This window comes from Aegilops tauschii, chromosome 2, assembly GCF_002575655.3.
Source record: "Aegilops tauschii subsp. strangulata cultivar AL8/78 chromosome 2, Aet v6.0, whole genome shotgun sequence".
Taxonomy (NCBI): Eukaryota; Viridiplantae; Streptophyta; class Magnoliopsida; order Poales; family Poaceae; genus Aegilops; species Aegilops tauschii.
Genome location: NC_053036.3, coordinates 556,559,997 through 556,704,175, shown reverse-complemented (window position 1 = coordinate 556,704,175; position 144,179 = coordinate 556,559,997). Strand labels below are relative to the sequence as shown.

The window sequence follows — 144,179 nt, the reverse complement described above, 5'->3', positions numbered from 1 at the left end:
GAAGATGAGTATTGGTTGCCTCGAACTTGAATGTAAATTTCTCACACTGAATTAAATGCCGCGCTAATCTTATTCTGTGATATATTGCTTATTTCTTAGATGTTAGCGCTGGAGGCAATTTATGGGGACAAGATACGCATCTTTGGTGAAAAGGCTATACCGCGGTCTTTCCAGGTAAAACTTTTTTTAATTGGTCCCAGACTTCCAGGAATCAGTAACTATCATCGACACACAAAAATAATGATACTTCTCTTTTTCCGTTTTCAATACTTTGCAGATCCTGGTGTACTGTGAAATTCCAGATGGTATCAGTGTATATGTAGAGCCATTCCAGGGTGATGATGATGATGACACAAAGAGCCAGTTCCCGGAAAACTTTAGTATCGAGCACTTGGCTCCACTATCACTGACATGCCTCATGCCTCCATCGTACCCAAGCCATCATCCTCCATACTTTACTCTTGGTGTACAATGGTTGGATAATGTGAAGGTTTCCTCCCTTTGTCACATGCTCGACTTGATCTGGGCGCAACAACCTGAACAGGAAGTTGTTTATGAGTGGGTGCATTGGCTGCAGAGCTCTGTGCTTTCTCATCTTGGTTTTGACAATGGAATAGTCATACGACAGCCTCATAGTGCGGTCAGTCAAGTGGATTTTCGGGTTGTGGGAGAGATTTTGTCTGCAGAGTCTGTCGTTCAACAGTTGATCAGCTACAATGAGGATCAATGCCATGAATCCTTTCTCCACGGGCTTCATACCTGCAGGATTTGCTTCAGTGAGTACACAGGTAACTTGAATCTCTAGTTGATGTTCGGCTACTCTTCCTGGGGCTCATTTCTTGCACTGTGCTCTGCATTATATTATCTCTACTTTTTTCGTCTGAATATGCTGTGTTCTGCACATAGTAAATTTTTCAGGACTTACCATTCATCATTTGAAAATATATACATTGGATGCCAAATTGGGGCTCCATGATTTAACGAGCACGAATTCAAGCCGATATTGGCCGCAATTTGGAAAAAGTATCACATAACTAGAATCTAAATATTTGCTCAAAATTCGTTTCAACTATTTAATACTCGTCAAGGCACAACATTTTAAACCTGACAAAAATATCGTTTTTCGCATATTCGTCAAGGCACAATTGAGCCTCTGCTAATTATGTACAGCATACAATTATGCACACAATTGTGTGCGTTTCACTAATTATGCACACAATTGTGTGCCTTTCACTAATTATGCACACAATTGAGCCTCTGCTAATTGAACGAAGGAACCATTCAAAAGCCTAAACTTGCCATAGTTAATCCCTTCTGCGAAATAATCAATTAATCGTGGGCAATCTAAGTTCCATCATGTCAGGAGACTGGATCTTGTAAGAACTAAATCTGTGTCTTTTGATTACCCTCAGGCGTTGATTTTGTAAAGCTTCCATGCCAGCATTACTTTTGCCAGAGGTGCATGGAGACTTACTCAAGGATTCATCTCAAGGAAGGAACAGTACTAAAATTGGTGTGCCCTGATGACAAGTGCGGAGGCATTATTCCTCCTAATCTATTGAAGAGGTTGTTAGGAGATGCAGATTTTGAATGGTGGGAAAGGTTGGTACTTCAGAAGGCTCTAGATTCAATGGCTGATGTAGCTTACTGTCCAAGATGTGGAATAGCTTGCCTGGGTGACGAGGACAATGCCCTGTGCTCCAATTGCCTCCTCAACTTCTGCACCCGCTGCAGAAATCTTTCTCACACAGGGAGGAGCTGCATTGTTCTTACTCCAGAAGAAAAACTTCTTACCTTACAGGTAGCAAATGGATCTACCATGACATGCTCTATTTGAAATGCAGCTAAACAATAAAGATTCTGATTTGCCATAAATTTTAGCTGTGAAGGTTCAAGTCCAACTTAGGACATATAGAACACAGGGACTTAGGGATGTATGAAAAATATAAAACCGTAAGTATTGAGAATTGAACCATGTGCCCTGCTGAAGTGCTGGACGATCAAATTTGGGATGAGTGTAGTATGTAGATGGCTGGACATGTCCTCCTCTCGAATTTATCATCGTAAAACGTTTTTCTTTTGGTCTAGATAGAGGCATACAAGTATTTTGGACACAATAACTTTGCACATACTAATTTTTGATTTGAGGGTAACACATCTTGTACTTAAGGCTATTATAAAATATGGTGCGTTCCCAGTAATATATGTTCGGTTGATCAACACAATGAGATTTCTATTGAGATCACAATTATCAATGTGTTTATTTTTACGCAGGAACGTGCAAAGGTCCGCCGCTTGAGCAAAGGCGAAGTTGGCATGATAATTAGCATGGCGAATGAAATATTTAGCATCAAGGAAGTGCTCCGCTCTTCCATTCCGTGTCCGCATTGTGGTATCGCCATTACACGCGTGTCCGGCTGCAACCACATGCTTTGCAGGAAATGTGGTAAACAGTTTGACTATGACCTTGCTGGAAGACATAATGTCAGGGCTGTTGATTTCATCAAAGATGTCGAGGTTCAGAAAGAAGCAAGAGCGAGACTGTCCGCCAGCTTCAAACAACATCCGTGCCCGAAATGCCACCAGCCACATCACAAGGTAAAGTTGTTCTGGCTTTTCAGATATCAGCCTTTTTCATCATTTTTTCACCTGGCGTTGGGAAATGACTTCACTGACTCGCTTGTTTTGTGTGAAATAAACACTGACTCTGGTATGGGCAGATGGGGAACAACAACCACATCCTGTGCTTGGCATGCCAAGTTCATTACTGTGCTCCGTGTCGGAAGGTGGTGCGGAAGAGCTCAGAGCACTATGGCCCCAGAGGGTGCAAACATCACACTGTCGACCCCGTGATCGCTCAGACTAGAACAAAGAACAATGATGACTCTGGATCAGAACTTGTGTGAAACGATACAAAGGGAGAGCATTGGTTTGGGCTACATTACTCTGTTCTTACATGTTTACTTTCGTGATGTTACATGCATATACCGAAAAAGGGTTGCCCCCCCCCCCCCCCCCCCCCCCCCCCCCCGCTTTATATTATAAAGCAAACATCACCACATACATCTGAGCGAACCGATACAAACACACCCACCACGACACACCGCACACACCCAAGGCAAGATACAAAGGTGCTGGGCACCGACACATCACTCGGACGACAACCAAGCAAACTAGAGATGAACCAAGAAGAAATACTAGGAGCCACCGAGGAGGGGTGAGACGGACAATGACGAAGCAAGGACTCCAGGACGGTGCCTCCCAGAAGGGTACGACCACGGATAGCCGCCACCGTCCGGTTCGAAGATCAAGTTTTCACCCGGAGCCACACGGAGGAGTGGGAGCACCCTCGACGGTGCCTTCAAGAAGGATACGACGTCCGTGGACGCCGCCGCCGGCCAGTACGAGGACTGGGCAAGTGATGGACCCCGGCGATCACACCCCTCCGACACCCCCGCTCCACCCACCACCCGCAGCCAAGCCCCCCACGAAGCCATGGCTACCGGCCCGCACCTGAGACGCAGGTTCCGCCCTCGAACTCCACGCCTCCCTCCACTAGGGCTGCCTCCCAACATCCAGGCACCCCCAAGACCATCCAAAGAGGCCAGCTTTGTACCAGAGGGACACCTCCCGCGGCAGACGGTCCGCCTTGAGCATCGCCGGAGTTGCGACAACCTGCACATGGCTGGGGAAAGGGGGAGGTGGGGGAGCGGACGCATCCGGACCGGCACACCCCTGTGCCAGTGACGGGTGACCCGAGCACGTCGGCGCTGCCCATCCCTCCAGCCAACCTCCCCACCGGACACACCCCTGTGCTGCCCCATCACAGCAGCCGTCACAGAACAGCGCAAAGCCACCGTCGCAGACCCGACCACCGGCGAGGAGGATCCCCAAGGACCGCCACTGACCACCAAGAAAACTCACCGGGGAGCCCATCTGCGCTGCCGCCGCCGTCCAGCCGGCGGGACGCCTGGATCCCGACCAGCACGCCCACCAGCCACCGCTGCTGCGCCTCCACCACCACCACCCGCGACCACGGTAGGAGCGGACGCCGCAGCCTGCGCCGCCCTCGGCCCGCGCCGCCTTGGCCCAGATCTGGCCGTCCGTCGCCGCCGGAGCCCACCGCGCACCACCGCTGCTGCAGCCCCTTCACGCCGCCGCCCATAGCCCGCGTCTTCGCCGCCGTCTGCTGCCGCCGCGCCGCCACGCCCCGAGCCAACGTCGCGCCGCCGCCCGACCCTGAGGCCCGCGCCTGCCGGGCCGAGCAGGGGAAGGAAAGTGCCCCGCCGCCGCCAGCACTGGCCGGGCTTTGCCCGCCAGTACGTCGAGGCGGCGGCGAGGGGAGGGAGGTAGGAGGAGGGGGAGCTGGAGGCGGCGCTAGGGTTTCCCCCCCGGTGCTCACGGGAGCGTCGCGGGAGGGAGGGGACCTACATGCATATATACAGTCTGGAATAGCAATAGTTACACCTAGAACGTATTTTTATGGAACATGTTACTGAAGATCAGCGAACCTCTGAATTCACGACATTGGTGCTTGTAGGTTGGGGAGCATCAGTTGTATTGTTGCAAAGCTTGCTAGATTCAGTACAGCATAATGTTTGGGAGCATCAGTTGTATTGTTGCAAAGCCTGCTAGATTCAGTTGAGCATAATGTTTAGCACTTGCGGTTGGAAACGTTGGACTGTTGATACGGTATCATCACTTTGTTGGATGGTCAGTGATACGTATCCCCGACCACCTGGCTAGGGATAGCCATATTTTTTATTTGGTTGTGTGAGATGTCAAGTGGTTTGAGGGGTGAGTTGTGGATAAGAATGTGGTGACCCTTTTTAGGGCCAGTTCTTTTGGCGGCTTTAAAAATAAGCCGCCTCTTTCCCAGCTTTTCCCATAAGCCGTCTCCCTCATTTATTTGTGCTTCTGAACTACTTATGGTATAATTAATTTAGAAGTCTCAATAAATTTAGGGAGCGGCTTATTTTTTAAGCTGGGAAGAGACAACTTATTTTTTAAGCCGCCCAAAAGAACTAACCCTTAATATGGTGGCCTGATTACCCAAAATTGTATTTTTCTACAACATATAAAAATCAAATATGATATGTTTACAATGATAACCTTCTAATACAGTGTTTACAATGAAAAATAATCGAGAAGAAAAGTCTGGCCACATATATACAAGATTCAAATTGGCTAAGCTACCGTTGGTTAATAAAGAAGGCATGTTTAGCCAAAAAAAACAATGCCATAACTTTTAGACCCTGACAAATCCCGTTTGGATTTTAAGCATGTAATCCCGAATATTTTTTCATGGCAACTTTAGTTGGCATGAGGTAGCAAGTTCAGTGGTTAAAACATGACAATTTTGTCTCAGTTTGTTTTTTGTAAAAAAATTGCCATGTTTGCCAATCCTCGCTTCAACTAAAGTTGCCATAAAAAACGTCCGGGTTGCCATGCTTAAAATCCGAACGTTTAGGATTTATCATTTCCGTAATTTTTTCCCGTTATAAAAACAAATAGGGATGTCCGCCATATCCAGATTGCAAGTCGGCTCTGAGTCAAGTTTTCTTTCTTTTTTACAGACTTCACTCTGCCGAAAAAAGACCCTCTCGGATTTGTAAGCCGGCCCACCACACACATGGAATCCATCTCCGACTCGGTGCCGCATATACTGCGCCTACAACTACCCAATCGATCCCCTCTAATTTGTACCCGGTGGAGTACTAGCACAGCTTCCCTTGGTTATCCATCTATTTCATCGGCTGATCGGTGGGAGCTCCCGCCGGAAACCGGAACAGATGGGTGGTGTCGAGGAGGAGGAGATGTACAGAGACAGAGGCAAGTCCCACGCCGACGACGTCGAAGCTGCAGATCCCACCCCCACCACCGTCGCCAAAAGTGACGACCGCGATATCAAGCCGTTACTTGAAGCTGCAGCTCCCGTTCCCATCAACAACACAGGCTATGGTAATGCCGACGAGATGGACGGAGGCAAACCAGCCGACCAATTAGCCATGGAGGCCGACGAGGAGAAGCAGCACATGATCGAGCGCACGATATCCGACGACGAAAGTGACTTCGGTTACGACGTAGATGTTGATGAGTGGCGTGCAACCACGTTTGATTCAGCCAAGCTGTTACTTTTAGCTGCAGATCCCGTTCTCGACAGCATAGGTTATGGTAATGTCGATGAGATGGACAGAGGCAAATCGGCCGAGCAAGTGGCCATGGAGGCCGAGGAGATGGCCCACGAGGAGAGTGATTTCGCCTTGTACGCTAAAACCCGGGGCAGGAGATGGGCTCACGATGGTCACTTCGGAGACATGAGTGAGTTACTAAATATCCTGCATCCTTTTCTCGCTCCTTTTTGTTTCACTTGGATTGTCTTGTTTCTGTAAACAAGGAGGCTAGGGATTTAATAGCTACAGTATATATGTAAAGAAATACTATATGACCACTTCAGTGATCTACAAGGTCTTATATTTCTTTACAGAGAGAGTACTTGACTTTTTTTAGACGAACAGAGTACTTGACTTTTTATTCATGTTATTAGAAAGATCCCCAACACAACTTAATTTCCCTTGGATGCAATGCAGCGACACTGAGCTCCACGCAGTTCACACACATGCTACCTGGTACCAATTCATATGGTACTGGATTCCCGCCCACCCTGCAGATCCTCTCCATCAAACTCGCGGAAATAAAAGGTGGATTGGAATGGCCCTTGCCTGTGTAAGGCGTGGTTGCTGCCCGAGACACCGTGGATCACAACCGTAACCTTCTGTTTGCTCGTGATCGGAGCGAGTGCCAGAGAGTCGAGAAAGACGTACGTGCACTACCATCTTAATTTGCTCTTCATTTACTTTCGGGTATATATATGCATTGCCTTTGGCCCTCTCACGTTGATTAGTTAGTGGCTAATGTGTGCTTGCAGCATCCTTATTTGCGCTTGACTGGCCCCTCTCGTGCAATTGTGTTTCAAGGTGGTGTTATCTTTGAAATCCAACTGAAACTAAGAGGCAGCATGGCGTCTCAAGATAGAGCATTGATCACTCGAATGCAACGTTACCATGGAAGAAAGGGTACCATTAGCTTTGAGAACTGCCTTTGTACAGCAGAGTTGAGTTTGGAGGTGATTGGGCAAACGGTCCAGGCCACTTTCTTGGGTATCCGTGTCAAAGGGGGGTCATGGCCTTCCAAATATGGAGGCAGAGTTGTTTGCTTCGCACCATCAGTGTCAGTCGAGATCATTGATGGTCAAGTCACTTGCAGTCCTGATGACCAACCTGGAGAAGTGGTGCTGGTTGATTCTCGCCGTAGAGCAATGCCTATGGCTTCGGCTGGTTACCTTCTCATCTCAAGGCAGGTTGTTTCTGTGGAAAGTCAAGGCAGCCTCAAAGTTGTCTTGCAGACTTACTCTGCATCTGGTGACATCGATTCAGAAACTCAGGTGTGCTTCGCGCCCGAATATTTCAACGCTCGTGTGACGACATGTAAGCTTAGCGGCGTCGAGGTGGAGATGACTGTTGCTTGGTCCCGTATGGTCACTGAAAAGGATCATATCACCTCACGGGGCTGGGTGCTCGTCGACGGAGACATCAAGTGACATTATGACTAAGAGGTAGTATATATGAAGCGAGAGTACAACAGCAACCAAAACTTTGCTCTCTCCATTTGGTTTGGTGAATTGTCCTTCGTATTTCTGTATTAGTTAGCCATGTAAGTTGTATATGGACAACAAGTTGATGTAATCCAACTATTTTGTATCGACAATAACTTATGCTATCATCCAACCATTTGTGTATCCACGGTAACTCTTAGGTTACTTCTTCTTGAAGTACTTATATTTCTACTTAGGATTAGTCAGCGGTGTTGTCTGATTTCTGTGCGCGCGCGTGTGTATAGTTAAGTTCCTGTTGCTGTTTATACTTGGACTTGTATTCTGGTATAGTACCATAGTAGTTGAATTCCTTAACACTCCGTCATTCATCCAGCAATTTTTCATATGTAAAACCATGGGCACGGCCGCTGTGAAGGTGAGATGTACATGTTGCCTGCTTTTTGCCTAATATCTGTCCTACAATTCAAACTATTATGATTATTTTCCTGATGATCAAGACAGATTTTCTTAGATATATATCAAAAAAGTAAAGTATATTCATGCATGAGGACTGCAAAAGGTAACAAATGTCTTGTATTTTCTTTCTTTTCTACAAATCTCCGAGTGGGCATGCACTTTTTTTTCCAGTAAGACTTTTAAGAGGTTCTGGAAATTTGCAATATAAGGACAAGTGATCGGAGATTCATATAAGAAGAGGCTTGTTAGGCCAAGTTTTAGGAGTAAATTTATGTAAGAATCAGCTTTGTAAGCCATCCAGCTATAGAGGTGGAATAATCAGGTCAGGCAGAGCCGCGAGGGGTCAGCCCCCCCTCCCTCCCCCCGGGCGCGCCCTGTTGCCTTGCCGTCTCCTCGTTTGCCTTCTGGTCTCCTCCTGAAGCTTATACGTACGGTCTCTCTTGTCCAGAAAAAAAATCATCAAAACATTTCGTAGCGTTTGGACTCTGTTTGGTACTAATTTCCTGAAAAACCAAAAACAGGCAAAAAACAACAACTGATAGTAGGCACTGGGTTAATAGGTTAGTCCCAGAAAATAATATAAAATAGCATATAAAACATCCAAGATTGATACTATAATAGTATGGAACAATAAAAAATTATAGATACGTTGGAGACGTATCAGACGCCCTCGGTCAGGTCGCTGCGTCGTCCGCCCGAACCAGTAGCCACCGGGGGCGCGACCTTGGCCAGGGGGCTCAGCACCCACACTGGCTTGGCACTAGGGAGCGGCGGCTGCTGCAGATGCCGGTGGAGCCCATGGGAATGCCAGTGGACACCGTGGTGGCGCAAGATGGAAGCGGGAACCACACGACGGTTCATGTGGCCCTGGACGCGGCGCCGTCGAAGCGTTGCGACGCCCGGTACATGATCTACGTGAAGAGAAGCATGCACAGAGAGACGGTGGAGGTGAAGAAGAAGTCACGCATGATGATGGTTGTGGTTATTCGACTGAGCCAAAAGTGAAAATCAGTCAATGCAAAGAGACAGGCACACAACACCATACATGATGTAATTGCTATGTACTTCAAAGATAAATTGAATGAAATAAGGTTGCAGTCAGTCGACTGACCGAAAAAATATCCATCGAAGCCCACCAAATTCTCTCAACTTCACATTGTTTCCAAGGTTGGGGGCAATACCCCCCCCCCTCCCCCCCTGGCCGCCTTACTTATGGTCGTACTATGAGATGACACCAGCTCCGTGCTCGGCTCGCTCGTGTCCAGGGGCCTCCAATCTGTTACGTCCCTACTGGCAGACGCCCTCGGTCAAGTCACGCATCGTCCGCCCGAACCAGTAGCTACCGGGGGCGTGGCCTTGCCCAGGGGCGCGGCCTCGTCGAGGGGGCTTGGCATCCGCACTGGTTTGGTAGTTGGGAGCGGCAGCTGCTGCAGATGCCGATGTGGCCCGGGGGAATGCCGGTGGACGTTGTGGTGGTGCAGGACGGAAGTGGGAACCACACGATGATTCAGGTGGCCCTAGACACGGCACCGTCGGAGCTTTGGGATGCCCTGTACGTGATCTAGGTGAAGAGAGACATGTACAGGGGTGATGTCTACTACGGAACCTTCTTTTTGTAGACGTTGTTGGGCCTCCAAGTGCAGAGATTTGTAGGACAGTAGCAATTTTTCCTCAAGTGGATGACCTAAGATTTATCAATCCGTGGGAGGCGTAGGATGAAGATGGTCTCTCTCAAACAACCCTGCGACCAAATAACAAAGAGTCTCTTGTGTCACCAACACACCCAATACAATGGTAAATTGTATAGGTGCACTAGTTCGGCGAAGAGATGGTGATAAAAGTGCAATATGGATGGTAGATATATGTTTTTGTAATCTGAAAATATAAAAACAGCAAGGTAACTAGTAACAAAAGTGAGCGAAAATGGTATCGCAATGCTTGGAAACATGGCCTAGGGTTCATACTTTCACTAGTGCAAGTTCTCTCAACAATGATAACATAATTAGATCATATAACAATCCTTCAATGTGCAACAAAGAGTCACTCTAAAGTCACTAATAGCGGAGAACAAACAAAGAGATTATTGTCGGGTACGAAACCACCTCAAAGTTATTCTTTCTGATCGATCTATTGGGCTATTCCTATAAGTGTCACAAACAGCCCTAGAGTTCGTACTAAAATAACACCTTAAGATACACATCACCCAAAACCCTAATGTCACCTAGATACTCCAATGTCACCACAAGTATCCATGGGTTTGATTATACGATATGCATCACACAATCTCAGATTCATCTATTCAAACCAACACAAAGAATTTCAAAGAGTACCCCAAAGTTTCTACCGGAGAGTCAAGACGAAAACGTGTGCCAACCCCTATGCATAAGTTCACAAGGTCACAGAACCCGCAAGTTGATCACCAAAACATACGTCAAGTGGATCACGTGAATATCCCATTATCACCACAGATAAGCACATGCACGACATACATCAAGTGTTCTCAAATCCTTAAAGACTAAATCCGATAAGATAACTTCAAAGGGAAAACTCAATCCATTACAAGAAGGTAGAGGGGGAGAAACATCATAAGATCCAACTAGAATAGCAAAGCTCGCGGTACATCAAGATTGTGCCAAATCAAGAACACGAGAGAGAGAGATCAAACACATAGCTACTGGTACATACCCTCAGCCCCGAGGGTGAACTACTCCATCCTCGTCATGGAGAGCGTCGGGATGATGAAGATGGCCACCGATGATGATTTCCCCCTCCGGCAGGGTGCCGGAACAGGGCCCCGATTGGTTTTTGGTGGCTATAGAGGCTTGCGGCGGTGGAACTCCCGATCTAGGTTCTGTTCTGAAAGTTTGGGGATATATAAGAGGTGTTAGCGTCGAGAACAAGTCAGGGGGACCGACCTTGTGGTGGCCACGGGACTCCTCTGGTGTATCTCCGGCACTCCGTAGGCTTCTTTTGGTCCAAAAATAATCATCGGAAAGTTTCAGATCAATTGGACTCCGTTTGATATTCTTTTTCTGTAAAACTCTAAAACAAGGAAAAACAGAAATTGGCACTAGGCTCTAGGTTAATAGGTTAGTCCCAAAAATCATATAAAATAGCGTATAAATGCATATAAGACATCCAAGATAGATAATATAATAGCATGGAACAATAAAAAAATATAGATACGTTGGAGACGTATCAAGGGGGGCGGTGGAGGTGAAGAAGGAGAAGTGACACGTGATGATGGTCGGCGATGGCATGAGCACGACACTCATCTCTGGCAGCCTTAACTACATGGACGGGTACGAGACCTTCCACAGCGCCACCGTCGGTGAGTGTTACAATGTAGTCAAATTCCACGTTATCATGCAACATGCACTCGATGCATGACATATCACTTCTGAACTGAATTTGTTATAATTCGGATGTGACGCACTAGTTAGCTAGCACAAACCTGAGATCTTAACTCTCATGACCACCTCGACAAGATGCATACACGTGTTTATGTAGCATGGTCAATGAGTCATCATTCATACCATCCATGCGGCCTGCGGCATACGATTCTGATATGGTGCATATCGATAGAACCGGTGTATACCATTTTGGGGCCCGGGGCGATGTAAAATAATTATTTTTCGTACTGAACTTTTATACTTATTTTAAACTAAGTGCACCGTATTATAATTTTAATTAATATAATTTTCTATTACTCAATTACATAAGAATATTTTTAAATAATATATTTATTATTACACAATTGTAATGTATATCAATAAATTTTTTGGTTCTACAAAATTTAAAATGTATTTTTTTGTTAAAAAACATTCATATTAATTTTCTAATACTGCATAAACTATATAGTGTATACACATATATTTGCATATCTATGTATTTGTTCATATATCTTTAATATTATTGAATAACATGGTAGATATTTATAAATCATACATACGAACAAATATTTTTATAGTGGTTTCTAGTATACATCAGACAACCATATTCATAAAACCTTTTAGGATATAACAAATGTGACTTACAAGTTGGGTTCAGTAATAGAATCATCGAAAACCAAAATGTTGATTGCACTTTTGCGCAAGATTTGGTTATGTGACATGCTCATCTAGATTCACTTGGCTTGATTTGGTGCAAATAAGATTTCCAACCAGTTTCTCAAATGAAAAATTGTGCATTGGTTTAAAAATTCAAAGCATGTTATCATAAATTTCATTATGATACTAAGACATTCATCATAAAGGGAGACTAACATATTTAAACTCAACTTCACTAGTCAGATTGGTTTGCCTCCGAATTGTATGAACTATTAATACGTGTTGTGTATTTGTGCTCCTTCAAATTAAGGCTCTATTTTATGTATTTAATAATCTTTCAGATGTATTGTATAATTCTATAGTGTTTACTAGTTTAATTTGTGTTGGGCCCTTCCCTCTTGGGGCCTGGCGACCTTTTGCTCGGCCTATGGGACATGTCGGCATGTCAACCGACGTAGTAGCACAACTTTGTGTTGCTCTGTGTGTGTGTGTTGTTGTAGCGTAGTTCACCTTGTGAGATGTTCCAGAAATTCCTTGTTGCAGTGATCGCGCCCGGTGGCAACTCTTTTTTTGTGAACCATGCAGGAGGACTGCATGTATTATATTAAAGAGAGAAGAAGAAATACACGACCAACGTCCATCAGAGTTACAAGAAGGACAACCTAAACTTCAGCAAAACAAAAAGACCCAAAGCCCTGACCACCATAACTGTCTACAAAAACAGCAAACAAAACAAAACTAATGTAATACAAAACGACCTAGACTTGCTTCTGCCCAATGCATTGAAGGAAATATGCCCTAGAGGCAATAATAAAGTTATTATTTATTTCCTTATATCATGATAAATGTTTATTATTCATGCTAGAATTGTATTAACCGGAAACATAATACTTGTGTGAATACATAGACAAACAAAGTGTCACTAGTATGCCTCTACTTGACTAGCTCGTTGATCGAAGATGGTTATGTTTCCCAACCATGGACAAAGAGTTGTTATTTGATTAACGGGATCTGACTTGACCCATTCCGTTAGCTTAGCACTCGATCGTTTAGTATGTTGCCACTGCTTTCTTCATGACTTATACATGTTCCTATGACTATGAGATTATGCAACTCCCGTTTACCGGAGGAACACTTTGTGTGCTACCAAACGTCACAACGTAATTGGGTGATTATAAAGGTGCTCTACAGGTGTCTCTGAAGGTACTTGTTGGGTTGGCGTATTTCGAGATTAGGATTTGTCACTCCGATTGTCGGAGAGGTATCTCTAGGCCCACTCAGTAATGCACATCACTATAAGCCTTGCAAGCATTGCAACTAATGAGTTAGTTGCGGGATGATGTATTACGGAACGAGTAAAGAGACTTGCCGGTAACGAGATTGAACTAGGTATTGAGATACCGACGATCGAATCTCGGGCAAGTAACATACCGATGACAAAGGGAACAACGTATGTTGTTATGCGGTCTGACCGATAAAGATCTTCGTAGAATATGTGGGAGTCAATATGAGCATCCAGGTTCCGCTATTGGTTATTGACCGGAGACGTGTCTCGGTCATGTCTACATAGTTCTTGAACCCGTAGGGTCCGCACGCTTAAAGTTTCGATGATGGTTATATTATGAGTTTATATGTTTTGATGTACCGAAGGTTGTTCGGAGTCTCGGATGTGATCACAGACATGACGAGGAGTCTCGAAATGGCCGAGACATGAAGATTGATATATTGGAAGCCTATATTTGGATATCGGAAGTGTTCCGGGTGAAATCGGGATTTTACCGGAGTACCGGGGGTTACCGGAACCCTCCCGGGGGTTTAATGGGCCATAGTGGGCCTTAGTGGAGAAGAGGAGAGGCGGCTAGGGAAGGGCCGTGCGCCCCTCCCCCTCTAGTCCGAATAGGACAAGGAGATGGGGGCGGCGCCCCCCCTGTCCTTCCTCTCTCCCTCCTCTCTCCCCCCTTCTCCTAATCCAACAAGGAAGGGAGGGAGTCCTACTCCCACCGGGAGTAGGACTCCTCCTGGCCGGCCGCACCTCCCCCCTTGCTCCTTTATATACGGGGGCAGGGGCACCCCAAAGACACAACAATTGATTTGATCTTTTAGCCGTGTGCGGTGCCCCCTCCACCATAGTCCACCTCGATAATACTGTAACGGTGCTTAGGCGAAGCCCTGCGTCGGTAGAACATCATCATCGTCACCACGCCGTCGTGCTAACAAAACTCTCCCTCAACACTCGGCTGGATCGGAGTTCGAGGGACGTCATCGGGCTGAACGTGTGCTGAACTCGGAGGTGCCGTGCGTTTGGTACTTGATCGGTCGGATCGTGAAGACGTACGACTACATCAACCGCGTTGTGCTAACGCTTCCGCTTTCGGTCTATGAGGGTAGGTGGACAACACTCTCCCCTCTCGTTGCTATGCATCACCATGATCTTGCGTGTGCGTAGGAATTTTTTTGAAATTACTACGTTCCCCAACAGTGGCATCCGAGCCAGGTTTTATGCGTAGATGTCATATGCACGAGTAGACCACAAGTGAGTTGTGGGTGATATAAGTCATACTGCTTACCAGCATGTCATACTTTGGTTCGGCGGTGTCGTGGAATTGTCACGGCAGATGTCCTTAGTGTCAGGACTTAGTCGCGAGGCCAGCGCATCTATGTGGTAGCTTGAGAGGGGTTGGGCGAAATCGAGAGACGCAACGCAAGACAAGGATTTAGACAGCTTCGGGCCCCGAGAAACATCATCTGGTAATAGCCCTACATGCTGTTTGTGGCTAGGTCTCATTATGCTCATGAAAGAGTCGGCGCATAAGCCGGCTCCCCCTTTGTGTCTAGCCCTAGAGATTGTTTATTGTTGCTTGTCCCTCTTGGGGAGCCCTGCCCCTCCTTATATAAGGTAGAGGGGCGGGTTACATGTGGAGTCCTAATAGGACTAGGACTAGTCTATCTTTTCTTACAAGTTGAATACAAGTCCGGGTCTTGCTTCCTCGTAAAGGAAATATTCGTCATCCCTTTCTCCTTGAGCCGGCCCACCAGAGTATAAGCCAGCCTGCTGGGCCTTGGGCCTTGTCGTCCGTCTGATCCGCCCGCCGGGTCTCCAGTGAGTCACAATGTCCAGGCGGGTTACCTGTGAATCGCCATGTTCGGGCGGATCACCAGTGAGTCGCCAAGCTCTAGCCAGGCTCATGAGTCGCCAATCCTCCGTCGGGTTACGGTGAAGCGTCAAGTCCGGCCGGGTCATACTCCCGGCCGGGTCATACTCCCGGCCGGGTCATACCGCGGGGTATATCCCCGACATTAGCCCCCAGTTTAATTTGGATTTATCCATGTTAAACTGATCCTATAAAATAAACACAAGAACAAACTTGATAAGTTGTGCTCCGGGTTAAATATTTTCCTGAACCGGCACCTGATCATCTTTAAGTCCTTGTCATTTCCTCCTGGATGCATACTCAAGATCTTATAGCAAATCTCTTTTAACAGATATGTCCAAACCTTGCCAATGCAAACAATCCAGGCACTTCTTCTAAAAAAAATCCGGGTCAATAGGCCAGCTTCGTAACCAATTTGCTGACATTGGCTCTTGTAGAGAAATATTATAAGAAATAATCCATTTGAGTCGGTTTCCAAAACTCCGGCTTAATAAACATCTTAGACTCAAGATTCATCTGGTGATGCGCCAGTTTAAAGATGTAGAGGCTGGCTAGTTATAATTGCTAAAATTACCGGCTTGTAAATATTGATAACACCGGGTCATAACTATTGCCGACGCCGGGTTATTATTATTGGTGACACCGGGTCATGATTGTTGCAAACACCGGGTCAATCTGGTCTGCTCCAAACTGAGAATTTGAAGATTTTTTCTCCCTTATATGCATATCACCTGTAGCCCCCAAGTCTTAAGAGGAGAACCTAGCGATAACTTAAGACTTGCTTCAATATAAGTGTTGCAACCTTGAAGAAAACCGGGTTATTCATCTCAATCATTAGTCATAAACTGAATATTCCACATATGTAGCCCCCAAGTGCCGGGTTGTCATGCTTGCAGCAACCTGGGACTTGTAATTGCCTTATGCTCATAAAAACTTCAACCAGTGTAGCCCCCAAGGGCCGGGTAATTATGCAATAATGAGCAGGGACTTTGTAAATATAATCATGTAAACTGGACCAACAATGTGTAGCCCCCAAGGGCCGGGTCATTTAGAATGTGATGAGTCGGGTCTTCAATAAGTTGAGCAAACAATGACTTTGCATTAGCCCCCAAGTGCCATGGTACATGCTGGCAGTAACATGGGACTTGCACATTCGATGTAATATCAATTTGAATAATGTAGCCCCCAAGTGCCGGGTCGTAAGCCTGCAGCAACTCGGGACTATTCCTTCCATTGTAGAATAAATCATATCCATTGATAAAATAATAGCCATTGTGCCAAAGCGACTTTGAATACCTCATCTGTTGATAAGTAAACCCGGAGTTTAAATACCCGGCGGCTCTTGGCCGATAGCAATTTAATATGCCTCCATTGTAAGCCGGAATTTTTATAACCCGGCGGCTTATAGCCTTTGAGAAAATCAAGAATTGATAACCCTTTTGAGACACCAATTTCCATCTATGATGACGGGCTTGAATTTAATCATTTATGTAAGTCATAGCTCTGTAAATCCTGCACAGAGTTTAAACAACATATGCCCTGGCGACTTAACGTCAAAAGCCAGGGCGGGTAACCACCCAAATGTAGTCTTATCCTGCACACAAGTAGATCACAAGATCCCTTGGCGGTTTACCGCAGGGCGGGTCACAATATCTCACATATAACCACTGTGATATTGAATTTGTACCGCCGGTTTACATGACCTGTGCAGTAAGGGTGATAACTCAATCTTTAGAAGCCAACGCTTCCAAATAGATGATGATTGTCATAAGCTGGCGATTTATCATTGAAAATCAAAAGAACTTCAAATAAAATCCAAAAAATTGTTTGCAAAAAGAGACTTCAAAATTTTTGAGGCTTCTGATTCGAATACGATCAGAAAACCGTCCCAAAGGGGTTAATCTAAGATTCGAATACGATCATATAGCCCCCAGTGGCTTTGGCGTTGCCGATCAAGAGGGTACCGACAGCTATGTTCTCTTTGGTTTGCATACGACCTATGTTTGAACAGGAAGCCCCCAAATGACCTTGAGAGTTGTTTAACGACGCTGATTCGAATACGATCCACGTCGATTCCCAAAAGGGGTTGAGCTATGATTCGAATACGATCAAGAAGCCCCCTAGTGAGCTCGGCAGTGTGCCGATCAAGAGGGTACCGACAGCTATGTTCTCTTTGGTTTGAATACGACCTATGTTTGAACAGGAAGCCCCCAAGTGACCATAATAAGATAAGCCGTAAAGCGGGATACCCATGTTTGAACCGTGCATCATGGCAGCAAGCCCTTTTTGGCACCCTTTAATCTTTCTGAGAACTCGAACTTGCGAGAGATTAATTCTTTTTAAACCGGAACCTTAAACCGGATTTGAAAGTTTAAAACTTTGTGAGAGGTAAATTTACCTTGAGCCGGATTTTGAACCGGATTTGAGAGCTTCAAAGCTTTGTGGTAAATAAATTTTCCTTGAACCGGATTTTAAACCGGATATTAAGAGCTTCAGTGCTTTGTGGGAGAGAGATTGTCCTAGAACTGGATTTTGAACCAGAATCCTTATTTTGAGCCGGAAATCTTCTGACGGCCCTTAAATTTTCATCGATCAAGCAGTAATCCCCGGGGTCGGGTTATTTTTCCCTTCAATGACCCGGACTTCTTGAATTCATTGAAACCGGCTAACTTTGCCGAGTCATACCATTGTAGCCCCCGAGTCTCGGGACGACTCGAGGAGTTGGCTCGAGATTCTCCATATTTGACCATAGCAGAAGGTGTATAACATTGGCGTTGATAGCGCGATGTGAATCCACAGAAGGTTGAGGTGACCATTGAGCCATCCAGTGCAGACGGCGGCTGATAAGACATGATAACTTGACTCCAATTTGTTGAAAGAAAACCGGGCTACCCAAGCTGTGACTTGCTCATACTCAATAAACAGCTCATGCAGACAGGTGCGGCCCGGAATGTTGATGTAGATCAGGCCACGAGAGACGGATGGTAAAAATAATCGTAGCATCAGAGGTGGTACAGACAGATGAGTTGGTCATGACGTTGTAAACCGGTGTGATCGGGCGAGTTAATCGCCGACGCGGTAAGCCGCGCGGATGGGCGAATCAACCACGTCGTGTTGATGTAGTGAACAATTGTCCTACATCAAAAACATCACAAGCCAGAGTAATTGCTCTTTTTTAAATAAAACAATATATAATATATCAAAATTTACTGGATTGATTTCACCTGATATGTCAGGCCAGAAATTATCCACCGCGGAGTTGATGATCATCACGGTAAAGCTGAAACCAATTACGGCCGAGTCGGCCACGGGAGCAGACAGATGAGCCGGCCACGGCGTTGTAAGCCGGTGCGGACGAGCAAACTGTTCTCCGCGTTGTAAACCGGCGTGGACGCGTGAACCGTCCGCGAGGGCGGACGGGCGATTCGTCCGTGGTGTTTGTAAGGCGGTGTGGACGGGCGAGTCGGCCGGCGCGTTGATGTAAACCGGACCGCGATTCGCGTGTCCGTGAAGCTGCGCGGCACATCCAAACGTGCCTCAGCGGTATAATACCACCCCTTTTTCTTTTTATAGCTGTCCTGCATAAAAATATTACAGGCCAGAGTAATTGTTCTCAAACAATTTAATATGTACTGAAAATAAATAGGGCGAATAGCACCTGAAACTTTTGTCGGATGAACACAGACGCTGGTTGCAATGTATGCATGTACATGCTCTCTGGTGATGGACGCAACGTCTGCTAGATCGCGGCCATGGATTTGACTGGCCGTCACACTACTTGTTGCAGACGATTGTCTCTTCTTTGGACTTCAGTTGGCCTTGTGTGATAGTACATGGTCTTCCACATAATTAGGCTTGTTCTTCCAAAGTAATTTTCACCGGCCTAGTGGCCGCCCGTGGCACATGCACCCATGATGCTTTGGCCAGATACACCATCGTGGCACACTTTATTTTTGTTTTAATCCAGTCGATGGAACTGCAACGGGAGGTCTCCTCTTTTCCTTTAATTTACTCAGGGCTTGAGTAGACAGAATGTATCTCTTCCACGTAGAGCGTAGCAATTGTCCAGACGTGTGCTGCTGCAATTTTTCTCAGGAGTAGTAGCGGCCACGAATATGTAGAAAACAACAGCAACAACTTGCGGCTAGTAGATCGATGTATATGGCTTAGTTGGAAATCTTCTCTGAACTCTTTAAACACTGGGCACACCAGGTACGGCATTTGAAAACTGAAAACTGACGTGAGAAACCACTTGGGCTACAACAAGGCGTCAAACTCTTTCAAAAATCTGACCTCATCAATATTGTGAACTCCCTGGACAAATTCCAACTTGCCTTGCTGGGTAACGCCGTCGTGTTGACCGGAGCATAGACTGTTATGCGTGGATCTTTGAGAGAGCTTGATTCATAGCAGAGGGGCGCTAAGTTTTCATGGGCACAACAGAGGCGAATCCTTCTTTGGACGGGGGGCGGCTCTGTAATGGTGCAAGACGGCTGGCTCGGCAACTGACGGCCACTTTATCGGGTGAGGGCCGGCTCGGGACCTGACCATGGCAGATGCGTGAGGCTGGTCGGCGACTCGAAGCCGCGGGAACAGCTTGCAGGCGCCGCTGTGTTGAAGCGGCCAAAGCGACAGAGATAGCCGGCGCTCGAAACAAGCTGAGACAGCCGGCGGCTTAGAGACGGACTCCGGCGGGAGCGATGACCCGAGGCGAGGCGGCGCTGCAGCCAGGGACAAGCACAGGGCGGCGCCGGCGACTCACGGCGACGGGGCGACTCATACAGGGCGGCCTCACGGCATGAGCAAGGTGCTCAGGCGGCGTCGTGACGCGGGAGCAACAAGGCGGAGGCGGGCTGGCGGATGAAGCGGAGGCGCACCGGCGGCTCGCGGCAGAGTCAAGGCCATGGGAACGGTGGCTCAGAGGCGAGGCCGGCTCTAACACAGCCGGCAGCGGCAACTTGGGAGCAGGCCAAGGTGGAGGCTCAACGGCAGCTGCGGGCGGCTCATTACGAGGCGCGACGACGGAGGCTCGAGGCGGGGCGGACGGGGCGTCATCCAAAAACGGCCAAGCCGGCCCGATGCAGCGGCGGGTCGACGTACAGCCGGCTTGGAACGAAGCCACGACCGCGGAGTCTGAATCCAATCCCGTCCACGTCCTCGTCCGGGTCGCTCTTGGTTTGACTTTTTCTCTCGTGCTGATGGATCATTGGATGGATCACTTTTTGCCTTCACATCTGAAATCGGTAGTATTAGTCGGCCGGTGGCTTTCTCGCGAAGGAATTAATACCAAACATGAGTCGACGCCGTCTGGACTCAAGACAACGTAATAGTGCATGAGCAGCAAAACTTTGATTGTCTCGGCGACTTGTGATTCTTATTGATCTCGGCGACTCGCGACAGCAGCAGTAGAAATCGATCTCCTATCCGATTCGACAGCTCGTGTGGCATCGGCGGCACACAAAGTACCAAACCCTAAATTATTCCTCGACTTTAATCTTAAGAATCATTATCTGAAAAAATTGCAAACTCCTCGATCCCTGGGTAGATCCCTCCAAGAACTCATCACCACCGTGCGCAGCCCCACGGTGGGCGCCAACTGTCGTGGAATTGTCACGGCAGATGTCCTTAGTGTCAAGACTTAGTCGCGAGGCCATCGCATCTATGTGGTAGCTTGAGAGGGGTTGGGCGGAATCGAGAGACGCAACGCAAGACAAGGATTTAGGCAGCTTCGGGCCCCGGGAAACATCATCCGGTAATAGCCTTACATGTTGTTTGTGGCTAGGTCTCATTATGCTCATGAGAGAGTCGGCGCATAAGCCGGCTCCCCCTTTGTGTCTAGCCCTAGAGATTGTTTATTGTTGCTTGTCCCTCTTGGGGAGCCCTGCCCCTCCTTATATAAGTTAGAGGGGCGGGTTACATGTGGAGTCCTAATAGGACTAGGACTAGTCTATCTTTTCTTACAAGTTGAATACAAGTCCGGGTCTTGCTTCCTCGTAAAGGAAATATTCGTCATCCCTTTCTCCTTAAGCCGGCCCACCAGAGTATAAGCCAGCCTGCTGAGCCTTGGGCCTTGTCGTCCGTCTGATCCGCCCGCCGGGTCTCCAGTGAGTCACAATGTCCAGGCGGGTTACCTGTGAATCGCCATGTTCGGGCGGATCACCAGTGAGTCGCCAAGCTCTAGCCAGGCTCATGAGTCGCCAATCCTCCGTCGGGTTACGGTGAAGCGTCAAGTCCGGCCGGGTCATACTCCCGGCCGGGTCATACTCCCGGCCGGGTCATATCGCGGGGTATATCCCCGACAGGCGGTATTGTTGGATGAAGCGGCCCGGACCGACATTACGCGTACGCTTACGCGAGACTGGTTCTACCGACGTGCTTTGCACACAGGTGGCTGGCGGGTGTCAGTTTCTCCAACTTTAGTTGAACCGAGTGTGGCTACGCCCGGTCCTTGCGAAGGTTAAAACAACACCAACTTGACAAACTATCGTTGTGGTTTTGATGCGTAGGTAAGAACGGTTCTTGCTCAGCCCATAGCAGCCACGTAAAACTTGCAACAACAAAGTAGAGGACGTCTAACTTGTTTTTGCAGGGCATGTTGTGATGTGATATAGTCAAAGCATGATGCTAAATTTTGTTGTATGAGATGATCATGTTTTGTAACCGAGTTATCGGCAACTGGCAGGAGCCATATGGTTGTCGCTTTATTGTATGCAATGCAATCGCCCTGTAATGCTTTACTTTATCACTAAGCGGTAGCGATAGTCGTAGAAGCATAAGATTGGCGAGACGACAACGATGCTACGATGGAGATCAAGGTGTCGCGCCGGCGACGATGGTGATCATGATGGTGCTTCGGAGATAGAGATCACAAGCACATGATGATGGCCATATCACAAGCACAATATTGATTGCATGTGATGTTTATCTTTTATGCATCTTATCTTGCTTTGATTGACGGTAGCATTATAAGATGATCTCTCACTAAATTTCAAGATAAAAGTGTTCTCCCTGAGTATGCACCGTTGCCAAAGTTCGTCGTGCCCAGACACCACGTGATGATCGGGTGTGATAAGCTCTACGTCCATCTACAACGGGTGCAAGCCAGTTTTTCACACGCAGAATACTCAGGTTAAACTTGACGAGCCTAGCATATGCAGATATGGCCTCAGAACACTGAGACCGAAAGGTCGAGCGTGAATCATATAGTAGATATGAGCAACATAGTGATGTTCACCATTGAAAGCTACTCCATTTCACGTGATGATCGGTTATGGTTTAGTTGATATGGATCACGTGATCACTTAGAGGATTAGAGGGATGTCTATCTAACTGGGAGTTCTTAAGTAATATGATTAATTGAACTTAAATTTATCATGAACTTAGTACCTGATAGTATCTTGCTTGTCTATGTTGATTGTAGATAGATGGCCCGTGCTGTTGTTCCGTTGAATTTTAATGCGTTCCTTGAGAAAGCAAAGTTGAAAGATGATTGTAGCGATTACACGGACTGGGTCCGTAACTTGAGGATTATCCTCATTGCTGCACAGAAGAATTACGTCCTGGAAGCACCGCTAGGTGCCAAACCTGCTGCAGGAGCAACACCAGATGTTATGAACGTCTGGCAGAGCAAAGCTGATGACTACTCGATAGTTCAGTGTGCCATGCTTTACGGCTTGGAACCGGGACTTCAACGAAGTTTTGAACGTCATGGAGCATATGAGATGTTCCAGGAGTTGAAGTTCATATTTCAAGCAAATGCCCGGATTGAGAGATATGAAGTCTCCAATAAGTTCTATAGCTGCAAGATGGAGGAGAATAGTTATGTCAGTGAGCATATACTCAGAATGTCTGGGTATAACAATCACTTGATTCAACTGGGAGTTAATCTTCCGGATGATAGCGTCATTGACAGAATTCTTCAATCACTGCCACCAAGCTACAAGAGCTTCGTGATGAACTATAACATGCAAGGGATGGATAAGACGATTCCCAAGCTCTTCGCAATGCTAAAAGCTGCGGAGGTAGAAATCAAGAAGGAGCATCAAGTGTTGATGGTTAATAAGACCACCAGTTTCAAGAAAAAGGGCAAAGGGAAGAAGAAGGGGAACTTCAAGAAGAACAACAAGCAAGTTGCTGCTCAAGAGAAGAAACCCAAGTCTGGACCTAAGCCTGAGACTGAGTGCTTCTACTGCAAGCAGACTGGTCACTAGAAGCGGAACTGCCCCAAGTATTTGGCGGATAAGAAGGATGGCAAGGTGAACAAAGGTATATGTGATATACATGTTATTGATGTGTACCTTACCAGAGCTCGCAGTAACACCTGGGTATTTGATACTGGTTCTGTTGCTAATATTTGCAACTCAAAACAGGGACTACGGATTAAGCGAACACTGGCCAAGGACGAGGTGACGATGCGCGTGGGAAACGGTTCCAAAGTCGATGTGATCGCCGTCGGCACGCTACCTCTACATCTACCTTCGGGATTAGTATTAGACCTAAATAATTGTTATTTGGTGCCAGCGTTAAGCATGAACATTATATCTGGATCTTGTTTGATGCGAGGCGGTTATTCATTTAAATCAGAGAATAATGGTTGTTCTACTTATATGAGTAATATCTTTTATGGTCATGCACCCTTAAAGAATGGTCTATTTTTTATGAATCTCGATAGTAATGATACACATATTCATAATGTTGAAGCCAAAAGATGCAGAGTTGATAATGATAGTGCAACTTATTTGTGGCACTGCCGTTTAGGTCATATCGGTGTAAAGCGCATGAAGAAACTCCATACTGATGGACTTTTCGAACCACTTGATTATGAATCACTTGGTACTTGCGAACCGTGCCTCATGGGCAAGATGACTAAAATGCCGTTCTCCGGAACTATGGAGCGAGCAACAGATTTGTTGGAAATCATACATACAGATGTATGTGGTCCAATGAATGTTGAGGCTCGCGGCGGGTATCGTTATTTTCTCACCTTCATAGATGATTTAAGCATATATGGGTATATCTACTTAATGAAACATAAGTCTAAAACATTTGAAAAGTTCAAAGAATTTCAGAGTGAAGTTGAAAATCATCGTAACAAGAAAATAAAGTTTCTACGATCTGATCGTGGAGGAGAATATTTGAGTTACGAGTTTGGTCTACATTTGAAACAATGCGGAATAGTTTCGCAACTCACGCCACCCGGAACACCACAGCGTAATGGTGTGTCCGAACGTCGTAATCGTACTTTACTAGATATGGTGCGATCTATGATGTCTCTTACTAATTTACCGCTATCATTTTGGGGTTATGCTTTAGAGACGGCTGCATTCACGTTAAATAGGGCACCATCGAAATCCGTTGAGACGACGCCTTATGAACTGTGGTTTGGCAAGAAACCAAAGTTGTCGTTTCTTAAAGTTTGGGGCTGCGATGCTTATGTGAAAAAGCTTCAACCTGATAAGCTCGAACCCAAATCGGAGAAATGTGTCTTCATAGGATACCCAAAGGAGACTGTTGGGTACACCTTGTATCACAGATCCGAAGGCAAGACATTCGTTGCTAAGAATGGATCCTTTCTAGAGAAGGAGTTTCTCTCGAAAGAAGTGAGTGGGAGGAAAGTAGAACTTGATGAGGTAACCATACCTGCTCCCTTATTGGAAAGTAGTTCATCACAAAAACCGGTTCTTGTGACGTCTATACCAATTAGTGAGGAAGTTAATGATCATGATCATGGAACTTCTGATCAAGTTATTACTGAACCTTGTAGGTCAACCAGAGTAAGATCCGCACTAGAGTGGTACGGTAATCCTGTTCTGGAGGTTATGTTACTAGACCATAACGAACCTACGAACTATGAAGAAGCGATGGTGAGCCCAGATTCCGCAAAATGGCTTGAGGCCATGAAATCTGAGATGGGATCCATGTATGAGAATAAAGTGTGGACTTTGGTTGACTTGCCCGATGATCGGCAAGCCATTGAGAATAAATGGATCTTCAAGAAGAAGACTGACGCTGGCGGTAATGTTACTGCCTATAAAGCTCGACTTGTTGCGAAAGGTTTTCGACAAGTTCAAGGGATTGACTACGATGAGACTGTTGGAAATATGCCCTAGAGGCAATAATAAAATGGTTATTATTATATTTCCTTGTTCATGATAATTGTCTATTGTTCATGCTACAATTGTGTTATCCGGAAATCGTAATACATGTGTGAATACATAGACCACAACATGTCCCTAGTGAGCCTCTAGTTGACTAGCTCGTTGATCAACAGATAGTCATGGTTTCCTGACTATGGACATTGGATGTCATTGATAACGGGATCACATCATTAGGAGAATGATGTGATGGACAAGACCCAATCCTAAGCATAGCACAAAGATCGTGTAGTTCGTTTGCTAGAGCTTTTCCAATGTCAAGTATCATTTCTTAGACCATGAGATCGTGTAACTCCCGAATGCCGTAGGAGTGCTTTGGGTGTACCAAACGTCACAACGTAACTGGGTGACTATAAAGGTACACTACAGGTATCTCTGAAAGTGTCTGTTGGGTTGACACGGATCGAGACTGGGATTTGTCACTCCGTATGACGGAGAGGTTTCTCTGGGCCCACTCGGTAATGCATCATCATAATGAGCTCAAAGTGACCAAGTGGTTGGTCACGGGATCATGCATTACGGTACGAGTAAAGTGACTTGCCGGTAACGAGATTGAACGAGGTATTGGGATACCGACGATCGAATCTCGGGCAAGTAACGTACCGATTGACAAAGGGAATTGTATATGGGATTGATTGAATCCTCGACATCGTGGTTCATCCGATGAGATCATCGTGGAACATGTGGGAGCCAACATGGGTATCCAGATCCCGCTGTTGGTTATTGACCGGAGAGTCGTCTCGGTCATGTCTGCATGTCTCCCGAACCCGTAGGGTCTACACACTTAAGGTTCGGTGACGCTAGGGTTGTAGAGATATTAGTATGCGGTAACCCGAAAGTTGTTCGGAGTCCCGGATGAGATCCCGGACGTCACGAGGAGTTCCGGAATGGTCCGGAGGTGAAGAATTATATATAGGAAGTCCAGTTTCGGCCACCGGGAAAGTTTCGGGGGTCACCGGTATTGTACCGGGACCACCGGAAGGGTCCCGGGGGTCCACCGGGTGGGCCCACCTATCCCGGAGGGCCCCATGGGCTGAAGTGGGAGGGGAACCAGCCCCTGGTGGGCTGGTGTGCCCCCCTTTGGGCCTCCCCTGCGCCTAGGGTTGGAAACCCTAGGGGTGGGGGCGCCCCCCACTTGGCTTGGGGGGGAAGCCACCCCTTGGCCGCCGCCCCCTTGGAGATTGGATCTCCCAGGGGCCGGTGCCCCCCCAGGGCCCCTATATATAGTGGGGGGGAGGGAGGGCAGCCGCACCACAGCCCCTGGCGCCTCCCTCTCCCTCCCGTGACACCTCTCCCTCTCGCTGTGCTTGGCGAAGCCCTGCCGAGATCCCCGCTACTTCCACCACCACGCCGTCGTGCTGCTGGATCTCCATCAACCTCTCCTTCCCCCTTGCTGGATCAAGAAGGAGGAGACGTCGCTGCTCTGTACGTGTGTTGAACGCGGAGGTGCCGTCCGTTCGGCGCTAGGATCATCGGTGATTTGGATCACGACGAGTACGACTCCATCAACCCCGTTCACTTGAACGCTTCCGCTCGCGATCTACAAGGGTATGTATGAAAGGATCTAGATGACGACTAGAGGGGGGTGAATAGGCGTTTTAAAACTGTTACGGATTTGGATTTATCCTAATGCGGAATTAAACTAAACGGATACCTTTCAAGCACAAATCCTAAATATGCTAGGCTCAACTAAGTGCACCAACAACCTATACTAAACAAGATAGGCACTTAAGGAAACTAGCAAGCACAAACTATATCACAAGATATGGAAATGTAGGAACAACTAAGCAATTCAACTAGCACAAGATATATCAATATGAGCAAGTATGAATTGCGGTAAGTAAAGGGTATGGGTAAGAGATAACCACAAGTGAGTTGGAGACGCGGATTTATCCCGAAGTTCACACTCGTGAGAGTGCTAATCTCCGTTAGAGCGGTGCTGAAGCCGAAGCTCCGGGGCGTCACCAAGTGACTCACCGTATTCTCCTTTTCGAGTCACCCCCAACGGATGAGCCTCGATTCACTCGGGGTTGGTCTTGAAGGCGACCACCACACCTTTACAAACTTCTCCTGAGCACACCACAAACAAGGAAGCTTCCGGAGGAACTTGACCACCTAGGCCACTTCAACACCCTTCCCCGGAGCACACCACAAGAGGAAGCTTCCGGGGGAACCTTGGCCACATAGGCCTCTTTCACAATCTTCTCAATGTATCACCAAACCATCTAGGAGGCGGAGGCCTCGAAGAGTAATAAACTCACGGGCTCACACTCGAACAAATCGATGCAGGGAGCTCAAACCAATGCAACAAATGCAATGCAAGGTCAAGCAACAAATGCTCAACTCACTCTCTCAATCTCATAAGATGCACTCTTGAAAGTAGGAGATTGAAGAGAGGGGATGCTTTGGATATGATCAACAAATGGCTCACTAATCCATCCACAAATCCCCCTTCACATATAGGGGAGATAGGGGTTTGGGAGAGGTGGAGAGAGGCTCAAAATGGTGTTTAGAATGTGTGTGAACCAACCCCCAACCGGTGGGAGGAAAGGGCCCTTAAATAGCCAAACTCCGAAACTAGCCGTTGGGGCTCCAACGGGCATTTCCTGGGCACCCCGTGCGCACGGGGGTTGAGACCCCGTGTGCACGGGGTCCCGTGTGCACGGTACGAGCCCGTGTGCACGGAGTACCCAGAATTCTGGACACCCTGTGTGCACGGGGGTCAAAGACCCCGTGCACACGGGGTCCCCAGGACAGCCAGCAGCAGCCCACTAAAACATCGATAACTTGGGCATACGGACTCCGAATTCGATGATCTTGGGCTCGTTTTGAAGCTATGGAAAAGCCCAAGGTCCTCACATAGAGAACCACACAAGATCAACAAGAAAGAATGATGCAAGTAATGCAAAGGTTTGAGCTCTCTACATGCGACGTGATCAAGCTACTTGCCCGAGAGTCCCTCTTGATAGTACGGCTATCAAACCTATAATCCGGTCTCCCACCAAGCACTATGAGACCGGCAAAACTAGGAAAACCTAGCTAAGGTATAACTTTGCCTTGCACATTCAACTTGAGCTTGATGATGACTTTAATGCTTGCCTCAAGTTGGAATCCCTTTCTTGTCCACGACCACTTGGTGAATATACTCGAATTGCTTCCTCATGATGCAATGAGGGAAGCCTTATCTCAAGCCCATCTTCACATGCACATTATCATGATGTGGACCGCAAGCTTCAAAGCATATAACCTCCGGCTTCTCATCTTGCACCTGGACTCCTCGAACTCGATGACCATCACCACTTGATGTCATCTCATCTTGCACTTGGACTACTCGAATCCGATGACCATCACCACTTGATGTCATCCACACATAGGCTACACGAGATCTTTCCTTTTGATGCAAGCCTATGAGAAACACCTAACCCACATAGACATAACAAATATATAGCATGGGTTAGGTAACAAAGCACAATTCACAATTACTTACCATACCACTAGATCACTTGATCTCACGTGGTACATTGTTTGTGCTTTGTGAGTTGACCACTTAGATATACTCTTCGAGCTTCATCTTGGTCAACCAAAATCTTTACTTCAAGCTCCATCTTGGTTTCTTGAAATCCACAATGAACTCTTCATTTCACTTCATTGCTTCAAGACAATATCACCAAAGACTCTTTCATGACCATATCAAGTTCCACTATGAATATCATCTTGGTCACCACTTGCCCTTCTAAAAACTCCATCCCAAACTCTTGAGAGGCATAATGAATTCGTCACTCTAGTTGCTTGCTTCAAGACTTGATCAACATGATCTTGTCTTGAGAGGCATAATGAATTCTTCACTCTAGTTGCTTGCTTCAAGGCTTGATCAACCGAAACCCAACACATGAGCTCACCATGATCTTGTCTTGAAACCATAACTCGAATTCTTCTCTTTGATTATTCTCTCAAGCCTTGATCCTCAGAAGACCAACTTGAAACCTCGCTGGATATGGAATCTCGAGAGCCAACACCTAGGCCCCGTGAGCACGGGGTATCCAGAGAGTTGACACTCGACCCCGTGCGCACGGTATAAGCCCGTGTGCATGGGGTATCCAGAGAGGGATACCATGAGGACTTCTTCGGATGCTTTGATGGCAATCTTCACATAACAACCCAAAGAACTTCAAGCATCACTATGGAACATATCTTCATATAAGATCCAATGCACTTGATTCTCCATAGGAATTGCCATTTAATACCAAAGCTTAGAGCAAATATAACTTCATCTATATGGACTTCATCCTTGATTCCATCCAATATCCTTGAGGCATTATCTTCATATATATGGACTTCATCCTTGATTCCATCCAATATCCTTGAGGCACCATCTATGGACAAAACCTTCAAATATATCTCACTGAAAACATTAGTCCATAGAGATTGTCATTCAATTACCAAAACCACACTTAGGGGCTACATGCCCTTTCAGTCTCCCCCATTTTGGTAATTGATGACAATCTCAACAAGAGGGTTTATATAATGAATTTAAAGCAAGTATGCAATCTATCCGAGAATAAATTGAATACTTGAGGTGGTTTTGATAGCCTCAAATATCACAAAGATAGTTGATGTTATCAAAACCGGTTGTACTAGCATCGAAATAATACACAAGAATTTGATGCTAGTAGAACCACACTATATAGAGCAAACTCCCCCACAATATATGCATGGAAGAACTTGGTGGAGTTTCCTCTATATACACATCCATGCAACAACCACAACAAATGTAGATATGCATGAACCAACCTACTTCACCTAAACCCTCTAAACTTCTCCCCCATTGGCAACAAGTGCCAAAATGGAGAAAAAATCTAGAAGACCAATATAGTATGAGTTCCTCCTTAATTTGTGCATTTCTCATATTGTGAGTGGAATCAAATGCACATATCCAGTTACGAACAAATGAAGAAATTCACACTATATTGAGGATCCATAAAATGCACCAAAAAGATATTATGATATGAGCATAGGAGTGTTCTAAAGAACATAGAGAAGCTCCCCATGATTTGTGCATTATTTAGTTTTGTACTTGGATACAACGTGCACAAAATAGGATCACCACTTGACTAAGCAAGGGTCCAAAATATATCCAACAACTCATGAGTGCAATGATATATGCAATACATACAAGCACTCACTACTCAACCTCTTACCGGATCCACCAAAGAATAAAAAGAGACAATTCCAAGGACCGGCAAGGAAACGAAAGGATATCAAAGAGGGATATGCACTTTCTCATGTGTATAAGTTTCTTACGTGGCCAATAATCATCAAGATGAGCATCCACAAAGAAACTTGCACACACAAAAAGATACAAAAGATAAGAACATGATATCCAAGAATGAATCCATTATTTATACAAACTTGATCTTAGCGTAGGGCTTTGTCACATGGCACATGGCACAAGGCACATGGTGCAAACTGATCTCATTTGCATAAAAATGAATTACTAAGCATGAGAGCAAATACCACAACCAAAAAGATTGTTTCTTGCAATTTTATCAATATTGCACATAAGAGCACTTTGAGGAATTGGTATGCAATAAATTGCTTAATTGGCATATTTGGGATAAGTGAACCATGAGCATGGTTTTATAGATCCCCATGATATGCTTCTTCTCAAAAGTCTCATAGATGCAATAAGGAGGTTTAAGCTGTTGCAAGAAACACAAACGCAACAAGTACTAAACATGCCATGATGCAACATACACAATGTTGACTCTAATTTAAACAAACGCATGAAGTAAGTACTTGTTACCGAGAGAGCATTGGTTCAAGGGGCCCTTGATCTAGCCCATGAACATGAGGGACTTGATCTTGTTCTTGGATAGGTAAATGATCTCCCATAGCATCTTGCTCTTGTGTTGGGGGTGATGACTTCCCTTGTGGTGGATCCACAAGAGGGGCTCTTACTCCTTCTTCTTCTCCATGGACAAGGGGTGTTTCTTGTGGAAGAATATGACCAATCCCCATTGTACTTGTAGCTTGGGAAGGAGCCTCATCACCTACAACACTTGAAACAAATTGCTCCGCATGGAAGCTGTTATTCTCATCACACTCCACATTCACCATTTCCTCAATACATCCCGTGGATTTATTGAGAATACAGTAAGTGTGGGAGTTTGATGCATATCCAACAAAAAGACCCAAATTATGTTAACCGGGTTGAATTGATGAGAATGAAACACTTACAACCGAATCGGGTTTTCATTTATCTTCTCCCTCAAATCAAAGAATCAACCAAGCTTGGCTCTAATAATTTTCCATGGTGTCTCCACCTTCCTTGTGAATAAGCCAAGCATCCAATGCTTCTCCACAGTACCTAAAACACATTAAGGTACAATTTGGTCCCCAAACATATTGGGTCCGAAGTAGTTAGGACAACCACAATATATAGGGCAAACTCCACATTAAATATGTGCAAAAGGATATGAACTTGAAGTTCATGCACACTTTCAACCATTAATGATTTTATGGAGTTTACCCTACATAGAGGATCAAGTAGCAAGCAAGGCATGAAGAAGAATATAAATACATATGCATGCTCATGCCTACCAAGATCCAGAGAGATACAATTTGGACAAAAGAACACTTAACCGAAGAATACTCCGATAATATCAAAAAGTATTCAAGTTGTCCAAATTATATCAAAGTGACGAATCCACACAGGACCGCACACAAAGTACAACATATGAACTAAGCAAAAACCAAAGAGCATATAGGATATACAATACACACATGCTCAAAGGCTTATCTTACTCAAGTAGATAATAGATAGCACAAGTAGTGAAATAAGGCAAGTTGAAGCACAAGCCGAGAAGAAGATGATCATAAGGTTCTACCACATGAGGAAATACCAATTGTAAGAGAATACAAATGGTATTTGGAATTAACACTCGGGGGTAGATTACGAAGATGCACAGGATCATCAACAACTCCAAAGCAAAGAAAGATAAATAAAGCGTACTTGGCCGGGTGGACATTTCTGCCCATAGGACCCCGTGCGCACGGGCTAGATCAGCCCCGTGCGCACGGTGTGTCCAGAGAAAAAACACCACCCCGTGCGCACGGGGGTCTAGGACCCCGTGTGCACGGGGTGTCCAGTGATTTTCACCCACCCCGTGCGCACGGGGGTCCAGGACCCCGTGCGCACGGGGTGTCCAGTAAGTTTCGTGGTACCCCGTGCACACGGGGGTCAGAGACCCCGTGCACACGGGGTGTCCAGAAACTTACTGAAGAACCTCACAGGACACCGCGACGAAGCACGCAACAAAGGTAAATAACAACCAACAAGAGATAATTAGTGGATACTCTGAGAATTTGAATTTTAAATGAGCTTGACATACCACATAGTGACTAGATAAGATTGAATATCAATACTATGTGGCATTTCTCATATTCACATTTTGGGTTTGTGATGTGCACAGAACAAAACACTCCCCCATAATGTGATGATCCACTAATATCTTGCAAGAGCCAATCATGATACAATACAGGCTCAAAACAGCAAACACCACTATATAATGTGCAATGCAACCTACACATGCTAGATAACACAAATCAAGCATACTAAGAAACACAACATATAGATGCACATGCTAGATACAAAACCTAAGCATGCAAGGGGCGAGCAACTTTCAATGTAAGTAATATAAATACAAGTTACCGCAAAGAGGAACATTGGATAGATAATATGAAGATAATCCACATGACTTGGCTCGAACAAATAAATGGTGGATATCCTTTTCTTTATGAACTAGCCAAATCTCCAATGTCCTCCACACACCTATTGATCAAGTTTGAGCTTGATGGTACCCAACCAAGTTGGGTCCTAAGAAGTTAGTCACAATAGGCTTGGCAACCCAAATGGCCTTTTCCATTTCCAAGCCACTTTGGGCGCCAACAAACTTGGCAAACAAATTGCCAACAACATCCTTCCTAAGCGAATAATGATCATTGACTAGAGGAGGCTTAGGGATGTTACCGTTGGGACAAGATGAGGATATGTGTCCCTTCTCACGACAATTATAGCAACATGTGCTCCCCCTTCTCTTCTTCTTTATTTTCTCAACTTGGGGAGCATTATCTTGGTTCATCATTGGTAGTGGCCTTTCTTCAAGTTGAGGTTGACCTTGAGATTGAACTTGAGGCCGCTTCCCTTGTTGCTTCACATTTGAAGCCTTCTTCTTCAATGGACAATATCTCACATGGTGTCCAACATTCTTGCACTTGAAGCATGTAATGTTGGCATCATTCTTGACTTGGTCTTGTCCCTTCTTCTTTTTCTTGGACTTCTTGTTGTTGGAGATGAAACCAAGTCCACCCTTGTCATGAGGGGATTTTTGAACACTCAAGATAGTGTTGAGAGTGGAATTTCCTTCATGACACATTTCCAAGTCTTTCTTCAAATTAGTGACTTGGGCCTTGAGCTCTTTGTTTTCCTCTACAAGGTTAGTATCAACAAAGGTACTGGAGGAAGTAGGTTAGTATCAACAAAGGTACTGGAGGTTAGTAACTTCATTGTTAGAGCAACAAGGCAAGGAGAGCAATTCATCACAAGAATTGGGAATAATATGTCTAGATGAATCACTAGGACTAGCACATGTCAATAAAGCATTTTGAGTAGAAATAGTGCTAATGTCCACATGAGGCTCACAAGATGTTACCTTAGTCACAATAGCCTCATGAGCTAACTTTAGCCTTTCATGGGAGATTAGAAGGTCATCATGAGAGCCCGAGAGATTTTCATGACTTTCTTCTAATTTCTCATAATTGCTAGTTAGCAAAACTAGTTGAGCCCGTAGCTCAACATTCTCCTTCAAGATAGATGCTTCACAAGAAGTAGAGTTAGTAGCACAAGCATCATTGACAATATGAGAGGAGCTAGAAGAAACTAGAGACTTCACATGAGTAGCTTGAAGTTCCTCATAAGACTTAGAGAGTTTGGCGAGCTCTCCTTTGACATTCTTGTAGCCAAGGTCAAGGTGCTCAAAATCCTCTTTAAGTTTATCATGAGCAACTTCAATCTCTTCTTTGGAAGATTCTAAGTCTCTAAGAGTTTCTAGAGCATCAAGAAGGTTACAATCAAGTTTATCATTTTGTTCTTGCTCTTCGTGAATTAAATCATTACATTTTCCAAAATGAGTAATAAGATCTTTAAATATCTCATAAGTGTTCTTATTTACTCCACGAAGAGAATTACCAATTTCATATATTTCTTGACTCATATCCCTATCACATTCATCATCACTCTCATCATTATCATTACTAAGAGTAGATGATACCTCGGTAGTACCTCTTGCCATGAGGCACATGTGAACATCGGAGGTTGATGATGATTCTTTTGGAGAGGGAGATTCTTCATCATCAAGAGTAGGATATCCATGTCCATCCTCTTGACACTCATAGCATTTCCTCTCCAACATAGTGATTTCCTTCTTTGCTCTTCTAGCAAATTCTCCATTAGTGATGTGTGCACCATTTTCTCTTATTTCCTCTACATGGTTAGTCAAACAACAACTAGAGGAAATAGAAGCATAGATATCATGGCAACAAGGAGAATCAAGCATATCATCACAACAAGTATTCAAGGAATCTCTATATGATATGTAAGGACTATCAACACAAGAATGTATGTCATTTTTGCTAGATGTGTTCAAGTCCAAAGAAGCTACAAAATTAGCATTTATGCATGAAAGATCATCAATGTTGAGCACAACATCATCATCACAAATTATATTTCCACTCACCACGTCATTACCTTGGGACATGTCATATGATGGTGAGGTGGAAGAAGTTGAAATGTCCAAGCACACGGAGGAAGAAGCAATATGGAGTTCTTCATGATATGAAGATGTGGAGAACTCCTCAAGAGACACCTCCGAAATATGATTGACCTCATCAAGATTGGACCCACCATATATTTCTTCAAGTTTTGTCCATATCTCATGAGCCGACGCACACGTCATAATTGACTCAAACACCTCGAGGGATATAGACCGGATTAAGGCATTCTTTGCACCATACCCACAAAGCATATCATCATTTTCCTTAATAGATGGAAAAAGTTCATCCTTCCATGGAGAAGCCCCTACAAGAACAATTCACACAAAATTTGGACCCATGGCCCAGAAATGACAAAGCATGCGAATTTTCCACAAGTGATAGTTTGTGCCACTAAAACAGAAAGTGTCATCGTGCACTATACCACTAGTCGACATCTTTACTCTCTAGGCGGTGAAGCCTAGCAAGGAGAGACCAAAGCTCTGATACCAATTGAAAGGATCTAGATGACGACTAGAGGTGGGGTGAATAGGCGTTTTAAAACTGTTACGGATTTGGATTTATCCTAATGCGGAATTAAACTAAACGGATACCTTTCAAGCACAAATCCTAAATATGCTAGGCTCAACTAAGTGCACCAACAACCTATACTAAACAAGATAGGCACTTAAGGAAACTAGCAAGCACAAACTATATCACAAGATATGGAAATGTAGGAACAACTAAGCAATTCAACTAGCACAAGATATATCAATATGAGCAAGTATGAATTGCGGTAAGTAAAGGGTGTGGGTAAGAGATAACCACAAGTGAGTTGGAGACGCGGATTTATCCCGAAGTTCACACTCGTGAGAGTGCTAATCTCCGTTAGAGCGGTGCTGAAGCCGAAGCTCCGGGGCGTCACCAAGTGACTCACCGTATTCTCCTTTTTGAGTCACCCCCAACGGATGAGCCTCGATTCACTCGGGGTTGGTCTTGAAGGCGACCACCAAACCTTTACAAACTTCTCCTGAGCACACCACAAACAAGGAAGCTTCCGGAGGAACTTGACCACCTAGGCCACTTCAACACCCTTCCCCGGAGCACACCACAAGAGGAAGCTTCCGGGGGAACCTTGGCCACATAGGCCTCTTTCACAATCTTCTCAATGTATCACCAAACCGTCTAGGAGGCGGAGGCCTCCAAGAGTAATAAACTCACGGGCTCACACTCGAACAAATCGATGCAGGGAGCTCAAACCAATGCAACAAATGCAATGCAAGGTCAAGCAACAAATGCTCAACTCACTCTCTCAATCTCATAAGATGCACTCTTGAAAGTAGGAGATTGAAGAGAGGGGATGCTTTGGATATGATCAACAAATGGCTCACAAATCCATCCACAAATCCCCCTTCACATAGAGGGGAGATAGGGGTTTGGGAGAGGTGGAGAGAGGCTCAAAATGGTGTTTAGAATGTGTGTGAACCAACCCCCAACCGGTGGGAAGAAAGGGCCCTTAAATAGCCAAACTCCGAAACTAGCCGTTGGGGCTCCAACGGGCATTTCCTGGGCACCCCGTGCGCACGGGGGTTGAGACCCCGTGTGCACGGGGTCCCGTGTGCACGGTACGAGCCCGTGTGCATGGAGTACCCAGAATTCTGGACACCCCGTGCGCACAGGGGTCAAAGACCCCGTGCACACGGGGTCCCCAGGACAGCCAGCAGCAGCCCACTAAAACATCGATAACTTGGGCATACGGACTCCGAATTCGATGATCTTGGGCTCGTTTTGAAGCTATGGAAAAGCCAAAGGTCCTCACATAGAGAACCACCCAAGATCAACAAGAAAGAATGATGCAAGTAATGCAAAGGTTTGAGCTCTCTACATGCGACGTGATCAAGCTACTTGCCCGAGAGTCCCTCTTGATAGTACGGCTATCAAACCTATAATCCGGTCTCCCACCAAGCACTATGAGACCGGCAAAACTAGGAAAACCTAGCTAAGGTATACCTTTGCCTTGCACATTCAACTTGAGCTTGATGATGACTTTAATGCTTGCCTCAAGTTGGAATCCCTTTCTTGTCCACGACCACTTGGTGAATATACTTGAATTGCTTCCTCATGATGCAATGAGGGAAGCCTTATCTCAAGCCCATCTTCACATGCACATTATCATGATGTGGACCGCAAGCTTCAAAGCATATAACCTCTGGCTTCTCATCTTGCACCTGGACTCCTCGAACTCGATGACCATCACCACTTGATGTCATCTCATCTTGCACTTGGACTCCTCGAATCCGATGACCATCACCACTTGATGTCATCCACACATAGGCTACACGAGATCTTTCCTTTTGATGCAAGCCTATGAGAAACACCTAACCCACATAGACATAACAAACATATAGCATGGGTTAGGTAACAAAGCACAATTCACAATTACTTACCATACCACTAGATCACTTGATCTCACGTGGTACATTGTTTGTGCTTTGTGAGTTGACCACTTAGATATACTCTTCGAGCTTCATCTTGGTCAACCAAAATCTTTACTTCAAGCTCCATCTTGGTTTCTTGAAAGCCACAATGAACTCTTCATTTCACTTCATTGCTTCAAGACAATATCACCAAAGACTCTTTCATGACCATATCAAGTTCCACTATGAATATCATCTTGGTCACCACTTGCCCTTCTAAAAACTCCATCCCAAACTCTTGAGAGGCATAATGAATTCGTCACTCTAGTTGCTTGCTTCAAGACTTGATCAACATGATCTTGTCTTGAGAGGCATAATGAATTCTTCACTCTAGTTGCTTGCTTCAAGGCTTGATCAACCGAAACCCAACACATGAGCTCACCATGATCTTGTCTTGAAACCATAACTCGAATTCTTCTCTTTGATTATTCTCTCAAGCCTTGATCCTCAGAAGACCAACTTGAAACCTCGCTGGATATGGAATCTCGAGAGCCAACACCTAGGCCCCGTGAGCACGGGGTATCCAGAGAGTTGACACTCGACCCCGTGCGCACGGTATAAGCCCGTGTGCATGGGGTATCCAGAGAGGGATACCATGAGGACTTCTTCGGATGCTTTGATGGCAATCTTCACATAACAACCCAAAGAACTTCAAGCATCACTATGGAACATATCTTCATATAAGATCCAATGCACTTGATGCTCCATAGGAATTGCCATTTAATACCAAAGCTTAGAGCAAATATAACTTCATCTATATGGACTTCATCCTTGATTCCATCCAATATCCTTGAGGCATTATCTTCATATATATGGACTTCATCCTTGATTCCATCCAATATCCTTGAGGCACCATCTATGGACAAAACCTTCAAATATATCTCACTGAAAACATTAGTCCATAGAGATTGTCATTCAATTACCAAAACCACACTTAGGGGCTACATGCCCTTTCAATGTAGATGCACTCCTTCCCTCTTGTTGCTAGTAAACTCCATAGATGGATCTTGGTGATGCGTAGAAAATTTTAAATTTCTGCAACGATCCCCAATAGTGGCATCATGAGCCAGGCCTATGCGTAGTTTCTATGCACGAGTAGAACACAAACTTGTTGTGGGCGTAGATGTTGTCAATTTTCTTGCCACTACTAGTCTTATCTTGTTTCGGCGGCATTGTGGGATGAAGCGGCCCGGACCGACCTTACACGTACGCTTACGTGAGACATGTTCCACCGACTGACATGCACTAGTTGCATAAGGTGGCTAGCGGGTGTCTGTCTCTCCCACTTTAGTCGGAACGGATTCGATGAAAAGGGTCCTTATGAAGGGTAAATAGAAATTGGCATATCACGTTGTGGTTTTACGTAGGTAAGAACGTTCTTGCTAGAAACCTATAGAAGCCACGTAAAAACTTGCAGCAACAATTAGAGGACGTCTAACTTGTTTTTGCAGCATATGCCTTGTGATGTGATATGGCCAAAAGGATGTGATGAATGAGATATATGTGATGTATGAGATTGATCATGTTCTTGTAATAGGAATCACGACTTGCATGTCGATGAGTATGACAACCGGCAGGAGCCATAGGAGTTGTCTTTATTTTTTGTATGACCTGCGTGTCATTGAATAACGCCATGTAAATTACTTTACTTTATTGCTAAACACGTTAGCCATAGAAGTAGAAGTAATCGTTGGCGTGACAATTTCATGAATTCACGATGATGGAGATCAAAGGAGCAAAATGATATTGGCCATATCATGTCACTATTTGATTGCATGTGATGTTTATCATGTTTTACATCTTATTTGCTTAGAACGACGGTAGCTTAAATAAGATGATCCCTCGCAATAATTTCAAGAAAGTGTTCCCCCTAACTGTGCACCGTTGCGAAGGTTCGTTGTTTCGAAGCACCACGTGATGATCGGGTGTGATAGATTCTAACGTTCGAATACAACGGGTGTAAGCCAGATTTACACACGCAATACACTTAGTTTGACTTGATGAGCCTAGCATGTACAGACATGGCCTCGGAACACGGAAGACCGAAAGGTCGAGCATGAGTCGTATAGAAGATACGATCAACATGAAGATGTTCACCGATGTTAACTAGTCCGTCTCACGTGATGATCGGACACGGCCTAGTTGACTCGGATCATGTTTCACTTAGATGACTAGAGGGATGTCTATCTGAGTGGGAGTTCATTGAATAATTTGATTAGATGAACTTAATTATCATGAACTTAGTCTAAAATCTTTACAATATGTCTTGTAGATCAAATGGCCCATGTTGCCCTCAACTTCAACGCGTTCCTAGAGAAAACCAAGCTGAAAGATGATGGCAGCAACTATACGGATTGGGTCCGGAACCTGAGGATCATCCTCATAGCTGCCAAGAAAGATTATGTCCTAGAAGCACCGCTAGGTGAAGCACCCATCCCAGAGAACCAAGACGTTATGAACGCTTGGCAGTCACGTACTGATGATTACTCCCTCGTTCAGTGCGGCATGCTTTACAGCTTAGAACCGGGGCTCCAAAAGCGTTTTGAGCAACACGGAGCATATGAGATGTTCGAAGAGCTGAAAATGGTTTTCCAAGCTCATGCCCGGGTCGAGAGATATGAAGTCTCCGACAAGTTCTTCAGTTGTAAGATGGAGGAAAACAGTTCGGTCAGTGAGCACATACTCAAAATGTCTGGGTTGCACAACCGCTTGACTCAGCTGGGAGTTAATCTCCCGGATGACGCGGTCATTGACAGAATCCTTCAGTCGCTTCCACCGAGCTACAAGAGATTTGTGATGAACTTCAATATGCAGGGGATGGAAAAGACCATTCCTGAGGTATATTCAATGCTGAAATCAGCGGAGGTGGAGATCAAAAAGGAACATCAAGTGTTGATGGTGAATAAAACCACTAAGTTCAAGAAGGGCAAGGGTAAGAAGAACTTCAAGAAGGACGGCAAGGGAGTTGCCGCCCCCGGTAAGCCAGTTGCTGGGAAGAAGCCAAAGAATGGACCCAAGCCTGAGACTGAGTGCTTTTATTGCAAGGGAAGTGGTCACTGGAAGCGGAACTGCCCCAAATACTGAGCGGACAAGAAGGCCGGCAACACCAAAGGTATATGTGATATACATGTAATTGATGTGTACCTTACCAGTACTCGTAGTAGCTCCTGGGTATTTGATACCAGTGCGGTTGCTCATATTTGTAACTCAAAACAGGAGCTGCGGAATAAGCGAAGACTGGCGAAGGACGAGGTGACGATGCGCGTCGGGAATGGTTCCAAGGTCGATGTGATTGCCGTCGGCACGCTACCTCTACATTTACCTACGGGATTAGTTTTAAACCTCAATAATTGTTATTTAGTGCCATCTTTGAGCATGAACATTGTATCAGGATCTCGTTTAATTCGAGATGGCTACTCATTTAAATCCAAGAATAATGGTTGTTCTATTTATATGAGAGATATGTTTTATGGTCATGCCCCGCTGGTCAATGGTTTATTCTTAATGAATCTCGAACGTGATGTTACACATATTCATAGTGTGAATACCAAAAGATGTAAAGTTGATAACGATAGTCCCACATACTTGTGGCACTGCCGCCTTGGTCACATTGGAGTCAAACGCATGAAGAAGCTCCATGCAGATGGACTTTTGGAGTCTCTTGATTACGAATCATTTGACACGTGCGAACCATGCCTCATGGGTAAGATGACCAAGACTCCGTTCTCTGGAACAATGGAGTGAGCAACCAACTTATTAGAAATCATACATACTGATGTGTGCGGTCCAATGAGTGTTGAGGCTCGCGGTGGCTATCGTTATGTTCTCACTCTCACTGATGACTTGAGTAGATATGGGTATGTCTACCTAATGAAACACAAGTCTGAGACCTTTGAAAAGTTCAAGGAATTTCAGAGTGAGGTTGAGAATCAACGTGACAGAAAAATAAAATTCTTACGATCAGATCGTGGAGGGGAATATTTGAGTCACGAATTTGGCACACACTTAAGGAAATGTGGAATCGTTTCACAACTCACGCCGCCTGGAACACCTCAGCGAAATGGTGTGTCCGAACGTCGTAATCGCACTCTATTGGATATGGTGCGATCTATGATGTCTCTTACCGATCTACCGCTCTCATTTTGGGGCTATGCTTTAGATACTGCCGCATTCACTTTAAATAGGGCTCCGTCGAAATCCGTTGAGACGACACCGTATGAATTATGGTTTGGGAAGAAACCTAAGCTGTCGTTTCTAAAAGTTTGGGGATGCGATGCTTATGTCAAGAAACTTCAACCTGAAAAGCTCGAACCCAAGTCGGAAAAATGCGTCTTCATAGGATACCCTAAGGAAACCATTGGGTATACCTTCTACCTCAGATCCGAAGGCAAAATCTTTGTTGCCAAGAACGGGTCCTTTCTGGAGAAAGAGTTTCTCTCGAAAGAAGTGAGTGGGAGGAAAGTGGAACTTGATGAGGTGATAGTCACCCCTTCCAAACCGGAAAGTAGCGCAGCGCGGGAAGATGTTCCTGTGGTGCCTGCACCAACTGGGGAGGAAGTTAATGCTGATGATCATGAAGCTTCAGATCAAGTTACTGCTGAACTTCGTAGGTCCACAAGGACACGTTCCGCACCAGAGTGGTACGGCAACCCTGTCATGGAAATCATGTTGTTAGACAACGGTGAACCTTCGAACTATGAAGAAGCGATGGCGGGCCCGGATTCCAACAAATGGCTTGAAGCCATGCAATCCGAGATATGATCCATGTATGAAAACGAAGTATGGACTTTGACTGACTTGCCCGATGATCGGCGAGCGATAGAAAACAAATGGATCTTTAAGAAGAAGACAGACGCGGATGGTAATGTGATCATCTATAAGGCTCGACTTGTCGCTAAGGGTTATCGACAAGTTCAAGGGGTTGACTACGATGAGACTTTCTCACCCATAGCGAAGCTGAAGTCCGTCCGAATCATGTTAGCAATTGCCGCATTCTATGATTTTGAGATATGGCGAATGGACGTCAAAACGGCATTCCTTAACGGCTTTCTTAAGGAAGAATTGTATATGATGCAGCCGGAAGGTTTTGTCGATCCTAAGAATGCTAACAAGGTATGCAAGCTCCAGCGCTCCATCTATGGGCTGGTGCAAGCATCTCGGAGTTGGAACATTCGATTTGATGAGATGATCAAAGCGTTTGGGTTTACACAGACTTATGGAGAAGCCTGTGTTTACAAGAAAGTGAGTGGGAGCTCTGCAGCATTTCTCTTATTATATGTGGATGACATACTATTGATGGGAAATGATATAGAATTCTTGGAAAGTATAAAGGCCTATTTGAATAAGTGTTTTTCAATGAAGGACCTTGGAGAAGCTGCTTATATATTAGGCATCAAGATCTATAGAGATAGATCAAGACGCCTCATTGGTCTTTCACAGAGTACGTACCTTGACAAGATATTGAAGAAGTTCAATATGGATCAGTCCAAGAAGGGGTTCTTGCCTGTATTGCAAGGTGTGCAATTGAGCACGGCTCAATGCCCGACCACGGCAGAAGATAGAGAAAAGATGAGTGTCATCCCCTATGCCTCGGCCATAGGGTCTATTATGTATGCCATGTTGTGTACCAGACCTGATGTAAACCTTGTCGTAAGTTTGGTAGGAAGGTACCAAAGTAATCCCGGCATGGAACACTGGACAGCGGTCAAGAATATCCTGAAGTACCTGAAGAGGACTAAGGATATGTTTCTTGTTTATGGAGGTGACGAAGAGGTCGTTGTAAAGGGTTACGTCGATGCTAGCTTCGACACAGATCTGGATGACTCTAAGTCACAAACCGGATACGTGTATATTTTGAATGGAGGGGCAGTAAGCTGGTGCAGTTGCAAGCAAAGCGTCGTGATGGGATCTACATGTGAAGCGGAATACATGGCGGCCTCAGAGGCAGCACAAGAAGCAATCTGGATAAAGGAGTTCATTACTGACCTAGGGGTGATTCCCAATGCGTCGGGCCCGATGACTCTCTTCTGTGACAACACTGGAGCTATTGCCCTTGCCAAGGAGCCCAGGTTTCACAGGAAGACCAGGCATATCAAGCGTCGCTTCAACTCCATTCGTGAAAGTGTTCAAAATGGAGACATAGATATTTGTAAAGTACATACTCACCTGAATGTAGCAGATCCGTTGACTAAACCTCTCCCTAGAGCAAAACATGATCAACACCAGAACTCTATGGGTGTTCGATTCATCACAATGTAACTAGATTACTGACTCTAGTGCAAGTGGGAGACTGTTGGAAATATGCCCTAGAGGCAATAATAAAATGGTTATTATTATATTTCCTTGTTCATGATAATTGTCTATTGTTCATGCTATAATTGTGTTATCCAGAAATCGTAATACATGTGTGAATACATAGACCACAACATGTCCCTAGTGAGCCTCTAGTTGACTAGCTCGTTGATCAACAGATAGTCATGGTTTCCTAACTATGGACATTGGATGTCATTGATAACGGGATCACATCATTAGGAGAATGATGTGATGGACAAGACCCAATCCTAAGCATAGCACAAAGATCGTGTAGTTCGTTTGCTAGAGCTTTTCCAATGTCAAGTATCATTTCCTTAGACGATCGTGTAACTCCCGGATGCCGTAGGAGTGCTTTGGGTGTACCAAACGTCACAACGTAACTGGGTGACTATAAAGGTACACTACAGGTATCTCTGAAAGTGTCTGTTGGGTTGACACGGACCGAGACTGGGATTTGTCACTCCGTATGACGGAGAGGTATCTCTGGGCCCACTCGGTAATGCATCATCATAATGAGCTCAAAGTGACCAAGTGGTTGGTCACGGGATCATGCATTACGGTACGAGTAAAGTGACTTGCCGGTAACGAGATTGAACGAGGTATTGGGATACCGACGATCGAATCTCGGGCAAGTAACGTACCGATTGACAAAGGGAATTGTATACGGGATTGATTGAATCCTCGACATCGTGGTTCATCCGATGAGATCATCGTGGAACATGTGGGAGCCAACATGGGTATCCAGATCCCGCTGTTGGTTATTGACCGGAGAGTCGTCTCGGTCATGTCTGCATGTCTCCCGAACCCGTAGGGTCTACACACTTAAGGTTCGGTGACGCTAGGGTTGTAGAGATATTAGTATGCGGTAACCCGAAAGTTGTTCGGAGTCCCGGATGAGATCCCGGACGTCACGAGGAGTTCCGGAATGGTCCGGAGGTGAAGAATTATATATAGGAAGTCCAGTTTCGGCCACCGGGAAAGTTTCGGGGGTCACCGGTATTGTACCGGGACCACCGGAAGGGTCCCGGGGGTCCACCGGGTGGGCCCACCTATCCCGGAGGGCCCCATGGGCTGAAGTGGGAGGGGAACCAGCCCACCAGTGCCCCCCTTTGGGCCTCCCCTGCGCCTAGGGTTGGAAACCCTAGGGGTGGGGGCGCCCCCCACTTGGCTTGGGGGGGAAGCCACCCCTTGGCCGCCGCCCCCTTGGAGATTGGATCTCCCAGGGGCCGGTGCCCCCCCAGGGCCCCTATATATAGTGGGGGGGAGGGAGGGCAGCCGCACCACAGCCCCTGGCGCCTCCCTCTCCCTCCCGTGACACCTCTCCCTCTCGCTGTGCTTGGCGAAGCCCTGCCGAGATCCCCGCTACTTCCACCACCACGCCGTCGTGCTGCTGGATCTCCATCAACCTCTCCTTCCCCCTTGCTGGATCAAGAAGGAGGAGACGTCGCTGCTCCGTACGTGTGTTGAACGCGGAGGTGCCGTCCGTTCGGCGCTAGGATCATCGGTGATTTGGATCACGACGAGTACGACTCCATCAACCCCGTTCACTTGAACGCTTCCGCTCGCGATCTACAAGGGTATGTAGATGCACTCCTTCCCTCTTGTTGCTAGTAAACTCCATAGATGGATCTTGGTGATGCGTAGAAAATTTTAAATTTCTGCAACGATCCCCAACAGAGACCTTCTCACTCGTAGCGATGCTTAAGTCTGTCCGAATCATGTTAGCAATTGCCGCATTTTATGATTATGAAATTTGGCAAATGGATGTAAAAACTGCATTCCTGAATGGATTTCTGGAAGAAGAGTTGTATATGATGCAACCGGAAGGTTTTGTCGATCCAAAGGGAGCTAACAAAGTGTGCAAGCTCCAGCGATCCATTTATGGACTGGTGCAAGCCTCTTGGAGTTGGAATAAACGCTTTGATAGTGTGATCAAAGCATTTGGTTTTGTACAGACTTTTGGGAAGCCTGTATTTACAAGAAAGTGAGTGGGAGCTCTGTAGCATTTCTGATATTATATGTGGATGACATATTGTTGATTGGAAATGATATAGAATTTCTGGATAGCATAAAGGGATACTTGAATAAAAGTTTTTTAATGAAAGACATCGGTGAAGCTGCTTATATATTGGGCATCAAGATCTATAGAGATAGATCAAGACGCTTAATTGGACTTTCACAAAGCACATACCTTGACAAAGTTTTGAAGAAGTTCATAATGGATCAAGCAAAGAAAGGGTTCTTGCTTGTGTTACAAGGTGTGAAGTTGAGTAAGACTCAATGCCCGACCACTGCAGAAGATAGAGAGAAGATGAAAGATGTTCCCTATGCTTCAGCCATAGGCTCTATCATGTATGCAATGCTGTGTACCAGACCTAATGTGTGCCTTGCTATTAGTTTAGCAGGGAGGTACCAAAGTAATCCAGGAGTGGATCACTGGACAGCGGTCAAAACATCCTGAAATACCTGAAAATGACTAAGGATATGTTTCTCGTTTATGGAGGTGACAAAGAGCTAGTCGTAAATGGTTACGTCGATGCAAGCTTTGACACTGATCTGGACGATTCTAAATCGCAAACCGGATACGTGTTTACATTGAACGGCGGAGCTGTCAGTTGGTGCAGTTCTAAACAAAGCGTCGTGGCGGGATCTACATGTGAAGCGGAGTACATAGCTGCTTCGGAAGCAGCAAATGAAGGAGTTCATATCCGATCTAGGTGTCATACCTAGTGCATCGGGTCCAATGAAAATCTTTTGTGACAATACTGGTGCAATTGCCTTGGCGAAGGAATCCAGATTTCACAAGAGAACCAAGCACATCAAGAGACGCTTCAATTCCATCCGGAATTTAGTCCAGGTGGGAGACATAGAAATTTGCAAGATACATACGGATCTGAATGTTACAGACCCGTTGACTAAGCCTCTTCCACGAGCAAAACATGATCAGCACCAAGGCTCCATGGGTGTTAGAATCATTACTGTGTAATCTAGATTATTGACTCTAGTGCAAGTGGGAGACTGAAGGAAATATGCCCTAGAGGCAATAATAAAGTTATTATTTATTTCCTTATATCATGATAAATGTTTATTATTCATGCTAGAATTGTATTAACCGGAAACATAATACTTGTGTGAATACATAGACAAATAAAGTGTCACTAGTATGCCTCTACTTGACTAGCTCGTTGATCGAAGATGGTTATGTTTCCTAACCATGGACAAAGAGTTGTTATTTGATTAACGGGATCACATCATTAGGAGAATGATGTGATTGACTTGACCCATTCCGTTAGCTTAGCACTCGATCGTTTAGTATGTTGCTACTGCTTTCTTCATGACGTATACATGTTCCTATGACTATGAGATTATGCAACTCCCGTTTACCGGAGGAACACTTTGTGTGCTACCAAACGTCACAACGTAACTGGGTGATTATAAAGGTGCTCTACAGGTGTCTCCGAAGGTACTTGTTGGTTGGCGTATTTCAAGATTAGGATTTGTCACTCCGATTGTCGGAGAGGTATCTCTGGGCCCACTCAGTAATGCACATCAATATAAGCCTTGCAAGCATTGCAACTAATGAGTTAGTTGCGGGATGATGTATTACGGAACGATTAAAGAGACTTTCCGGTAACGAGATTGAACTAGGTATTAAGATACCGACGATCAAATCTCGGGCAAGTAACATACCGATGACAAAGGGAACAACGTATGTTGTTATGCGGTCTGACCGATAAAGATCTTCGTAGAATATGTGGGAGCCAATATGAGCATCCAGGTTACGCTATTGGTTATTGACCAGAGACGTGTCTCGGTCATGTCTACATAGTTCTCGAACCCATAGGGTCCGCATGCTTAAAGTTTCGATGACGGTTATATTATGAGTTTATATGTTTTGATGTACCGAAGGTTGTTCGGAGTCCCGGATGTGATCACGGACATGACGAGGAGTCTCGAAATGGTCGAGACATGAAGATTGATATATTGGAAGCCTATATTTGGATACCGGAAGTGTTCCGGGTGAAATCAGGATTTTACCGGAGTACCGGGGGTTACCGGAACCCTCCCGGGGGTTTAATGGGCCATAGTGGGCCTTAGTGGAGAAGAGGAGAGGCGGCTATGGCAGGGCCGTGCGCCCCTCCCCCTCTAGTCCGAATAGGACAAGGAGAGGGGGGCAGCGCCCCCCCTTTCCTTCCTCCCCCCCCCCTCCTCTTTCCCCCCTTCTCCTAATCCAACAAGGAAGGGAGGGAGTCGTACTCCCGGTGGGAGTAGGACTCCTCCTGGCGCGCCTCCTCCTGGCCGGCCGCACCTCCCCCCTTGCTCCTTTATATACGGGGGCAGGGGGGCACCCCAAAGACACAACAATTGATTTGATCTTTTAGCCGTGTGCGGTGCCCCCCTCCACCATAGTCCACCTCTATAATACTATAGCGGTGCTTAGGCGAAGCCCTGCGTCGGTAGAACATCATCATCGTCACCACGCCGTCGTGCTGACGAAACTCTCCCTCAACACTCGGCTGGATCGGAGTTCGAGGGACGTCATCGGGATGAACGTGTGCTAAACTCGGAGGTGCCGTGCGTTCGGTACTTGATCGGTCGGATCGTGAAGACGTACGACTACATCAACCGCGTTGTGGTAACGCTTCCGCTTTCGGTCTACGAGGGTACGTGGACAACACTCTCCCCTCTCGTTGCTATGCATCACCATGATCTTGCGTGTGCGTAGGAATTTTTTTGAAATTACTACGTTCACCAACATGCATCACGTCAATCTTAATTTGATTGATGATTCCTTGAAGCGGTGTGTGCGAGTTTTCAAAAATTCTGCCATTTCTTTCCCTCCATATACTCCATATAATTAGTGGTACCATAGTGTTCATGGAATTCCTTCTAGGTCCATGGACTCTATTTCCGGCCTCTTGCCACCAATCCCAGAAATCAGGAGCATTTTGAGGGATGGCGTCGCTTAGATTTGCCCAAAGAAGCACTGAACTCCAAATGATGGTCACAACACTACAATCCATGAAGAGATGATGAACTGATTCTTGCGCAATGTTGCCGAAACAACATGCAACATTATGAGGCAAATCACGCTTAGCTAGACGGTCCGCTGACCAGACACGCCCCTTGACGACCAGTCAGGGAAAGAGCTTGCATTTTAAAGGAGCCCAAGCCTTTCAAATGGTGCAAGAAGTATTACACATAACTGATGCAGCGAAGTGCACTTTATAAACAAATTTCACCAAGTAGGTACCTTTAGAATTCCACGACCAGAACCATTTGTCCTCAGCACCATGTATGATTTGAACTTCAGAGATCGCCTCCCATAAGGTTAAGATCTGATGAAAAATGCGAATGTTTATTTTTCCCTTTATGTCCTTATCCATACTGCACTAATCATTGCATAAGGACATCAGAATCTAACGATCAGATGATCTGCATAAGGATCCAAGTATATGTGAAGATTTAGATTTAATTACTACTTGGATCCTTATAATATTGAAAGGCAACAATCAACTAGCAGTCTAGCTACATGGATCGGATCCTCTTTGCTATCCCCACGCCAGGATGGATAGATAGGATATGCGGCGGTCCCAGTAATGCAGATATGCAGATGCACTTTGCCCAACACAGGGAGGCAGCAGGTAGTACTGAACCATGCTAGTGATGGATTATGGATGGGCTTAGGCCCATATACGACAATAATCTCTAGTTAATCTCTAAGGCCCATGCATGTGTACGACAAGTGGTGGGAAGTGTGGGAAGTTTAGTCCCATACTGCTACAGTAAGAAGAGTCAGACCTCTTTATAAGGGCTGCTTTATCACTTGTTATTGGGAGCTTGGGAATACGAGCTGTACACGCATGCTGCTCCTCCTTCGCCGCCCGCCTCGCCTCGCCACGGCACGCCGCGCGCGCCGCGGGTTGCGGGAATGAGGCGAGCCGAAGCTTATTTTTGCCGCTCAGGAATGGTTAATTAATTGTTCACTCACTCCCTCTCATACAACCCTAGCCGCCACCTACTGAGAACGGCAATAAGGTTTTTGGGGAGCGTCTCGACGCGACTGCTCCCGATCCGTCCCCGTCTTTGTCCGCCTCTGCTTCCACTACTTCCTTTACATCGACTCCATGGCTGACGACGAAGTCGCCAAGAAGAAGGCCTTGGCTGATGCCGAGGCTGCTGCTGCCGTATATATGCTGTTCATAGATGGTTCGGTTCTATGTACTGTACGTGCTCACATGCTTAGGTATCAGTATGAGATGCATACCGTATTTGCCATGCGTACTGTTTACTCGTGGATTAGATTAGTCGGAAAAGTGCTAATATTTCCAACAGCTAGCTCAGTGAACATGGCTGATGAACAAGGTAAATTTCTTGCGAGACAACTCGAAACGATTCCACTTGTTCAATCGTTCAAGGCCAGCCAGGAGCGGTGTAACAACAGCGCTGCGGCGTCCATGATGGAACTGGATGGCGGTCTTGCGACCATGGCGGAACTGGATGGTGGCGGTGCCCTAATCATCACCGCATCACCGCGGAAACGTGGGCTTGATGCGGACGCCGCGGGACAGCCCACATATCCCACATATCTGGCTGCTCTATCCACGGGCGTCCATGAAAGTTGATTATTTGGGTTTTTATGTGGGCGCCGCGGGCAGCCCGTGTCCACTTGCAGCCTTAGCTACAAGAAGATCGATGCTCAGTGTCAGTAGTAGACACACGCCACAAAGGGTGCACACATGCATCAACTCATACAAGTGTAACATGTCACTTTTAGGAGTGCCAAGACCCGTAACGCCGCACCCCAGTGGCGGAGCTTGGGCTGAATTTGTGGAGGGGCAATGGACTAGAGGGGCAAGAAACATGCTTTTAGGCTGATTTTAATTGGACATATGGGCTGAATACTAGAGGATATTCGCTAACTTTCTCATGGACTAGGGGTGGGGGGAGCGATGGCCCAGGTTGCTCTTACAAAGCTCCGCCACTGCCGCACCCTACCAGTCACACACACAGTACCGAGAGAGATCGCCGAGCAATGATCCGGCTAGGGCTGAGGCTGGGGCTGGCATGTCTTTTGCTTCTATTCCAGGCGTCTGTCTGCCTGCGCTGTGGATTAGCAGTATGTCATCTTTAGACTCCACTTTAAAAGTTTGACGTCATTGTCCCATTGGGTGTACTCAGAGAGTATGTTCCGATCCAAAGCATGCATGGAACTCAATGATTCACATGCATCGAGATGTAGGGACCTCCCATCCAATTAATTACTCTCTCAACACTCCAACTCAGTCATTTCGTGTTCGTAGCTGCTAACAGCATTCACCGTCGAGCGTCCCAAACCCGTCTCAAACGCCCAGGCAAACGACCCCTCATATCCAGCCCAAATTTGAGGTGGATATGCGGCGCTCGGATGTGTCCGCCACATCGTCCTCGGTCCACATTGGCCCATCCGACCGCACATATAATCCTTCCCATTCGCTTGCCAGACCAAACCCTAGCCACTTCACTTCACTCCCCTCCGCCACCCAAGCTCCCGTACGACGTTCTCCGGCCTTCTCCGGCATAACGGGCAGCGGATCCGAGTACTACACCTCCATATCCGTCGACTCCGAGCTCATCCCACGCAGCCCTGACGAGGAGATGGCCATTCGTCTTGCGTTGCGCCGCTCCCGAGAGAAGGCTCGTATGAGGCAGTGCTCGGACTCCATCCGCCAGGAATCCATTGGGTCCGCTCAAATGGTGCATGGATCCCGCGCTAGGTGTGCCATCGCTGCCTCGCTAGATGCGGTGCGACCTGTCTGGCGTCCGGACGTGGTGGCGGACGTGCAACCCCTCTGGTGTCCGAACGCGGTGGCGGATGCACAACCCCTCTATTGGCGAGCCGAGGCCATGGATGCACCATGGGTGTCATCCGATGCAAACATGACGTGGTGTGCCCACCGTGCGAGGCTGCGGCAGCCCTCGCGGTGGTGGGAGTTGGCGAGGCGCAGTCGCATTCTCTGGTGCCCCATATGATGCACACCACTCCGGATGCCGCAACCGCGTCGTGGTGGATGTCGCCATCTCGTCCTAGGACCGATCCATCATCGATCTGATGTCCATCGGTACTGTCCAGGTTCCGGGCTCCGACGAGGAAGAATAGGGCATGGGAGATGGCGACGCCTTGAGTCTCGTGAGCCGGCTCGTTCCCATGCCCTACCCTACCTTACCGGTGCCGAACCAACACTTTGGTAAGCGCAGCCGGCCTCCGGACATGGACATGGCGGAGCCGGACGGGCTCCGCTTAGAGATCAGTTTACCTTGCATGTAATAATATGAATTTAAGATTTTCAAATATCCGATTGTAGAATTAAATATTTGAGACATCGTAAACTCCGTTGAGGGCGGATTTGATAGGTCCGATTGTACATGCTCTAAATTCTCCCGTAAAAAATAAATAGGCTCTAAATTCTGCCGTACGCGTGGCGTCGCGAGTCGCGACGAACAACCAACCCGCAGCAGAGCCCTGGATGGAGATGGAGAGCGCTCACCGCGACGACGACCTCTCGCCGGAGGCGGTGAGGATGCTCGGCGAGATGGCGCTGCGGGATCGCGAGGAGGGAGTGGAGCCCGATCTGTCGGACGAGTAGCTGCGCTCCAACGACCAGCTCCAGCAAGACGAGGTATCCCCTCCCGAAACTCCGTGCTTCGCCCTAAACCTCGTTACTGATAAACCCTTGGACCGATTTCGCACTGCAAATCCCTCTCCTGGTCGCGGCGTCCACTGAATCCTCCAAATTTTCCAAAGCTCTTGTGTAATTTCAGACCGCAAACCCTAACAGTGGAAGATAGAGGTCGCAGAAAAACAGGAATATCCATTCAGTTTTTGTGATTTGGAATAAGCTGCGACTTCGACTGTAAGATCCAAGTACTTTGTTGCTCTGACGTTCAGCTAAGCAGGTTCCAAACTGAAAGCATGCATACAGTAGTATGCAAAAGTTGGTTTCAGAGTTGGAGTGGCACTTCCAGATTTCTGGAATGCAGGATATTTAGAACAGAGGAAGCTCTGACATTGGGTATCAAACAATATGTGAATGGTTTCATTCACAAGTTAATTCCCGCCCTTTCTGTCAAGTAGGCTACTTTTTCGGGAACGCAGTCCGGAATAAGCGTTCCTGTGTATATAGATATCTTCGATGCTGTCATTTTGACATGTCCGCTTCAACCCCTGTTTCGCCTCCCAAAAAGCAAAGTTGGCTTGACGAGGGCATTTGAGGAAGCGGGAGCAATAAAACCAAGAATCTCTTTCTTTTCTTTGATTACATAGGATAGGAGTATTTACTTCAAGACAAAAACAACATAAAATTTCTTATGCCAAACAACCCATGTTCAGAAACAGAAGATGAGTATTGGTCGTCTCAAACTTGGATGTAAAAAAGTTATAGTGAATTTCAAAGAGTAAATGCCGAGGTAATCTTATTCTGTGATATCTTATTTGTTTCTTAGATGTTAGCTCTGGAGGCGATTTTTGGAGACAAGATCTGCATTTTTGGTGAAAAAAAGGCTGGACCTCGGTCTTTCCAGGTAAAACTTTTTAATTGGCCCACAGGGTCCCAGGAATCAGTAACTATCATCGACACAAAAAAAAATCATGATGCTTCCTTTCTCAATTATTTGCAGATCCAGGTGTATTGTGAAATTCCAGATGGTATCACTGTAATGTTAGAACCATTCCAGGGTGATGATGACGACCCAAAGAGCCAGTTCCTTGAAAACTTCAGTGTCGAGCACTTGGCTCCGCTATCACTGACATGCCTCATGCCTCCATCGTACCCAAGCCATCATCCTCCACACTTCACTCTCGGTGTACAATGGTTGGATAATGTGAAGGTCTCCTCCCTTTGTCACATGCTCGACTCGATCTGGGCGCAACAAGCTGAATAGGAAGTTGTTTATGAGTGGGTGCATTGGCTGCAGAGCTCTATGCTTTCTCATCTTGGTTTTGATAACGGAATAGTCGTACGACAGCCTCATATTGCGGTTGGTCCTGTGGATTTTCGGGTTGTGGGAGAGATTTTGTCTGCAGAGTCTGTCGTTCAACAGTTGATCAGCTACAATGAGGAGCAATGCCATGAATCCTTTCTCCACGGGCTTCATGCCTGCATGATTTGCTTCAGCGAGTACACAGGTAACTTGAATGCTCTAGTGGTAACTTGAATGCTCTAGTTGATGCTCGGGGTACTCTTCCTGGGGCTCATTTCTTGCACTATGCTCAGCATTATGATATCTCTATTTTTTTCGTCTGAATATGCTGTTTTCTGCACATAGTAATTTTTTCAGGACTTACTATTCACATTTCAAAATATATACATTGGATGCCGAATTGGGGTTCCATGATTTAATGAGCACGAATTCGAGCCTATATTGGCCAGAATTTGGAAATAATATCACATAACTAGAATCTAAATATTTGCTCAGAATTCATTTCAACTATTTAATACTCGTCAAGGCACAACATTTTAAACCTGACAAAAATATCATTTTTCGCATATTCGTCAAGGCACAGTTGAGCCTCTACTAATTATGTACAGCAATAACAAATGCAGTGTCCATGTGTCACTGCGTTTCACTAATTATGTACACAATTGAGCCTCTGCTAATTAAACCAATGGACCATTCAAAAGCCTAAACTTACCATAGATAATCATGTCCATGTTCACTCTTCTGTGAAATAATCAATTAATCATGGGGATCTAAGTTCCATCATGTCAGGAGACTGGATCTTGTAAGAACTAAATCTTTGTCTTTTGATTACCCTCAGGCGTTGATTTTGTAAAGCTTCCATGCCAGCATTACTTTTGCCAGAGGTGCATGGAGACTTACTCAAGGATTCATCTCAAGGAAGGAACAGTACTAAAGTTGGTGTGCCCTGATGACAAGTGTGGAGGCATTATTATTCCTCCTAATCTATTGAAGAGATTGCTAGGAGATGCAGATTTTGAACGGTGCGAAAGGTTGATGCTTCAGAAGGCTCTAGATTCAATGGCTGATGTAGCATACTGTCCAAGATGTGGAACAGCTTGCCTGTTAGACGAGGATAAAGCCGGATGCTCCAATTGCCTCTTCAACTTCTGCACCCGCTGCAGAGAGCCTTGTCACACAGGGAGGAGCTGCATTATTCTTACTCCAGAAGAAAAACTTCTCACCTTACAGGTAGTAAATGGATCTAGGAGTACTATGTCATACTCTCTTCGAAGTCCAGCTAAACGCTACAGAATCTCTCGTTTGTCTCAATTCATTATTAGCTGTGACCTATGAGTGTTCACAATCAGAGCCAAGTCCAACTTCCAACATATTAAAAGCATTTTCATAAAAGAAAAGGCTTATTTTTTTCTTAAGAATTTAGTAAAAAACAATTTCAAACTTTAGGCCCAACATATTACAAGCATGGATATGACCCTATGGTCACACTGGCTGCGCTCTTCTGAGCTCAAAGACCACGCACTGCTGTGGTGTGATTTCCTTTCTTCGCATTGAATAAGCGCGCCTTTATAAGACATTGCCTCTCGGAGATTTTTGGAAAAAAAAGGCATCAAAAAATATTCAGATGGAGAGCCTCCCCCTATGAAAGTTTCAAAATATTTTTTTCCAAGCTTCAGTGTTAATAATTGAACCATGTGTCCTACTTAAGTGCTGAACAAGAAAATTTGGGATGAGGGTGTGTAGTAATAGCACGTGCCACTGGATATGTCTCCCTACCAAATTAATCGTTGTAGAACTGATTTCCTTTGGTTAGTAGAGAAAAGGCACTACAAGTTTTTTCATTATATTTTCATTTTGAGGGGAACACATTCTTGTACATAAGGTTATTGTATAACATGATTTCCCGGAAATATATGTCTGGTTGATTAATGCAATGATGAACGATTACAATTATCAATGTGATGTTTGTTTTATACAGGAACAGTCAAGGGTGCGCCAATGGAGCAAAGGCGACATTGACAGACGAATCAACTTGGCAAATGAAATATTTAGCATCAAGGAAGTCCTCCGTTCTTCCGTTCCATGTCCTCATTGTGGTATCGCCTTCATACGTGTGTCTGGCTGCAACCACATGTTTTGCAGAAACTGTCACCGTGAATTCAACTACTTAAATGCTAGGAGGACAGAGACTGTAAGGGCACTTGATTTCATTACAGTGAATACGGTGCAGATTGAACGAAAAGTACTGAGTCTACCCGTCAGCATCAGACAGTATCCATGCCCAAAATGCCACCGACCATATCCCAAGGTAATGTTGATGTGGCTTTGAGATATCGTATGGATTTAAACATCAATTTTTCATCTGATGTTGGGGAATATTTCACTGTATCTGATATGAGCAGATGGGAAACAACAACCACATCTTGTGCCTGGCATGTCAGGTTCATTACTGTGCTCTGTGTCGGAAGGTGGTGCGGAAGATCTCGGAGCACTATGGCCCCAGAGGATGCAAGCAGCACACTGTCGACCCTGAGATTGTTAGAACAAAGAACAAGGATGACTCGGGATCAGAACTTCTGTGAAATGAATTAGAGGTCAAGCACATTAGGCTGTTCTTATAGGTTTATTTTTGTGCAGTTACACACATATATACAGTTTGGAATAGGAATAGTTACACCTACAACCTATTTTTATGGAACATGTTATTGAAGGTCAGTGACCCTCTGGATAGACTCAATTGACGACATTCGTTTTTTTAGGTTGGGGAGCATCAGTTATATTGTTCCGATGCCTGCCAGATTCAGTACAACACACTGTTCAAGGAATTAAGGTTTGTTGCTTGTTTGCCGCTGTCACAAGTTTTTTTTACGTAAATGATATCTGGCGAACGTTAGCCAAGAGGCCAACCCCAGCGAACGCCTTCCCTGCTGTTGCACGTATCTTGGCACAAGGCCGATGCCATATGGATCAGCTGGAGCTGTTTGCTGATTCCCGTTTCCTGACGAACATTCTCTTTTTTTTTCTCTAAAAAAAATGCAGGACCAAGGTGCCCGAGGAGCGGGCGACCTCTTGCGTAAGGGGCGGCCGCTTATCACTCAACTAAAGTGAGGGGTTGTGACTTGCGTTTAAACTGCTATATGTATTTTAAAGATATTTTTTAATTTGATTTCCCCCCGAAAATCCAGTTTTTTTTTAATTTTCAAGGAACAAAAATCCCAATTTTTAGAGAGGGGGTATTTTCTAAAGTTTCCATGTGCATTTTAATTATAGGTAGCACGGCAATTCTTTTTTGTTTTAACCATGCCATTTTTTGTCTTCCAAAACATGGCAATTTTTAGGTTTTTTTTGTAATGCCCCCAGCAAGCTTTGGGAAATTTTATCACTTATTCATTGCAATTTTGGAAATTTCTTCTTACTTTCACATATGGCAATTTATTATTAAGAGCATGATCTTTTAATAATTAATAACGTGGATATTATTTAGAGGACGACAATTTTATTATTAAGAACATGTCATTTTTATTATTAATAACATGGCATTTTTTATTAAGAGGATGACTTTTTTATTATTAAGAGTATGACATTTTTATTATTAATAACATGTCAATTTTATTTTTAGGAGGATGTCAGTTTTATTATTAGTAGTATGATAGTTTATTATTTGATTTGAGAGCATGACATTTTTATTATTAAGAGGATGTCAGTTTTATTACTAAGAAGATGCCAATTTTTAATTGGCATTGCAATTTAGTTTTTCATTGGCATGACATTTTTATTATTTTTTGGCACCGTGGACCAAATAAATCAAAAAAATTATATGATGGCATTTTGTTTTCTGTCCATGAAAAAAAGGAAAAAAAATTCTTCAACATATGGCATTTTTTGCACAGTGAAATATCTCTACAACAAAAACCATAAAAAAAATTTGTAGATCACACGACACTTTTTCTAATCATACCATTGTAAACTTATAAATTAGAGAAATGGCAGTTTCATAAAGTTGCATGTCAATTTTCATATCTTTAGATCATGGCAATTATAATTTATGTTTTCTCTATTTTTTATAATAAAACATGTATTTGTTTTGTTCATGACATTTAAAAAAATAGTTAACTGGGCCTATGGGTCAATCGGAGGGTTTGCCCTGGCCCTCCCCCCGGCGAAATCCAACGTGCTGCCGCCGCACCTACGTTAGTTCTTCTCCAAACCACTGCCACCCCAGAGCTGCCGCTTGCTTCCCCGGCACCATTGCTTCCTCGCCATGCCTCCGAAAGAAAGGGCACGACCGAATTAAAAGGGGTGCGCCGGTGCCCGTCCGGCAACTACGCGTTGAGTTCCAACATGCCAGCTAGAGGTCTTGGCTCGACAAGAACTCGACTGGCGACCTTGCTGCCCGCTTGTACGGCGTTGCCGTGTGGAGGCTCAACCTCCCCCGCTCGAAGCTCAATGTCTAGTAGATTTAGTTTTGGGCCGATGCGGAGCTTGTCAGGCCTTCGGTGACAATCGAGTCGAGCCCGATCAAGCCGGCTCCTCGCATTGTTGTCGACAAGTGGGACAACATCCGAGAGAGCGGCGAGGAGGCCATGGCGGCGTTTGCTAGGGCACATTCGGTTTATGTGCAAGCCGAAATGGAGTTCTACTGTAAAAAGGACACCGAAAAGCGCAAGAACGACGACGAGGCAGTGCCTTCGTCATCACAGGGCTAGAAGAAGAAGAATGCAGGAGCCTCCGGTGTGGTCAATGTCGATTCTGACGGCGAGAGTGATGGGTCCGATGATATCGACTGTGTAGTGATCGTAGTTTAAGTTGGTAGTTTGAAGTGGCAGTGTCATATTTGAACTATGTTTTCCATATTTAAACTTCGGTCAAACTTTGTTTGAAATATGAAATATGGTCGAAGTAGTTCAAACATTAGTTAAAAAAATGATTTTGTTGATCTGGGTGCCTTATTTATAGGGCTGCTGTTGGAGACGACGCTTGCTCGTACCCAAAAAAATACGTTTCATGCCTAATTTTTTTACTCCACCCTGTTTTCGTGCTAAAAAACAGGGCTGCTATTGGAGTTGCTCTAAAGTAGTAACACTATGATTAGTTGAGAAGATGATTTTTTTACTCCACCTGGTTTATGTATGCATTTTCAAACTTTCCATATGTTTCTTTTTTCGTTTTGGAACAAATTCTTGTACCTAAGGCTATTGTATAACATGATTTTCCTGTAATATATGTCTGGTTGATTGATGCAATGGGAATTGATCACAATTATCAATGTGATGTTTTTTATACAGGAACGGTCAAAGGTGCGCCATTGGAGCAAAGGCGACATTGGTAGACGAATCAACTTGGTTAATGAAATATTTAGCATTAAGTAAGTCCTTCGTTCTTTTAGTTCCGTCCGCATTGTGGTATCACCATCATACGTGTGTATGACTATGATCACATGTTTTTCGCCGTGAATTCAACTACTCAAATGGTAAGAGCATCTATACTCGAATGGAAACCCCCCCCCCCCCCCTCCCTTGTGGTATCACCATCATACATGTGTATGCCTGCAATCACATGTTTTTCAGGAACTGCCGCCGTGAACGTGAATTCAAGTAACCCCCTCCCCCACCCCACCCCCCACGCGTAAAAGTCAGTCTGTGGGTGTGTCGGACAACGCCGGCCCGTCCCCTCGAATGTCCTCCGGACAACCACCCCCCCCCCCCCCCCCCCCCACTTTTGAAATCTCAAATTCATGCAGACACATGGACGTTAACCATTACACGTAAACAATGAATACCACACACAAATTAATATTATCCATATATAATAATACATAGTTCAAACATAAAATTTATTCGAAGTGCATAATTGAAACATAAAATTCATTAATTTCTAGCATGGGTCCACATATACTCCACAAAATTATTGAGTAGTTCCATTAGCACCCGTTGATCTCGAAGTTGTCGATGCATATCTAGAAAGTTCACAACATGCTTTGCGTCTTATTCCGGGAGGCGGGCATGAACTCGAGACTTCTCAAAATCATGCGTGTGGGCTGCCCCTTCGCCCTCATCCTCCACAATCATGTTTCACAAGATTACAGAGCATGTCATAAACTGCCAAAGTGTCTCCAGTTCTCACATCATTGCATCTCCACGAACAATACCCCAACGAGCTTCGAGCACTCTGAATGCCCTCTCCACATCATTCCTAGCACCTTCTTGCATTTGTGCAAAGAGACATTGTTTTCTACCTCGGGGATTGGATATAGTCTTCACAAACAACTTCCCACCAAGGATAGATACCATCGACAAGGTAGCATCCCATTTTATAGGTGTGCTCGTTGACGGTGTAGTTTCACGCATGAGCATCCCATCACAAAGTCTCTTGAACAATGAGATCGTTGGAACATATTTATGTCATTTGATAATCAATCATGCCAAAGAAAACATATCAAATGCACAAGTCCTTGGGTTCCCTGCTTTAAGTATGATGATGACCTCTTTGGTGTGATCTTGGTACTGACTGCGCAAACCTTTTGACCAGTTTTTTCATTGATAATGCATGCAATCAACTAAACCGAGCATATCCAAGAAACATCTTGATGGTCCAATTGCCAAAATTTTCCGTGTCCTCCATAGTTTGTTCTCTCACGTACTCTGGTCCGAACACCTTCACCATATTGTATGCAAATTTCACCATAGTCTGTAGGCATGTGGTCGCTCCCATCCGGATTTCAGCATCAATGCCATCCGCGACTTTGCCATAAGCAAGCATCCCGAGAGCAGCCGTGCATTTCTGCAAAGGACAGAAGGAAAGTTGTTCGATAATCCTTCCTTAGCTTGAAATAGTCATCAGCCTCTTCCACGATATTCACTACGTGCAAGAACAAAGTTTCACTCACCCGAAAGCGACGTCAAAAAAACCTTCATGGTATGTTGGGTACGATGTGTAGTAGTCCTTGTAGAGAAGTCATGCGACAGAGATCCTATCACGGAGAATAACTCTCCTGCTCTTTATCGAACCCTTGAAGTTAAGAACATGCTCCTCTTGCTTCTCCAATTCTCCCTGGATGCTCATTATTATCATCATCATTTCAGCATCTTTGTCGTCCGAATCTGACAAGTCAATGAATTCTTTGTATATGAATTCGCCAATGTCCTTCCCATACTCATCATCCGGCGAATCCATCATTTACGTACAAATGAGCAAAAAAAGAAAAACTGCTCGTACATTTCATCAAACACATAGAGGGCGAGGTGTATGTCCAAATGAGTTGGACGTACCGGCGCGGCGTCTTGTGGCGGCGCGAACGGCTGCGTTGTGGATTGGGGCCTCCGGTGACGGTGATATGGGTTGGAGACGACGACAGAGCTAAGGTAGCAGTGGAGCTAAGTTGGCGGCTGTGCGGGTGAGGCGGAAGAGAGGAATGGAAAAGGACAGGTCGGGGATGACTCGAAAGGATTTTGGATGGCCCCCTCCCATCAGTCCGACATGGCGAACGCATCAGACATGCGAACGTTTGGCCCAGACGTATAGGAAAATTTAAGTGGTTCGGTTGTAGATGCTCTAAGTAAGAGCACTTGATTTCATTGGAGTGAACTTGATACAATGAAGAATGGATGAAGGTCCGCGGGAGCGGCGGTGGCAGTTTCTATTATTGCTATTTTCTGGCCTGTAATTATTCTTTCACTAGTTTTGAACATTGTAATAGGGAAGTGAATAAGACCCATGAACTTGCTAGGTTAGCAAAATTTTCGGCGACAAAGGGATTGATTTGAGGAGCCTATGGACGATATTGTATCTCTCCTTATAGAAGATGTAACCGTTATTTCTAATTAACAAATTTGTGTTATTTTCCAAAAAAAAAAAACTTGGTTTCATTAGAGTGAACGCGGTACAGATTGAACTAAAAGACCTAGTCTATCCGTCAGCTCCAGAAAACATCCATGCCGTTTTCAAAAAAAAGAAAACATCCATGCCGAAAATGCCGTCCATCATATTCTAAGGTAATGTTGTTGTTGCTTTCAGATATAATATGGATTTAATCATCAATTTTCCGTCGCAAGTATCTGATATGAGCAGATGGGAAACAACAACCACATCTTGTGCTTGGGATGTCAGGTCAACACGTCGTGCACCTGCATGACTGCATCCCCCTTCTCCGCCGGCAGTGACGGCGAGCTCTGCGCCCAGTACAGGTTCAGGGTGATCAGGGTAAGGTTGACCGGGATCAGTTATAAGGTACTATCAGTTTTAGGGATTAAGGGCTTCGATTCCAATGGGACTCGTAAGCGTTCAAGATTTTTTTTTTTCATACTTCGATCTCCTGTAAAAGATTTGCTTCCTAAAATCCAATCCGGGAAGTAGGAAGCACGGATCAGAAGGAAATCCTCTCCGATTTTTGTAAGCAGCCCCGCCAGGCATGGTAATCTCAAGACGTTCGTTTCCAGAGGTCCAGATGCAAATCCATCTCCGACTCCGAGCAGTAGTAATATATTAGCCCGCCGGAAATCGAACCAGAAAACAAGATCCCGCCGGCCAGACGCATACATCCAGCCGAGGGTAGATGTCAAGGAGGAGATGGACGGCTGCAGATCCCACTCCCACCACCATCACCAAAAGTGACGATCGCGATACCAAGCCGTTACTTGAAGCTGCAACTCCCGTTCCCATCAACAACACAGGCTATGGTAATGTCGACGCGATGACCGGAGGCAAATCAGCCGACCAATCAGCCATGGAGTCCGATGAGATGGCCGACGAGGAGAAGCAGCACATGATCGAGCCGACCAAATCCGACGGCGAAGCTGCGGATCTCTCTCCCACCATCACCGAAAGTGACTTCGGCTACGATGTAGATGTTGATGAGTGCCGTGCTACCACGTTCGATTCAGACAAGCTGTTACTTTTAGCTGCAGATCCAGTTCTCAACAGCATAGGTTATGGCAATGTCGATGAGATGGACAGAGGCAAATCGGCCGAGCAATTAGCCATGGAGGCCGAGGAGATCGCCCATGATGAGAATTATTTCGCGCAGTACGCTGAGGCCCGGGACAAGGAATGGGCTCACCATGGTTGCTTCGGAGACATGAGTGAGTAACCAAATATCCTGCATGCTTTTCTCACTCGTTTTTGTTACACTTCAATAATAAATTTAAAAAACAATTTGAAACGATATCCAAAAAATCTGAAACTTTCCGACATCAAACATGATCAAATGTTTTAGGTTGTTGCGAAATTTCATCTACAAGCTAAAACAGTTTATCATGTTTGATATCGCCAAATTTCAACAAAAAAATTGGATGTCGTTTTATATTGTTTTTTTTCGATTTATTGTTCACCTGGGTGTAGTATACCAGGAGTAGAAAATCTGAAGCTGGGGATTTAATAGTTAGTTTATATCTAGTAATTGTTCATGTTTGAAAGATCCCTAACACAACTTAATTAATTTCTATTGGATGAAATGCAGCGACATTGAGCTCCACGCAGTTCACACACTTGCTACCTGGTACCAATTCATACGGTACTGGATTCCCGCCCACCCTGCAGATCCTCTCCATCAAACTCACGGAAATAAAAGGTGGATTGGAATGGCCATTGCTGGTGTACGGTGTGGTTGCTGTCCGAGACACCGTGGATCACAATCACAACCTTCTGTTTGCTCGTCATCGGAGCGAGTGCCAGAGAGTCGAGAAGGACGTACGTGCACTACCTTTGCTCTTCATTTACTTTTGGGGTATATGCATTACCTTGGCTCTCTCGTTGATTAGTGGCTAATGGTAATGGGTGCTTGCAGCATCCTTACTTGCGCTTGACTGGCCCGTCTCGTGCAATTGTGTTTGAAGACAGTGTTATCTTTGAAATCCAACTGAAACTAAGAGGCAACACAATGTCTCAAGATAGAGCTTTGCTCACTGGTATGAAAAATTACCACGCAGGAAAGGGTACAATTAGCTTTAAGAACTGCTTTTGTACGGCAGAGGTAAGTTTGGAGGTAATTCAGCAAACAGTCCAGGTCACTATCTTGGGTGTCCGTCTCAAAGGGGGGCCATGGCCTTCCATATATGGAGGTAGAGTTGTTTGCTTCGCACCAGAGATCATTGATGGTCAAGTCACTGGCAGACCTGATGCCCAGCCTGGGGAAGTGGTGCTACTTGATTCTCGTTGTGGAGCAATGCCTATGGCTTCGGCTGGTTACCTTCTCATCTCAAGGCAGGTTGTTTCTGTAGAAATTCAAGGCAGCCTCAAAGTTGTCTTGCAGACTTACTCTGCATCTGGTGATATCGATTCAGAAACTCAGGTATGCTTCGCACCCGAATATTCGAACCCTCGTGTGACGACATGTAAGCTTAGTGGTGTTGAGGTGGAGATGACTGTTGCTTGGTCCCGTATGGTCACGGAAAAGGATTATATCACATCACGGGGCTGGGTACTCGTCGACAGACACCAAGTGACATTATGACTAGGAGGAGTATATATGAAGCGAGAGGCCAACGGCAACCAAAACTTGGCTCTCTCCTTCGTATTTCTGTAGCAATTAGCTATGTAAGTTGTGTATGGACAACAGGTCGATGTAATCCAACTATTTTGTATCGACAATAACTTGTGCTATCATCCAACTATTTGTGTATCCACGGTAACTCTTAGGTTACTTCTTCTGAATTGGTCAGCGGTGTGGACAAGTGATCGGAGATTCATATAAAAAGAGGCCTGTTAGGCCAAGTTTTAGGAGTAAATTTATGTATCAATCAGCTTTGTAAGACATCCAGCTATTCGTGTACGTGCACATCATCATACTCTTCTGATGATAGAGCAACAATCTAGCAAACAAACATAGTAAAGGATGTGTACAACATATTAACCACAAATTGAAGATGAGGATGTATCCCAAATTTCACACTTTTGGAAAAGTGCTAATCTCCCTTGAAGAGGTGCAAGAGCCCTCTCGAAAGCCGCCCTATTCTCTTTGAGCGTCCCACAAAAGAAAGGACCTCAATCCACTAATGGTTCATCAAACACAATGAGCACACACACCCTGTATGACTAGAATGCACACGACCAACATCAAGCCGCACACACGAAGAATCACGTCAGCAAAGAGCAAAGTCATACAAGACCAAAGCTATAGTTTGATGGATGGAAAAAGAAAGCCCTGAAGCGATCAAAATGACGATTGACGAACAACAACAACAACCATCTCATGACATAGCAAGGATGACGAGATATGTTCTCTAGCAGTAACACCTCTAAAGAAGGGAATGGCGCCAAAGCGTCGCAGTTGCCATTGTTGCTCCAACGAGGACGGGGTGGTAGGAGGCGACCACTAAGGGTTTGGGAGTTGTGGTTACTAGATGGATTTAGGGTGGAGCCACCTTAACATGATTTACTTTGCTGGTATGCAATCTTTATTTTTGTTTTTGCATTCTTACCTGTATCTACTATTGCTACCATTATTTTTACCAGCTTATGAGAGGGTGTTATTCTTATAGTTGGTTTAGTGCATTTTCAGGCTCTGGCGTGGCGTACAATCAAAGGAATAGGACGCCCAATATGGATTTTGACGTAATTTTAATTTTTGCTGGTTGTTTTTATCTTTGTTGTCTTTCATTGTATTGCCCACGGGTTTCCTTGAAAAAAATATAAGTTACAGTTTTGCTAAAGCACATCTAGATGTGCCCTAAGTATTGCACATCTAAGTCCTATATCATTAATTTTACACAGAGATTCGTGCAGGCATTTTCTTTTGTCTTTTGTCTTCCCATTCTAGTTTGATTGAGTCACTTAGATGTGCAATAAGTAAGGCACATCTAGTAGTTATAAGATTCCCTTTGATATCTTTTCTAAAAAAACACTATTGATCTGATGGAACATACACGTGTACTAGCCATAGGGCCAGTTCGGTCCTTTCCGGTGTCTGTAAATGCAAAAAGGAAAATGAAATCAATCAAAGAGAGGAAGATGGCATGGTAATCAATGTGTTCACGAGTTGGATGGTAATTTTAAGAAGCCCATCTTGATGGTGGCAATTTTGCAGAGCCACATGTTCAAAACGTCGAATATTCAACTTTCTCGTTGTGATCTGCGTGCTAACCTAGGGAAAATAATTTGGACCGCATACCCGGCTGACGTTCCCGGGGAGGGAATCCAGCGTCAAAGAATCGTTTCGTAGGTGTTTGGTTGGAAGGGGATTGGAGCGGATTGCAGAGGATTAAATCCCCTACAAGTCAACTTCCCCCTCAATCCCCTCCAAACCTCTTCAATCCTATCCAAGGGAGGTTTAACCCAACAACGGGGGGGGGGGGGGAGTGTTTTGGTGGGAAACGACCTCGCGTCAGAACCTTTGAAGCTATTAAAAACAACACATGATAAGGAAAATTGGGCCCAAACAAGGGCCCAACTTTAGGACCACACACAAAATGGACAAAAAAGCGAAAATAATTGCATCCGACTTAATTAACTAAAATATACAAATTTGCCATCCTTTTTTATAATAAAACTACCGCATAGCCAATAATTCTAAATAATATATATTGTATACATTTTGATGTGTATAGATGAAAACTTGCCAATGTCCAGGAAAATAATTCACCATAGCTCTAAAATTTAATTTTCCATGACATCTAAATTTCGAAGTCATGGAAAATTTGCCTATTAAATAATAATAAAATACATACAATAATTTTTCCATGATCTTATATTAAAAATGGCATGCTCTATATTTTTTGTCATAACATATAAATCACCTGCACTGACAATAATTCTGGCATGGTAGAAAATAATAAAAGTGCCATGTAATGTACCAAAACTTGCCGCGGTGAAGATAAAACATTGCAAACATATGCAAAGATCATGTGAAAAATAATTGTCCTGGTTCTGAAAATAAAATTTTCACGGGTCCAGGAAAAACTAAAATTGTCATGATTCTAAAAGTAAATGTGTCATGGCTATGAAAATAAAAATGTCATGTCTTTGAAAATGAATTTGTCATGGTCTAGGAAATAAAATTTGGCATGGTCCATGAAGAAACTAAATTGCCGTTGCTCTAAATATAATTTTTGCATGGGACTGAAAATAAACTTGCAATGCTCCAGGATTAACTAAAGTTGCCATGGCTACGGAAATAATTTTTTCCATCTATTTGGAAATAAATTTGCCATGGTCTAGCAATACAATTTTCCATGGTCTATGAAATAAAAAAAATCTCTAATTCATGGCATATGTCAAAAACATTATGTCATGCAAAATTTAGAATTTTTGTTCTCTATGGCAAATTCGAAAAGAACATAGTACATTGACATGGCAAATTAAAAACTCCTATGAAAAAATAGAGATCATAATAGTACATTGATATGGCAAACGATGCCTAATTCATAGCAATTTGCCATGGTCTATTAAATTAAACAATCTCTAATTCATGGCAAATGTAGAAAAAAAATCTATGAATTAGAGATTGCTTATCATGGAAAATTTAGAGGTCTCAAATGCATGGCAAATTTAGAGAACATAGTACATTGACATGGCAAACAGTCTTTAATTCACAACAATTTGCCATGGTCTATGAAATTAAACAATCTGTAATTCATGGCAAAAGTAGAAAAATCTATGTCATGGAAAATTGAGAAAAAAAATCTCTAATTGATGACAAATTCAAAAAGAGCATATTACATTGACATGGAAAATATAAAAAAAAAATCTTTGAACATAGTACATAGTGCATTGACATGAAAAACGATCTCTAAATTATCCATGGCTATGAAAAATAATCTCTAATACATGGCAAGCGTAGAAATATTTATGTCATGGCAATTTTATAATATTTGTTCCCTAATTGATGGCAAATTTCGGAAGAACATACTCCCTCCGATTGTACTAAGTGTGCGTCAACTAATTTGGATCGAAGGGAGTAGTACATTGACATGGCAAATTAAAAAATGATATATTTAGCATTAAAAATGCCGAAACAAATTATATTGGTCACATGGAAAATGTATAAAATTTATAAAAGGAGTCACATGGCAACTTTAAAAAACTGTTGCTATCTAAAATTTGCCATGATTATAGATTTTTTTTTGTAAATTCCCATATACCCCAATGGCAAGTATATATAAACAACATGGCAAAAAGTACACAAAAATATGGAAATATTCAAAAACACATGACCACTAGTTCATGGAAAAATGTGGAAAAAGTTTATTCCAATGACAATCACGGCAACCTTATGACTTGCCAATTGCCATGATGAAAATTATTTGAAAAAATAAATGTCATGGTGATTATAATGAATATGACATGTTAATACTTGCGGATTCACCATGATCTAATATAAGTATTTGCCATTTTGATTATAATGAAGTTGCCAGCGTGAAATTTATCTGAAAATTTGACATATGATGATTATAATGAGTTCGCCATGCTAAGACTATTGGATTCACCATGATGGAATGTCGAATTTGTCATTGTGATTATAATGAAGTTGTCATGGTAACACTTTAATGAAAATTTTCATGTTGATTATCCTAAATGTGCCATGCTAAGGCTATTGGATTCATCATGATGTAATGTACTTATGTGCCATTGTGATTATAATGAAGATTCCATGGTAAACTTATTAAATAAATTCGCCATGCTAAGACTAGTGGATTACCATGATGCAATGCAAGTCTTTACTGATTATAATCAGGTTACATGGTAAAACATTTTTGAAAAATTGTCATAATGATTTTAATGAATTTTCCATGGTAAGACTAATGGATTTATCATGACCTAATGTGTATTGTCCATTGTGATTGTAATGAAGTTCCCATGGTAAAACTTACAAAGGAAGTTTGCCATGAAAACACTTAGTTGGACAAAAAAATGTTGACATGCTAAGATTAGAGTTGCCAAAATATCCAAACAGTAAATTTGCCATGATGATGATAAATTAGCTAACTCGGAAAAATATTTTTCCTGTTCTATACATCATAAAGATTCCATTATATGTAATGGACCACCGCTCTGATGTGGGTGCCTAGATAGCAAATTGCCATCTACTTCTTCGATGGCTCGATCAGCTGCATAAAACATTTGCAAAAACTGTAAAAGGTCGAGAATATTCAGTTATGCACCTTCTGCAACAAAATTTATTATTCCGGCTTGGCCGAAAAGATCTTCAACAGAATCACCACTTGCAGAATAATTGTGCACCAAAAATATGATTAACCTTGGATGCGTGAGCTTCACAATGCAATTCACCACCCCCTCAGGAAAATGGAATGAGGGAAGAGTGCTTGTCAGAAACCAAAAACAACGAGTGTCATACATACATCCATAGATGGAAAAAATAGAATGCATGATATGACGATGTTTGCCATCCGTTTTGGTAGATACAAGGACGAGTTCAATGCCCCCCCTGTATGGGGGCTGGAGCAACAATGCATGCAACTCGAGATCCTCCAGCTGCGGGTCGAGGACGCATCGTGAGCTCACGGGGTTGCACGAGAAGCTTCAGATCTGCCGGATAGGACAAGCGCATTGACAGTGGGAGTAGGGCACAACAGCGTGACTACTGGCAGGAGCATGTAACAACACTATGTAGAACTCATTCGGTAGCACGAGGATCTCCAAAACATCGTGTAACTAGTAATTAAATGAGGGCTTGGCCGGAGAGGTGATTAGATCGGAGGGGAAACAAGAAGGCGAGTTTACCCAGGTTCAGGCCCTCTCGGTGCAGGTAAAAGCCTACTTCTGTTGTATGTATATAGCGATAGAGTGTAGAAAGTACAAGTATCAACCAAGGGATTCTAGATGACCTATCGACTATACCAGGCCCCGCCGGCTTATATAACACACCGGGGGCCCTAGGGTTACACAACCTAGTCAGCCACGTCGATGGAGGGGAGTCCTCCACGGATCCGTCTTCCCAGACTTGGACGACAAGGCTTTCGGAGTCCTCTTATAGAACACCAAGGGCCGCCCGTAGTGACCCAAGGTGGAAACCGACCTAGGTGTCCTCGCGTCGGCCCAACAGGCCAGCAACTGACATAGTGAGGCACCCTTGGGCCGTTACACCGTCAGCAGGAGTAGGGCACAACGGCCCGACTATTGACGGGAGCATGTAACAACAAGATGTAGAACTCATTCGGCACCAAGAGGACCTCCAAAACATCATGTAACCAGCAACGAAATGAGGGCTTGAGCGGTGCCACACTCATCTCAAGGTCCACCGCATCCTAGGAGCAGAGTCGATGACAGAAGCAATTGCGCCAATCGCCTAGTGGTTGGAGCTCTACCACATGAGGAACACGTTCACGTAGGCAATGAAGAAGAAACATTGGTCGTCGTGCACCTCCATGATATGTCCATTTTGCATCATAATTAGCTGCTTTTATTTATCTTATTTCAATGCTATATACACAATATGATGCAATTATAATGCCTTTTCTCTTCTAAAATGCAAGATACATCAAAGAAGGGAGATTACCGGCAGATGGAATTATGGCCTAAAAAAGAAATAGCAAAGATAGCAATTCTCCAGAGCTCAAAATGGAGTGTGGATTTTTAGAGAATTATTTTGGAGTATATGAAGAATTTTGGAATAAAAATATGCCAGAGGGGCCCCACGAGCTAGCCACATGGGCAGATGGCGTGGCCACCCCCTGGCCGTGCCACTTGTCCATGTGGGGCCCTCGTGGCTCCCCCCATGTTCTTTGGCCATAAATTCCTATTTGACCTAGAAAACAATAAGAAAAGAGTTTCGGGACTTTCCACTACCACCCCAAGGCGGAACCAGGGAAGGAGCACTTTTGCTCTTGAGCGAGTGATTCCACCGGGGATAATTCCCTCCAGGAGGGGAAAATTGAAGCCTTCATCATCACCAACATTCTCATCATCGTGGGAATCATCATCTTCATCAGTATCTTCACCAGCACCATCTCATCTCACAACCATAGTTCATCTCTTGTGTTCAATCTTTGTATCAAACTTTAGATTGGCATCTGGGGGTGCTAGTAGTCTTGATTACATATTGTAGTTGACGCTAGTTAGTTTAATTACTTGGTTGAATATTAGTATGTTCAGATTGTTAATCATATATTCAAACCCACTGATCATGTTTAATAAGATGAGTTGTGAGTATTTCTATTGTTCTTGAGAATATGAGAGAAGTCTTGTTATTAGTAATCATATGAAGTTGATCACCGTTCAATGTTCTGATATTATGTTGTGTTGTTCTTCCTCTAATGGTTTTATGTGAATGCCGACTACATGACACTTCATCATCTTTGGACCTAGGGAAGGCAGCATGAAATTACTTTGTAGATGATGGGTTGCAGGTGTGATAGAAGCCTATACCTCAGTTTATGAATTGTTCCGCGAGGGACTGTTTTGGATCTATATGTATAATGCTATTGTTACATTTATTTTAATTACTTCTCTTGTAATCATAAGAGGTGTTTGTTCCAGTCGACCCACATAACACTTATCAAGGCAATGAACATGAAGTCGATGAATCATGGTGAAAATAAATTGACGATATTTCTGGATGTCCTCAAGAGCGTTTTAATCACTATAAGAAGTATCATCATCTTGTCCTTAGCATTATTAAGGATTGGGCCACTTGCCGCACCTTACTATTTTTGTTACTTGTTACCAAATAACTTGCGATCAAACTATTTATCAAAGCTATCTTACAACACTTGTAGAGAATACCTTGCTGAAAACCACCTATCAATTCCTTCTGCTTCTCGTTGGATTCGACACTCTTACTTATTGAAAAGACTATGGTTGATCACCTATACTCATGGGTCATCACTCGGGGGTAGTTAGCTCACCTTGGCCACCGCACACCGCGTGCATCGCGCCTACGGCGCGACCACAAGCCCGAGTGACGGCGCCATTCCGTCGAGCTCCACGGCGAGCCCCATCATCCGCCTCTCGACCACACGCTCACCAAAAGCTACCCCTCCCCTGCATGCACAACACGCGCGAGTCTCTGGCCCCACACCACGCCTCTCACGAGCCCCCACGCCGGCACCATGCTGCCGAGATCTGCAGGCTAGCCGCCACAGCACCCTTGCCCGGGGTCCAGTCGGGATAGAGCAAACTGAAGGGTCGCGGGAGTGGAAAAGATAGCAAGTGAGAGGGCCAAGAAAAATGGAGAACGAAGGGGATCTATCTGTCTCCTCGTCCGGTAGGAGAAAGAAGGTTCACGACCATCATCCGTCTGGCGAATGGATCACAACCCGTGACGTGGCGAGGAAACCCGCTTCAAGATTTGTGCGGCTGATCGAACGGCTACAACGGCGTTCACGCGGGGAGAGAAAAAAAATCTTAGGTCTGGTGTATAAGGGCATCTCCAACGGCGACCCGCAAATTTCCTCATGCATCCGTCTACAGACAAGGGGATCAGTCCGGACACGGACGTGGGAGGACGCCATCCAACCATAGCTATATATGTCCGCCAGCAAATTCAAATTCAAATGTATGCTGACCCACACAATGTGCTGGATCACACCCGCGCCGAATCGCATCCCCGATCACATAAAAAAAGAGAGGCAAATATGCTTAGTTTTTACATGCTTGAATCCAAAAGAACATCAGTACGGTAGTCTATACATTTTTGCATGCTGGACCGGCCATCCCAGCAAGCTCATGGAACCATATGTGAATGTTCCTCAAAAAATTGTGCCCTTTTGCTCAGTGCCATGGACAGGATCGAGGTTAGTGGCCAACCATGCATCGCACAACAACTCCTCCCCCCGCATGTTGAAGCTTTCTCTTCTACCCTTCTTAGGATCGCCGGTTGTATCCATCATCGTCGCCGTCCTCCTCCTGCCCCCCTCCCCCCGGATGCTGCTCTCCAGCGACCCAATGTTGTTATTGTTGTGTGCCATCGCCAGTCTGGTTGTAGGACTGCTGCGTGGCCGTCTGGGTGTAGAAGAGCTGCTGCTGGTAGTTACCAGACTGGGTGGGATTCGAGTCTTCCACTTGCCCGTCCTCATAGCCCCTCCTCCTCCCTTGTCTCTGTCGTGGATGATATGGAACACCTCCCTGTCCGTGTCGTACGCCATCTCCGAGCTGATCTTTCGGGCGAGCGTGATGCTCGGATCCTCCGGCAGCTCCGCCAGCTCCATCTCCGACAGGTTCTCCGACGGTTCCATGTGTTGGCGGCAGATGGAATGAGAGGGTGGGAGAAAAGAGTGGAAATTGGGCGGAGAGCGGCGAGGTGTGGAAGAAGAGAGTGGGGACTTTTGGCGCAGAAATAGCGCGGGATGCTACAAAAGCACGGGCTTCGCCTTCCTTTTGGGTGGGCCGGGAGGGCGAAGAGCGACATTTTGCGTGTCCGGACTTCCGCAAATCTCCATCATGTTTGTCTCCGGTTTGCAGGAGAAATCGTGTTTGGACCGCCCAGCGGACCGATACATGGATGTGTTGGATGGCTTCCGCGGTCCGAACAGCACAGTCCGGACGGTTGCGAGAGGTTTGCGGGTCGGCGTTGGAGATGCCCTAACGTTTCAGTATAATTTTGGCTCAAATGTTACCAATTTTCATTATGTTCAAACCGGTGATACTTTTAGTTGAACTCCTGTTTTGATGAATCCGTCCGACTATACACAAGGCAATTCGTATCCGTTGCGATTCGTATTCAATCGTGTACATTACTAGACACACCAAATCGGGGCGAGAGCACACACCAAATCCCTCCTTACGCGCACCATAGCAACAACCAAGGCCGCTCCGGCCGCCACCCGTGGTCCGCTTATGGAGAGTCCTCACGGCGGCTCCCTCGGAGAAGGCGGCGCCCTCTCGCCGTCGCCGGAGGCAGTGGGGATGCTGCACGAGATGGCGCTCCGGGACAGCCAGCAGGGGGAGGAGCCCGATCTGCCCGACGAGCAGCTGCGCTCCAACGACCAGCTCCAGCAAGACGAGGTACTCCCACTGCTACCTCGCTAGGGATTAACCCTCAAGCCTGTTTTCCGGAACCGCGTCGCGAATCCCTCTCGTGATCCCGGCCGTTCGCAGTTCGCAAACTGGAAATTACGGACACCCGTTGCAACTAATGCGTCCACGGACACCCGTTCTCTAGTCTGTAGATTGTGATTCGGAGTAGCTGGAACAGGCTCACAAATAGTAAGATCGCGAAATATCGTAAGACCAGCTACACAAAAGCTTTTGAAGTGAAAGCCTGCATACGGCACGTTGCAGAATTAGAGTGGCACTTCCAAGTTCCCTTCACCTCTAGAATGCAAAAACAATGATGGAATTGGTAAAACAAAACCGCGGATATATATAAGTTAGTACTACATACTCCCTCTGTAAAGAAAAGTGATCTAAACGCTCTTACATTTCTTTACAGAGAGAGTACTTTGTTCTGCCAGACTTAAACTGAAGAACGTTATATGCCAAAACACGCGCCAAAAAACAGATGTTGGCAGATTGGTTTTCTCGAAACTAGATGAATGTGCACGACAGTAAATTTCAAATCTCCGCCGTCGTAATTTTTCTCTGGTATATGATTGCATAGATGCTGGCACTGGAGGCAATTTATGGAGACAATTTAAACATTCTTGGTGAAAATTCTGTACCACGGTATTTCCAGGTATATCTGTTTTATATATTTATTATCTTCTTGAGGAAATTATTGTTGTTTTAATTGGTTCCAGACTCCAGGACCCAGCAATTACCAAAAAATCAACAAAGATTGTGTTACACTTTTCCTTTTGTTTTCAATTCTTTGCAGATCTATGTATATTGCGAAATTCCAGATGGTATCAGTGTGTCCGTGGAACTCCCGGGTGTTGATGATTACCCAACCAAATTCAGTGTCGAGCACTTGGCTCCAATATCACTGGCATGCCTTATGCCTCCATCTTACCCGAGCCATCATTCTCCATACTTTACTCTCGCAGTACAATGGTTGGATAATGTGAAGATTTCCTCCCTCTGTGACATGCTCGACTCGCTCTGGGCGCAGCAACCTGGACAAGAAGTTATTTTTGAGTGGGTGCAATGGCTGCAGAGCTCTACGCTCTCTCATTTTGGTTTTGATGATGGAATAGTAATACGGGATTCTGAAAGTATGATGGATCATGTGGATGTTCGCGTTGTTGGAGAGATTCTGTCTGTAGAGGATGTTGTTCAGCAGTTGATCAACTACAATGAAGAGCAATGCCAAGAATCTTTTCTTCAGGGCTTTCATGTTTGCGTGATCTGTTTCAGTGAGTACAAAGGTAAGTCGGATGCTTCATCGATGCTTGTGTACTCCCACCAGTACTCGTTGTTGTACCATGTTATGTATTAGATTAACTTTTGCAAGACTTACCGTCTGTTATTTTGCAACTCCAGCTCTTTCATACTCCTAACTTAAATTTGCTGTTCTTGAACAGTAAGGGAGAGTGCTAATGATATTATCGGTATCTATTTGACACCGTACTGGGGCTCCATGGAGTTAGGGAACCATGGTTTCAAATGCACAAATCCAATCCAAAATTTGAATATATTTTTCAGAAAATTTAGCCCCGGGTTATATACCTGATTATAAGAATTAACACACTTTGCAATGCACATACATTTCAAAGATAACACTCGAATTTGGATATTGCAGGGTATTATCTATTCGCATACCATACTGTTTTCATATAAAATCCGCACATACCCGCAGTCAAATAATCATTTTAAAAGATAAATAATATTTTAATATTACTTCAAACTTGTTTCAGTTAGTTTGTATACAACTTAAACCTGACAAAGGAAATACCATTTTTTGTGCCCCATACCTAGACGAAACTAACGAATTTGGTGCATGGTACCCCTGCCAACTGTATATATTGTGAGTAAATCAAAGTAATTTAGAATGTTCTGCTGAACCAAGGTACAGCTCAAACACCTAAAGATAACTTATTCAACAAGAAGCTTATCTTCCCTGCAAAATAAATATTGAGCTTCTTCACAAAATTTCTATATTTGCCAAGATGAGCATGAACAATCCAAGTTCCATCATGTGCTGAGTCTGGAATATCTAAAAGTTAAATCTGTATCTTTTGATTACTACCAGGCATCGACTTCATTAAACTTCCATGCGGTCATTATTTTTGCCGGAATTGTATGGAGACATACTCACAGATGCATGTGAAGGAAGGATCAGTCATGAAAATTGTGTGCCCTGATGACAAATGCGGAGGGTTTGTTCCTCCTAATCTACTGAAGAGGCTGCTAGGAGAGGCAGATTTTGAACGGTGGGAAAGATTGTTACTTGAAAGGACTCTAGACGCAATGGCTGATGTAGCCTACTGTCCAAGATGTCAGACAGCTTGCCTGGAAGATGAGGACAACGCCCAGTGCCCCAAGTGCCTCTTCAGCTTCTGCACCCGCTGCAGAGATCGTCGTCACATAGGGGAGAGATGCCTTACTCCAGAGAAAAACTTCTCTCCTTGCAGGTTCAGAATCCCTCTAAGCACTAAATTTCTCTTTTTTGTAGTAAGTATCTACCAGCTCATTATCTATTCTTGACCACACCTGGTTTTGATGCCATTTATGTACCGAGCGAACCTGGTCCAAAGTGCAAAATTTTGTAGCCCAACTGGTGTTATGTGCAACATTTGAACATATCTAGTCCATGCAACTAGCAACACAATATACTGGCATAAAGTGCAATTTAGTCAAACAAAATAAATTACACGATCACTCTATTTGCTGCCTCATCAAGGCGTTGTTCTTAATGCAAAGATGCCCAGGCCTTCTGCGCATTCTAGAACAAATATAACTCTACTACTTGTATATAATATATCTGAATTCTGGATACAGTAACTATTCATAAACTAATTTTATTTTCAGCAGAACACATTATTTTACTTGTATGGTGTTATTTCTAGAAAAATGGACGCTTGAAGTTCCATCATTTCTGTTAGGGCTATTCATCATTTGTCATAGTGGTGTTCCGTTCAATGAGAACAGTATTGAGATCACTGTGTTGAGTGTGCTATTTTTTTTACAGGAACGTGAAAAGGTACGCCACTTAAACAAAGGCGATACTGGACCTAGTAAATTGGTGGATGAAATATCTAGTATCAAGGAAATACTTCGTTCTTGTGTTCCATGTCCGCATTGTGGTACCGGCATCACACGTGTGTCAGGCTGCAACCACATGCTTTGTAAGAACTGTGGTAAGTTGTTCTGCTATGGCTGTGGCAAGCCACTAACTCCTGCTCATACAAGGTACATTCTTCTGATAAAAATGTGATCTATCAAATATGCTGTCCGGTAGCTATTCTCTGGATACCAAATCTGAACCTATGCTCCCTTTGAAAGTGAACAATGCAGAATCGATTATGAGAAGCGGACAGCGAAGGTGGATTTGGTTGATGCTATCAAAGAGCTACAGAAAAAACTGAAAGTGGGAGGATACAAACCGCATCCATGCCCGAATTGCCACCTGATAACTTACAAGGTGAAGTTTTGGTCTCTTCCGAATACCATATGGATCGGTGATCCTTTTTACTGTGATCTGAATATAGCTGTAGTTTATTTTTCACTTGGTTCTGGTAAATGAAGACTCTGTCTCTGATGTGAGCAGCTGGGAAACAACAACCATGTCTTCTGCGAGGGATGCCAGGTTCATCATTGTGCTCTGTGCCGGAAGGTGGTGCGTAAGAGCTCGGAGCACTATGGCCCTCGAGGGTGCAAGCAGCACACTGCTGACCCCGAGATCACTCGGATTAGACCAAAGAAGAACGATGACTCTCAATCAGAATCCTTGTGAGGATATCATAGGGCGAGAATTGGTTTCGGCTACGGTGAAGCCTTTCCTCATTTAGAAGAACAGGTTTATTCCCGTGCCGTTACAAGTATATATACAGTTTCAATTTTAAAATAGCAATAGTTGCGCCAGCAGTTTCAATTTTACCGAGCATGTCATCGATGATTAGTGAATCTCTGAACCCTGATAATCATTCTATTTTTATGTTAAGTAACATCAGTTCCGTAAAAGGCCTTTGTAACTGCAAAGTTTGCTGGATTCAGTATACCATAATGTTTCAGGCTACACTTATTTATTGTTTTTGTTTGGAAAAAATAAGTATACGTTGCTTCCTTTTGTGCGCTCACACATCTGAAGTACTTGATCTCTGGACAGTAAACTTCGTCTTGGCATTGCGCTATTGCTGCCCGTCCATTGGAACAAGATCGTCCTCTGCCTAACTGCTAGCACCCCCAGCACTTCTGCTCAATGAAAGCGTATTTTACACATCAGTAACTTGTTGGTATGATCTAGTACCTCTTTTTACCTGTGGTATGATCTAGTACTACTGAGACCCGCCATGCTAGGCCAGCAATAGCGCAAGCGACAGGGAGGTAACCCTAGCTGCCGCCGCTGGGCCTCTTCCCTCTCCTTTCCTCCTTCTCCCTCGCCTCCGTCAAGGGGCTAGGCTAGGCTAGGCGAAGCCTGGTCGGGCCGGTGGCAATGGGATCTCTCGCCCCTTGTTGGGTGAGCACATCTAGATGTGTCATAAGTATTGCACATCTAAGAGCATCTCTAGCAGACTTCGTATAATGCCTCAACCCGTAAAATAACCGCCAAAATACGATGACTTCGTAAATTTCAAGATGATATGCCGGCTCAGTTTTTCGGAGGTGCTCATAGGGATAGGGTGTGCGTGTGTGTTCATAGGGGTGAGTGTATGCGCGTGTATATGAGTGCTTGTGTATGTTGTACTGATGTTAAAAAAAAGACACTCTAAACGCGTTGGACCCGTAAGTTTTTTTAAGGGGCGCGGAAAACATCCCGGTCGAAACTGTTTTTTTTCTACATGGTAATACGTGTCTCATTCATATCATAAAGATCAAAGTACAAGTCACGTAAGGACCGACATGACAAAACTGAAAAGATAACAGAACATCTCTGAACTTGACACCAACGCCCGTCACCTGCCTCCGGCACCACCATAGCAGCCACCAAAGAAAAGAATGACGGATCACCTCCTCACCCGAGCTCGACGCGGCTCCATCGCTGATATGCAGCTTTGCGGACCTCCAAGGTGGCTCACCAAAAGTGAAGTCCTTGTCGTTGAACGAATCAGACCGGGGCAACACCCCGGACACGCCATCGAACTCCAGATCTGGCACCCCACCACGACTAAGATGTCGAAGGAGGAAACCATACCTGCCATCCACGACCCATGAACCCAACATACGTTCCGTCTTCCAAATGTCGTCGATGTAGACCACAATCTGCATCCGCTCCTGGACTACCTCTCAAGCTCCACGCCGACGCTGGAGCAAACGCCGTCGCAACGACGGAGCCCGATGACACAGGTCCACCACGAGGATGCCGTCGCCGCCACGCCATCCTTGCTTGAACAGACTGGTTTTCAAATCCATCCCCAACCATAGGACCGACGACCTTGTCAGGGAAGGATCCGAAAAAAATTATTCAGCGCTGTCATCGTCATCGCCAAAGCCAAGATGATGACAGCCTAAAAAACTAGACTACGAGAGAGTAAAAAGGATCCACACGCGTAGATCCGACGACCCCCCTCACCACCGACGACCGAGGTCGCCGCCCACCCGCCCGCCGCCCGCCCGCCCGCCCTCCGCTCCGGCCGCCGCGCTCGCCCGCCGACTGTCCGTCCCGGCCGCCGTGCTCGCCCGTTGCTCCACGGCTCTCGAACGGAGCTAGCTAGCTAGCTCAATCGATTCAAATGGAGCTAGCTAGCTAGCAGCTCAATCGATTCGAAGAGCTAACTAGCTAGCTCGATGCGCCGGCCGTTCGATCCGGCCGCGGCCTGCGCCGCCCCGGCCGCCCTGGCCTCCGCCCACGCGTCGCGGCCGCCCTGTGTCTTCCTCGTCCGCCTGCGGCCGCCCCGCGTCTTCCTCGTCTGCCCGTTCGTCGGTGGCCGTCCTGCTCTACGGTATGTGCCGATTTCAGATTGACGTGAGAAAGAGGGCGACCAGAAAAAAATCGATATATTCAGAGAATATGTTTTTTTACGGGTTGATTATACGGGTTCTGTTCAGCCGCAGCTAAAATCGGCCCTTAAAACACGTTTTTCTCGACCCGTATAACGATTTTAAGGGTCCGCGATATAAGGGGTCTGCTAGAGATGCTCTAAGTCCTATCTCAATGATCTCACATGAAGATTTGTGCGGTTATTTTCTTTTTTCTTTTTCTTTTCCTTTTTATACTTAATTAAGTTACTTAGATGTGCAATAACTAGGGCACATCTAGATATGCCCTAGATAGACCCCAAAAAAATTCTATGTGTAGATCAATCAGGAGTATCAGGAATATACTAAGGAAGTTGAATCGCGAGATCAATACCACTAGACGCACAGTGCAGTGTAGCGGAAGAAGAGTCTGGGACAGAGCGTCACCAAAGTCGTCTCCTCCTCATTGGTCTCCCTTGTACAACTCGATTGCTGGATCCCTCAAGCAGGTTCACCGGAGCAGCGTAGGTGCGCTGCCTCTAACCGTATCCGCATGTGCAGAAGGAACACCGTCCGACGGACTGCTAGGTCCGATCGCAAGGCTGGTGGCAAGCGGAGGTGGCTAGTTGCAATATATGAAAAACCCTAATGACAAACGCCGAAGCCGTCAACTGAGTACGTGTGTCGTACCTCTACTATATATAGGCATCCATCGCAGACTTAACATATGGGGCCCGCATGAGTCTTTCTGCCCACAAGTCTACTTGGCCGAGATCCAAGTTCAGGTCAGATCACATCTGACTTGTGAAGTAGAACCCGGTCTCATAGGTTCCTTCCCTTAAGCGTGCACCCCCTTAGGTTCAAGTCGGCTCGGTTGTAGGTCGGATCACATTCGACCTGCTCAGTCGATAGCGGCTTCAAGTAAAACGCGTGGACCACCAAGCAGACAATGAAGTCGGTTTGGCGAACCTGTACAACATGTCACACTTCTTCTCTCTTTGCCTCACGATATATATTATCGGGCTCAAGGCAAATTGGTCATCCTTGTTGCATTCCGACCTCTTTCTTGTTTCAGTGACGCCGACCTCAAAAACAGATTAACTCATAATCCATGTCACATGGTCATGCATATCCAGGTTGGATCACACGAGGGACCCAAGGTACATCTCTCCAAATCGGAGGGGGAAATCACATCTTGCTCGACCATGTCTTGCGGCATGGATCTCGACAAGCCCGAAACCGACCTTTATAACCACCCTATTACAGAGTAGTGTTTGATCGGTCCTAAGCAGGCCAATCACCATCCCGAGTACATGCGCCAGCTCAGGACTTGGGACACAGAATGCATGTCATACTAGAGACTCACAGATGACCTATCATTGTGTCTCATGTTGGGTTGTCTGGCTTGGATCTTATCTGGACCCGGAGCCGACTACGTCGAATCCGACTCTAGATCTTTCTGCATCCATATTATCCGGCTAGCATCCAATGCTTCATGGCCAGTGAGATCGGACCATCACCATGTGATATGCTTGTCTAGTCGGCTCGGAGTCTGCACAACCCTTTCGACTAGCCATTATGTGGATGAGAGTGGACGATCTGTGCACGGGGGCATCTGCACCCGCTTTTCAAAAATGTACTTTTTACGCGTTTTGTAATGTTCAAAAATTCTAAAAAAAATTATGCATACATGTTGGCAAAGGTATGTCCATGGCACAAAGTTTTGTGTAAAAAAGTATTTTTGTTTTGTCTCAGTAAAAAAGACAAATTTTACTGCTTCTAAATAACGTTTCACAACACAAAATTTTGTCTTTTTCAGAAAAAGTTGTTTTCCTGTGAAACTTTCTGCACACACATAGAATATGGAGATGTCCACGCGCACCTTTTTTCAGAATTTTTTGACATTGCAAAATGTGTTTTCCAAAGTGGATTCATATGTACCCGGGTTCATCCATGCACTTCTCTCATGTGACCACTATTATGTGGTTGACTATAAGGGTTAGTATAAGGACCATTTAGGACAGTCATCATACAATGCATAGTCTCACAAACAAGTTACATACTTGTTAATACACATCACTAATAGAGTCCAAGGACAATATGAAAGCACATCCCACTCCCTTGGTGGTTTTGGTAATTCATGCCAAAATACATATAGTTGGACTAATGTTTTCCTTGAGTAAATTTCAGATGAGTTCAACATAGGCAAACCTTTGGGATGTGAACTGGAACCCCTCAAGATGCCAGGGACAAGTGTTGGCCAAGCTTCAAGACTCACCATTTAATATTTGAGTGATCCAAGATCACATTGAGTCCATAGGAAAGCCGGTACTAATAAAAGGGGTGAGGTTATGATAATGGTCTCACAGCTCAAGTGCTTAAAAATAGTGCTCCGAAAGCCTCAAATTTCCCCCCACATTCCACTATGTCAAAACCCTAAAGTTCATCTTGGGCCCACCAAACCACATCTATCCGGACTCATAGAGATACACATGACATAGCCGCTGCCTAAACCCTAGAATCTTGGTCTCACCGAGTTGGCCCTTCGGCCCCACCAAAGTGCACTGGCCAACCTTATGTTGCCCACTAAAATTCAATTGGAATTTTGGGCCGGTTTCAGTCGGTGTCACTGAAGTGTGGAAAGTGCTTAGGTTATCTCGTCTTGGTCCCACCGTAAGCTTTAACCCAGTCTCACCGAAAAGACTAAAGTTCAAACCTCCTGTACTAGTCAGTCTCACCGAGTGGTTTCAGTCAGTCCCATAGAATAGTGCATAAAGGTGTGTAACGGTTGGATTTTTGGGGTTGCCTATATATAGCCCCACCCATTCCACCAACTCCCAGAGAGCGCAACCAGAACGAAGCATACACTTCCCATTTGCATTTTTGTGTGAGAGAGGTCCATATCCTTGTGTTGAGATCAACAGGATTCCATTCCAACCATAAAACTTTGATCTCTAGTCACCTCAATTGCTTTCCACCCAAATCCTCTCCTACCCCAAAGCCAAAATTTGTGAGAGAGTGTTTGAGTGTTGAGGAGACTATCTTTTGAAGCACAATAGCAAGTAGTTCATCATCAACAAAAAAAATCTATTACCTTTTGGTGGGTAGTGCCTCCTAGATTGGTTAGGTGTGCTTGGGTGCCTCTAAATCATGTGGAGTGAACCAAGAAGTTTTTAAGGAAAAGGAGATCGCCTACTTCGTGAAGATCTACCCCGAGTGAGGCTAGTCCGTCGTCGACGTAAGCCATGGTGGAACACGCAAGGTTGCTTCTTCGTGGACCCTCATGGGTGGAGCCCTCCGTGGACTCGCACAACCATTATCCGTGTGATCATATATCCTTGAGGTTGAAGCCTCCATCACATGGACGTAAGATAGCACCATCTATCGGAACCACAGGTCAAAAATCTTCCGTGTCACCCTTAATTTGTTTGCTCCCAACTCTACTCCTTTACCTTATTGCACGTGCATGTTATTTACTTTCTGTTGCTCATACTTTACAAGTGCATGTGTAGGGTGTTCTTACTGTTATCTAGCTTACACCAAAATATACCTAAAACTTGTGAAACATTAAAATTGCTAACTGGGCATTGCTAAGTCTATTCACCCCCTCCCCTCTAGACTACCCTTTCGATCCAACACTATACGGATTCATAAGCACATAGGAATATCATCATACATGATTGTCTCTAGGGCATACCTCTAACATGTGGTGGTGCACAAGGTTTTTAAGTTTAGAAACAAAATAACTTTGCACATCACTGAAATAGGCGAAATTTCAGAAATATCGCATATTTTGGAAATTATTTCAGATTTTGAGATTTCAAATTTCACTCGAATTCTAACATAATATAAATTTATTTTGAAATCAGTTTGAATCTTCCTTCAAAATTTCGGGGTTAAAAGTATTTCAGACCTTATTGAAAAAAGTCAAATTTCAAATATTTCACTGGAACTTCATTGAATTTTTTAACCATGGTGGTGCGTGGTCGGGGTGGCAGCGTCGGCTGGATTTGCTCGGGGGGTAGAAAAGGTTACGACAGCTTGGTATGGGGATGTGCTTGGCAGCGAATGTGCGACGTGGGCGTAGGGGGCGTCGTGGTGGTGGTGCGGGCTAGGTTATTAGAACTTCTGGATGACATTTTTGGCGACAGCTTGCAGCCGATCTGGTGCCCCGTTACGGTGGGTGGGCGGTTGGTGCTGCCTCACATGGATTTTCTAGCCAGAAGCCATGGTAGGGCGTCAGGGAGTGGAGTGTGGGGAGGTTGTCGAGGGGTGAGGGGTGGCCTGGCCAGTGGCCACGCATTGCAGGTGTAGGGGATGCCGGTGGACATGCTCCGCTCCTTCTCCTTCTCCCTTTTCCCTCGGTCTGGTGCTTCCTAGCTCCTGATCGGGTGTTGATCGGGGCAGGTCGATCGCTGGCAGCTCCGTCGGTATCAGGGATCTATCGGTAGGTGCAAAGCTTGTCCCTTGGATGGTTACTAGGGTGTCTGGATGCAGTGGGGTGGCCCTAGGTGTTGGGAGTTGCGGTGCTCATGGGCAGAGCTTGTGGCTCAGGTGCTGGCTGGCTGCCATGGCCGCGCGGTCAGCGTGGTGGTTAGTGTTCGGCGTTCTAGGGTGGTGATGCAGCTGGTGTTCTTGTGACCGACCGTACCCCGATTCGAAAACCTTGTCTCGATTTGGCCAAGCTAATGGCAGCGGTGTCCATGGGCGTCATTTCCTTCTTCAACACCATTGCGGTGGCCCTTTGTCCTTCTGATGCTTTGGGCAAAAACTTGATCCTTTGGATCTAGCGATGGTGGTGCTTCGGTATCGTGTCCTTCCTGAAGGAGCCACCTTGGAATCCATGGTCCATCGTTGTTTATCTTCGTCTCTTCGGGGTTGGTCGTTCACGGTTGGGAGCTCCATTGACCCCAAGTGATGCTCAATTTGTCCACTTGTCGTTTGCTTTGAGTTGTATGGGATGGCGTTGTTGTTCTTCAGCTCATCTTGGCTTGGGTGTGTGTTGTGGTGATGTGCTATATGCGGGTGTTTCTATGGTGGTCGCTACTTTATATATAAAATGGGCCAAAGGCCTTTTTGGTAATCTAGTACTACTGAACCTGACATGTATCTCATAGTTGTACGAGGATCAGAGCATCTCCAACAAACTCCTTAAAAATCCATTGTTTATAATGCTTACAAGATCATCGAAGCCACGCTTTGCCGCGTTGGTCCATTTTTGCAATAGAATGATAGGAACTGCAACAAGTATTAATGCACTAAACACGAGAGTTAAATTTGCATAAATTTACACATATTTGCTGGTTACAAAAGAGCGGGGTTTAATGAATTTGTAGCGAAATAATGTGGTGTTAGGAGGCCATAAACCTTAGGAGCTGATGTAGACAGGAAGAGAGGGGCATAAACATTATTTGGAATAATTCCATAAAATAATCCTACAAACACAAGATAGATGTATTGAAACTTGAAGGACTACTTACAAGTTACCAAGGGGGGAAAGCTTCTCAATATATTGCATAGGCACAAAAATAGACATTTTATTACTGGAAATTACAAATTTCATACATTTTAAAATCGACCCCTACCTACACCCAGAGCCAATCTCTATGGATAGAAATGAAAGTAGGATAAAACGAGATTGAGTTGACTCTTTCATCGAGGAAGTTAGTTGAGGCAATAGAATTACTCAATAAGTTACTCCCTCTGTAATTTAGACGTTTCACTCCTTTGTTTACTCTTCAGCCCTTGACATATGAACAACAAACATTGTCTTTAACTGGACTGGTTCCAAGGCTAGCAGCTTGGTGAAACCGGAATTTCCTAATCAATCAAATCTGTTTGCAAATTAGCACAGGGAACAAGGTTTAGGAAAGACAAACCAAGGGCAGTTAGAGCTAGTGGTCTTAACAAAAACATAGATATTGGCTAGGGTTTTCGATTTTGCCCCTAATGCATTCACAAATGAGAGTAACATTTGATTTCTTCTGGTCTCTCCCCAAGTTAGATTAGTGGTATAGTTGCAAGGAAACAAGTTTCTTGACAGAGGTCTCTATCTCCCCCATGTCCTAATGAGGAGGATAAATCAATTGGTTCGAATCCCAGTCCCATCCCCGCTGCACCATGACCACAACCTAGATAGTGTTGTCGGAGGGAGAAGCTGGTTACAGACACATGCTTGGGTTGACCCAAGTGTGAACGCTACGGGATGCGTATGAATATGATAAGCCCAGAGGTGGAGATGACGATTTGAAAAAAGTTACTCAAAGAGAGCAATGGAAGCAAAACATTAACAAAGTGTTATCACTAGGTCTCGCGAGTGCAAGAAGAAAAATATGTTGAGATTTGTGTAGCCTCGTTCCTTTGAACCAATGTGTTGCATTGATTCCCGCAAAATAAAAGTGTTTCATTGAAAAATAAATTCAATGTAAAATGAAATCCTTTAAAAGTTTCAAAAAGAAAACCCAAATGATAAGTCATGCGTGGCACGAGGCACTTCGGCCCTGACATTTTTCACAGCTACTAAAATTGTCATTCGAAAAGAAAAGCAAACAAAAAAAACTAAAACTTGTCATCCTAAACAAAATTGGCATGTTTGACAACTAAAGTTGTCATCCTCGCTTCATTAAACTTGCCATAAAATAATTGGACCCAATCATTGCCATACACACGTTAATATCAACATGGGACCGATGGTTCGAGAAGCACGAGTCCATTCGTAGCAATTCCAAGCCGCGACCGCGAACACACCCACCCACGCACACAATCCAAGACTGCCCCTGCCCCGGCCGCAGCGAAACTGAAAGAAAAAGAAAGACCACCCCGGCCGCCACCCGCAGCCCGCTGATGGAGAGCCCCCGCGACGCCCACCTCTCGCCGTCGCCGGAGGCCGCGCGGATGCTGCACGAGATGCTGCTCCGGGACCTCCGGGAGGCGGATGGGCCCGATCTGCCGGAGGAGCAGCTGCGCTCCAACGACCAGCTGCAGCAAGACGAGGTACCGCTACCGCCTGCTCGAATCGATTGATTGCTTCGTCGCCCTACGCCTCGTCCCCTGTGCCAGTTCTGGGGACTGCATCGCTAACCCCTCTCGTGGATTGCGGCTGTTCTAGTAGGGTGTAGAAGAGGTCCAGGCTAGCGAAGCGGAGCGGATGAAAAATCCGGATTTTCCTTCAATCTAGGGATCAACGGTTCGGTCTATAGCTAGCAGTCATGGTCCTTGCTTAATCTTAGGGAGCGAAGTTTCGATTGTCGTCTGATGCTCGTGCGGAGGAGGAGGAATGCGAGCTGAAAGGGGGGCATTGCGAGGAAGAAGATGGTGGGCTGGTGCAGGGGAGGGGAGAGGCATTGACCATGTTTTTTCATCATTGACCAGATACGGGCACTTGAGGCAATTTATGGGGACAACTCAGTAAATTTACAGACTTTCTTCTGATGTACTTTACAGTACTACAGTACTTTTTCTCTGATATATGATTGTACAGATACTGGCACTTGAGGCAATTTATGAAGACAACTCAGTAAATTTCCACAGTAAATTTCCAGACTTTCTTCTGATGTACCTTTTCTCTGATATATGATTGCACAGATACTGGCACTTGAGGCAATTTATGGAGACAATTTGGATATTTTTGGTGAGAAGTCTGTACCACGCTCCTTCCAGGTATATCTGTTTTCCTATATTTATTTTCTTGAGGAATTTATTGTTGCTTTAATTGATTCCAGACTTCCAGTTCCAGTACTCACCAGTTACCAAAATAGTAATACCAACAAAATCTGTGGTACTCTTTACTTATTCGTTTTCAACTCTTTGCAGATCTATGTGCACTGTGAAATTCCAGATGGTATCAGTGTGTCCACAGAACTCCAGAGTGTTGATGATTGCCCAGACAACCAGTTCACATTCAGTGTCAAGCACTTGGCTCCAATATCACTGACATGCCTTATGCCTCCATCATACCCGAGCCATCATCCTCCATACTTCTCCCTCGGTGTCCAGTGGTTGGATAGTGTGAAGGTCTCGACCCTTTGTCACATGCTTGACTCGATTTGGGCACAACAGTCTGGACAGGAAGTTATTTTTGAGTGGGTGCAGTGGCTGCAGAGTTCTACGCTCTCTCATCTTGGTTTTGATGGCGGGATAATCATACGCAAGTCTGACAGTACGATGGCTTCTGTGGATGCTCGTGTTATTGGAGAGATTCTGTCTGTAGAGGATGTTGTTCAACAGTTGATCAGCTATGATGAAGAGCAATGCCTTGAAACATTTCGTCGTGGCCTCCATGTCTGCACAATTTGTTTCAGTGAGCACCCAGGTAATTCAGATGCTCCATTTGATGCTTGGATACTCTCCCTGCTCCTCATTTCACAACTACATCTCCATCATAACTTAAATCTGTTGTTTTGCAACAGTAAGGGAGAACACTACTGATACAGTATATATTGGACACTGAATTGGTGCTCCATGGAGCCAGGGCACCATGATTTATGCACAAATCCAAACAAAATTTTGGTATAGTTTTTGGAAATTTTAGTTCTGGTGTATAATGCCTGATTATTAGAATTCAAATACTCTACATTCTGGGATATTGCTGGGTATATCTATTTTTTGCATACCATACTGCTTTTGTATAAAATCAACGTATATCTGCATGCAGTCAAACAATCATTAGAAATAGTAACTATGTTTTGGCTTTAGTTCAAACTTCTTCCAACTAGTTAGTAGACAAGTTAAACCTGATAAGAAATGTAAAATTATTTTGCACCCCATACCTAGGCGAAACTAACAATGTGGGCCATGGCCCCTTTACTACATATATCGTGAGGAAATACAAGTTAAAGGTTCTGCAGGAACCCAGATACAGCCCAAATGCCTATGAAGCTAATCCCTTATTCAATGATAAGCTTACTTTCCCTGTAAAAAAATAATATTTATAAGCTTCTTTACACAGTTTCTATAATTGCAACATTAGCACAATTAATCATGTTCATGTGTCATGCTGCTGAGGTACATCCTCATTAACAATCCAAGTTCCATCATGCTTAGAGTCTGGAATATTTAAAAGTTTAATCTGTATCTTTTCTTTTGATTCCCCTCAGGCATCGACTTCGTAGAACTTCCATGCCGTCATTACTATTGCTGGAGGTGCATGGAGACATACTCAAAGTTGCATGTCAAGGAAGGATCAGTCCTGAAATTGGTGTGCCCTGATGACAAATGTGGATGTTCTATTCCTCCTAAACTATTGAAGAAGTTGCTTGGAGATGCAGGTTTTGAACGGTGGGAAAGATTGGTATTTCAGAAGACTCTAGACTCAAGGGCTGATGTAGCTTACTGTCCAAGATGTGAAACAGCTTGCCTGGCAGATGAGGACAGCGCCCAGTGCTCCAATTGCCTCTTCACCTTCTGCGCCCGCTGCAGAAATCGTCGCCATGTAGGGGAGAGATGCATGACTCCAGAAGAAAAACTTATTTCTGTACAGGTTCAAAATCCATATGAACACTACATATTCTTTTTTTTTAAATAAGTGTTACCTAACTGTCCATGTTCTGATTAAAATCCATCTAACGGTGCATATTCTGTTGTAAGTTTTAGCTGTTATGTTTAATACGAGAGCTAACTTCCAACATATAAGAACACGAGTATTGGGAATGCTAAAATTATTATTGGATATTTTATAGAATAGATAACTTATTAATTTCTTCAGAACTGTAAACATAGTTTTCTTTAACTCTTCACTGTTGAATGGTGAATCATGGAATCTAGTGAAGTTCCAGACATGGGAATGTCTGTGCAGTGTTTAGTCGTATTTTCCACCAAATTATCATTAGAGAACTTAACATGGCACTTTGAATGTCGCATGGTACCTGATCTGATGCCACTGTGGAATCTGACAGATGAGACTGAGCTGGTAAAGTGTTGGGTTTTTGCTAAACCGACCAGACCTGGTGTTATGTATACAACATTTAAAAATACCTGGTCAAAATGCAACTAGCAACGCCTGGTCTAAGTGGAAATTACTCAAGGAAAATCCATTACAAGATAATGTACTAGCTATGCATCATGGTGTTCTTCTTAATAGAAAGATGCACAGTCTCTATGCGTAAAATCATCGATTTCATAGAACTAAAAAAAACTCTATAACCGCATGACAAATGTGGTAGCCAAACTAAAAAAACTCCCATCATCATTTAGATCATCCCACGTAAGGAAAGGAGATCAGCCAACTCCTAGTGCATAATGGGATCATATTTTTCTTTTTCACATGTTGATGGGACTTAAAAGCTCACTTACATGCATGCTACCGGTGCATACTTGCATGCAGACATGTTGATGGGATTTAAAACCCACTCACATGCATGCCACGGTAAGTTTCTGCATGCTTGTATGTGGCTTAGTGCGGAGCCTCACAAACATCTAGATCGGGCGGCTATTATGGACTGATTTAGTTCATCTAACGGCTACATTAATTTTGATGATGTGGCTCAAGGAGAGGGTAGAGAATTCCTAATAGTGGGGGCTAGCTATTTAGATATAGTAGATTCTAGAAAAAGCTATAGCTCTACTTGCATATAATATATCTGTATTCTAGATAAAGTAACTATTCATAAACTAATTCTGTTTTCAGAAGAGCACATTATTTTACTTTAAAGTTATATTGCAAAACATGGTGCTATTTCCAGCAAGATGGGCATTCCAAGTTCCATCATTTGTTTTATGGCTATTCATCATTTGTGTTAGACTCTTTCAACGCAATGAGAACAGTATTGAAATCACATTGTTTATTGCGCTATTTGTTTTTATACAGGAGCGTGAGAAGGCACGCAACTTGAGCAAAGGCAATGCTGGACGTAAAGTCTCTGCGAGTGATATATTTAGCATCAAGGAAATACTCCGTTCTTCTGTTATGTGTCCGCATTGTGGCTTTGCCATCTCACGCGTGTCAGGCTGCGACCAGATGCTTTGCAGAAACTGTGAGAAGTCGTTCTGTTATGCCTGTGGCAAGCCATCAAGTCAAGGTCATACAAGGTACGTATTATCTTGTGATGTCCCCTTGTTAAGTGTGATCTGTCAAGCATCATGTAGCATATCTATTCTCTGGATAACTAATTCTGAAACCAATGCTCCCTTTTGACAGTGAACAATGCAAAATCGATAGGGAGAAGCTGAGAGTGAAGGTAGAAGTGAATGATGTTGTCAGAAACATGCAGAAAGAACTGAAACTGGCACTGTCCAGAGCGCATCCGTGCCCGGGTTGTCGCCAGCCGAATTTCAAGGTAAAGGTTTGGTGGCTTCCATATACTGTATCATGTATGGAATAGTGATATTTTTCAGTAGTGTGTTCTGAAGATAGCTCTAGTGCTTTCTACTCTTTTTTTCTCTTGATGATTCTGGTGGATGAAGACAGTCTCTGATCTAAGCAGGTTGGGAACAACAACCACATCTTCTGCGAGACATGCCGGGTTCATTACTGCGCTCTGTGCCACACGGTGGTGCGAAAGAGCAAGGAGCACTACGGCCCCCGAGGGTGCAAGCAGCACACTGTTGACCCCGACTTCGTCTAGAGAGGCTGGACCAAAGAAGAGCGACGATCATGAATCAGACTTTTTTCATGAGATGATGCCAGGGCGAGCACTGGTTTTGGCTAATGTCAGACAGGTTTTTGTCCTCTGCCGTTTAACAGTTTCAGATAGTATTGACAGTCACACTTACAACTCTCTTTTTTGAAACCGAACACCGTAGATCATCTTGTTTTTACATCGAGGATCGTCAGTTTTGTGCGAGAGGTTTATAGCAGCAAAGCTTGCTGGATTTCAGTATAGCACAACGTTTCCAAATATTAAGGCCGCGGCACTTTTTATTGTGAAAGAGAAAAGGAAAGCTAATGCGTTGCTTCCTTCCTTTGATGCTGCTCATGTCTCTGTTAATCACCTGCGGTATCAGTGCTTGGCCCTGGGCACAGGATCGTCCCTCTGACGAACTCCGAGCACCCCCTTGACTCCTGCTCAACCAGAACGTATATACTTACACATCAAATATCTCTGTTTTCCTAGCTAGGATGAAGCAAGCCAGGAATGTTCACTCACTTGATAGCCTGCGGGCCTGGTTGTTGGTGAGGTAGGCGCTGAACCTCAGGGGCTCGGTCTCGAACATGACGCCCCGTGCGGCCTCGTAGCTTGAGGTTTCAGAGAGAAAACAAGATAGAGAAGCGTCAGAAAATGGCATAGAAATGTAGCCTGGAGAGGTAGGGGTTCAGGAGGAACAGGGCGAGGCGACCAACCCGCCGAGCACGGTGCCGAGCAGGTTGTAGTTGTAGTCGTCTTCCACGGCGCCGTCCACCTCGCGAACCGTCACCTGGAACAGGTGACGCTCCTGGCCGCTCCGTTGGGGCGGCGGCGGTGCCTGGGCGACAGCGAGGGTGGCCACGGCGAGCATCAGGATGGCGAGCGCTGCCGCCGACTGGCTTGTGGGTTTCGCCATGGTTGCCGGTGCGTTGCGGCAGCTGAAGAGAAGGAGATCGGTCTCGCTGTTGGTGATCTTGGGGGAAAGGGACGTGAACTGGGAGGGTTTTATAGGCGCTCTCGTCCGGGGGGTTTCAACTGTTACGTGGATCCCATTTTAAGATGGTTCAATGGTCATTACGGCTGACGTTTTCGGTGCCTGTTAATGCGAGATCTAAGACATGCACAACTGCAGTGTGTGCACTGCACAAGTAGCTTACAGGCAGTCAGTTACATAGATTCAGCTCCCACGCAAAAAAAAAAGTTACATAGATTCAGCTGGCAGTTTTTCAGGGTGGTGGCAATTATCTGTGCTTGTGAACTTCTTAACAGAAAACATTTGTGAATTTTACAAACGAGTCACGATATCATGTTCCAGAAAAGTCAGGTCGATGTTACAAGATGGTGAGGATGCCATCCAACCCCCGTCCCCGAAAGGTGTTCATCGGCCATCCGTCGGCCCTCATGAACCGCGTTCTCTTCTACCGCGTCATGAGTCGCGACATACCTCTTCCTCGCCTCCGGATTGATGACCATGCGCTCGAGCGCCATGGCGGTTCGAGCATAATGCGGTGCCAGAACAAAGAAGTTGTTGTAGCTGTAGACTCACGTCATCAGTGACGTCTTCAGACGATAATGCGGCTCACGGGCCGGGGGCAACTCCTCTATCCGCTTCAACGTTTCTCGTGTTCCGACTGGGCATAGCAGCTGTATTATCAAAGCAGTAAACAAAACCAGCGCAACAATTAATCAATCGCTATTTCATAAAAGCACCTCTCTGAAAATTAAGAAAGGGCAATTAATGAAGTAGAAAACTAGCTCAGACATCGGAGACATGTAAAGCTTTGTGGTTCAAAAGTTGTTCTTGCTTAATCAGAGCAATACCGCCAACTCCCTTTAGACAGGAAACTAGCTCCGACATAGAATAACTTTTGTAATGAGAGTATCATAGTCATGTTATTCTTGCTTAAGGCTGCTTGTAATGGGAGTGCCAAGCAATTTTGATGAGGTGACATAGAATTAAATGAAAAAAAGAGAGAGTTGAATATCATATCATGATATCATATCATAATAAATACCACCGTACTAATATGTGTCTTGCTTGACAATAAATAGGGTCATCTAAGATACTAATCTATGGTAGTATTATGCATTACGGAGATAGTATCATACACTAATATCGTATACATGATACTAACTTATGATACTACCCATTACGGTCAGCCTAACAGTAACTAGGATGCACAATGGAAAAACATATTATGACAGGATATACAACGTAAAGCGAAAAGGCTCGACTTTATAACTTACTTACACTCCATGAGGTATATTTTTTTGAAAAGGTTTTTTTTCTTTCGAAAAGGACTCCATGAGGTATATGTATGATGTTTTGCTGGATCAGATAATTACAGCAGATAAACATGAAAGAGATGGATCACGTACATGCAGTTCAAGATGCTTCAAAACAGGGCTTAATTCCAGAAGGCAAGCCAAACGAAGAATGCCACTTGTACGCGAATCACGCGCAAGGACATCCACGCTCAATATAAGATGCTTCAGGTTGACAAACTTGCTAGGGCATTTTGCACATCCAGGCACCTGCATGACATAAGCGCACACAACCATGACAAAAAGAAACATAGAACACGAACAACAATTAATTGATTACCATGGATCCTCATCCACACCAGAATGGGCAAGGCACAATTTCAGAAGTACTAGTTGAAAGTAAAGTACTAGTATAACTAACATGCAAGATATTATTTTTTGCTAACATATATATATATAACAAAAGGATCACCTCGGCATCAATAGCAAGTTCCACGGAGAGCTTGGGCACATTCGCCATACCATGATCCGCGAAGGCGTAGTCGAAAAGGTCACTCCTCCATGTTGGGAACTTGATAGTCACCTCCTGTATCTCTACACATCCATCAAGCATAAATGGCACCGGGTGGACCCAAGGTTCGGAGCTTGCACCTCGAGCTTGTGCACATCGTAGCAGTAGTGCACACACAGGTATCGCAACTGGGGCAATGGCTGGGAAGCAGTCAAGCTGCGGAGGGTGCAACCCACGATGCTAAGCCACTCAAGCATGGAGCACGCCGGCAACAGGAGGCACTGGATATCTCCAGACACCGAGTCGAGCTTGAGCTTTCTAAGGTTTGTGAAGCCACAAAAACCAGGTAGTGGGTTTAGGTAGGCAGACATGAGGCACAAAGACCTGACAGCGGGAGCGCCATCGACGAAAAGGTGGAGCGGGAAGCTGAATGAATTGTCGTGTTTGCCCCATGACCCTGGTTTGAAATTGAAGACAATGTGCTTCGCTCTAGATGCTGCACAAAAGGTGACCCATCTGTCAACTTGGGGCTGCACATTTGTGTTGATGAGCTTGAACTCGAGCACGAACTTGTCCCTAGGAGTGGTGGGATCGAGCTGGCACAACACGCACTCGACGTTCCTGATGAAAGCTTCTCGATCCTGTTCCTCTCTGCTCATGGCCATGGGGCAGCACATTGTTTTTTTTTTTTCGAAACGGAGGCAAAAGAATTGCCTCATCGATTAATTAAGAAGAAGAGAATTGCCCAATTAATTTACGGAAAACCGGGCGAAAACCGATACAAACAAACTCACTCAACACGAAGCACCACGGCCACATAGATGGCCCGCCAAGTGCTCCCAACACCCAACAAGCACAACCCTCGACACTTCTACAATGCAACGGAACCCGGGGTGAGAAAACGGCAATGATGACTCAAAATACCAAGGCCACGCCGACAACATGAGAAACCGAGCACATCCATCATGACATCACGGATGCCTTCCCTCTCGCATCGTCAACCATAGGAACCTCCAGCTGCTCACTTGACAAAGGTGAATCTTGACCCTCGCTCGAGGTCGTCGACGTGTCCACTGACAAACTCAGACATAGCTCCCTAAGCTCGGGCATGACCTGCAGTACCAGAGCCACAAGCATGGCAATGGACTCGCCCTTAGTGGAAGACAACATAGGATGGGAGGTAGGCATCGAGGGTGAATTGTCTCCAACACGAAGGGAGAAGGAGCCATATAACTCCGCCCCCTCTCCTCCGCGGAGCAAATACCGGCCGCACAAGGAGAGTGCGGCGTCAGAGAGGTCTGCAACATAGCCGGTGCAAGGGAGAGTCTACTCAGAGCAGCCTCCGCTCGCTCTAAAAAGCTCCCAACACGCGCCAGACAACCTTGCAGCAACTCCCTAGTGAAAACCAAATCTCTGATGCATGATCTCCACAGATGTCTCCACTGGCTCGACAGTAGGCTCATGCGCACAGCCTCCTTGAAGCTTAACAATGACATCATGTCACTTAGAGTATCCTGCATGCGACAACAATACAGTTCGATCATAAGTTTCTTTTTAATGTATAGTTTTAGGAAATGTGTCGTGCAACAATTGGTTGGAATTATTAATATTTCAGAACACCTTAATACACTATGAAATTATAGATGTGTTACATGGAATTGCGATGATTCATGGACTTTAATTATGCTTGCTGGAATGTACTTAAGAAAATTGTATACTTAAGGACGCTAATTAATAGTGGAACACGTCATATATGTTAACTGATGGGTGTACTTCTTAGGCACATTGATAATTGGATAATTGGAGGGGCTTAGATCATATGACTAAATTACAAAACTATGTCAATCTACATGTTAGAAAGCAAAATTCTATCATATCGCATTGCTCATGATGCGTGCTCCTTCTCGGATTCGAACCGAGATGCTTGACCACTGCTTCCTAAGAGAGTAAGAGCTGTGCGTCTACCGATTTCAATGAACTTCACAAACAGTATCTGTTAATTATGCCATGATTGATAGTTTAGTTCAGAACCCATCTTTTCGCCATTAAGTAAATCATTGCCCTAGATCCCAAAAAATTGAGAATCAATAAATTCGTTATCAAGAGTGATTCATCCTCTCCAAATGCAACATACAATTGACGGGATGTACATGTCTCATCCCAAGACTCAAATATGCAATCAGTGAGCGGCACCACAAATAAGTGTGCAGTTGGTAGACTAGACTCATTATTTCCAACATAAGTTGAGCCATCGATCATGACTGGAAAAAAGTAACATGTATGCATGTTCACTCACCGGAGGCAGATGGGCTTTATTCAACCGGTTCGGATGGCGGTCGCATAACAGGATAGGAGTCTAGGGAGCTTATCCTTCCTTTTGCCATTCCGGTTGTGATTGTCGGCACGAACTTTGATTTTTTATTTTCGCTCCACTTGCGAGCTGTAATACTTTGACGACTTTGTACTATTTTGCGAATTTTTAATAAGATGGCTGCATGCATCATTATGATGCAGAGGCCGGGGGTACGCCTTCATTTCCAAAAAAAATGTCTATATAATAAGGTGAGGAGGGTGATGATCAAGTTAATCGAAACTTGATTGACCCCCTTACTAAAATCACAATAAATTACAAGAATATACTAGAAAGATGAAGAGCAGAGTCGTGCGTGCTCACAATGGGCAGATGGTGAAGCTGCAGAGCACCCTTGTGCCCCCTCCTCCTCTTGTGAGCATCATCCTTCTTGGATGATGATACTGCTATGCCCCAGCAATCTGCGGTGCCGGCGGTTGATTTCATCATCTTCAACGGGGGCTCTGGCCTCTGGCGTCGAGGCGGAGGCCGGCGGACGGTTAGGGTTTATATTCTTTTGTTTTTGCTTGATTGATTGAAGTGCTAGCTGGGCGCTCGCTGGGGCTGGCTGGGCGCTTGCTGAGGCCCTCTGCCGCTGGCGCGTCGCTGGCCTGTGGGTCCAAGTTGCGCTCCTCCTCTTCCGTCCCTCGGTCCCTCTCCATCCTGCCCAGCCGATCCTCTCCTCTATGTGGTCGTCAAGAACTCTCGGTGACGACGGCCGCCCCTCCACAAGCGGAACGGTACATAGGCAATCCCCGCTGCCTTGATGCTCGATCTGATGCTGGCGTTGCTTGCTCCGTGGGAGGTTTCACTTGCGCATGGTCCACCATTGAGCGATTCATACGGTAATACATATAATAAAGCTAAAAAAATACAATTATACAAGCGAAATTGTTTTCAGTCGCAAGTACATCCCACACAGTCAGTCCCTGCTAAACGTTTTCGTTCGTATATACATCCCACCCAGTCGCTCCAAGGAAAACATTTCCGTTCACAAATACATCACACACAATTTTCCCCGTTAAATCGTTTGTGATAGAGTCGCCATTGCACACGATATTAACAATTTTATCGTTTGCGTTATTGAATGCATCACACACGGTGCGTAGAAGAAACTGTATGGCAAAGACTGTCTATCACACACAGTTTTTATGTGATAAACGTTTGCGCAAGGTGGCCTAACGCAAACAGTTTTCAAGAGGATGTCGTGTGTGTAGTAGATATTGATCGCACATGTAGTGGATCCTACAAACGTTCTGATCTCCACGTCTATCGCAGATGTTTCGCTTTCGCAAGCCGTGTGCAGTGTAATCCCTAATTAACCCTAATTAACCCTAATTAATTCCTAATTTAAAAATCACATGCTTTGAATTTGAAAGTAGGCAATCACTTATTTCATATCCAACCATGTTTATTACAAATATAGGTTCAACCACGAATGCATAATTCGATGCACAGGTACATATACTGAAGAACTACAGAAACACCAAGTAAAGAATGATGAACCACAGTTGTACTAAAGAATGTAAAGAGAGAGGCGAAAGACATTCTGGTTGCTGGAGAAGGTGAAGCGAAATCCCCATATTGTGCTCTCCTCCATGCGTGATGCGCGCACGACTCTAGGCCAACCCCTTGTGATGGCTGCCCGTCCATCCTTCACTGTCTTCATTACGACTTCTCGATGCTCATTGTAGTCTGAATGAAATACTTTAACCTTCATTATGTGTCCACCAATCATGTACTTTGCGAGGTAATCTTGAGTGAACTGCTTCGGGAACCACTGCGAACGAAAAAGATTCAGACATTGTTGTCTAACACTCATTATGGGCAGTAAAAAGAGAAGGCTGCAGAGTTTGTAGTTACCATCCTACAGCTCACTGTTGTGTTGGACAGAGTATAAACAAATAATTTACTTGCCACCATTCGTATCTTTTTGCTAATAATCCTTATCGGTTTCCTCACTTGATGCTTGTTCATGAATATCTCATTGCCCCATACGCAAAAAGGGTCGATGCGCGGATCCTTGCCAAGGGCATATGTACCTACAAGCAACAATTCAATATTAGAAGCTAACAAGTGTTCAGGCCTAGATCTATATGCACTACATTATAGAACGACGGGGGGAGTACAAGCCAAGGGATGAAGCTAACCTCAGCGGAAAATGGTGGCCACTCCCGTTGTTGTCCTGCATAAGTAGTGGAAAGGCATGATAAGTACATCAACCTTAACATCAAACAAATATAGCAAAGGTAAACAACATCATCTCCAAATGATAGCTTAAATGTGTTGGTTTCAGCATGCTGTTAAAGCAGATATAAAATGGAAGGCAATGTTACCGACAGCAGGCTTAACAGCCATCAAATATTGCAATTCAAACTGGTATTGTGAAAATGAATAGAACGTAGGTAATGCTTAAACATCACACTGGATAAATGTGTAAAACTAAAATAAAGTTCATGTGTTAACTACACCAGGAATAACTGGAACCAAATATAGCCGTTCAAACTGGTATTGATGTAGTCGAGAGGCACAGTTCCGACTTGCACATAATGGACAACACATTGTGAATGACTGAAATAAACAAGGCATAAATGACCAGTATAACAACCAAATATAGTCATTGAAAACTGGACAGAGCCTCACTTCAACCAAACAAGCAATAAACAAGACATCTGCTTGATAACTGGACAAGTGCTAAAAAAAGCAACCTAACAACCAAATACAGATAATCAAGGTATCTGCTTGATAACTGGACAAATGCTCACTACAACCAAACTAAGAACCAAATACATATAAACAAGGCATCTGCTCGATAACTGAAAAAATGCTCACTCCAACCAACCTAACAACCAAATATAGATAAACATGGCATCTACTCACTATAAACAACCAATTATAGCGATTCGTAAAGCTGAAGTGGACAATTCATACTTAAACATCACATAGCCCTATTGAACAATACATTTTTGCATAACTGAAATAATTAAACACTGGACGGTTAAAGCACCGCACAACAAATGGTACTACAACAAAGGGTACGGGTTCGCAAGCTAGAAAATGTAAGATTTGCTGATAGGATGTTGCCTCACATTTCATGGACGGGATCCTTCCAGCTGGAAGAGCACAGACCCATGGCGCGCTCTCTGATGTCACAGATGGGCTGTTTCACCTTGGAAGAACCTTCGTGGGTGCCCTCCTCGTGGTCGTGGTCGTGGTCGATGAGATCTTACTTGGCAATTGAGGATCCCAAGCCGCCGCCATAGAACGTGTCCTTCAGAATTGACAAAATGGGCTCGATGGCGTATAAAGATCGCAAATTCTTGACCGCTTGGCGGAGGAGATCAGCGGCAGGGCCGTTGAAGAGATCGATGGCGGTTGAACCAGAGGGGTTGGGGATGGACCACTTAACCTGTGACATGGCCCACGTGAAGCCGTCGCTGTGGACGAGCTTGATGTCGTAGCCAACTTTCCCGAGATACAGTAATACGCTAGCCCGCTGACATGAAGCCTTTGGCATGGCAAAGTAGTCAACGTTTTCGCCGGCTTCCGCCACGACGTGTTGCTCCAGGATCGACAGTTTGGGGCGAACGGTGGCCACCTCGCCAACGTCCACCGGAGAGGCCATGATAAACCTCTTCTTGGCCGAACGCTCATCGGACTCCCCGGGATACGTGGTCAAGCTTAGGCTGCGACATTCTAGAGCAGGGGATGTGGATTTGGCGGGGAGGGACACCGCATGCCTCATCTAAAATTATGATGTGCTTCATTGAACACTTTATGCCACTAGTCAACCATGCTTCTAACCTTTTTGATTCTCTTAAGGTAAAGTTATTCTTTCATTTACAGATTGAATGCTCCCAGATGGCAGACATGGCAAAGGAAATTGTGAAAACAAACGATTTTTCTGGTGGTGATTTCCTGGCATTTTCCTTATAAACTCCCCAAGCTCTAGTGCCTTTTTTACGTTTTTCTATTTTCGTTTCTCCCTAATTAACCGAGAATGTTAGGTTTTTGGGGTCCGATTTTCTTTATAAGTTGGATCATCTCTCTTCTTCTTAATGAAATGCAAGAACCCTGCCCTTGCATGAGGTTTCTGAGAAAAATCCTAGATTTTACTGCACAGTTTGTAACCATAGCCACATAATATATCATGATTGAATTCTTTCCCTTGATACAAAAAAAGAAAGAAGACAAAGACTTGTTATTGAAATCATGCATGTTTACCGAAAAAGCATTCTCCCCGCTTTATATTGAAACCAACTATCAACAGCACCTGGTACAAACGCACGCCCCCACCACACACTCTCACACAGACCCAAGCAGGCAGGATACATAGGCGCTGAGCACAGCAACACCATCCCTAGCACTACAGGAGTAGCCGAGGGCTACCGCCGTGAACACGCCACTGTTGGGAACGTAGCACGCAATTTCAAAAAATTTCCTACGATCACGCAAGATCTATCTAGGAGATGCATAGCAACGAGAGGGGGAGAGTGTGTCCACGTACCCTCGTAGACCGAAAGCGGAAGCGTTAACTTAACGTGGTTGATGTAGTCGAACGTCCTCGCGATCCAACCGATCAAATACCGAACGTATGGCACCTCCGAGTTCAGCACACGTTTAGCTCGATGACGTCCCTCGAACTCATGATCCAGCAGAGGGTCGAGGGAGAGTTTCGTCAGCACGACGGCATGGTGATGGTGATGGTGATGTGATCCGCGTAGGGCTTCGCCTAAGCACTACGACGCTATGACCGGAGGAGTAAACGGTGGAGGGGGGCACCGCACACGGCTAAGAGTGAAGGAAATATGCCCTAGAGGCAATAATAAAGTTGTTATTTATATTTCCTTATATCAATGATAAATGTTTATTATTCATGCTAGGATTGTATTAACCGGAAACTTAGTACATGTGTGGATGCATAGACAAATAGAGTGTCCCTAGTATGCCTCTACTTGACTAGCTCGTTAATTAAAGATGGTTAAGTTTCCTAGCCATAGACATGTGTTGTCATTTGATGAACGGGATCACGTCATTAAAGAATGATGTGATGGACAAGACCCATCTTTTAGCTTAGCATAATGATCGTTTAGTTTTGCTGCTATTGCTTTCTTCATGACTTATACATGTTCCTCACACTATGAGATTATGCAACTCCCGAATACCGGAGGAACACCTTGTGTGCTATCAAATATCACAACGTAACTGGGTGATTATAAAGATGCTCTACAGGTGTCTCCGATGGTGTTTGTTGAGTTGGCATAGATCGAGATTAGGGTTTGTCACTCCGTGTATCAGAGAGGTATCTCTGGGCCCTCTCGGTAATGCACATCACTATGAGCCTTGCAAGCAATGTGACTAGTGAGTTAGCCACGGGATGATGCATTACGGAACGAGTAAAGAGACTTGCCGGTGATGAGATTGAACTAGGTATGATGATACCGACGATCGAATCTCGGGCAAGTAACATAACGATGACAAAGGGAACAACGTATGTTGTTATGCGGTTTGACCGATAAAGATCTGCGTAGAATATGTAGGAAACAATATGAGCATCCAGGTTCTGCTATTGGTTATTGACCGGAGATGTGTCTCGGTCATGTCTACATAGTTCTCAAACCTGTAGGGTCCGCACGCTTAACGTTCGATGACGATTTGTATTATGAGTTATGTGATTTGATGACCGAAGTTTGTTCGGAGTCCCGGATGAGATCACAGACATGACGAGGAGTCTCTAAATGGTCGTGACATAAAGATTGATATATTGGACGATATTATTCGGACACCGGATGAGTTCTGAGGGGTACCGGATAATTATCGGAGTGCCGGAGGGTTATCGGAACCCCCCGGGGAACTAATGGGCCTTCATGGGCCTTAGTAGGAAGAGAGGAAGGGCCACAAGGGGCTGGCCGCGCCCCCTGGGTCCGAATTGGACTAGGGGAAGGGGGCGCCCCCCCTTTCCTTCCATTCCCTCTATCTCTCTTCCTTCTTCCCCCTCTTCCTTAGGTGGAAACCTACTAGGACTTGAAGTCCTAGTAGGATTCCACTCTCCTGGCGCGCCCTAGGAGGGCCGGCCGGCCTCCCCTCCCCTCCTTTATATACGGGGGCAGGGGGCATCCTAGGACACACAAGTTTCTCTTAACCGTGTGCGGTGCCCCCCTCCACAGTTACACACCTCGGTCATATCGTCGTAGTGCTTAGGAGAAGCTCTGCGCCTGTAACTTCATCATCACCGTCGCCACACCGTCGCCACACCGTCGTGCTGACGGAACTCACCCTCGGCCTCAACTAGATCAAGAGTTCGAGGGACATCATCGAGCTGAACGTGTGCTGATCGCGGAGGTGCCGTATGTTCGGTACTTGGATCGGTTGGATCGCGAAGACGTTCGACTGCATCAACCGCGTTACTAAACGCTTCCGCTTTCGGTCTAAGAGGGTATGTGGACACACTCTCCCCGCTCGTTGCTATGCATCTCCTAGATAGATCTTGCGTGATCGTAGGTAATTTTTTGAAATGTTACGTTCCCCAACAAAGAGAACAATTGATGTGCCTTTGGGGTGCCCCCCGCCCCCGTATATAAAGGAGGGGAGGGGAGGCCGGCCGGCCCTAGGGGCGCGCCAAGTGGGGGGAGTCCCACTAGGACTCCTAGTCCTAGTCGGCTCCCGCCCTTCCTTCCAACGGAGAGGGGGAAAGGGGAAAGAGGTGGAGAGGGAGAAGGAAAGGGGGGCCGCGCCCCCACCCCTTGTCCAATTCGGATTGGCTTGGGGGGGGGGGCACCTCCCGTGGCCTTCCTCCTCCTCTCCACTATGGCCCATCAGGCCCACTAACTTTCCTGGGGGGTTCCGGTAACCTCCCGGTACTCCGGTAAATCCCCGAACCTCTTCGGAACCAATCCGGTGTCCGTATATAACCTTCCAATATATCAATATTTACCTCTCGACCATTTTGAGACTCCTCGTCATGTCCATGATCACATCCGGGATTCCGAACAAACTTCGGTCACCAAAACACATAACTCATAATACAAATCGTCATCGAACGTTAAGCGTGCGGACCCTACGAGTTCGAGAACTATGTAGACATGACCGAGACACATCTCCGGTCAATAACCAATAGCGGAACCTGGATGCTCATATTGGTTCCTACATATTCTACGAAGATACTTATCGGTCAAACCGCAATAATAACATACGTTATTCCCTTTGTCATCGGTATGTTACTTGCCTGAGATTCGATCGTCGGTATCATCACACCTAGTTCAATCTCGTTACCGGCAAGTCTCTTTACTCGTTCCGTAATGCATCATCCCATAACTAACTCATTAGTCACATTGCTTGCAAGGCTTATAGTTATGTGCATTACCGAGAGGGCCCAGAGATACCTCTCCGATACTCGGAGTGACAAATCCTAATCTTGATCTATGCCAACCCAACAAACACTTTCGGAGACACATGTAGAGCATCTTTATAATCACCCAGTTATGTTGTGATGTTTGATAGCACACAAGGTGCTCCTCCGGTATTCGGGTCTTGTCCATCACATCATTCTCCCAATGATGTGATCCCGTTCATCAAATGACAACACATGTCTATGTTTAGGAAACTTAACAATCTTTGATTAACGAGCTAGTCAAGTAGAGGCATACTAGGGACACTTTGTTTTGTCTATGTATTCACACATGTATCAAGTTTCCGGCTAATACAATTCTAGCATGAATAATAAACATTTATCATGATATAAGGAAATATAAAATAACAACTTTATTATTGCCGCTAGGGATATTTCCTTCAGTCTCCCACTTGCACTAGAGTCAATAATCTAGTTCACATCGCGATGTCATTTAACACCAATAGTTCACATAACCATGTGATTAACTCCCAAAGGGTTTACTAGAGTCAGCAATCTAGTTCACATCGCCATGTGATTAACACCCAAAGAGTACTAAGGTGTGATCATGTTTTGGTTGTGAGAGAAGTTTAGTCAACGGGTCTTCCACATTCAGAGCTGTATGTATTTTGCAAATTTTCTATGTGTACAATGCTCTGCATGGAGCTACTCTAGCTAATTGCTCCCACTTTCAATATGTATCCAGATTGAGACTCGAAGTCATCTGGATCGGTGTAAAAGCTTGCATCAACGTAATTCTTTACGACGAACTCTTTATCACCTCCATAACCGAGAAATATTTCCTTAGTCCTCTTAGGTAACTAAGGAAAACTTTGACCGCTGTCCAGTGACCCATTCCTGGATTACTATCGTACCCCCTTGCCAAACTCATGGTAAGGTACACAATAGGTCTGGTACACACCATAGCATACTCTATAGAACCTATGACTGAGGCATAGGGAATGAATTTCATTCTCTTTCTATTTTCTGCGTGGTCGGGTTTTGTGTCTTACTCAACTTCACACCTTGCAACACAGGCAAGAGCTCCTTCTTTGACTGTTCCATTTTGAACTACTTCAAAATCTTGTCAAGGTATATACTCATTGAAAAATCTTATCAAGCGACTTGATCTAGATCTTGATGCTCAATATGTAAGCAGCTTCACCGAGGTCTTTTTTTGAAAAACTCCTTTCAAACACTCCTCGATGCTTTTCTGAAAAATTCTACATCATTTCCGATCAACAATATGTCATTCACATATACTTATCAGAAAGGCTATAGTGCTCCCACTCACTTTCTTGTAAATACAGGCTTCACCGCAAGTCTGTATAAAACTATACGCTTTGATCAATTCATCAATGCGTATATTCCAACTTCGAGATGCTTGCACCAGTCCATAGATGGATCGCTGGAGCTTGCACACCTTTTTAGCACCTTTAGGATTGAGAAAACCTTCTGGTTGCATCATATACAACTCTTCTTTAATAAATCCATTAAGAAATTCAGTTTTGACATCCATTTGCCAGATTTCATAAAATGCGGCAATTGCTAACATGAATCGGACAGACTTTAAGCATCGCTATGAGTGAGATAATCTCATCGTAGTCAACACCTTGAACTTGTTGAAAACATTTTATGATAAATTGAGCTTTGTAGACAGTAACATTACCATCAGCGTCAGTCTTCTTCTTGAAGATCCATTTATTCTCTATGGCTTGCCTATCATGGGGCAAGTCAACCAAAGTCCACACTTTGTTCTCATACATGGATCCCATCTCAGATTTCATGGCCTCAAGCCATTTCGCGGAATCTGGACTCATCATTGCTTCCTCATAGTTCGTAGGTTTGTCATGGTCTAGTAACATGACTTCCGGAACATGATTACTGTACCACTCTGGTCCGGAACGTACTCTGGTTGACCTACGAGGTTCGGTAGTAACTTGATCTGAAGTTTCATGATCATCATCATTAACTTCCTCACTAATTGGTGTAGGCATCACTGGAACTGATTTCTGTGATGAACCACTTTCCAATTCGGGAGAAGGTACAACTACCTCATCAAGTTCTACTTTCCTCCCACTAACTTCTTTCGAGAGAAACTCCTTCTCTAGAAAGGATCCATTCTTAGCAACGAATATCTTGCCTTCGGATCTGTGATAGAAGGTGTACCCAACAGTTTCTTTTGGGTATCCTATGAAGACACATTTCTCCGATTTGGGTTCGAGCTTATCAGGTTGAAATTTTTTCATATAAGCATCGCAGCCCCAAACTTTAAGAAACGACAGCTTAGGTTTCTTGCCAAACCACGGTTCATATGGTGTCGTCTCAACGGATTTAGATGGTGCCCTATTTAATGTGAATGCAACTGTCTCTAATGCATAACCAAAAAACGATAGTGGTAAATCGGTAAGAGACATCATAGATCGCACCATATCTAATAAAATACGGTTACGATGTTCGGACACACCATTATGCTGTGGTGTACTAGGTGACGTGAGTTGTGAAACTATTCCACATTGTTTTATATGAAGGCCAAACTCGTAACTCAAATATTCGCCTCCGCGATCAGATCGTAGAAACTTTATTTTCTTGTTACAATGATTCTCCACTTCACTCTGAAATTCTTTGAACTTTTCAAATGTTTCAGACTTGTGTTTCATCAAGTAGATATACCCATATCTGCTCAAATCATCTGTGAAGGTCAAAAAATAACGATACCCGCCGCGAGCCTCAACACTCATCGGACCGCATACATCGGTATGTATTATTTACAATAAATTAGTGGCTCGCTCAATTGTTCCAGAGAATGGTGTTTTAGTCATCTTGCCCATGAGGCATGGTTCGCAAGTATCAAATGATTCATAATCAAGTGATTCCAAAAATCCGTCCGTATGGAGTTTCTTCAGGCGCTTTACACCAATATGACCTAAACAGCAGTGCCACAAATATGTTGCACTATCATTATCAACTTTGTATATTTTGGCATCAATAATATGAATATGTGTATCACTACGATCGAGATTCAATAAACCATTTACATTGGGTGTATTACCATAGAAGGTTTTATTCATGTAAACAGAACAACAATTATTCTCTGACTTAAATGAATAACCGTATTGCAGTAAACATGATCCAATCATATTCATGCTCAATGCAAACACCAAATAACATTTATTTTGGTCCAACACTAATCTCGAAGGTAGAGGGAGTGTGCGATGGTGATCTTATCAACCTTGGAATCACTTCCAACACACATCGTCACCTCGCCTTTAACTAGTCTCTGTTCATTTTGCAATTCTAGTTTCGAGTTACTAATCTTAGCAACTGAACCGGTATCAAATACCTTGGGGTCACTATTAACACTAGTAAAGTACACATCAATAACATGTATATCAAATATACCTTTGTTCACTTTGCTATCCTTCTTATCCGCCAAGTATTTGGGGTAGTTCCGCTTTCAGTGACCATTCCCTTTGCAGTAGAAGCACTCAGTTTCAGGCTTAGGTTTAGCTTTGGGTTTCTTCACGGGAGTGGCAACTTGCTTGCCATTCTTTCTTGAAGTTCCCTTTCTTTTCCTTTGCCCCTTTTCTTGAAACTAGTGGTCTTTTTAATCATCAACACTTGATGTTCTTTCTTGATTTCTACCTTTGCCGATTTTAGCATCGCGAAGAGCTTGGGAATCATTTTCGTCATCCCTCGCATATTATAGTTCATCATGAAGTTCCAGTAACTTGGTGATAGTGACTAGAGAACTCAGTCAATTAGTATCTTATCTGGAAGATTAACTCCCACTTGACTCAAGCGATTGTAGTACCCAGACATTCTGAGCACATGCTCGCTAGCTGAGCTATTCTCCTCCATCTTGTAGGAAAAGTACTTGTCAGAGGTCTCATACCTCTTAACACGGGCATGAGTCTGAAATATCATTTTCAGATCTTGGAACATCTCATATGCTCCATGGCGTTCAAAATATTTTTGAAGTCCCGGTTCTAAGCCGTAAAGCATGGTGCACTAAACTATCAAGTAGTCATCATACCGAGCTTGTCATATGTTCGTAACGGCTGCATCTGCTCCTGCAATAGGTTTGTCACCTAGCGGTGCATCAAGGACATAGTTCTTCTGTGCAGCAATGAGGATAATCCTCAGATCACGGAACCAGTCTGCATCATAACTACTATCATCTTTCAACTTAGTTTTCTCTAGGAACATATCAAAAAAAGGGAGCTAAATCGTGAGCTATTGATCTACAACATATATATGCAAAAATTATCAGGACTAAGTTCATGATAAATTTAAGTTCAGTTAATCATATTACTTAAGAACTCCCACTTAGATAGACATCCCTCTCGTCATCTAAATGTTCACGCGATCCATATGAACTAAACCATGTCCGATCGTCACTTGAGATGGACTAGTTTTCAATGGTGAACATCTCTATGTTGATCATATCTACAATATGATTCACGTTCGACCTTTCGGTCTTAGTGTTCCGAGGCCATATCTGCATATGCTAGGCTCGTCAAGTTTAACCCGAGTATTCTGCACGTGCAAAACTCTCTTGCACCCGTTGTATGTGAACGTAGAGCTTATCACACCCGATCATCACATGGTGTCTCGGTTCGACGAACTGTCACAACGGGGCATACTCAGGGAGAACACTTGTACCTTGAAATTTAGTGAGGGATCATCTTATAATGCTACCATCGTACTAAGCAAAATAAGATGCATAGAAGATAAACATCACATGCAATCAAAATATGTGACATGATATGGCCATCATCATCTTGTGCCTTTGATCTTCATCTCCAAAGCACCGTCATGATCTCCATCGTCACCGGCTTGACACCTTGATCTCCATCGTAGCTTCGTTGTCGCCTCGCCAACTATTGCTTCTACGACTACCGCTACCGCTTAGTGATAAAGTAACTCAATTACATGGCGATTGCATTTCATACAATAAAGCGACAACTACGAGATGCTCCTGCCAGTTGCCGATAACTTCTACAAAACATGATCATCTCATACAACAATTTATATCTCATCACGTCTTGACCATATCACATCACAACATGCCCTGCAAAAACAAGTTAGACGTCCTCTACTTTGTTGTTGTAAGTTTTATGTGGCTGCTATGGGCTTCTAGCAAGAACCGTTCTTACCCACGAATCGAAACCACAACGATTTTTCGTCAAGTGTGCTGTTTTAACCTTCAACAAGGACCGGCCGTAGTCAAACTCGATTCAACTAAAGTTGGAGAAACAAACACCCGCCAGCCACCTTTATGCAAAACAAGTTGCATGTCTGTCGGTGGAACCGGTCTCATGAACGTGGTCATATGCTACCTCTTGAGCATGCATTGGTTTTCCCTTGAAGAGGAAAGGGTGATGCAGCAAAGTAGCGTAATTATTTCCCTCAGTTTTTGAAAACCAAGGTATCAATCCAGTAGGAGGTTACATGCAAGTCGCCTTGTACCTGCAAAAACAAATAAGAACCTTGCAACTGCTACCTCTTGAGCACTGCGTTGGTTTTCCCTTAAAGAGGAAAGGGTGATGCAGCAAAGTAGCATATGTATTTCCCTCAGTTTTTGAGAACCAAGGTATCAATCCAGTAGGAGGCTACGCGCGAGTCCCTTGCACCTACACAAAACAAATAAATCCTCGCAACCAACGCGATAAGGGGTTGTCAATCCCTACACGGTCACTTACGAGAGTGAGATCTGATAGATATGATAGGATAATATTTTTGGTATTTTTGTGATAAAGATGCAAAGTAAAATAAAAGCAAAGTAAAAAGCAACGGAAATAACTAAGTGTTGGAAGATTAATATGATGAAGATAGACCCGGGGGCCATAGGTTTCACTAGTGGCTTCTCTCATGAGCATAAGTATTTTACGGTGGGTGAACAAATTACTGTTGAGCAATTGACATAATTGAGCATAGTTATGAGAATATCTAGGTATTATCATGTATATAGGCATCACGTCCGAGACAAGTAGACCGACTCCTGCCTGCATCTACTACTATTACTCCACACATCGACCGCTATCCAGCATGCATCTAGAGTATTACATTCATAAGAACAGAGTAACGCTTTAAGCAAGATGACATGATGTAGAGGGATAAATTCATGCAATATGATAAAAAAACCCCATCTTGTTATCCTTGATGGCAACAATACTATACGTGCCTTGCTGCCCCTACTGTCACTGGGAAAGGACACTGCAAGATTGAACCCAAAGCTAAGCACTTCTCCCATTGCAAGAAAGATCAATCTAGTAGGCCAAACCAAACTGATAATTCGAAGAGAATTGCAAAGATAACCAATCATACATAAAAGAATTCAGAAGATTCAAATATTGTTCATAGATAAACTTGATCATAAACCCACAATTCATCGGTCTCAACAAACACACCGCAAAAGAAGATTACATCGAATAGATCTCCACAAGAGAGGGGGAGAACATTGTATTGAGATCCAAAAAGAGAGAAGAAGCCATCTAGCTAATAACTATGGACCCGAAGGTCTGAGGTAAACTACTCACACTTCATTGGAGGGGCTATGGTGTTGATGTAGAAGCCCTCCGTGATGGATGCCCCCTCCGGCGGAGCTCCGGAACAGGCCCCAAGATGGGATCTCGTGGGTACTGAAGGTTGCGGCGGTGGAATTAGGTTTATGGCTCCGTATCTGATCGTTTGGGGGTACGTAGGTATATATAGGAGGAAGGAGTACGTCGGTGGAGCAACGTGGGGCCCACGAGGGTGGAGGGCGCGCCCAGGGAGAGTAGGCGCGCCCCCTACCTCGTGGCTTCCTGGAAGCTTCTCTTACGTAGGGTCCAAGTCTCCTGGATCATGTTCGTTCCGAAAATCACGTTCCCGAAGGTTTCATTCCGTTTGGACTCCGTTTGATATTCTTTTTCTGCGAAACTCTGAAATAGGCAAAAAACAGCAATTCTGGGCTGGGCCTTCGGTTAATAGGTTAGTCCCAAAAATAATATAAAAGTGAATAATAAAGCCCAATAATGTCCAAAACAGAAGATAATATAGCCTGTAGCAATCAAAAATTATAGATACGTTGGAGACGTATCAAGCATCCCCAAGCTTAATTCCTACTCGTCCTCGAGTAGGTAAATGATAAAAACAAAATTTTTGATGCGGAGTGCTACTTGGCATAATTTCAATGTAATTCTTCTTAATTGTGGTATGAATATTCAGATCCGAAAGATTCAAGATAAAAGTTCGTATTGACATAAAAATAATAATACTTCAAACATACTAACTAAGCAATTATGTCCTCTCAAAATAACATGGCCAAAGAAAGTTCATCCCTACAAAATCAGATAGTTTAGTCATGCTCCATTTTCGTCACACAAGAATGCTCTCATCATGCACAACACCGATGACAAGCCAAGAGAATTATGAATGCCTCCGGCGGTGTACTGGGATATGCAATGAACCAAGAGTGACATGTATGAAAGAATTATGAATGGTGGCTTTGCCACAAATACTATGTCAACTACATGATCATGCAAAGCAATATGACAATGATGAATGTGTCATGATAAACGGAATGGTGAAAAGTTGCATGGCAATATATCTCGGAATGGCTATGGGAATGCCATAATAGGTAGGTATGGTGGCTGTTTTGCGGAAGATATAAGGAGGTTTATGTGTGAAAGAGCGTATCATATCACGGGGTTTGGATGCACCGGCGAAGTTTGCACCAACTCTCAATGTGAGAAAGGGCAATGCACGGTACCGAAGAGGCTAGCAATGATGGAAAGGTGAGGGTGCGTATAATCCATGGACTCAACATTAGTCATAAAGAACTCACATACTTATTGCAAAAATATACAAGTCATCAAAAACCAAGCACTACGCGCATGCTCCTAGGGGGATAGATTGGTAGGAAAAGACCGTCGCTCGTCCCCGACCGCCACTCATAAGGAGGACAATCAAAGAACACCTCATGTTTCAAATTTGTTACATAACGTTTACCATACGTGCATGCTACGGGACTTGCAAACTTCAACACAAGTATTTCTCAAATTCACAACTACTCAACTAGCACAACTTTGATATCATTACCTCAATGTCTCAAAACAATCATCAAGCATCAAACTTCTCTTAGTATTCAACACACTCATAAGAAAGTTTTTACTATTCTTGAATACCTAGCATATTAGGATTATTTAAGCAAATTACCATGCTATTTAAGACTCTCAAAATAATCTAGGTGAAGTATGAGAGATCAATAGTTTCTATAAAACGAATCCACCACCGTTCTCTAAAAGATACAAGTGAAGTACTAGAGCAAAAACTATATAACTCAAAAGATATAAGTGAAGTACATAGAGTATTCTAATAATTTCTGAATCATGTGTGTCTCTCTCAAAAGGTGTGTACAGCAAGGATGATTGTGGTAAACTAAAAAGCAAAGACTCAAATCATACAAGACACTCCAAGCAAAACACATATCATGCGGCGAATAAAAATATAGCTCCAAGTAAAGTTACCGATGGAAGTAGACGAAAGAGGGGATGCCTTCCGGGGTATCCCCAAGCTTTGGCTTTTTGGTGTCCTTAGATTATCTTGGGGGTGCCATGGGCATCCCCAAGCTTAGGCTCTTGCCACTCCTTGTTCCATAATCCATCAAATCTTTTACCCAAAACTTGAAAACTTCACAACACAAAACGCAGCAGAAAATCTCGTGAGCTCCGTTAGCGAGAGAAAACAAAAGACCACTTCAAGGTACTGTAATGAACTCATTATTTATTTATATTGGTGTTAAGACTACTGTATTACAACTTCTCTATGGTTTATAAACTATTTTACTAGCCATAGATTCATCAAAATAAGCAAACAACACACGAAAAACAGAATCTGTCAAAAACAGAACAGTCTGTAGTAATCTGCAACTAATGCAAACTTCTGGAACTCCAAAAAATGATAAAAAATAGGACGACATAGAAATTTTTTTTATTGATCAGCAGCAATTGGAATCAGTATTTTATCACGTTCTGGTGATTTTTAACAATTGTTTTCGTGAACAGAAAGTTTCTGGAATTTACAGCAAGATCAAATAACTATTATCCAAGAAGATCCTATAGGTTTAACTTGGCACAAACACTAATTAAAACATAAAAAAACATCTAACCAGAGGCTAGAAAAAAGATTTATTCAACGACAGAAAGGAAATATATTGGGTTGTCTCCCAACAAGCTCTTTTCTTTAAAGCCTTTTAGCTAGGCATTGATAATTTTAATGATGCTCGCAAGAAAGACAAGAATTGAAGCACAAAGAGAGCATCATGAAACACGTGACAAACACATCTAAGTCTAACATACTTCCTATGAATAGGCATCTTATAGGCAAACAAATTATCATAGCAAGCGAAAACTAGCATATGCAAGGAAGCGGAAAAAAACAATAGCAATCTCAACATAACGAGAGGTAATTTATTATCATGAAAATTTTTACGACCATATTTTCCTCTCTCATAATAATTACATGTGGGATCATAAGCAAATTCAATAAAATAGCTATCACATAAAATATTTTCAACACGATCCACATGCATGCAAAGTTGACACTCTTCCGAAATAGTGGGATTAACATTAACTAAAGTCATGACCTTTCCAAACCCACTTTTATCAAAAATTTCATAAGATTGAATATTCTCCAAATATGTGGGATCTAAAGTTGACACTCTTCCAAACCCGCTTTCAATATTATTGCAAACAATATTATCAATATCATATTCATCATGGGGATTAGATAAATTTTCAAGATCATAAGAAGAATCACCCCAATCATGATCATTGCAACAAGTAGTAGACATAGCAAAACTAGCATCCCCAAGCTTAGGGTTTTGCACATTATTAGCACAAGTGACATCAAGAGAATTTATAATAAAAATTATTGCCATCATGCTTTTTATTCAAGGAGCTATCGTGAATCTCTTCATAAATTTCTTCATCACAATTTTCAGATTCACAAATTTCAAGCAAAACTTCATAAAGATAATCTAGTGCACAAAACTCACTAGCAATTGGTTCATCATAATTGGATCTCTTAAAAAGATTAGCAAGCGGATGAGGATCCATAGATCTTAGCTTCTCTGTTTAGGAATAAATACTCAACTATTTCAACCAAGCGAGCAAACGAGCCAAGAAAGACATCAAGGCAAACGAAAAGAAGAACGGAAAAAGGGCGAACAAAACGGCAAGGGTGAAGTGGGGGAGAGGAAAACGAGAGGCAAATGGCAAATAATGTAATGCGGGAGATAAGGGTTTGTGATGGGTACTTGGTATGTTGACTTTTGCGTAGACTCCCCGGCAACGGCGCCAGAAATCCTTCTTGCTACCTCTTGAGCACTGCGTTGGTTTTCTCTTGAAGAGGAAAGGGTGATGCAGCAAAGTAGCGTAAGTATTTCCCTCAGTTTTTGAGAACCAAGGTATCAATCTAGTAGGAGGCTACAAGCAAGTCCCTCGCACCTACACAAAACAAATAAATCCTCGCAACCAACGCGATAAGGGGTTGTCAATCCCTACACGGTCACTTACGGGAGTGAGATCTGATAGATATGATAGGATAATATTTTTTGGTATTTTTATGATAAAGATGCAAAGTAAAATAAAAGCAAAGTAAAAGGCAACGAAAATAACTAAGTGTTGGAAGATTAATATGATGAAGATAGACCCGGGGGCCATAGGTTTCACTAGTGGCTTCTCTCATGAGCATAAGTATTTTATGGTGGGTGAACAAATTACTGTTGAGCAATTGACAGAATTGAGCATAGTTATGAGAATATCTAGGTATGATCATGTATATAGGCATCACGTCCGAGACAAGTAGACCGACTCCTGCCTGCATCTACTACTATTACTCCACACATCGACCGCTATCCAGCATGCATCTAGAGTATTAAGTTCATAAGAACAGAGTAACGCTTTAAGCAAGATGACATGATGTAGAGGGATAAATTCATGCAATATGATAAAAAACCCATCTTGTTATCCTCGATGGCAACAATACTATACGTGCATTGCTGCCCCTACTGTCACTGGGAAAGGACACCGCAAGATTGAACCCAAAGCTAAGCACTTCTCCCATTGCAAGAAAGATCAATCTAGTAGGCCAAACCAAACTGATAATTCGAAGAGACTTCCAAAGATAACCAATCATACATAAAAGAATTCAGAAGATTCAAATATTGTTCATAGATAAACTTGATCATAAACCCACAATTCATCGGTCTCAACAAACACACCGCAAAAGAAGATTACATCGAACAGATCTCCACAAGAGAGGGGGAGAACATTGTATTGAGATCCAAAAAGAGAGAAGAAGTCATCTAGCTAATAACTATGGACCCGAAGGTCTGAGGTAAACTACTCACACTTCATCGGAGGGCTATGGTGTTGATGTAGAAGCCCTCGGTGATCGATGCCCCCTCCGGCGGAGCTCCGGAACAGGCCCCAAGATGGGATCTCGTGGGTACAGAAGGTTGCGGCGGTGGAATTAGGTTTTTGGTTCCGTATCTGATCGTTTGGGGGTACGTAGGTATATATAGGAGGAAGGAGTACGTCGGTGGAGCAACGTGGGCCCCACAAGGGTGGAGGGCGCGCCCAGGGGGGATAGGCGCGCCCCCTACCTCGTGGCTTCCTGCTTTGTTTCTTGACGTAGGGTCCAAGTCTCCTGGATCATGTTCGTTCCGAAAATCACGTTCCCAAAGGTTTCATTGCGTTTGGACTCCGTTTGATATTCTTTTTCTGCGAAACTCTGAAATAGGCAAAAACAACAATTCTGGGCTGGGCCTCCGGTTAATAGGTTAGTCCCAAAAATAATATAAAAAGTGAATAATAAAGCCCAATAATGTCCAAAACAGAAGATAATATAGCATGGAGCAATAAAAAATTATAGATACGTTGGAGACGTATCAGGGCGCCACCTCCCGTGTCCTGCCTCCTCCTCTCCACTATGGCCCATGAGGCCCACTAACTTTCCTGGGGGTTCTGGTAACCTCCCAGTACTCCGATAAATCCCCGAACCTCTTCAGAACCATTCCGGTGTCCGTATATAACCTTCCAATATATCAATCTTTACCTCTCGACCATTCGAGACTCCTCGTCATGTCCGTGATCTCATTCGGGACTCCGAACAAACTTCGGTCACGAAAACACATAACTCATAATACAAATCGTCATCGAACGTTAAGCGTGCGGACCCTACGGGTTTGGGAACTATGTAGACATGACTGAGACACATCTCCGGTCAGTAACCAATAGCGGAACCTGGATGCTCATATTGGTTCCTACATATTCTACGAAGATCTTTATCGATCAAACTGCAATAACAACATACGTTATTCCCTTTGTCATCGATATGTTACTTGGCCGAGATTCGATCGTCGGTATCATCATACCTAGTTCAATCTCGTTACCGGCGAGTCTCTTTACTCGTTCCATAATTCATCATCCCGTAACTAACTAAGTAGTCACATTGCTTGCAAGGCTTATAGTGATGTGCATTACTGATAGGGCCCAGAGATACCTCTCGAATACTCAGAGTGACAAATCCTAATCTTGATCTATGCCAACCCAACAAACACCTTTGGAGACACCTAAAGAGCATCTTTATAATAACCCAGTTATGTTGTGACGTTTGATAACACACAAGGTGTTCCTTCGGTATTCGGGAGTTGCATAATCTCATAGTCAGAGGAATATGTATAAGTCATCAAGAAAGCATTAGCAATAAAACTTAACAATCATTATGCTAAGCTAACGGATGGGTCTTGTCCATCACATCATTCTCCCAATGATATGATCCCGTTCATCAAATGACAACACATGTCTATGGTTAGGAAACTTAACCATCTTTGATTAACGAGCTAGTCAAGTAGAGGCATACTAGGGACACTTTGTTTTGTTTATGTATTCACACATGTATCAAGTTTCCGGTTAATACATTTCTAGCATGAATAATAAACATTTATCATGATATAAGGAAATATAAAATGACAACTTTATTATTGCCTCTAGGGCATATTTCCTTCAGCCACCGCATAGGAATGCAGCCACATAAGACAAACCGTGGGCTCTAAGGCAGTGCCTTCAGGAAGGATACGACATTGGAGCGCCGCCACCGCCCGATCTGTGGATCGGAGTTTTCCCTGGAGCAACACGACGGGCGATGAGAGCCACGACGACGCCTTCAAGAAGGGAACGAGCTTCATCGTTGCCGGTCCATCTGAAGATAGATCAGCTTTTCACCCCGACCACACTCATCGCTACCGCATGCCACACCTCGGCTACCACGCCGCCCACACGGTCGGGCACCGGGTAGCACCGAGCCACAGGCTCTGCCCATGAGCACCTCGGATCCACCACCAGGGTCGCTGCCCCGGCATCCAAGACCATGACACCATCTCACCCGAGCCCTGCCGCTGCCCCAACCAAAGATACGAGCGGAAAAGACCCGCCTTTTGCACCCCTGGTGATGCGACCTCGTCTTCGAAGAAGAGGGAGTACAAGGGGAGGTCCGATCTTCACAGCGTAGGATCGATAAATGGATGGGGATAACTAGCTGCAAGCAGCCGAAAAATGGAAAATAAGAGATTATGACCTGACGAGGAGGAGGCTCACCGAAGCTTGCAATCCGAACATTCGCCGATCCACAACCCGCAATACTACCCCACACAACCACGCTCAAGTCATGGAGCACGGGATAGGTGCAATCCGCAAGGGAAACCACGAACTCTAATTCACACAACACGATCTAGTCGTGGAGCACGAATTAGGAGCAATTTCTCAAGGAATAACGAGAATAAGGATAACAAGAGCTCTCCAATCTCAGGAGGAGTCTATGTCTTTGGTCTTTGATAGAAATGGCAAAAAGTCCCCAACGAAGGGAAGAGCTAGCCTATTTATAATCGGGACAACCCCCTGGATAGGTGTGAAAGAGAACTAGCTTCTGGAACCAGCTTAGGTGTGAAAGTGAACCAGCTTTGTTTGACTAAATGGCTTCAAGACTTAATGATGTAGCTTCTGGAAAACTCTCGTTGGGGGTGGTTGGCAGTTCCCGACCAAACATTGTTCATTGGAGTCGAACAATGTTTCCTTCATCAGAAAACTCGATTTCTGGAAACCTTTTGCAAGTCGGGATATCCAAACTCGTGCAAAACATTGTTTCATCAGAATCGGAACAATGTTTCTTCAGCAGGCAACTCATTCTTCATGAATTCCTAACTTTGTTTCCTCGCCATAAAACATTGTTTTGCATGGACTGAAATGTGTTTGGCCTTCTTCGACATCGCACCTTAGTTCAACCAACAACAAAGGAGGTGAAGGCACAACCATGTTTTCAAGGTCAAATGATAGACTTAGGTTAGCGTTCACCTGATCATGTATTTGCATTGCGCGACTTCTTGTGGTTGGACCGTTGATGGTTGGTGGTGTGGTGCCCATGGTTGGGATGTCCTCATCATCCTTCCCCTCTTGAGAAGGAGTCGTCCTCGACTCTAAAGGCCCAAAGTATGGGGAAAGATCGGAGACATTGAAGGGTGGGCTAACACCATATTCTTCTGGAAGATCGATCTTGTAAGCATTGTCGTTGATTCGCTCGAGCACCGCAAATGGTCCATCACCGTGTGGCTGCAACTTGCACTTGCGTTGCTCAGGAAAATGGTCCTTCCGAAGGTGTACCCATACCAAATCGCCTTGCTCGAACACCAGCTTCTTCCTGGTCTTGTTTACCCGCTTCGCATAGTGTTCAGACATTTTCTCAATGTTCTCCTTTGCCTGGGCATGAAGTTTCTTGACGAAATCAGCACGCTTACTGGCATCAAGGCTAGTTCGTTCCTTCAGTGGCAAAGGCAAAAGATAGATGGGAGCAATAGGTTTGAAGCCATAAACAAGTTCAAATGGGCAAAATTTAGTGGTCAAATGTACCGCCATGTTATACGCGAACTCCACATGAGGTAGGCAATCTTCCCACATCTTAAAATTCTTCTTCAGGACTGCTCACAGCATCATGGACAACGTCTGGTTGACAACTTCAGTCTGTCCATCAGTTTGTGGGTGGCATGTTGTGGAAAATAGGAGATTGGTGCCGAGTTTTCCCCACAAGGTCTTCCAAAAGTAGCTCGGAAATTTGATGTCACGGTCTGACACAATCGTGCGTGGTACTCCATGTAGCCGCACAACTTCCCTGAAAAACAGATCAGCAATGTGTGAAGCATCATCGCTCTTATGACATGGGAAAAATGTGCCATTTTGCTAAAACGATCAACTACCACATACACCGAGTCACTCCCCCTCTTGGTCCGTGGTAAACCAAGAACAAAATCCATAGAAATATCTTCCCACGGAGTATTCAGGATAGATAGAGGAGTATATAAACCATGAGGATTCAAGCGGGACTTAGCTTTGTGACAAATCTCGCATCTCATCACGTAGCGTTCCACGTCATGTCTCATGCGCGGCCAAAAGAAGTGATCAACGAGCACACTTTCAATTTTCTTGGCTCCAAAATGTCCCATGAGACCACCAGCGTGAGCCTCCTGCAAGAGCAACAAACGAACAGAACAATCTGGGATGCACAATTTGTTAGCTTGAAATAGAAATCTAGAATGCAAGTGAAACTTCTCCCATCCTTTTCCCTTGTTACACTTTGAAAATGGTTCAGCAAGGTATGAGTCGGTAGCATACAATTCTTTGATGCTTTCTAAACCAAGGATTTTAAATCAAGTTGGGAAAGTAAAATGTGATGCCTAGACAATGCGTCGGCAACAACGTTATCCTTCCCTTTCTTGTACTTGACAATATAAGGAAAGTACTCTATGAACTCACTCCATTTTGCATGTCTACGGCAGTTTTAGTTGGCCCTTTAGATGTTTTAAAGATTCATGGTCAGAATGTATTACAAACTCTTTTGGCCACAAGTAATGCTGCCATGTTTCTAAAGATCGAACAAGTGCATACAATTCTTTACCATAGACAGAATAATTAAGAGTTGGACCATTAAGCTTCTCACTAAAATAGGCGATGGGTTTACCTTCTTGCATTGCACTACTACAAAAACAGCTATAGCCAATATGGACACTAATGGCGCACTGTACATGTGGTGCGCCATTACTAAATACTAATGGCGCACCATGTGTTGGTGCGTCATTACTGTGCAAATACTAATGGCGCACCACATCCACGGTGCGCCATTAGTAATTTTTTTTAATTTTTTTAAAACTACTAATGGCACACCGTGGGATGGTGCGCCATTAGTAGTTCAACTAGTAATGGCGCACCACTCCCACGGTGCGCCATTAGTAATTATGTTTCAAAATTTTTTTAATTTTTTTTATTTTTATTTTTGAAACTACTAATGGCGCACCGTGGGAGTGGTGCGCCATTACTAGTTGAACTAGTAATGGCGCACCATCCCACGGTGCGCCATTAGTAACTTGGCCACCACTTCCACCGAACTTGGACCGCCTTTTCAGTTAAAAAAAAATAAAAAAAATGATGGAAATGTCAAAAAAATAAAAGAAAATAAGTTTCCCATGTGATATGTGGTCTAGTTGTTGTGAAAATTCACAAACATGAATTTCGACTTTATTTGCAAAATCTCTCGAGAATTTGTAAAATGGGCATAACTTTTGCATACGAACTCGGATGAAAAAGTTTTTTATATGAAAAATCATCTACTCGAAAAGTTACATCCGAATTTAACAACCCCGTTAAACATTTTCAAAATCCTCAAAAACCTAACAGAAAAAAGATACGGGGCTTTTAAGATATGGAGAGGCAAAAAAATTCAAAAAAATTCAAACTTACTAATGGCGCACCTGCCCATGGTGCGCCATTACTATCTTCCCGCCTTCAAAATTCAAAATAAGTCAAAAAATAAAAATAAAAGTTACTAATGGCGCACCTGCCCGTGGTGCGCCATTAGTATCTTCCCGCCTTCAAAATTAAAAAAAATAAAAAAATAAAAAAAAGTTAGTAATGGCGCACCTGCCCACGGTGCGCCATTACTATGCCGTATATATGGCTAGGCGTGGTCCTCTCCTCCTTACCTCTTCATTCTTCTCCTCCACTCCACCTCTCCTCCACTCCATCTTCCCTTCTCTCCTCCACCATACTACCCTCCTCCTCTCCGGCGACCTCCTCCTCCCTCCTCTCCTCCCCTCCCCTCCCCTCACGGTTCCTCCTCCCTCCTCTCCGGTGAGCTCCTCCTCCCTCCTCTCCGGTGAGCTCCTCCTCCCTCCTCTTCGGTGAGCTCCTCCTCCCTCCTCTCCGGTGAGCTCCTCCTCCCTCCTCTCCTCCCATCCCCTCATGGTTTCTCCTTCCTCCTCTCCGATGGTCCGGTGAACTCCTCTCCGACGACCTCCTCCTTCTCTCCGGCGATGTAGGCGAGCGCCTCTCCGGTGACCTCCTCCTCCTCTCCGGCGAACTCCTCTCCGGCAAAAGAACACGACAAAAGAACGTACAAGATCCAAAAACAGGAACAAAATTTGAAATAATATCGTGCAAAAAAAGAACAAAAAAAAAACGAGCAAAAAATGGGCAAAAAAATCGCGATCCAGATCCAAATTCAAAATTCAAAAAATAGAAATGGCGCACGGTGGGGGTTAGACGGTGCGCCACTACTATTTTCCCGCCTTCAAAATTCAAAAATACTAATGGCGCACCAGTGGCCTATACTAATGGCGCACCGTGGCCTATACTAATGGCGCACCAGTGGTGCGCCATTAGTATACCAGATACTAATGGCACACCACTGGTGCGCCATTAGTAAAAAATACTAGTGGCGTGGTACTAGTGGCGCACCAGTAGTGCGCCATTAGTAGGCAAAACTGGTGCGCCACTAGTAGGCCTTTTCCTAGTAGTGTTAGTACTCCACCAATGCCAACACCACTTGCATCACATTCAATCTCAAATGTCTTACCAAAATCAGGAAGTGAAAGCAATGGGGTTGATGTCAATCTCATCTTCAGTTCTTGGAAGGACTTGTCTTGGGCATCACCCCATTGGAATGGAGTGTCTTTCTTCATTAACTCATTCATTGGTGCAGCAATGGTGCTGAAATCCTTCACGAACCGGCGGTAGAAACCTGCAAGTCCGAGGAAGCTACGTACTTGGCTCACATTTTGTGGAGGCATCCACTCACTAATAGCCTTGATCTTCTCTTCATCGACCTCCACACCTTTTGCTGAAGCAACAAAGCCAAGAAACACAACCTTGTTTGTGCAAAATGTGCACTTTTACACATTAGCATACAACTTTTCCTCCCGTAGGACAGCAAGCACACATTTTATATGTACAACATGATCCTCCAAAGTTTTGCTATAAATCAATATGTCATCAAAGTAAACCACTACAAACTTGCCAATGAATGATCTAAGCACATGATTCATCAATCTCATGAAGTACTAGGTGCATTTGTTAATCCAAAAGGCATAACCAACCATTCATACAAGCCAAATTTTGTCTTAAATGCAGTTTTCCATTCGTCACCCTATTTCATTCTTATTTGGTGGTAACCACTTCACAAATCAATTTTGGAAAATATGGTGGAGCCACAATGTTCATCAAGCATGTCATCGAGCCTAGGAATAGGGTGCCAATATCTAACAGTTATATTGTTAACGGATCTACAATCAGTGCACATGCGCATGGTACCATCTTTCTTTGGAACTAAAAGTATGGGAACAACACAAGGAGAAAGACTTTCCCTTACATATCCTCTGTTAAGAAGATCTTCTACTTGCCTCTGAATTTCCTTCGTCTCCTCTGGGTTTGCTTGATACGGTGGCCGGTTTGGTAGTGGGGCGCCCGCAACCAAGTCGATTTGGTGCTCAATGCCCCGCTTCGGTGGCAAACCAGGTGGTACCTCCTTGGGAAACACATCCTCATACTCCTGCAAAAGATCAAGAACAACACTAGGAAGAGTTGAGGGTAAATCGTTAGCAGCCAATAAAGTTTCCTTGTACAGGAGACCGTCCTGCGGCACCGGATGCGAGACGAGCTCGGTCCTACCGCTGGGCGCGAGACGGGCTCGGTCCTTCTGCCGGGCGCGAGACGAAGTCAATCCTGCTGTCGCTGCGAGACGAGCTCGGTCCTGCTGCCGGGCGCGAGACGAGTGATGAACCGCAACTGGGGGAGGGCCCACCCTTTGACGAAAGTAGTGCCTGGACGCCGAGGAGAGGGATCGAAGGGCAAAACAGTCCACCTGCAAACGAGCCAACGCCGGCAGAGAAGGCAACCATCGCTGCAGCCGGAACCGCCGAACTCGTGTAGACACCAAGCATTAGGGAGGTCACCATACCTCCCTGCACCGTCGTAGCCCACGACCAGATCAGCCACCGCGCCGGCCGCTACCTAAACCCGCGCCGCTCGCCGGGACCAAGCCGTAGGTCTGATGGAGCACGCAACCACCGGCCACACCTCCGCCCGTCAACCCTGCCACCAAACGGATCCAGGCCACCGCCGGGAGCCCCATCCACCACCACCACACCCGCCACGAGCAGTGGGTGCTGCACCACCCACGCCGAGGACGACCATGACGGCGGTTTGCAGGCTCGCAGTGCCCAGATCTGGCACGCCAGCCCCGTTCGACACCGCCTCCTCCCCACCGCACGCCTGGGCATCCACGCCGCCGCAGAGCCCCGCCCGCCATTTCCCGCGACCGGGCCTTGCAGATCTGGTGCGCGCCGCTGCACCCCAACGAGGAGGGGAGGAGAGGGTGGAGGTTTCCCAGGGAGACGCCTCGCCGGCGCCCTCACTGGTGCACGCTCGGGCTTTGCCGGCGGCGAGATGGGAAGGGGGAGGGAGAGGACCCAGCGGCGGCGCTCCAGAAATCACCCCCCCCGTGTCGCCGGAGAAGGGCGACGCCCATGCATGTTTACATAACATTCACGTGACATCTATAAATTTCATTAGTGCACTTTTAAGCATTATATCATACACTTTCTACTATCAAGGACAAGGACTTTAGCTCCCCTGGACACCAGCCAGTTTTCCCTGTACAAACTATTGGCACAAAATGCTCTGCCGCCAACGCATAAGCTTTTGCCACAAAAAAATAGATAAATAGCAAGATAGATGAAAGAGTACTATCACGAAGGGAATTGACCATGCAGGATCTCATATACAACATGTACCAACTTAGTCACTCTTGCTTGCAATATATCGTGTTTAATCAACTAATCAGAATACATCAAAGGTATAGAAGTCTTAATCTACAAAACTGTAATTTAATCTGCAAAACTGTAACAATGAGAGCACATATATGATCGATGACGTGGCATGGCACACGGATCGATGATGTGGCAGCGGGGCCTATGCCGACGGCATACCTTTGCCATAGATAGTATAAAGCAAAATTAAAAATAAAACTAAATAAACATATGCCGACGGCAAGGCCGTCGGCATAGCTGCGCACACGGATCGATGATGTGGCAGCGGGCATTGGCCAGGTCTATGCCGACGGCTATGCCGTAGGCATACCTCTGCCATAGATATGCCGACGGCCGCCGTTACCTCCCGTCGGCGTAGTATCAACGCCGTCAAACGGTCAGCGCTGACCGGGTAGGTGGGCCCGGGCTATGCCGACGGGCCCCGTAGGCGTATCTCAAGCGGTCCCGACGGCCTCGTCTATGCCGACGGTAGATGGACGGCATAGATGAGGCCGTCGGCGCAAGCAGTTATTCTGGTAGTGATGCTAGAACTTTATCCCCACGCATTGTGGTGACCCCCAATGCTCGCTCTGCATCCCGGTAAACTGGACCTGCTTTCTGCACATCGTGCAATAGGTGGCTTGGCACACCCAACAAAAAATATACTTATCGTCGCCCTGGATGCATGCAGACATTGGTTAGAAGCAATAGAGGCAAACCAGTGCTCATTCATGTGATCTTACAGACTGAAAAAGATAGGGTTTCATTACCTTGTAAATCTTTTGATGACATTTCGGGCATTTCACGGTGCTGCCTACCGGTTGGCTTTGAGCTCGCATGCGGTTTCCGGTTTCGAGCTGTTCCAGGCGCTTCCGCCAGTCCATCGTGTCCTTTTCTTTCTCCGCAAAGAGGTCACAGTTCCTACTGCAGTTTGTCACATACATGCATAAAGATAAGTAGGCTTGAGATCCCCTGTTGTTTTAAACAAAAAGGACCCTGGATATCTCAGACGACTGGCCTACCTGAAATGGGCATAGCCAGCGATGATAGCCTTGCCACAGAGGAAGCAGAATGCCTGACCACAACTGATGCACACCACCTTGTTGCAACCTTCAGTTTTGCTGATGGTCATTCTGCATTATGGACATGACCTAGCATCGTTGTAAAGCTCCTTGATGCTCATCAGTTCCTCCACCATCTCCCTTGCGCTCATCTTGCCTGTCGCCTGCTGACATAAAATGGAGGACAATAGGTCGGAGGCATTCAGTAACTTGAAATTGTATCCAGCAGCCAATTAGACGGGTAGGGCAGTGATACGACAAGGAGGTGCCAAAAGCATATGATACTCTTCAAAGATCTATGATAGATTGCAAATCAAATGTATATTTGAAGGATTCATACTGCAAGTTGTTTCGTAGTAGTATAGCAAATGCATTTTACTAAAATTTTAGCCATATAAGTGAAAAATCAGTCAAAGTTGTGCACTAGAGACCGTAAAAGGTAAAAAATGACTTATATTTTGGGAAAGAGGGAGTAAGAGATGCGTTTCTACCTGTCGCTGCCGGATCTTTTCTTCTAGAGTTAGACACTGCTTCCCTGGATGGCGTGAATCCTTGCACAACGAGCATAAGACAAAGCAACATTTTGGGCATTGCGCATTGTTATCCTCATCTTCCAAGCAACCGATTGCACATCTTGGACAATGAACCACGTCTGACATCGAGTCCAATGCTTTCTCAAGAGTAAGCCTATCCCAGCGTTCGAATTCTTCCTCGTCGAGAAGCCTCTTTAACAAATACGGTGGAATAGAAGCAGTGCACTTTGTATCAGGGCATATCAACTGAAACGAAGTACCTTCCTTCACATGCATCTTACATAAGTGAAAGCTGAATAAAACTGTTGCTTATTGATGATTTGGTGCGGCATACAAGAGTATATAAGAGGGTACAAACCGACTTGGGGTAGGGGTACAAAACTGACTTGGACTAGAAGTCGTATACCATAATGACTACTCTAACATCCCCCCGCAGTATCAACGGCAGGCTCGACGACGTTGAGACTGAAACAGATATCTTGAAATGGCTTAGTAGGCAGTGCCTTGGTGAAAATGTCAGCAAACTGAGCCGTAGAAGGAACATGAAGCACCCGAACCTGACCAAGAGCAACCTTTTCACGAACAAAATGAATATCAATCTCAATATGCTTTGTGCGTCGGTGTTGAATTGGATTGCTGGTCATGTAGACTGCTGATATGTTGTCACAGTAGACAATAGTGGCCTGCTCAATAGGCCTGTGTAGCTCGGAGAGTAACTGCCGAATCCAGATTGTATCTGCAACGGCATGTGCCACAGCGCGATACTCAGCCTCGGCTGACGAACGTGAGACTGTAACCTGTCTTTTCGAAGACCAAGAAATCAAATTGTTACCAAGAAAAACACAAAAACCGGAAGTGGACCTTCGAGTGTCAGGACAACCAGCCCAGTCTGCATCAGAGTATGCAGTAAGCGAATTTGGAGAAGAATTATTGAGGTGGAGACCATGATTGAGAGTTCCTTTTAAATACCGAAGAATGCGTTTAACATGATTATAGTGAGGAACCCGGGGATCATGCATATAGAGACATGCTTGTTGAACAAGAAAAGAGATTTCAGGACGAGTAATGGTGAGATATTGGAGAGCAGCTGTTAGGCTACGATAGAGAGTAGGATCGGAAAAGGGTTCACCGGTAGCCGAAAGTTTAAAACTAGTATCGACAGGAGTGCGAGATGATTGACAGTCAAGCATACCAGCACGATTAAGAAGATCAAGAATATACTAGCGTTGGGAAAGAAAAAGGCTGGAGGAATCTCGAACAACAGCAATGCCTAAGAAATGATGAAGGAGTCCTAGGTCAGTCATAGAAAATTCAGATCTAAGAAGAGAGACAATATGATCTAAGAACTTTTGAGAGGAGGCGGTAAGAATGATATCATCTACATAGAGAAGTAAATAGGTAGTGCCAGAAGTTTGATGATACACAAAAAGAGAGGTGTCGGAGAGAGATGGAGTGAAGCCTATTGTTTGAATGAAGGAGGAGAAGCGTTGAAACCAAGCTCGTGGGGCCTGTTTAAGACCGTAGAGAGATTTCTGAAGAAGACATACATGAGTTGGAAAGGATGGATTTTCAAAACCCGGAGGTTGCTGGCAGTAGACAGTTTCTTGAAGGGAACCATGGAGGAAAGCATTTTTAACATCAAGTTGGTGAATGGGCCATGAAGAGGAGACAACAACACTAAGAACGGTGCGAATGGTTCTAGGTTTAACAACAGGAGAGAAGGTTTCTTCGTAATCAATTCCTTGTTGCTGAGAAAAGCCACGACAAACCCACCTGGCTTTATATCATGAGAGGCTCCCATCGGAGTGGAACTTTTGGCGAAAAATCCATTTGCCAGAAACAATATTTGTATTGGGAGGACGAGGAACAAGTTGCCAGGTGTTGTTTTGAAGTAAAGCATTATATTCTTCTTGCATGGCAGCGGCCCAATTGGGATCAAGTAGAGCAGTTTAGTAATTCTTTGGAAGAGAAGTGAGAGATACGGAGGTATGAAGGTTTAGGCGGTCTTGGGGTTGATGAAATCCTGATTTGGCCCTAGTACGCATGCGATGATCATTAATCGGGGCTGCTGTAGGAATAGCACGAGGGGGTAAGGTGGGTACTGGTGAGTCCGGCGCAGCGGAAGAGTCGGACGAAGGAGTAGGGCTGGGTGGTGGAGTGGGAGCAGGGCTGGGTGGTGGAGTGGGAGTAGGGGCCGGGGGTGTTGGGGAGGGAGCAGAGGTTGGGGGTGTTGGGGACATCTCGGGTGGGGTGAGTGTATGGTTGGGATTGGCTATGGTGGGTGTTAATGGTGGTGGTGATAAGTTGTGTTCGGCAGGTAGGGGAGTATATAGTTGGAAAGGACGGGGAGAGGGGGTGTTTGCGGAGCTAGGGGTGTTGGATGGTGTAGTAGTGCGTTGTGAGAAACGAAAAATGTGCTCAGCAAACGTGACATAACGAGAGACATGAACGTGTCCGGTGTGAAGGTCGAGACAGTGATAGCCTTTGTGCTCGTCAGAGAAGCCGAGAAAAGCACATGGGATAGAGCGTGGTGACAATTTATTTGCAGAAGTGGCGTAGGCATTGGGAAAACAGAGACAGCCGAAAACACGAACCGCGGAGTAGTCGGGGTGGGAAAGAAAGAGGGAATAATAGGGAGTAGTGTTGGGTTTAGTTTTAGAAGGTCGAATATTTAGAAGGAAGGTGGCCATGTGTAGGGCTTCAGCCCAAAACTTGGGAGGCATAGATGATTGAATGAGGAGAGTGCGAACTATATCATTGAGGGTGCGAAGAGAGCGTTCTGCTTTACCATTTTGAGGGGAGGTGTAGGGACATGAGAACCTAAGCAGGATGCCATGTTGTAAGAAGAAAGTACGATTTTTAATGTTATCAAACTCGCGACCATTGTCACATTGGATAAAGCGAATTGGGAGGAAGAAGTGAACAGACACATAGCGTTGAAAATTAAGGAAAAGAGAATGGACCTCGGATTTGTTGCGTAGAGGAAAAGTCCAGACAAAGTGGGTGAAATCATCTAGGATAACAAGGTAGTATTTAAAACCCGAAACACTTGCAATGGGAGAGGTCCATAAATCACAATGTATTAATTCAAAGGGATAAGTGCTACAAGAACTAGAGGAACTAAAGGGAAGACACACATGTTTGCCTAATTGACAAGACTCGCAAAACACAGAATTATGAGAGTCCCTATTACATGGTATGGTAAATTCACTAAGCATAGAAGCTAAGACGACGGGGTTGGGATGGCCCAAGCGACGATGCCAGAGATCGACGGAGGCCAGCATGGATGTTGGAGGGGTGGCGGCAGGAACTCCATTAAGAGAATAAAGATCACCGGAGCTATTGAAGCGAGCGATCTCGGCCTTGGTCAGGTAATCCTTCACAGATAAACCAAAAGGGTCAAATTCAGCCGAAACTAGATTGTCGCAAGTAAATTGGCGAACAGAGATAAGATTTTTAATGAGGGCGGGTGCAACTAGAACATCGCGAAGTAAAAGAGGTTTGATGGAAGAGGGAAGTTGAGCCTGACCAACACAATATATAGGAATAGATGATCCATCTCCAAGGATAATGGAAGGGAAAGGAGATTTAGTGCAAGAAGATAACCAATTACTAGATGCAGACATATGACTAGAGGCCCCTGAATCAAAGATCCAATCCGTACCTGAGTTTCCTTGTGAAGCAAAGTTATTCATGGCCTGGAGAAAGGCAGCTTGATCCCAGCTCGGCGTCGCAGGTGAGGGTGGCGTCGGAAGCAGTGCCGGTGGATACGATGGTGAAGGCAGTAGGGCCGGCTGGGGAGTGTAGTAGGCATTGGCCAGCTGTGGTGGGGGTGGCGTCGGGAGCAGGGCCGGCTGAGGTGTGTAGTAGGCGTCGCCGTCGATGCTGTAATGACAATAAGGAGCATACGTCGGGGCGGCGTGATAGGCATTGGCCGGCTGTCGGGGGTTGAGAACCCCGGGAGCACCAGTAGGCGGCCGAAGGCCGGGTTGCCAGGCATCTGAGTATGCCGGCGGAGCACCGAGGGTGGACGGAGCGGACCAGGGCATGGGCCATGCTTGAACAAGCCCCGTCCAAGGATCATGAGGAGGCCGCCATGCAACCGCAGATGGAGCACTGGTGGGTGGTGCAGGACTCGGTGCTGGTGATGTCGTAGGCGGAACCGAACGAGTCGACGGCGGCTTGTAGATAGGGTTTTTGCCGCGGTAGTTCGGACTAGGACGCTAGCCTGGGGGCGGTTGAACAGATGACGATGCGGACGGCCCGGCGGCAGGAGCCGGCCTGGAAGGCGGCGCTGGTGTAGACGACAGAGGAGGATGAGCCGCAACATGAAAGACCTTGGGGCGAGAGTCCTTGCGAGCTTGTGTTTTCGCCGCGAGTTGTAGCAAGGAACGAACATCAGCGAAGGTAGGAGGGGGCCGTATCATCGGTATGAACGAGGCTTGCTTTTCAAAGTCTTCGCTGAGGCCGACGACGACGATATTGATTAGCTGTGAGTCGCTAACTGTATCGCCGAGTTCGCGGAGCTCATCACCAATGGTCTTAACGCGCTGGCAGAACAGGTTCACCGGGGCGTCTCCTTGCACCATATTGCGAAGCTCGGTGTGGAGAGCGTTTTTCCGAGCGTCGGTGTTGCTTTGGAAGAGCTGACGGAGGGAGTGCCAGATGTTGGCAGCGGTGGCGCCGTCGTGATCGAGCATGTTGAAGATCTCGGTGGTGATGCGGGTGTAGAACCATTGGACGATCGCGAGATCGTCTTTCAACCATTGCGGATCGTCGGGGCGGGGAAGACAGTTGGCGGCGACATGCGAGCGCAGGTTGCAGCGGCCGAGGTGGAGATCGAAGAGATGTCTCCAATGGTAGTAGTTGTGGGCGGCGAGATCAAGAACTATGGGGATGTAGGGGCTGACGTCGGAGATTGTGTCAGCAAGAGATATTGGTGCGGCGAGGATGGGTGCAGGGTAGTTTTGTGGAGCTATGGTGAGAGCCGAGAGAGAAGCGGCCGCGGCGTTGGCAGCCTTGGCGATGAGTGCGGCCCGGCGCTCGAAGTAGCCGGGCGGCGGCGGCGGCGGTGGCGTTGGCGGAGCCATACCCTAAACCCTAGGACCGGTATCTGATACCATGAAAGCTGAATAAAACTGTTGCTTATTGATGATTTGGTGCGGCATACAAGAGTATATAAGAGGGTACAAACCGACTTGGGGTAGGGGTACAAAACTGACTTAGACTAGAAGTCGTATACCATAATGACTACTCTAACAATAAGGTCTCCATGCACTTGACACAAAACAAGTGCTCGCACGGAAGTCTGATGAAATTTGAACCTAATTGTTTCAAAATTAAAGTTAGTTTACCAGGGAAGAAATTTAATGAGCCTAATTCAGTTTCTTATAAGAAGCTTAATTAGAAAAGTCAAAAAGGCTTACCTTTAGTCTGGTTAAGGCAAATCATGCACATATGGAGATCCTCAAGAAAAACTTGATGGCACTTCCTACTACTATAACTGAACATGGAAGGGATTACAGACTCCAGTGAGAGACTTCTCGAGATTGCACGCTTATCTCCTTTGTGCGTAGGACTATCTGGACCCAAAGTTATTTTTCTGTCAAACCCGAGGTGCGGCAAAGAGGAACTACGTATCCACTCAACCCATTGGTATACGACTTCTTGGCCCGGCAGCTCTGCCCAGATGATGTCAAGCATCTCAGAGAGTCGAGAAACATTAGGCCCATCCATCCATTTAGCAGTGACTACAAAATGTGGGGGATCTTTGCTAGGATATGACCGCGGAAACACACATGTCAATACCAAAGGGGGCAGGTGCTCGAAGCTGCAAGAGTACGAGAAGTCATCTGGTTCGTCGTCCTGATGCTGCTCTCTACTATCATCACGACAACATCCATCTTTTGCATGCTCATTATCTGAGGAAAACTTGGCGCATACTTCAGCACCATCTTGCAAATCATAGCGTATGTAAATCTGCAATTCAAGTTTTTTTTTTTTTGGGAGAAACCGTTAGACCCAAATCATCAACATCAATGAGGAGATGAAATAGCACTGATCGACAACACAAAAAACCTGGAAATAGCGGAGCCCTGCTTTGCTTTCGAATACAACAAGGTCATCCCCATATATTGCTTCCAATGCCATCAGCTGCAGCGAGGTATCATGTGAGAAAACAAACACAGTGTACGTATAGTCCTCCCAGCAACTGTCTAAAACTGAGGAGAAAAATCCCTCTGAACCACTTAATAAGTAGTACTACCAAATTCCAACATAGTCAGTAGTACCAAATTCCAACATAGTGAGTAGATTAGTGCACTCGACCTCGTCCTCCTGTCGCTGCAGGTTGTCTCGTATCTCATCCTGCCCCGCCTCCTCCTCGGCGCGAAGGCCAGCTCCCGCCGCCGTCGCCTCCTCCAACCTCGATCCCGCCTCGGCCACCGCCGCCCACGGGGAGTCCAGGTCGAGCACGTTCTCCTCGCCGCCGCCAGCACACGACAGCGGCCTCCACGCCTCGGCCGAGGATCCGGTGCCGGGTTCGTGGTTGGGTTCCAGGACGTGGACGGCCGTGGACGTCGACGCTGTTGCTGCCATGGGGGCACACGAGAGCTCGGTTGATGGTTGGGCACCTGGACTCGCAGGGACAACTCACGCGCACATATTTCGTGTACCAAACGATCACTCCTACTCCGATGCGAACTCTGGCAAGTAAGAAGACACGCACACGGACACAAGCGAAAGATTCTTTTCCGAACCTACTACTCCTGAATAGCAAAAAGTAAAATTATATAGACCACTACTGAAATCTGCAACTTGATATTTCTATTCAACCGATCAGACGTCGGCGTGCAACGTGCCCTGCAACATGCCCGTTGTTGCAAAATGCGCAAGTGCAACACGAACTATGTGCAGACCATTGAAGATAAAACACGTAGCAACCCTATCCCTACATTCATTTGCAACGTGTGGGAAATTTTCTCTTTAATCGTTGCTACCCAACCATTTTTTTTTGCAGGAAAAATTTCAATCTATTCATCTTCAATCATTGTAGTACAATGAACACTAGAAATAACAAAAAATTACATCGAGACACGTAGACCACCTAGCGACGACTACAAGTACTGAATGTTGGCAATAAGCCACAGCGTGCGCGTCGGGTGCGTGGCGTGCGTGTGTGTGTGTGTCTGGCCAATGTCTGGCCATAGTCTGACCTGTGTCCGACTTGTGTACGTGGCTAGGTCGTAGGTAGTTCCGCAGGGCGCGCGTGGAGATCGTGCGGGCTTGGTGTGACTCGTTCGCGTACGTGCGCGGCGAGGACGCGGTCAGAGCGGGCTGATCGGGGCGCGTGGGTGGGCAGGGGCGTGGGGATCATGCTCCTGCGGTGGCCCGGGTATTTAAGCCCTGCGGGGATCGTTGTAACAGTGTGGCAGTGTGGGCTAGAGTTCGTGCATGAGGAATACAGCCGTTGTTGCGGCGGCGGTGTTCGTGCGCCGGGAAAACCACCGAGTCCACCGAGTCTTCTTCTTCCTATCTCCTTCCTCTTCGGTTAGAGCCAGAGTGAAGTGAGCTGAGAGAGAGAGGTGTGTGTGTTAGCTAATCTAGTCGTTGTGCTTAGCTTAGTTTTTCCCTTCTGAAAATAATCGCATGAGCCGCGGCATGTGCGTGCCATGCATGTAGCTTTGCATGGGCCTGAGGGCGGACGTGGTCACGTGGAACGGCCCGGTAGTTTAGCAGGTGGATTAGGAGGCACGATCAGCTCTCGTGGGATGGCGCGAGTCATGCGGATCATGGCGTGTAGTTAGGATCTCCACCAGCATCTCCTTCCTTGTAACGAATAAGTAGCTGAGAAAGAAAACTGGAAAAGTCGTAGAGTTTGCACGCGACACAAAAACCTTTGTCTCCTCTGTGATCGTGAGTTGCGAGAGTCTAGATTCCTAACAAGTGGTATTCAGAGCCTCGTTTAGCGATCCCGGCGATCATGTTCGATCACGGAGAACTGCCGGACGCGACTGCGGCGGCGGCCACTGCTGCCCTCAACGTAGGCGGGGGCGGGCTGGCACGCTCGGCGACTCCACCACGGGAGCGCAGCCGCGGGCGAAGCCGCGTGAGGCGGGAGCGGCAGGTGGTGATCCACCAGGCGGCGGCCACGGAGCGCGCGCGTTCGTGCCGGGAGCTGGCACCACGTTCCCGACCCTCACCTCGACCAACTACATCGAGTGGTCGCTAGTGATGAAGGTTCACCTGGAGTCCCGGGGGCTCTGGGACGCGATCGAGGGCAATGCGCAGCACGTGCGCGCCGACAAGTCGGCGCTCGGCGTCCTTCTCCGAGCCGTTCCGCCGGAGATGCTCGGCGTCCTTGTCGTCAAGGAGACGGCCAAGGCGGCCTGGGACACCATCAAGGTCATGCGGATGGGAGTGCACCGTGTGCGCGAGGCCACCGCGCAACGACTCCGTGTGGAATTCGAGCAGATCGTCTTCCACGACGGCGAGACCCTCGACGCCTTCGGCTTGCGCATCACCAGCCTCGTCAACCAGCTGCGCACGCTCGGCGACAACGTCGAAGAGGTACGCGTCGTGCAGAAGCTGTTACGTGTTGTCCCCCCCCCCGATACGCGCAGATCACAGTGGCGATCGAAACCCTCCTGGACCTGAGTACGATCTCGGTCGAGGAGCTCATCGGGCGGCTAAGGACCGCTGAGGAGCGCTGCGCCGCGCCCGCGCCGAGTCAAGGCGGTGGGCAGCTGTACCTCACTGAGCAACAGTGGGAAGCGCACAAACAGGCGCGTGAAAGCGGCCAGGGCTCCGGTGGCGGCGGCGGCAACGGCGGCGGGCAGAACAACCGCCGCGGAATGACGCACGCCTGCCTCAGAACGCCGCGGCTCTGGCGGGTCTGGCGGTCGCAACGGCGGCCGTGACATGACTAAAGTCAAGTGCTACAATTGCAACAAGCTGGGGCACTTCTCACGGGACTGCACCGAGCCCCGGCGCGAGCGCAAGGAACAGGTCAATCTCGCCGAGGGCGGGACCGAGGAGACCACACTCCTCCTGGCGAGCCTGAGCGCGCTCACCGCGACCACGGAGGCGGCCGTGGAGCACGTGATGCTGAATGAGGAGCGCTCGCAGGCGCGCCCCGCCCCGGGCGATGGAGGTTGTGACTCCTCCTAGTTCCTGGACTCCGGCGCCAGCAACCACATGTCTGGACGGCGGGAGATCTTCTCCGAGCTGGACATGGGCGTGCGCGGCTCCGTCAGGCTTGGCGATGGATCCGCGGTGCAGATCGAGGGGAGGGGGACAATTCTGTTTCAGTGTCTGAATGGTGAGCACTTGGTACTCTCTGAAGTGTACTATATTCCCCGTCTGTGCAGCAACATCGTCAGCTTGGGCCAATTAGACGAGAATGCCTACGACACGCACATCAGCCAGGGCGTCCTTCAGCTGCGAGACCCGGGCGGGCGTCTGCTCGCGCGCGTGCAGCGCAACCACGGGCGCCTGTACGTGCTGAGCTTGAGCGTGGCTCGTCCGGTCTGCCTCGCTGTACATGGAGGCGGGGATGCGTGGGTCTGGCACGCGCGGTACGGCCACATTGGCTTCCAGGCGCTTCGGTCGCTTGCGCGCGAGGACATGGTTCACGGCCTGCCTCTCGTCGATCAGGTGGATCGGCTCTGCGAGGCGTGTCTTGCCGGCAAGCACCGGCGAGCTCCCTTCCCTCGTCGGGCCCTGAACCGCGCCGAGGACGTACTCGGGTTCGTGCACGCGGATCTGTGCGGGCCGATCACGCCGGCCACGCCGGGAGGGAAACGTTACTTCCTCCTGCTCGTCGACGACAAGAGCCGGTTCATGTGGCTGCACCTGCTCACAACCAAGGACGAGGCAGAGACGGCGCTCCGGCAGTTCCAGGCGGCGGCAGAACACGAGTCCGGTCGCCACCTGAAGACCCTGCGCACTGATTGCGGGGGTGAGTTCAATTCCTCGAGCCTCGGCGAATTCTACGCAGAGCTGGGTGTGCGCCGGCAGCTCACCGCCCCCTACACGCCGCAACAGAACGGGGTGGTGGAGCGGCGCAATCAGACGATCGTCGGCATGGCGCGATGTCTGCTCAAGGCGAAGGGCGTCCCAACACGCTTCCGGGGAGAGGCCGTGACCACGGCAGTGTATCTGCTGAACCGCGCAACAACGAAGAGCGTCTCTGGCATGACACCGTATGAGGCGTGGTGCGGCCGTCGGCCCAACGTGCAGCACCTTCGCACCTTCGGTTGTGTGGCTCACGTGAAGGTGACGTGCCAGAACACGAAGAAGCTCGACGACCGCAGCGTGCCCATGATCTTCCTCGGGTACGAGCCCGGATCGGCTGCATACCGCGTCTTCCACCCTCCGCCAGGCCGCGCCCACGTCTCCCGCGACGTCGTGTTCGACGAGAATGCGTCGTGGGATTGGAGCGCCGCCTCGCCCGCTCGTGATGAGGGATTCGAGTCCTTCACGGTTGAGCTGGAGCCCGTGGCCACGACGAGCGTGTGGGTGGAGCCAGCATCTTCCTCGATCGGGCGCCACTCGGTGCCCGCGCCCGACGTCGAGCCGTCAACACCATAGAGCGCGATCGCCGCGCCCTCTCCTACCTCCCCGGCGTATGGAACGCCGATCTCGACACCGACTGGAGTTGAGTTTGCCTCACCGCCCACCGGCGCATCCGAGGCGCCAACCGGCGCAGAGGCGACACGACGGTACCGCACACTCGAGAACCTGTGGGACACGACAGAGGAGGTGGAGGCGAACTACAACGACATCGATCTGTACCTGCTGGTGGGCGAGGAGCCGACCTCGTTCACCGAAGCTGAAAGAGAGCAGGGATGGCGCGCCGCTATGGACGAGGAGATGAAGAGCATCATGGACCACGGGACTTGGGAGCTGAGCGAGCTCCCGGCTGGCCATCGCCCGATCGGCCTCAAGTGGGTCTACAAGCTCAAGAAGGATCCCCAGGGGGCCATTGTGAAGCACAAGGCACGCCTGGTGGCGAAAGGCTACGTGCAGCGGGAGGGCGTCGACTTCGAGGAGGTCTTCGCGCTAGTCGCGCGCATGGACTCGGTGCGCCTCCTCGTCGCGGTCGCGGCGCACCATGGCTGGCAGGTACACCACATGGACGTGAAGTCTGCTTTCCTGAAACGGTGACTTGCTCGAGGAGGTCTATGTGCAGCAGCCGCCGGGGTACGCCGTGGCTGGTCAGGAGGGCAAGGTGTTGCGCCTCCGAGAGGCGCTGTAAGGACTGCGCCAAGCACCAAGGGCCTGGAACGCGAAGCCGGACAAGAGCTTGTGCGCTCTGGGGTTCGAGCGTTGCCCGTCAGAGCACGCCGTCTACCGTCGCGGCTCGGGCGCCTCACTGCTGATCGTCGGGGTCTACGTTGACGACCTCGTCATCACCGGAGTGGCCATGGCGGAGATCATCTCCTTCAAGCAGCAGATGACCGGGATGTTTCGCATGAGCGACCTGGGCATGCTCAGCTACTACCTCGGGATCGAGGTGAGCCAGGAGCGCGACCGCATCATGCTCGGATAGGCGGCCTACGCCAAGCGACTTCTGGAGAGCGCGGGCATGGAGGACTGCAACCCCAGCAACACACCGATGGAGGCTCGGCTCAAACTGAGCAAGGAGAGCACCGCCGCCCCGGTGTACAAGACAAAGTACCGCAGCATCATCGGAGGACTGCGGTATCTGGTTCATACAAGGCCCGACATATCATTTGCAGTCGGGTACTTGAGCAGGTTCATGGAGAAGCCCGCGTCTGACCACTACGCTGCAGTGAAGCATCTTCTGCGGTACGTGGCCGGGACGTTGGATCACGGCTGCGCATACGAGCGCGGCGATGGAGGACTGCAACTAACCGGCTACAGCGACTCGGATCACGCTGGGGACACGGACGACAGGAAGAGCACGACGGGGGTGATCATCTTCCTCGATAAGAGCCCGGTGAGCTGGCAGTCCCAGAAACAGAGGGTGGTGGCGCTCTCCTCATGCGAGGCCGAGTACATGGCCGCCACTGCCGCTCGTGTTAGGGCATTTGGCTGTCGCGGCTGCTTGGCGAGATGCTGAACAAGGAAGCTGTGCCGCCGAAGATCCTCGTCGACAACAAGTCGGCGATCTCCCTGGCGAAGAACCCTGTCTTCCACGACCGCAGCAAACACATTGAGATCAGGTACCATTTCATTCGTGAGTGCGTGGAGCAGGGACGCGTCTTCATCGACTACGTCAGAACCAGCGAGCAACTAGCTGACACTCTGACGAAAGCACTTGGGCGTCTCGCCTTTCAGGAGCTGAGAAGGAGGATCGGTATGGTTGAAATAATACGCCAACGCCAAGATTAGGGGGGTGATTTGTTAGCTAATCTAGTCGTTGTGCTTAGCTTAGTTTTTCCCTTCTGAAACTAATCGCATGAGCCGCGACATGTGCGTGCCATGCACGTAGCTTTGCATGGGCCTGAGGGCGGACGTGGTCACGTCGAACGGCCCGGTAGTTTAGCAGGTGGATTAGGAGGCACGATCAGCTCTCGTGGGATGGCGCGAGTCATGCGGATCGTGGCGCGTAGTTAGGATCTCCACCAGCATCTCCTTCCTTGTAACGAATAAGTAGCTGAGAAAGAAAACGGGAAAAGTCGCAGAGTTTGCACGCGACGCAAAAACCTTTGTCTCCTCTGTGATCGTGAGTTGCGAGAGTCTAGATTTCTAACAGTGTGCCAGAGAGAGACTAGAGTAGACACAGGCGAGCTAGGGCAAGAGCTAGCTGCGCCAACAATTGGTATCATGAGCTGGTTCATCTTGGGTGTTGTTCCCCTTGCCGGTGGTGTGCCGGTGGTGGCGGCGCACGCCGGCGAGTGCGCGGTGAAGCTCCGGGCCGTGTGTCGGCCTGAGGAGATGCGCGGCACGGCGGCCGTCATGGTGGACGCGGAGGCGGCGGACGTGGAAGGCTCGACTGCGCGGCTGCGGTTCGTGGCGAGCGCACGGCCACGGCGATGCGCTGCGAGTCCAGGCGTGGTGGTGGCACACAACTTCGTCGTCGAGCGATGCGGCAACCGCGGCCCGGGCGCGGTGAGCAGACGGCGCGCGGTGGCATCCGATGAAGGCGATGAAGACGACGGTGAGGACGACGAGTCGGGGCTCCTAGGCAAGCCATGCGGCGACGCCGTGGCTTAAGGGGGGGGGGGTGTTGGCAATAAGCCACAGCGTGCGCGTCGGGTGCGCGTGTGTGCGTGCACGGGACGCGTCGGGTGCGTGTGTGTGTGTGTGTCTGGCCAATGTCTGGCCCTAGTCTGACCTGTGTCCGACTTGTGTACGTGGCTAGGTCATAGGTAGTTTTGCAGGGCGCGCGTGGAGATCGTGCGGGCTTGGTGTGACTCGTTCGCGTACGTGCGCGGCGAGGACGCGGTCAGAGCGGGCTGATCGGGGCGCGCGGGTGGGCAGGGGCGTGGGGATCATGCTCCTGCGGTGGCCCGAGTATTTAAGCCCTACGGGGATCGTTGTAACAGTGTGGCAGTGTGGGCTAGAGTTCGTGCTTGAGGGATACAACCGTTGTTGCGGCGGCAGCGTTCGTGCGCCGGGAAAACCACCGAGTCCACCGAGTCTTCTTCTTCCTATCTCCTTCTTCCTCTTCGGTTAGAGCCAGAGTGAAGTGAGCTGAGAGAGAGAGAGAGGTGTGTGCCAGAGAGAGAGCTAGGGTAGACACAGGCGAGCTAGGGCAAGAGCTAGCTGCGCCAACAATTGGTATCATGAGCTGGTTCATCTTGGGCGTTGTGCCCCTTGCCGGTGGTGTGCCGGTGGTGGCGGCGCACGCCGGCGAGTGCGCGGTGAAGCTCCGGGCCATGTGTCGGCCTGAGGAGATGCGCGGCATGGCGGCCGTCATGGTGGACGCGGAGGCGGCGGACGTGAAAGGCTCGGCTGCGCGGCTGCGGTTCGTGGCGAGCGGACGGCCACGGCGATGCGCTGCGAGTCCAGGCGTGGTGGTGGCACACAACTTCGTCGCTCGAGCGATGCGGCAACCGCGGCCCGGGCGCGGTGAGCAGACGGCGCGCGGTGGCATCCGATGAAGGCGATCAAGACGACGGTGACGACGACAAGCCGGGGCTCCTAGGCAAGCCGTGCGGCGACGCCGTGGCTTAAGGGGGGGAGTGTTGGCAATAAGTCACAGTGTGCGCGTTGGGTGCGCGTGTGTGCGTGTGCGGGACACGTCGGGTGCGTGGCGTGCGTGCGTGTGTGTGTGTCTGGCCAATGTCTGGCCATTGTCTGACCTGTGTCCGACTTGTGTACGTGGCTAGGTCGTAGGTAGTTTCGCAGGGCGCGCGTGGAGATCGTGCGGGCTTGGTGTGACTCGTTCGCGTACGTGCGCGGCAAGGACGTGGTCAGAGCGGCCTGATCGGGGCGCGCGGGTGGGCAGGGGCGTTGTAGCGACCAGACCTCAAACAGTCTGTGCTGCTGTGCACCAGTGTCATCCCTGGATCAGTAATGCTGACACGCACAGTACAAATGGAGGATTTATAACAGAGTAGCAATCACACACTTATTACAACGAGTATCTCAAGAGAGAAATAAGTATGACAAATATGGCTTAAGGCCATCTAATACGATAACAGCGGAAGACTTGGAAGATAAGTGAGTCCATCAACTCCAACGGCATCACTGAGTATAAGACCACAACCTAAGGGACCTTACTCGTCGTCTGAAAAGTCTGCAACATGAAACGTTGCAGCCCGAAAACGGGTCAGCACATGGAATATGCTGGCAATGTAACACATAGAGAGTAATGAACAAAATCATGCTATACTACATGCATATATGGCTGGTAGAAGGCTCTATGGTTACAGTTTTGCGAAAAGCCAATTTTTCCCTACTGCAAAGGAATAAATTTTATTTAACTATCATGGTGGTTGTTAAACATTGAGAATGGTTGACAGCATCCTCAATCCCAATTAAGTATCATCATTAACCTAACAAAATTAATTAACGTAACATGATGAGATTCACATGATAATCCAGATACTAGATACTCAAGATGTCCATAACCGGGGACACGGCTAACCATGATTAGTTTATACACTCTGCAGAGGTTTGTGCACTTTTCCCCACAAGACTCGATCGCCTCCGCTTAATTCTTGCACTACATGATGTTTGAGAAACGGATGACCGAGACACAGTCTTTCAGAAGTGTTTGCACCTTACGAATGGGTAGACCGTTACACCTACTTTCCCCTACATCTGCTAGTCTACCACTGTAAGAGTTCACACAACTTAGTCAACTATGCTAGAGCCCATAATAGCTTGCGGCTGCACACGGAAGTTTCTAGCATGAATAATCTCATGATCCCTTTGAACCTGGGTGGCGGTCCAAAAGAAAACAGGCAATCCTGGAATACCCAGGTACCTCAATCCACCCAGATGTAAGTTTTAGTTGCCACCTTAAGGTTAACCATTAATTAACAATCTCACATCTGTCATGGTAACACTCAAACCCAATCCATGTCTACTAGCATAGCATAGTAATATGAGCAAACGTAGAAGTAACTCCCAAGGGTTTGATAATAAACAGGTAATAGGTACTACCTCAACTACTTCCCAAATCCCACAGTTTAATTAGATCCTAACCATGCAATGTTTGAGGATTGATCTAATGCAATAAAACTGGGTAGTAAAGAGGTATGATCAAAGTGTTACTTGCCTTGCTGATGATCCGTGAAACCTAGAGATTCGAAGTAGCAAGCGGCGCACTCCGGGTACTCTATCACAAACAAACAAGCATACAATAAGCACTCATCAAACACATAGGTAAAACTCAAATAAAAGATCTAAACAGAAAGTTCAACTTAAGAACTCCGGTTTGCAAAAAGAAACAAATCGAACGAAGCAACTAAAGTCAAACGGCGAAAGAAACAAGCTTCGTTTACTAATCTGAATCTAGGTCAAATTTTACAGTAGCAAAAACTTGTTTGAATAGGTTAAACGGAAAGAGAATTTCGAGACGAAACCCTAGGCGCTTGAATCGCCTGATTCCGATAAACGAGCTAAAAGATATACCAGAATGAAAATCTGATCAGAAATCGCGATCTGGAATAATCGCGGAAAATCCGACGAAAAAGAAAACTGAGGAACAGTTAAACGAACGGACGTTCGTTAGCTGCGACTAACCGACGAACACGTTCGTTAAAACGAACGGATCGGTGAACGTTCACTAACTAACTAAACCAAAAAAAACCGATCTATTAAAATAAAACTTAGGGTTTCGGAAAAAATAAACCGAACGTTTTTTTTAAAAAACCGGCACGGCGGCTGCGGCTAACCTCCGGCGAGGCTCGGGACAGGCTACGGCGGGGTCTGGACGGGGGCGGCGAGGGGCGGCGGGGTGCGGGCGTCGTCGGGGGCGGCGAGGGGCGACGAACGGGGCGGCGGGCGACGACGTTCGGGCTCCGGCGGCGAGCTCCTTCGGCGGCGGGGTCGGGCGGCTCCGGCGCGGCTCCTCTCGGCGGCGGGGCGGGCGGCTGTGGGGTGGGGAGAGGCGGCGGGGAGGGGGTATATGTAGAAGGGGGGGTGCTGCCTTGGGGAGGGGGCGACGGCGGCGACGTCGTGTCCGACCAGGACATGGGCGGCGGCGGCTGGCGTGCTCGGGAGGGAGACGGGGCGCTGGGCCGAGCGGGGAGCTGGGCCGTCGGCTGGGCTTCGGCCCAGTCGGCGCGCTCGCGACTTTTTTTTAAAAATAATTTCACCGAACCTAAGAAAAATCGTAGAAAAATAAATAAAAATCCAAAAATGCCAAAACAAATTTTCACAGTCTAATTAAAATAATTAGAACGAGATGCACATTTTCTTGGCCCAAAAATGCAGTTTTGAAAACGTGCAATTTTTTCTAATGCAATTAAAATTGCAAATAAAATCCGAATAAAATCAAATATTTGATTTTAATATTTTTCCTCCAATATTTCAATTATTTTGGAGAAGTCATATTTTCTTCTCTCATATATTTTAATATGAAATATTTTTCGAAGAGAAAAATAATTAAAAAAAATCCTCGTTTCATTATTTGATAAAGTCAAATATGAAACCGCGAAAAAAATCCCCAACTCTCTCCGAGGGTCCTTGAGTTGCTTAGGATTTTCGAGGATTTTGCCAAAATGCAATAAAATATGCTATGCAATGATGATCTAATGTATAACATTCCAAATTGAAAATTTGGGATGTTACAGGCGTGGGGATCATGCTCCTGCGGTGGCCTGGGTATTTAAGCCCTGCGGGGATCGTTGTAACAGTGTGGCAGTGTGGGCTAGAGTTCGTGCTTGAGGGATACAGCCGTTGTTGCGGCGGCGGCGTTCGTGCGCCGGGAAAACCACCGAGTCCACCGAGTCTTCTTCCTATCTCCTTCTTCCTCTTTGGTTAGAGCCATAGTGAAGTGAGCTGAGAGAGAGAGGTGTGTGCCATAGAGAGAGCTAGGGTAGACACAGGCGAGCTAGGGCAAGAGCTAGTTGCGCCAACACTGAAGCGAGCCGAAGGCGCACCACTGTCATCGCCCCTCCCTCGCCGGAGTTGGACAAAACTTGTTGTAGTAGACAATCGGGAAGTCGTCGTGCTAAGACCTCATAGGACCAGCGCAACATAACAACAACTGCCGCTGATGAAGAGTAGCGTAGATCAGACGAAGCCATCCTGAAGACACAGGAACATGCTAGAAGCACCACCGGAATGGGGCCTAGGCGGGGAGAACCTTATTCCATCTTCAGGGAGCTGCCGCCGTCTCGTCAACCTGAGCAGGACACAAACCCTAACAAAAGTCAAAGAAAAATCTAAAAACGAAGCCCTCCCACCAGCAAGGGTTGGGATCCACTCCGCTCCCATGGCCCTAAGGCCACCGGAGACGAGGCGGACCGCCGCCAGCACTGGCGGGAGGCAAAGAAACCCTATCTTTTTAGGAGAGGCGGCGGTTGTAGGGAACTAGAGTTGTAGCTTGGGTGATAACTAATAATGTGCTATCCCAACTTTATTCCGTATATCATCATTTCGGACCTGATTCTTCCTTGTGTGACCACACATTCATCTTACATGCGCATCTCCGCTATAGCTAATTGTTGAACAAGTCGCCTTTTAATCGGTTAACACTCGGCGTCATGCAACATTACGGGTCGAATCGCCGTCCTATAGAACCCTCCTTTTAGTTTTTGTGTCACTCACTTCACAGAGAACGCCAAAAGTTTGGTGCCACGTTCCCATCCGGCTTTGATTCCATGGCTTACATCTTCATCGATATCACCATCCTTGTGCATCATTGGCCCCAAATATTAAAATATATCATTTTGAGGTATCACCTGCCCATCAAGGTTAACCTCCTCCTTCTCATGCTTAGTAGTAATGTAACCTCACTTCTTGTATTCAATTTTAGTTATACTAAGTCTAAAACCTTTCAATTCCAAGGCTTTAATGTATGGGGCATCAAGAAAAATATTAA

The 144,179-nt window shown here is 45.9% G+C and overlaps 4 protein-coding genes and 2 pseudogenes across 5 annotated transcripts in view; 4 read left to right on the top strand and 2 right to left on the bottom strand.

Moving 5' to 3' along the window:
* The window catches only part of LOC109770709 (uncharacterized), a 3,725-nt gene extending 753 nt beyond the window's left edge, over window positions 1-2,972 (top strand). The window contains exons 2-6 of the mRNA XM_020329420.4: window positions 100-174; window positions 278-788; window positions 1,413-1,801; window positions 2,275-2,598; window positions 2,721-2,972. Coding sequence (XP_020185009.1) covers window positions 100-174; window positions 278-788; window positions 1,413-1,801; window positions 2,275-2,598; window positions 2,721-2,906 — 1,485 coding nt within the window. The 3' untranslated portion in view covers window positions 2,907-2,972. The remainder of the gene's footprint in view (window positions 1-99; window positions 175-277; window positions 789-1,412; window positions 1,802-2,274; window positions 2,599-2,720) is intronic.
* Window positions 2,973-52,303: 49,331 nt separating this feature from the next.
* Window positions 52,304-59,479, top strand: LOC109770717 (uncharacterized; annotated as a pseudogene).
* A 14,187-nt stretch (window positions 59,480-73,666) lies between these two features.
* Window positions 73,667-78,664, top strand: LOC109770710 (uncharacterized). Its single transcript, XM_040399712.3, has 7 exons — window positions 73,667-73,875; window positions 74,471-74,545; window positions 74,687-75,176; window positions 76,001-76,367; window positions 76,924-77,160; window positions 77,254-77,392; window positions 77,519-78,664. The coding sequence occupies exons 1-7, from the start codon at window positions 73,708-73,710 to the stop codon at window positions 77,702-77,704; spliced, it is 1,662 nt and encodes a 553-aa protein (XP_040255646.1). The 5' UTR covers window positions 73,667-73,707; the 3' UTR covers window positions 77,705-78,664.
* Window positions 78,665-86,577: 7,913 nt separating this feature from the next.
* On the top strand, window positions 86,578-91,761 carry LOC109770711 (uncharacterized). 2 transcript variants are annotated; one of them, XM_020329422.4, is made up of 7 exons: window positions 86,578-86,859; window positions 87,451-87,525; window positions 87,679-88,177; window positions 88,962-89,344; window positions 90,671-90,891; window positions 91,001-91,139; window positions 91,287-91,761. In XM_020329422.4, the coding sequence occupies exons 1-7, from the start codon at window positions 86,710-86,712 to the stop codon at window positions 91,425-91,427; spliced, it is 1,608 nt and encodes a 535-aa protein (XP_020185011.1). In that variant the 5' UTR covers window positions 86,578-86,709; the 3' UTR covers window positions 91,428-91,761. The 2 variants fall into 2 exon arrangements, with proteins under 2 accessions (XP_020185011.1, XP_073365090.1); XM_073508989.1 differs by having other exon boundaries at window positions 86,593-86,859; window positions 86,978-87,525.
* Window positions 91,762-93,091: 1,330 nt separating this feature from the next.
* On the bottom strand, window positions 93,092-95,711 carry LOC141041255 (uncharacterized). Its single transcript, XM_073507382.1, has 4 exons — window positions 95,292-95,711; window positions 94,344-94,799; window positions 94,165-94,278; window positions 93,092-93,995 (listed from the first exon to the last, which is right to left on the bottom strand). Exons 1-4 carry the CDS (start codon window positions 95,700-95,702, stop codon window positions 93,762-93,764), a joined length of 1,215 nt encoding a protein of 404 aa, XP_073363483.1. The 5' UTR covers window positions 95,703-95,711; the 3' UTR covers window positions 93,092-93,761.
* Window positions 95,712-124,661: 28,950 nt separating this feature from the next.
* On the bottom strand, window positions 124,662-132,780 carry LOC109770718 (uncharacterized; annotated as a pseudogene).
* Between the last annotated feature and the right edge of the window lie 11,399 nt (window positions 132,781-144,179).

Coding starts and splice junctions, on each gene's coding strand:
- LOC141041255 (XM_073507382.1), bottom strand. CDS start 95,702: ATGATGTCATTGTTAAGCTTCAAGGAGGCTGTGCGCATGAGCCTACTG. Junction 94,279..94,343: donor ACGATGTGCACAAGCTCGAG/GTGCAAGCTCCG, acceptor GTAGAGATACAG/GAGGTGACTATCAAGTTCCC. Junction 93,996..94,164: donor AACTTGCTATTGATGCCGAG/GTGATCCTTTTG, acceptor TCTATGTTTCTT/TTTGTCATGGTTGTGTGCGC.
- LOC109770710 (XM_040399712.3), top strand. CDS start 73,708: ATGGAGAGTCCTCACGGCGGCTCCCTCGGAGAAGGCGGCGCCCTCTCG. Junction 75,177..76,000: donor CTGTTTCAGTGAGTACAAAG/GTAAGTCGGATG, acceptor GATTACTACCAG/GCATCGACTTCATTAAACTT. Junction 77,393..77,518: donor GCCACCTGATAACTTACAAG/GTGAAGTTTTGG, acceptor TGATGTGAGCAG/CTGGGAAACAACAACCATGT.
- LOC109770711 (XM_020329422.4), top strand. CDS start 86,710: ATGGAGAGCCCCCGCGACGCCCACCTCTCGCCGTCGCCGGAGGCCGCG. Junction 86,860..87,450: donor ACCAGCTGCAGCAAGACGAG/GTACCGCTACCG, acceptor ATGATTGCACAG/ATACTGGCACTTGAGGCAAT. Junction 90,892..91,000: donor TCAAGTCAAGGTCATACAAG/GTACGTATTATC, acceptor CCCTTTTGACAG/TGAACAATGCAAAATCGATA.